Source organism: Theropithecus gelada, chromosome 3 (assembly GCF_003255815.1).
Source record: "Theropithecus gelada isolate Dixy chromosome 3, Tgel_1.0, whole genome shotgun sequence".
In the NCBI taxonomy this organism is placed as follows: domain Eukaryota; kingdom Metazoa; phylum Chordata; class Mammalia; order Primates; family Cercopithecidae; genus Theropithecus; species Theropithecus gelada.
The window spans coordinates 14,482,007-14,626,185 of NC_037670.1; the positions used below are offsets into that span (position 1 = coordinate 14,482,007).

Here is a 144,179-nt window from a genome sequence, read left to right on the forward strand (position 1 = left end):
ACAACCATGACAGCCAGTCAGACTGCGTCCAGCTGTGCCTGCAGCCAGAGGGGACAGGGATGCTGAGTGGGGGTGGCTCTCCTGCCCCTCTCTCTAGAGCCCACCCAGGTTCTACCCTGGACTATCCTACTTGCCTGGACAACCTTAGCAGGGATGTTAGGATGCAGGAGGAGCCTGAGATGGGGACCCAGGACCTAGGAACAGGCCAGGCCATACTATTGTCTTGCTGTGCAAATTGGGCAGGACTGTGCCTTCTGTGGGCCTCTACTATACTAGAGGACTGGGATAGACCATGGAGCTTCAGGGCCATCTGATTCTCCCAGGAGCAGGTTCTTGGTATTGGGGGGATAGTTTCCTCTCGATTCAGGGGCCAGCACTGTCCCTGCCTGGAGCCTTTCCTCCCCTGTCCTCCAAGGCTAAGTGTGGGGTCTACCCTTCTCTGTGGCCTGGAGGGGGCTTGGATCCAGGTGATTGGGCTAAGTGGTCTCTCTGTGAGATCACTGGCTCTAACCAGGGAGCTAACCCTCCACGGAGAAGGCTCACTGTTGTTCTGACACAGCCCCATGTTCCTGTAGACTCTTATCAGGAGGGGTTGCACTGTGTTGTGAGGGATGCCCTGGAACCCCCAATCTTGTGATCTCTTTGGGCTGTGCTGCTTCCAACAATTCCACAATTCTTAGTTTCAAATGTTACAGAAGAAAAAGTAGAGATGGTTGGAAAAGGGAGCCTCCCAAAAGAGCCTCCTACACTGATGCCATATCATGGCAGTCACTTAAACACACATTTCTCAAGATCATCTCCTGCTGACATTCCACATAGGCCCTTTTGCAGATTTCAGCCCTGGGGAAGCTAAAGCACGAACTACTGCTATTTCACTTACAAATTGCCCTGTAGCAAAACAACCTCCAAAGAGCCATATTATTATCTCTCATAGTCCTGTGGGTTGGCTGGGCTCAGCAAGACAGTTCTTCTGGTCTCACTACAGCTTTTTGTGTGTTCTAGTTAGATAGTGGCCGGGCTGGTGTCATCTATACACAGCTTACTATAGTGCAAAGATCTCACTACTCCATGTGGTCTTCCCGGAGAGCACCTGGACTTTTTAGATGATGGCTCCTAGCTTCCAAAAGTACAGAATCCAAGAAGGAAGACGTGGAAACTCACAGTCCTCCTAGCTCTAAAAACTGGGCCCCAGTTGGCCCTTTTCTCCTACCTTCCAGACATAAAGCTGGTTGAATGTGGGAAAGAACTATTTCTGAATAAGGTCACACCCTGAGGTTCCAGGTGGACATGAATTTTGGGTGGATGCTACCTCTGTTCAGTCTGTTCTCACACTGCTGTAAAGAAATATCTGAAAGTCAAAAAATAACAGATGCTGACAAGGTTGCAGAGAAAAGGGAATACTCATATACTGTTGGTGGAAGTGTAAATTAGTTCAACCATTGTGGAAAGCAGTATGGTGATTCCTCAAAAAGCTAAAAGCAGCACTACCATTCAACCTAGCAATCTCATTACTGGGTATACACCCAGAGAAATATAAATCATTGTACCATAAAGACACACGCACATGAATGTTCATTGCAGAACCATTTGGGATAGCAAAGACATGGAATCAACCTAAATGTCCATCAGTGACAACCAGATAAAGAAAACGTGGTACATATACACCATGGAATACTATGCAGCCATAAAAAAGAATGAGATCATGTCTTTTGTGAGAACATGGATGAAGCTGGAGGTTATAATGCTCAGCAAACTAATGCAGGAACAGAAGACCAAATACCGCATGTTCTCACTTATAAGTGGGAGCTAAATGATGAGAACTCATGAACACAAAGAAAGGAACAACACACACTGGAGTCTACTTGAGGGTGGAAGGCAGGAGGAGGGAGAAGAGTAGAGAAATAACTATTGGGTATGGGCTTAACACCTGGTTGATGAAATAATCTGTACAACAAACCCCTATGACACGAATTTACCTATGCAAGAAGCCTTCACATGTGCCTCTGAACCTAAAATAAAAGTTAAAACAAAGGAAATGCTTGAGACTGGCTAATTCATAAAGAAAAGAGGTTTAATTGGATCATGGTTCTATAGGCTGTACAGGAAACATAGCAGCTTCTGCTTCTGGTGAGGCCTCAGGAAGCTTCTAATCATGGTGAAAGGTGAACGAGGATCGACGTATCTTACATGACTGGAGCAGGAGGGAGAGAGTGAATGGGGAGGTGCTACGCACTTTTTTTTTTTTTTGGAAAGGAGTCTCACTCTGTTGCCCAGGCTGGAGTGCAGTGGCACAATCTCGGCTCACCGCAACCTTCGCCTCCCAGGTTCAAGCGATTCTCCTGCCTCAGCCTCCTGAGTAGCTGGGATTACAGGCATGCACCACCACACCCGGCTAATTTTTGTATTTTTAGTAGAGATGGGGTTTTGCCAAGTTGGTCAGGCTGGCCTCGAACTCCTGACCTCGTGATCCACCTGCCTCAGCTTCCCAAAGTGTTGGGATTACAGGCATGAACCACTGCGCCCGGCTAGCTACACACTTTTAGACAGCCAGATCTCACCAGCACTTACTCATTATGGTGAGGACAGCACCAAGAGAGAAATCCGCCCCCATAATCCAATCAGCTCCTACTACCAGCATTGGGGATTACAACTGAATATGAGATCTGGTGGGGGCACGGATCCAAACCATATCACTATCCAACCCACTGCAGGAGATAACAACCCTAGGCTCATGGAGATGCTGGAGACTAGAATCCAATTGTGCAAAGAGCATGTTTAGTATGGGACCGGCCACAGAAGGGGTGCTCAATACATCATTATTGTTATATAAAACACAGAAATGCAAAAAACACTGGTCCGGCGCCTTCCCAACAAACACTCCTCCAGGGGAAACCAGGAATCAGAGCTGAGTAAATGTGGAAACGTACCTTTGCAGACTCCACAAAGCCAAACTCCAATTTGTGTTTCTTTTTGTTTTTCCTTTGAGGCAGAGTTTCACTCTCTTTTTTTTTTTTGCCCAGGCTAGAGTGCAATGCAGTGATCTGGGCTCACTGTAACCTCCACTTCCCGGGTTCAAGTGATTCCCCTGCCTCAGCCTCCTGAGTAGCTGGGATTACAGACATGTGCCATCACAACTGGCTAATTTTGTATTTTTAGTAGAGATGAGTTTTCACCATGTTGGCCAGGCTGGTCTCTAACTCCTGACCTCAGGTGATCTGCCCGCCTCAGCCTCCCAAAGTGCTGGGATTACAGGTGTGAGCCACTGTGCCCGGCTCAAGTTGCGATTTGATTTAGATCCCTGCATTTCAGGTTTAAGGAATTTATATTTACAGAGTTGCGTGATCATCTTCAGCATTCATCAAACACATATCATCTGGCAGAAACCGTGCAAAGTATCTTCCATGAGTGATCTAATTTAATTCTTACAAGAAAGGTACAATTATTATCCCTATAAAAACGGAGAGGAGGGAAATGAGGCCCAGAGACGTGAGGGCCCACCCCAGGTTACACAGTGGGCAAGAGGGGGTGCTGGGGCTTGAGTCCTCTTTAAGTCCAAAGCCCCTGCCCTTCACCAGAATGAAAAGAGCCTTCTCTCTCCTGCTCTTCCTGGCAGAAGCATTTGTCTTCAGAAAGGATAAAGACTTGGTCTATGCTGGGTGCAGTGGCTCACACCTGTTATCCCAGCACTTTGGGAGGCTGAGATGGGAGGATTGCTGAACCCCAGGAGTTCGAGACCAGCCTGGGCAACATAGACAGACTCCATTTCTTTTCTATTTTTTTGAGATGGAGTCTCCCTCTGTCACCCAGGCTGGAGCGCAGTGGTGCAATCTCAGCTCACTGAAACCTCCGCCTCTCAGGTTCAAGCGATTCTCGTGCCTCAGCCTCACAGGTAGCCTGGGACTACACGCATCACCATACCTGGCTAATTTTTGTATCTTTAGTAGAGATAGGGCTTCGCCATGTTGCCCAGGCTGGTCTCAAACTCCTGAGCTCAAGTGATCCACCCACCTCAGCCTCCCAAAGTGCTAAGATTACAGTTGTGAGCCACCACGCCCTGCCAGGAGACACTCTATTTCTACAAAAAAATTTTAAAAATTAGCTGGGCGTAGTGGTGTGAACCTGTGGTCCCAGCTACTCCAGAGGCTGAGGTGGGAGGTTCACTTGAGCCCAGAAGTAGGAGGGCGCAGTGAGCTATCATGGCACTGCTGCACTCCAGCCTGCGGGACAGAGCAAGATCTTGTCTCCAAAAAAGTTAAAAATAATTTTTTAAAAAGACTTCACAGACAAGAAGCTGCTCTGTCTGTCCATTTGGTCACATCCAGTCCTCAGGGCCCTCGACTCAGGCCCAGCATCCCTTACTCTGCTCTCTCTGTCCGCAAATGTGCAGTGACAGCATCTATACTCCTGAAACCCTCCATCGGCCTCTGACACAGTGGAACACGAAGAACATCCTTGAGCTCCTTGGCCTCCTGCGTGGCATCAGTCCCGTGCCTCCCAAGGGCCCCATTATCTAAATTTAATCTCATGTGACAGGTGCCCAGAGCTGTTTCTGCCTGGTGATTTATGGAGACAAAGTGGGCCCCCTTCCAGACCGAGGGTAGTCTGTCCGAGCACCAAGATACCTGGGAGAGCTGGTTCCAGGTTTGCCAGACACCCAGGGTGACACCCACTGGGCCATTTTGCCCATCCTGGGGACAGCAAAGTCCCTGGGCTACTTTGGAGTGGCATTATTAATTAATTTTTTTTTTTTTCCTGAGACGGAGTCTCGCTCTGTCACCCAGGCTGGAGTGCAGTGGCCGGATCTCAGCTCACTGCAAGCTCCGCCTCCCCGGTTCACGCCATTCTCCTGCCTCAGCCTCCCGAGTAGCTGGGACTACAGATGCCCGCCACCTCACCTGGCTAGTTTTTTGTATTTTTTTAGTAGAGACGGGGTTTCACCGTGTTAGCCAGGATGGTCTCGATCTCCTGACCTCGTGATCCGCCCGCCTCGGCCTCCCAAAGTGCTAGGATTACAGGCGTGAGCCACCACGCCCGGCCATTAATTAATTAATTAATTTTAAGTGCACATACTTTTATGTTCAGCGCCTGTAAAGCTATCAGATACTTGAAAAAAGTGTATATTTTTGTGGTTTTGTTTTTGAGACAGCGCCTCACTCTGTTGCCCAGCCTGGAGTGCAAGGGCATGATCACAGTTCACTGCAGCCTGAAAAGTCCTGGGCTTAAGTGATCCTCTGGCCTCAGCCTCCTGAGTAGCTGGGACTACAGGTGCACGCCACCATGCCTTATTGCTTTTTAATTTTTTTTTGTAGGGACAGGGTCTCACTATGTTGCTCCGGCTGGTCTTGAACTCCTGGTCTCAAGCAATTCTCCCACCTCAGCCTCTCAAAGTTCTGGGATTATAGAGTGAATCACTGCACCCAGCTGTAAAAAGTTTTTTGTTGTTGTTGTTTGTTTGTTTTTGAGACAGAGTTTCACTCTGTCGCCCAGGCTGGAGGGCAGTGGCATGATCTCGGCTCACTGCAACCTCCACCTCCCGGGTCCAATCAACTCTCCTGCCTCAGCCTCCTGAGTAACTGGGACTATGGGTGTGGGCCACCATGCCCAGTTAATATTTTTGTATTTTTTAGTAGCGACAGGGCTTCACCATGTAGGCCAGTCTGGTCTTGAACTCCTGACCTCTAGTGATCTGCCTGCCTTGACCTCCCAAAATGCTGGGATTACAGGCATGAGCCACCAAGCCCAGCTGAAAATTTTTAAACGTGAACCAAAGAGTCTAGTTTGAAGAACTTAGCTAGGAACGAGTGAGCTCTTGCCCACATAATGGAGTTCTCCAAATGAGTAACAGGAAGTGTAAAATGAAAGGCAGGTCGCTTAGAGATTTGAAATTCTTTGGTGGCCCAGTCCTGGCTGTGCTGTTTATTGAAGAAGTTTGCAGTCATCTTCAGAATTCATTCTAGAAGCTGACTTCTTAATTTGGGCATCCGTAAACTAGTCATGGCAAAAGACATGCAAAGAAAAACACCATCTCGCCAAAAAGGATGCAGAGCCAGGGATCCAACCAGTAGGAGAACTTGGGAAGCCCGTTTGCTCTGGACTGAGGCCCAGCCACTTCTGGGGACCATCCCAGCCATCTGCCACCATGCCCACCTCCAACTCCTTCCTGCAGACCCACCGTGACCCTAGCACTTGAAAAAGCCCTACTTATTCATTTTTGTTGTGGTAGAATAAACATTATGAAATTTACCATTTTAACCATTTTGAATGTACACTTGGCCAGGTGTGGAGACTCACGCCTGTAACCTCAGCACTTTGGGAGGTCGAGGAGGGAGGATCGCTTGAGGCCAGGAGTTTGAGACCAGCCTGGGCAACACGGTGAGATCCCATCTCTATTAAAAATACAAAAATTAGCCAGGTGTGCTGGTGCTTGCCCGTAGTCTCAGCTACTGGGGAGGGTGAGGCACAAGAATTGCTGGAACCCAGAAGGCGAAGGTTGCAGTGAGCTAAGATTGCACCACTGCACTCCAGCCTGGGAGACTGACTGAGATCTGTCTAAAAAAAAAAAGAAAAGAAAAGAAAAAAAAAAGTTAGCCAGGCATGGTGGTGCATCCCAGCTACTCAGGAGGCTGAAGCAGGAGGATTTCTTGGGCCTGGAAATAGAGGCTGTGGTGAGCTGAAATTGCACCACTGCACTCCAGTGTGGGTGACAGGGCGAGACTCTATTTCAAAATAAAATAAAATAAAATAAAATAAAATAGTTCAGTAGTGTTAAGTATATTCACATTGGCCAGGTGCAGTGGCTCACGTCTGTTAACCCCAGCACTTCAGGAGGCCAAGGTGGGTGGATCACCTGAGGTCAGGAGTTCAAGACCAGCCTGGCCAACATGGTGAAACCCTATCTCTACGAAAAATAAAAAATAAACAAAATTAGCTGGGTATGGTGGCAGGTGCCTGTAATCTCAGCTACTCAGGAGGCTGAGGCAGAGAATTGCTTGAATCAGGGAGGTGGAGGTTGCAGTGAGCCAAGATGGCACCACCACACTCCAGCCTGGGTGACAGCACAAGACTCCATCTACCAAAAAAAAAAAAAAAAAGAAGTACATTCACATTGTTGTGTAAGGGATTTCCAGAACACTTTTTATCTTGCAAAACTGAAACTCTATCCATTAAATACTAACTCCCCTATTTCCCTCCTCCAGCCTCTGGTAACCCCCAGTCTACTTTCTGTCTCTATGAATTAGCTTGCTCTAGGTGCCTCATTTAAGTGGAATCATGCAATATTTGTCTTTTTATGACTGGTTTATTTCACTGAGCATAATGTTCTCATGTTTTATTATGGTGTGCCATGTGATAGAATTTCCATTTTTTTATGGCTGAATAATATTCCATGGCATGGTGCTTGATTCCGTAGCACATATACCAAAATTGGAAAGATACAGAGAAGATTAGCATGGCCCCTGCGCAAGGATGACACGCAAATTTGTGAAGTGTTCCATATTGTTTTTCACAATAGTGAAGACTTGGAATCAACCCAAATTCCCATCAATGATAGACTGGATAAAGAAAATGTGGCACATATACACCATGGAACACTATGCAGCCATAAAAAAGGATGAGTTCATGTCCTTTGCAGGGACATGGATGAAGCTGGAAACCATCATTTTTAGCAAACTAACATAGGAACAGAAAACCAAACACTGCATGTTCTCACTCATAAGTGGGAGTTGAACAATGAGAACCCATGGACACAGGGAGGGGAACATCACACACTGGGGCCTGTCAGGGGGTCGGGGGCTAGGGCATGGATAGCATTAGGAGAAATACCTAATGTAGATGACGGGTTGATGGGTGCAGCAAACCACCATGGCATGTGTATACCTATGTAACAAACTTACACATTCTACACATAAATCCCAGAACTTAAAGTATGATAAAAAAAATATTTCACGGCACGAATGTATCGCACTGTGTTTATCCATTTATCTGTTGATGGACACCTGGGTTGCTTCTACCCTTTGGCTATTGTAAATAATGCTGCTATAAAATTGGTTATGGATTAGCTGGGCATGGTGGCGCATGCATGCCTGTAGTACCAGATACTCAGGAGACTGAGGCAGGAGAATCGCTTGAATCCGGGAGGTTGCAGTGAGTGGAGATTGTGCCACTGTCCTCCAGCCTGGGTGACAGAGTAAGACTCCATCTCTAAAAAAAAAAAAAAAAAAAAAAAAAAAAAAAAAAAAAAAATTGGTTATGCAAATATCTCCTTGGGGCCCTGCTTTTGCTTCTTTGGGGTACAGAGCCAGAAGTGCAATTGCTGGATCTGTTTTTAAGTTTTCGAGGAACCTTGTTCATTTCTTGTGTGCCCTGCTGTTTATGAATCTGCAGAGGAGTGAGGTGCATACAGAGAAAAGTCTAATGTTTCTTCCTGAAGGCACTGTCGGCGTGACATGGGGGTTGTGGCAGTGGGTGAGGACTATCGCCCCTCTCCCTTTCTTCAGGAATTGCTGATGAAAGCCGCCACTTGGTTCTCATCAAATTTTCAAGAGAAAGAAAAAAGGGGTTTTGATGGAAGGCAAGATGACTCCGGGGCTCCTCTGGAGAAATTTCATGATTTGACGAGGGAGGGAGCTGGAAGGGGTTTGCCTTTACTCTGTTCTGCACAATTCAGGTCCTGGAGCTTGATCACAAATGCTGGTTTTGCAGTTATCAGGATCCACCAGACAGGAAGAAAGTTTCCCATGTTCAAAAGTGTGGACCAGCAGGGGCAAGAGCCCAGTTTGGTGCACAGCAAACAAATGCTGGTGACTGTACTGCATTTCACGACGCACAGGCCACATCTCTGTAAATGCATCAGCTAAAACTCTCTGGAATTGAAATAACTGCTCTCCTACATATAGACCCCCAGGGGGAAAATGTCTACTATAATCCAGTTTTTAAATGGAAAAGGAGAAAGAAAAAGCCCTGGTGGCGTTTCTGTTGCAGAAAATTATCAGCAACTTGCTCACAGTTTCGGAGAAAATCTTCCAACTGATACAACATGTACCAGTCTTCCAATTGATACAACATTCCAGTCTTCCAATTGATACAACAATCTTCCAATCGATACAAGTCAATTGAAACAATCGCCTTCCAACTGATACAATATTCCAGTCTTCCAATTGATGCAACAGTCTTCCAATTGATACAACAAGCCAACTGATACAACAAGCCAATTGATACAAGTCTTCCAACTGATACAACACTCCAGTCTTCCAATTGATACAACAATCTTCCAATTGATACAACAAGCCAATTGATATAAGCATCTTCCAACTGATATAACCATCTTCTAATTGATACAGCAATCCTCCAATTGATACAACAAGCCAATTGATACAACCATCTTCCAACTGATACAACATTCCAACTGATACAACAATCTTTCAATTGATACAACAATCTTCCAATTGATACAATAATCTTTCAATTGATACAACAATCTTCCAATTGATACAACAAGCCAATTGATACAACCATCTTCCAACTGATACAACATTTAAGCTGATACAACAATCTTTCAATTGATACAATAATCTTCCAATTGATACAACAATCTTCCAAGTGATACAACAAGCCAATCGATACAACCATCTTCCAATTGATACAACATTCCAATCTTCCAATTGATACAACATGTCAAAATTTCAGGGAAGACATCAAGAGCAGTTTGCATTTGGTAGGAAGTAGAGTTAGCAAAAGCCGAAAAGGCCTTTGACACAACCAGCATTGAAAAGGCTGTTTGGGGCCAGGCACGGTGGCTCACGCTTGTAATCCCAGCACTTTGGGAGGCCGAGGTGGGCAGATCACCTGAGGTCAGGAGTTCGAGACCAGCCTGGGCAACATGGCAAAACCCTATCTCTAGTAAAAAATACAAAAACTATCCAGGCATCATGGCATGCGCCTGTAATCCCAGCTACTCAGGAGGTTGAGGTAGGGAGAATTGCTTGAACTCGGGAGACGGAGGTTGCAGTCAGCCAAAATTGCACCACTGCACTCCAGCCTGGGCAACAGAGCAAGACTCCGTCTCAAACAAACAAACAAACAAAAAAACCCAAACCAAACCAAAACAAAACAAGAAACAAAAAAGAAAAGGCTGTTTGGGATTTGGGGTTAGGGACGATTTTTTAAATCAGTGGGAAGCATGGGAAACTATCAGAAATTGCTTTTATTTTACTTATTTATTTTTTTAGAGACAGGGTCTTTCTCTGTCACCCAGGCTGAAGTGCAGTGGCACGAACACAGCTCACTGAATAGCCTCCAATCCTTGTGCTCAAGCAATCCTCCCACCTCAGCCTCTCCAGTAGCTGGGACCACAGGTCCACTCCACCATGCCTGGCCAATTTTAAAATTTTTTGTAGGGCTGGGTGCGGTGGCCCACACCTGTAATCCCAGAACTTTGGGAGGCCAAGGCAGGAAGATCACTTGAGGTCGGGTGTTCAAGACCAGTCTGGGTAACATGGCAAAACCCTCTCTCTACTAAAAATACAAAAAAAAAAAACCCCACCAAAAACCAAAAAACAACACATTTAAAAAATTAGCTGGGGATGGTGGTGCGTGCCTGTAATCTCAGCTACTCAAGAGGCTGAGGTAGGAGAATTGCTTGAACCTGGGAGGTGGAGGTTGCAGTGAGCCAAGCCTGGGTGACAGAATGAGACTCTATCTCAAAAAATTAAAAAATATGTAAAAAATTAATAAATAATAAATAACAATAATAAAATAAAATAACTTTTTGTAGAGACAAGGTCTCACTATGTTGCCCAGGGTGATCTTGAACTCTTGCCCAGGGAGGTCCTCAAGTGACCCTCCCATGGGAGCCTCCCAAAATGCTGAGATTATAGGCGTGAGACACAGTACCTGGCCTAGGGAATGCTTTTAAATCACAGAAGATGCTTTTCAATCACTTCTTGCCTTACAATCAATCTGACCTCTCTCTTCTGATCCCTCTCTCAGGCTGTTGGGAGCTCCCGTTCCTGGGTCCTTGCCAGTCGCTGGAGGACCTGCCTCCTATTTTCAGGGCTGTGTCTTTCCTGGGTAGATGGACCTCAGGGCCTCTGAGGATGTCCCAAGAGGAATTCTCACCAAGAGGTTCAGGTCAGCAAAAGAAAAACGCCAGAGGGGCGGAATTCACTCCCCTGCCCCATGTCCAATGGAATCAGCTCTAGGAAGGAATTCTAAACATGTCCCTGCCCGAGCTCTGTTCCTTCCCATCCAAATGATGTCTGCAAGGGGCAGTGTGGAGGCAGCAACATCAGGACCCCTGACGCAGGCTGCAGGCTCTCCAGGCACTCCCAGGCTGGCACTGGATGTTGGCTGGAGCTGTGGGCACAGCAGCAGCCCTGGGATTCCTGCCCAAGGCTCACTTTGCCCATCATTGGAGGCTTGAGGGAGTTTGTGAACCAGCTCAGAGGAGCCGAGTCATAAATCCAGGCTTGCACAGGGTACAACGGAATTACTTCCTTTCCGAAAGAACTCACTGCTGTCATCCAGGAAGGCTTCCTGGTGGAGAGAAAGGTTGACTGCGGAAAGACCCCAGAATTCTGGTGTTTTTTCCATGTTATCTTGCCTTCTCAGTCACTCTAAAGAAAGAACTCACACTTGCCACCGCTTAATAACCACCTCTCACGGATCTGGCCATCTCCGTGTAGCATCTCATCTCTTTTTGTTTGTTTGTTTTGAGATGGAGTCTCACTCTGTCGTCCAGGCTGGAGTGCAGTGGCGTGATCTCGGCTCACTGCAACCTCCGCCTCCCCGGTTCAAGAGATTCTCCTGCCTCAGCCTCCTGAGTAGCTGGGATTTCAGGTGTGCACCACCACACCTGGCTAATTTTTGTATTTTTAGTAGAGACGGGGTTTCACCATGTTGGCCAGGCTGGTCTCAAACTCCTGACCTCATGATCTGCCTGCCTTGGCCTCCCAAAGTGCTGGGATTACAGGCGTGAGCCACCGCGCCCAGCCTGCATCTCATCTCCTATGGGCTGAATAGTGTCTCTCTAAAATCCATGCATTGAAATTCTACACCGCAGTACTTGAGAATGTGGCTGTGTTTGGAGACAGGGTATTTATTTATTTATTTATTTAATTTATTTTTTGAGAGGGAGTCTCACTCTGTCACCCAGGCTGGAGTGCAGTGGCGTGATCTCAACTCACTGTGACATCTGCCTTATCATGTTCAAGTGATTTTTGTGCCTCAACCTCCTGAGTAGCTGGGATTGCAGGTATGCACCACTGCGCCTGGCCAATTTTTGTATTTCTAGTAGAGACGGGGTTTCACCATGTAGGCCAGGCGGGTCTTGAACTCCTGACCTCAAGCAATCCGCCCACCTTGGCCTCCCAAAATGTTGGGATTACAGGCATGAGCCACCATGCCCAGGAGACAGGGTCTTCAAAGGTAGTAACTGAGTTGTCACGAGGTTGTTAGGGTGGGCCTTAAGCCAACATGGCTGCTGTCCTTCTAAGAAGAGGAAATTTATACAAAGTCTCATATAGAGGGAAGACCATACAGGAAGAGGATGCCCTCTACAAGCCAAGGAGACAGGCTTCAGAAGGAACCCACTGGACTGGGCATGGTGGCTCATGCCTGTAATCCCAGCATTTTGAGAGGCTGAGGCAGGCAGATCATGAGGTCAGAAGTTCAAGACCAGCCTGACCAACATGGTGATACCCCACCTCTACTAAAAATACAAAAATTAGCCGGGCATGGTAGTGGGCGCCTGTAATCCCAGCTGCTTGTGAGGCTGAGGCAGGAGAATCGCTCAAATCTGGGAGGCGGAGTTTGCAGTGAGCCTACATCGCGCCATTGCACTCTAGCCTAGACGACAGAGCAAGACTCCGTCTCAGAAAAATAAACAAATAAACAAACAAATAAATAAAAATACAAAAATTAGCCAGGCACGGTGTTTGGCACCTATAATCCCAGCTGCTTGGGAGGCTGAGGCAGGAGAATCACTTGAATCCGGGAGGCAGAGGTTGCAGTGAGCCGAGACTGTGCCATTGTACTCCAGCCTGGGCAACCAAGCAAGACTCTGTCAAAAAAAAAAAAAAAAAAGAAGGAACCCACTTTCCCAACACCTTGATCTTGGCCTTCTAGCCTCTAGAATGGTGAGAAAAAATACATTCCTGCTGTTTAAGCCTCTCCATGTGGTACTTGTGATGGCAGCCTCTGCAAACAAAGGCACCATTTAATTCTCATGACAGGCTTACCTGAGATTGTGTGAGGCTGGAGAGGCTGCCGCTGGGTTGTTGGGGGTCTCTCTCCACCTTGACCTGTGTCTGACGTGTCGTTTCTTCTGCAGCTCTTCCTGGAAGCGCTGGCTGTGTCCTTGGGGCCATTTGGGTTGGATCAATGTCTTTCCTCCCAATTCATCAGCCCTAGACAGCAAGAATGATAGCAGGGCAGCCAGCCAGGGTCTGAGCCAACAGCCTTGCTCAGGGCACTAAGCCAGAGAGTCCCTAGAGAGGGCTGGACTGTTCTTGGTGATTGGTGGCCTGGCTCAAAGGCTAGAGGCCAGTGCCAGAATAGCCAGTGACACATGTCACAGCCACCGTGCGGGTTTGCACTGCAGGCAGTGATACCATTATGGCACAAATAGTCTGGACCAGGCTCTCTGCTGAGGAATGCCAGACTTCTGGCTGCTTGCGCAATATTTTGAGACAGGGTCTCTGTTTCCCAGGCTGGAGTGCAGTGGATCACAGCTCACTGCAGCCTTGAACTCCTGGACTCAAGTGATCCTCCCGAATTAGCCTCCTGAGTAGCTGGGACTACAGGTGCGTGCTACCATGCCTGGCTAATTTTAACGTTTTTTTTTTTTTTTGTAGAGATGAGGGGGGATCTCGCTATGTTGCCCAGGCTGATCTTGAACTCCTGGTCTCAAGCAATGTTTCCACTTTGGCCTCCCAAAGATCTGATATTACAGGCATGAGCCACCGTGCCTGGCCTGCTTGTGCAAGGATATCTTTCTCCCATCTGATTTCACTTGCTGTAAATAGTAAATATTCCAATCACTTTATGGTCCTAAGAAGGTTTTATTTATTTTTTTTAGATGGAGTCTTGCTCTCTCACCCAGGCTGGAGTGTAGTGGCGCCATCTCGGCTTACTGCAACCTCTGCCTCCTGGGTTCAAGTGATTCTCCTGCCTCAGCCTCCCGAGTAGCTGCGATTACAGGCCTGTGCCACTAGGTCTGGCTAGTTGTCATATTTTTTAGTAGAGACGGGGTTTCATTTTGGCCAGCCTGGTCTTAGATTCCTAACCTGAAGTGGTCCTCCTGCCTTGGCCTCCCAAGGTGCTGGGATTACAGGCATGAGCCACTGTGCCTGGCTAGAAGGTTTCTATTGGTGTAATTTGTAGCTCACCTTCGTTTTGGGACCTCCAGTAATCGTCTCTGACCAGGATCCAGCATCCTTATCCTGAGTCCTTATCCGCACAATCTCCACCTCTCCCGGAGCCCCAGGCATTTGTGTCTCCTTTCCGGAGAACTTAAAACTCTATTAGTAATCATGGCTGGGTGCGGTGGCTCATGCCTGTAATCCCAGCACTTTGGGAGGCCGAGTTGGGCGGATCACCTGAGTTCAGGAGTTCAAGACTAGCCTGGCCAACAAGGTAAAACCCCGTCTTTACTACTAACACAGAAAAAATGAGCTGGGTGTGGTGGCAGGTGCCCACAATCCCAGCTACTCGGGAGGCTGAGGCAGGAGAATCACTTGAACCCAAGAGGCAGAGGTTACAGTGAGCAGAGATCGCGCCACTGCACTCCAGCCTGGGCAACAAGAGTGAAACTCTGTCTCAAAAACGAAAACAAAACAAACAACTTTATCAGTAATCAACGCCTTCATGTGCGGGGCAGAAAGCAGGGAAATACTCTCCCTTCTTAGACTGTGTGTTCACTATTTTTCTAGCTGTTCCCTCTGTTGCCTCCTGGAGATGGTGTCATGATACACACAATCAGTATTCGATTTCTTTCCTGGACCCCAGATGCCAACTGGTGAAGTCAGAGATGATGCAATATACCCCCTTGGAGAAGAGAGAACTCGCCCGGGCGTGGTGGCTCATGTCTGTAATCTCAGCACTTTGGGAGGCCAAGGCGGTGGGTCACCTGAGGTCGGGAGTTTGAGACCAGCCTGGCCAACATGGTGAAACCCCATCTCTACTAAAAATACAAAAAATTAGCTGGGTGTGGTGGCACATGCCTGTAATTCCAGCTACTTGGGGGGCTGGGGCAGGAGAATCGATTGAGCCAGGGGTGGAGGGTGGGGAGGGGAGGCAGAGGTTGCAGAGAGCTGGGATCACTCCACTGCACTCCAGCCTGGGCAACAAGAGTGAAACTCCTTCTCAAAAAAAAAAAAAAAAAAAAAGAGAAAAGAGAGAACTCTTGGTTGAGTTGCCCTGAGAATCCGTTGTAATTCTTCAGGTACTATTTCCTTGGTGGAGTTTTGAAATGGAAAAAACTTGTCTACCCATTTATATTTCAGTCAAGTGCCGGCTGTACCTTCATCTGTAATATAATCTTCAAATAAAGAAGAGGAGAGCTGGATGTCTCTAACACACATTCTTGCAGGCAACAAGGTAATAGAAAATGCAACGTGCTGGGCCCCAGAACTACCCAAGGCTCCCCCACCTACTTGCTGTATGTATGAAATCGACTTGAGGCCGGGAATGACGGCTCATGCCTGTAATCCCCGCATTTTGTGAGGCTGAGGAGGGAGGATCACTTGAGGCGAGGAGTTCAAGACCAGCCTGGGCAACATAGTGAAACTGCGTCTCTGCAAGAAAAAAAAAAAAAAAAAAAATGAGCTGGGTATGGTGGCATGTACCTGTAGTCCCAGCTACTTGGGAGGCTGAGGTGAGAGGATCGCTTGAGGCCAGGAATTGGAGGCTGTAGTGAGCTATAATCGTGCCACTGCCCTCCAGCTTGGGTGACAAAGCAAGACTCTGTCTCAAAAAAAAAAAAAAAGAAAAAAAAAAGAAAAAAAAAGAAAAGAAAAATGGACTTGATCAAAACTGACCTGGGAATTAGCTTGAGTGGGTTTCTTGGAGGGTTATCCCTTCCCCCCACCCCCAGCAAGGCCAGGTGATTGGAGGGCCTAGGCTGGAAGTGGGGGAGGAGGCAAGGAGCTCTGGAGGGCCAGGAATCAGGTGTCCTCAGGAAAGGGCTGATCCTTACAGAACCTTCCACAGCCTTGAGGCTTTATTGATGACACTCAGAGTTAGAGTTGGATGGAAGAGCTGCGTCAGTGTCTACTCTGCTGAGTCAGGGAGGAGAGAGGGAGGATTCGGTTCCACTGGCCCCCACGGTTGGGGGAGGTATAAGAAAGGGAGGCAAGGCACTGATCTACAAAGAATGGCAGGATGGGGCCACCCAGAGCCCTAATTTAGGGGTTCAGACTCTGGGGTGCACAATGGATCTCAGAAGTTTGCAAAATCCCTAGAACTGCCTGCAATAGTGCACATGCTGAGAAAAGCATCCATGTGCAGGGTGCAGCTGGATGCCTCTATCGGAGGAGATGGGCTGTGACTCTCTTTGGGGGCTCAGAGTGAGGCTGGCACTAGTTCACTCTCCCACAAAAGACTCAGAATCGCACTTGAAGCACCCCCACTGCCACCACGGGCCTCCCTGTAGCGTCCCTGTGTGTGGGGTGTCTCTTGCAGTAGCCCCCAGACGGACCTCTCTGCCCTGTCTCTCACTCCAACACCCCGTTCTCATGGAGAGCAGGTGAAAGAATCTTGGAAAAGTCACAGATCTCATCATCTTGTGCTCCTGTGTGAGAATCTCCCATGCCTCCCCTTGCTATTCGATCTAGGCTTCAAGATCCAGACCTTCTTCCATGGGCCGCAAGACCCCTGATGATCCTGCTCCATCTCAATTTCTCTCCAGTTTGCCCAGCACTCTCCACTCCAGGCACAAACAAATCCCCTGGGGGCTCCATCTGGAGACTGACCACCCAGGTTGCCCGGCACTGTGGGGGGTTCTCAGGACATGGGACTTTTTTTTTTTTTCTTGAGATGGAGTCTCACTCTGTGGCCCAGGCTGGAGTGCAGTGGCGCGATCTCAGCTCACTGAAAACTCCACCTCCTGGGTCCAAGCGATTCTCCTCCTCAGCCTCCCCAGTAGCTGGGACTACAGGTGCCCACCACCACGCACAGCTAATTTTTTTGTATTTTTAGTAGAGACGGGGTTTCACTGTGTAGCCAGGATTGTCTCGATCTTCTGACCTCGTGATCCGCCCGCCTCGGCCTCCTAAAGTGCTGGGATTACAGGCATGAGCCACCGCGCCCAGTTTTCCTTCCTTCCTCCCTTTTTTTTTTTTTTTTTGACGGAGTCTTACTCTGTGCCCAGGATGGAGTGCAGTGGTGCGATCTCGGCTCACTGCAACCTCTATCTCCCAGATTCAAGAGATCCTCCTCCCTCAGCCTCTGGAGTAGCTGGGATTACAGGCAGGCACCACCATGCCCAGCTAATTTTTGTATTTTTAGTAGAGACATGGTTTTGACATGCTGGCCAGGCTGGTTTCAAACTCCTGGCTTCAGGTGATTCGTCCAACTCTTCCTCCCAAAGTGCTGGGATTACAGGCATGAGCCACCACACCCAGCCAGGACATGGAATTTTCAACACTAAAACCAAGATAGTCCCAGGTAAACCAGGACAGCTGGTCACTCTGGCTCTATCCTCTTCCTGTGCTAGTCAGCTCTGGTCCCTCCTCATCCCTGGCCACCCCCTACATGGATTATGTGGCCCTCATCTGTGCTCCCACAGTGTCCCATATCTTCTGTTTTAATGCCTACATGGCTATGTTGCAATTGCTTTTTTTTTTTTTTTTTTTTTTTTGGAGAGGGAGTCCAGTTCTGTTCCCCAGGCTGGGGTGCAGTGGTGCAGTCTCGGCTCACTGCATCCTCTGTCTCCGAGGTTCAAGCAATTCTCTCGCCTCAGCCTCCCAAGTACGTGAGATTACAGGCATGTGCCACCATACTTGGCTAATTTTTACGTTTTTAGTAGAGACAGGGTTTCACCACATTGGCCAGACTGATCTCGTGACCACAAGTGATCTACCCGCCTCGGCCTCCCAAAGTGCTGGGATTACAGGCGTGAGCCACCACGCAGGGCCGCGATTGCTTTTTTAACCATTTCTTTTTCTGCCACCTTGTGTATTGCAGTATCCCTGCAGCAAACATATGATCTAGATGAGCTGGATGAGGGGCGTGGTCAGGACAAGAGAGTTGGATGGTTTCACACTGAACAACCCCAGTGAGTCTTGGACTTAGCCCCCTCCCTGCCTGGAGACCTGTATTACAAGGGGCAAGACTGTGGTTCTGGTGTCTGGTGTAAGTCGGGAATATTTGATTGCAAGCAAGAGAAAAAAAAATCTGAATACTGTACATTAAATCCCCCCCAAAATTATTAGGCAGCTCTGGGCGTTGCTCACACTGAACAAGGTGAATATTGAAAAGGAGACAGGAGGTCTCCACCCTCATGACCTGATCACCTCCAAAGCCCTCATCTCCTAATATCATGACCCTGGGGTCTCAGTTGCAACATCTAAATGTTTGGGGGGACACAGACATTCAGACCATGGCAGCGAGTCGATCAGACACAAACTGCTCAGGCACCTCATTTGTTTTGTGCAGTAATTAAACAGAAGCTGTTTGGAAATATGATTATAGATTGGCGCATCAAAGCAAATTAAACCTTTGAAGAGTAATGGCCTCATTAGCTTCAGAATTCTGCCATTCCAAAGATCCAAATGCTTGCTTGTCCTGAATCGGGAAATACTGAGGCCTGGCTGCAAAAGGCGTCGAAGGGACATGAATGTCCAGCAGTTGTGGATTTGGGGAGACCAAGGGGCCGCAGGTGTAGACCCATGTGTTAAGATGAACCTGGCTGGCTTGGCTTCTGTTCCTATGAATGAATGAAATAATCCTCCCCAGGGTCCTCTCAGTAGACATTCATGTGTAAACGATCCAGTCTGGGAATTCTCGGCTCCAGATGCTGGTTGAGGTCCTCTCCTCGCTGCCCCCTCCTTCTTCTCCCAGCCCGGAAGACTCAGCCTTTTTTACTTTCTATTCCTTTTTAAAACTGAGCCTGTACATCTGCCTTTGTTTCCTCTTCTAAATGAAAAATAAATCCCCCAGCCCCTCCACCCACCAACAGAGCGGACCCTCTACTTGGCCAGCCAAGGGGCATTCCAAAGAAACCTGAAACACTGGGCTCTTGGCCATGGGAGACAGGGAGAGGCTGAGCACGTCCTGTCGTGCCACGCACCCACCTCCACACAGCACCTTTTTCATTTTAGACACAAGTGACCAGCATTAAGGTTAAAACAGAGATCCTAAGACGGACAGAACAGACTCTGTGTGGCAATAAGATACCAAATTAAAAACAGGACCTGGCCGAGCATGGTGGCTCATGCCTGTAATCCCAGCACTTTGGGAGGCTGAGGCAGGTGGATCATGGGGTCAGGAGTTCGAGATGAGCCTGGCCAACATGGTGAAACCCCATCTCTACTAAAAATACAAAAATTGTGTGATGGCCGGGCACCTGTAATTTCAGCTACTTGGGAGGCTGAGGCAGGAGAATCAATTGCTTGAACCTGGGAGGCGCAGGTTGCAGTGAACCCAGATGGCACTACTGCACTCCAGCCTGGGCAACAAGAGCAAAACTCCGTCTCAAAAAAGAAAAAAAAAAAAAGAAAAAAGGAGAGAGATCCTAAGACTGACAAAACAGACTCTTTGTGGCAATAAGATACCAAATTATAAACAGGACCTGAGGCTATGCTAGGCAAGAGTTAAATCACTCCCTATAAACCATAAAATCTCAATAAAGGTGTTTTTTTTTTTTTTTTTTTTTTTTCTCTGAGACAGGGTCTTACTACGACGCCCAGGCTGGAGTGCAGTGGTACGATCATGGCTCACTGCAGCCTCGACTTCCTGGGCTCAAGTGACCCTTCCACCTCAGCCTCCTGGGTAGCTGGGACTACAGGAGCACACCACCACACCTGGCCACCTTTTTGTAGAGACGGGGTTTTGCCATGTTGCCCAGGCTGGTCTCAAATGCCTGAGCTTAAGTGATCACCCGCCTCAGCCTCCCAAAGTGCTGAGATTACAAGTGTGAGTCACTGCACCTGGTCAGGTTTAAAAAAATTTTTTTATAACCCGGTATAATGTGGCTTACTTTTTTTTTTGAGACAGAGTCTCACTCTGTCACCCAGGCTGGAGTGCAGTGTTCCGAACTTGGCTCACTGCAAGCTCCACCTCCCAGGTTTAAGCAATTCTCATGCCTTGGCTTCCCGAGTAGCTGGAATTACAGGCACGTGCCACCACATCTGGTTAATTTTTGTATTTTTCTAAAGATGGGGTTTCGCCAGGTGGGCCAAGTTGGTCTCGATCTCCTGACCTCATGTGATCTGCCTGCCTCGGCCTCTCAAACTGCTGGGATTACAGGCGTGAGCCACTGCACTGGGTCAATGTGGTTTACTTTCCAACCTGACTCCTGTATAGCATCCCATGACAGATAACAGGAACTTCAGCATTCCCTTCTACAACTTCAAGTCTTTAGAAAAAGCTTGACTCGGCCGGGCGTGGTGGCTCACGCCTGTAATCCCAGCACTTTGGGAGGCCGAGGCGGGTGGATCACAAGGTCAGGAGTTTGAGACCATCTTGGCTAACATGATGAAACCTCGTCTCTACTAAAACTACAAAAAATTAGCCAGGCGTGGTGGTGGGCACCTGTAGTCCCAGCTACTCGGGAGGCTGAGGCAGGAAAATGGCATGCAGAATAAACCTCTTTAAATATTTCACAGGAATTTTTTTTTTTTTTCTGTTAACACTCAGCAATGTTAACAGACTTCCCCTCACCCCAGACCCTGTGCACACTCATAGTTTTTCTGCTGACCTGGGAGATAAGATGGATGAGGTTCTGGAAGGTTCTAGAATCTTCCAGGGGCTCAAGCTCACCCCTGTCCGAGTCATGACTCTGTGGAATGGATGCCTGGAGCACTGTGGACTTCCTGGGCTCAGCTTCTAGCAGGTGGGGCTCCCTGGGCCCTTCGAGCCTGATTTCCCCTGGGAACCACCCTCCACTCGGGGTCCCCTTGGACTCAGCCGGTTAACCCCACCCCCTGGCCAATCAGAACCTGGATGAGTGATTGGCCATCCATGAGTGATCCAGGCCTGGCCAATCAGAACACTGGATCTCCCTGGGCCGGCCTTGGCACTGACACAGGTGTTAATGTTGGAGTTGACGCTGATTACCATCTGCTCCCAGAGATCTTCCTTCTCTCCTGGGTCTCCTGCTGCCTCTTGGGAAGTGAAGGCACTAGACTTGAGAAGGTCCTTAAGCCACCAGAACCACATAGGGAGCTTCTGCAAAACCTGCCCGGGCCTCACCCTGTAAGTGGGGGCCTGGGACCATGCACTTTGTAAAAGTCCCCTGGGTGTGACCCATGTCTATTTCGACCCCCAGGGTGAGTCTTGAGAACCCCCACCCAGGAGAATCTTCTGATCTCACTCCCAACACCCCCACATTCCTTCCCGGCGAGGCAGCTAGAGCCAAGAAGACTTGATTTATTCATCTTGGTTACGGACGAGCTTTGGGGAAGCATCGTGGGGAAGATGGGCCGGCAGGCTGGGTTGCAAATGAAAACCAAACACATTCTGAATTATGAAAAGCACACACACACACACACAAAAACCCCGGAAACCAGGCTCTTTCATTCAGATCTGGAGGACCGGATGCTGTATCCTTGGCAGTGCAGTTGCAGAAAAATAAGTGTTTCTCCTGCCAGCCAGCCTGGCGTCGCGATGAGGAGACTTCCACCCTGGGATGGGAGACAGGGCCCCTCTCTTAGGCGCCTGCTCCTTCACCGCCTCCCAATCAACCTTGGTCATGTCTATTGATTTGTAGAGTCGGGAAGGTGGAGGAAAAATTGCGTATTTCAAGAAACTCGCTGGACACAGCGTGAAAAATGCAGACCTGAGGGTCACGTTGATGTAATTTCCAGAACCGTTGCAAACCAATTCCCGTTCCTCCGTTTCCTTAATCTTTTTGATAAATGAACCCTCTAATTACATTTCCTTTTGAGATGTCCAGCTACAAAAATGCTAAGCTTGGAAGATAAAACCATTGCTTTGTCATAGCATTATGCAAAGGCAGCGAGGAACACGTTCGGGATACATTTAGCTTTACGTTTAATTCACTCCATATTGATTTTCATCAATGTGACTTAAGCAATTACCTCTGAGTTAATTCTTAGTTAAAAAGGAGAAGTTAAAATTTGCACAACATAGACTTCGAGATCTTGGAGACGGCGGGGCGGAATGGCTCACGCCTGTAATCCCAGCACTTTGGGAGGCCAAGGTGGGCAGCTCACCTGAGGTCAGGAGTTCAGACCAGCCTGGAAAACATGGTGAAACCCCACCTATACTAAAAATACAAAAAATTAGCTGGGTGTGGTGGCACGCACCTGTAGTCCCAGCTACCTGGGAGGCTGAAGTGGAAGAATCACTTGAACCAGGGAGACAGAGGTTGCAGTGAGCTGAGATTGCGCCATTGCACTCCAGCCTGGGCAACAGAGCAAGACTCCATCTCAAAAAAAAAAAAAAAAAAAAAAAAAAAAAAATCAGAGCTTTATAATGGACAGAGCCAGTGCTGTAGGGATCAGATGTCTAGCAGCCACTTGCACCCATTTTTAAGAGCATTGAGAAAATAATGTGGCATGTGCCATGCAGGCACCACAATCTTCCACAACCACAGTGTGGAGCTGAGATGTGGTTGCTTCGTTTTACAGGTGGATATGCTAAGGGACTAGCAGGTTAAGTGTCCCTAGATGGGTGGGAACTGGATCCTGTGTCCCCTCTGGGAGAGGTCACAGGCCACCAAGGATGTCGCCAAGTCAGCAGTGAAATGCACTTTCTCTTGGCTGTCATCTGAGACGTTGCTCATTCATTAGCCAGGCATGGTAGCATCTGCCTGTAGTTCCAGCTTCTCAGGAGGCTGAGGCAGGAGGATGGCTTGAGCCCAGGAGTTCGAGGCTGCAGTGAGCTGTGATGGTGCCACTGCATTCTAGCCTGGGTGACAGAGGGAGACTGTCTCTAAACCAAAAGAGCGGATATTCATGAACACCGTCTTGGTATCCGGCCTCTCAATAGACACTTACTCCCCAAGAGACAGCTCTTCCTTTGCTGTGTCCCTTGGGAGATGTGTCGTGTGTGATGGAGAAGGTTCAAGGGTGAAGGATGAAAGGAGATAAAAGCTGATCAGAAAACAGAAAACAGATTGGTGGATGAGGAAAAGGAGAGCAATAGGAAAAGGAGAGCAATGAAACTGGGCAAGGCAAACCCAGGGTGGCCCACCCTGGGGGTGACTCACCTTCCGGGTGGGGCAAAGGTCTCACTCTCAGCTTCTGCTTTCTCAGGACGCCCCACCTGAGGCATGAGTTGATGGAGTGTGTCCAGGACACAAGGCTGGGAAATAGTGTTGAGTAGATTACAGGTGGCTCACACCTGTAATCCCAGCACTTTGGGAGGCCGAGGTGGGCGGATCACCCGAGGTCGGGAGTTTAAGACCAGCCTGAACAACATAGAGAAACCTCGTCTTTACTAAAAATACAAAATTAGCCGAGTGTGGTGGCACGCACCTGTAATTCCAGCTACTCGGGAGGCTGAAGCAGGAGAATCGCTTGAACCTGGGAGGTAGAGCTTGTGGTGAGCAGAGATCGAGCCATTGTACGCCACCCTGCGCAACAAGAGTGAAATTTTGTCTCAGGAAAAAAAAAAAAAAAAAAAAAATTAGCTATGCATAGTGGTATGTGCCTGTAGTTCCAGCAACTTGGGAGGCTGAGGCAGGAGCATGGCTTGAGCCCAGGAGTTAAACTGCTGCAGTGAGTTATAATAGTGCCACTGCATTCTAGCCTGGGTGACAGTGAGATTCTGTCTCTCAACCAAAAGAGTGGGTCCTAGGGCTGGATCACTTTCTTACCAAGAACTAGGGAGCTCATGCAGCCCTTGCTGAGCTTAGCGCCCTGCGTGGGGGTATGGTTCCCTGTTTCAGGCTCCACGTGTATTTTGTTCTGCTTCAGTGCATGCGTACATGGCCCCCAGTTGTCTGTATCTGAGACCTACCAACCCCGAGGGGGAGGGAGGAGGAGGGCTCCTTCCACTGCAGCATGAAGTGGGGTTCGTGCAGCTACACTGCCCATATCAGTGGTTGAGTGGCTCTGCTGGTCTTGCGGGACTGGCATATTGCAAGTGGCTGGATTGTGAGCGTCCTCTCTTCTCTCTTGCTGTAAATAAATGCTGCGCCACTGGGGCCTGGTGTGTGCGTTTTGTCTGTTCTAAGTGACTTTGAATCCTTACTGTTCTCTTCTCTTCCCTGGAGGACACTTATCTGCCTTTTAACCTTGTCTGCCTTCCTATGTGATTCTGTCCTGTGGCACAGCCTGGCCACCCAGTGGACGGTAAAACAAGCCACTATATGACTGCAGTTTAAGACCTGTTTCCTCAAGGACCATAGTGGATGGAAGTGCTCCCATTTTTCACATAAGGAAGCTGGGGTTCAGGGAGGGTTGTGGCTTGCTCAGGATAACAGGAGCGAGACTTGGACCCTGTGTATCTGATTTCGAAAGTGTCATCTCTCTAAGAAGGAGACTTAGGTCAGGGGTGGTGGCTCATGCCTGTAATCCCAATGCTTTGGGAGGCTAAGATGGGAGGATTGCTTGAAGTCAAGAGTTCAAGACCAGCCTGGGCAACAGAGCAAGACCCTGTCTCTACAAAAAGTAATTTAAAAACTAGCAGGTAGCTGGGTGCGGTGGCTCATGCCTGTAATCGCAGCACTTTGGGAGGCCAAGGTGGGTAGATTGCCTGAGGTCAGGAGTTTGAGACCAGCCTGGCCAACATAGTGAAATCCCATCTCTACTAAAATTACAAAAAATTAGCTGGTCGTGGTGGTGGGTGCCTGTAACCCCAGCTACTAGGGAGGCTGAGGCGGGAGAATCGTTTGAACTTGGGAGGTAGAGCTTGCAGTGAGCCGAGATTGCGCCATTGCACTTCAGCCTAGGCAACAAGAGCGAAACTCCATCTCAAAAAAAAAAAAAAAAAATTAGCAGGTGTAGGGTTGCATGCCTCCAGCTACTCAGAAGGCTAAGGTGGGAGGATCACTTGAGCCCAGGAGTTCGAGGCTGCAGTGAACCCTGATCCTGCCACTGTGCTCCAGCCTGAGCCACAGAGCAAGACCCTGTCTCTAGAAAAAAAAGGGGAAGACTCTTGTGAATGCAGTCAGTGTTGATGAGCCTGAAAGGCAAAAGGGACCTCCAGGTAGTGAACAGGCGGGGGCTGAGCGGCCAAGAGGGCTGGCTGAAGCCAGGGGCAGCTGTGGGACTGACCAAGGGAAGACAGGGCGGGATCCGGGGCCTGTGCCCAGGTCAGGCATTGGACCTCTGTTCTCCTAATGTCTTAATCTCTAAAATACTCCAGAGGCTGAGAGCAGCCCAGGTGTGCCAGGGAGGGCCTCTGCTGACCTCCACCCTCTTCCCCCTTCAATCAGGCTCTGTAGGAGTCTGATTGGCTGAGCCTGAATCACTTGACCACAGCCCAGTCCCCGGGGAATGAGGAGAGAGTGGACACTTACTCTCTCCACTCCTGAACAGAAGTGACATTGCCACACCTGGCCTGGCACCTGTCTGTAGTGGTTCAGGAAGAGCCCACTGGGGTGGGCTGGCTTGTCTGCCCAAGGAGACAGCTCAGGGCTTTCTTTCCCTCCCTTCCTTCCTCCCTCCCTCCCTTCCTTTCTTTCCTTCTTTCTTTTCTTTTTTTTTTTTTTGAGACAGAGTCTCGCTCTGTCGCCCAGGCTGGAGTGCAGTGGCCAGATCTCAGCTCACTGCAAGCTCCGCCTCCCGGGTTCACGCCATTCTCCTGCCTCAGCCTCCCGAGTAGCTGGGACTACAGGCGCCCGCCACCTCGCCCGGCTAGTTTTTTGTGTTTTTTTAGTAGAGACAGGGTTTCACCGTGTTAGCCAGGATGGTCTCGATCTCCTGACCTCGTGATCCACCCGTCTCGGCCTCCCAAAGTGCTGGGATTACAGGCTTGAGCCACCGCGCCCGGCCATCCTTCTTTCTTTTCTATTTTTTTGTTGACAGGTCTTGCTCTGTCACCCAGGCTGGAGTGCAGTGACACCATAATAGCTCACTAGCCTCAACCTCCTGGGCTCAAGGGATCCTTCTGCCTCAGCCTCCCCAGTAGCTGAGACCCCATGCATGCACCCCCGACCATGCTGGCTAATTTTTTGTTTTTTGTAGAGATGGGGTTTTGCTCTATTGCCCAGGCTGGTCTCAAACTTCTGGCCTCAAGCAATTCTCCTCCCTCAACCTCCCAAAGGGCTGGGATTACAGGCGTGAGCCACCACGCCAGACCAGGCGGGATTTTCCTTGTCTTCAGGAGTGTCTTCTTGCCGGGAGAGGAGACAGCAAGGTGAGAGATGTTTGTTCCGCGGGTGCATTGTGGGCACGGAGCCTGTGGCTTCTTTAAGGCTGAAGAAAAGGTTTGAGAGCTGGGAAAAGCAATTATCGGCTGTGAAATATGGAAAAGAAAATTGCAAAATCATAATCAATAACAAGTTTAATTAAACATCTACAGAATGTCATGTTATGGCTACTAGTCCACAGTGATGTGGTTGGTTATAAATGGTGTTTAATGAGGGACACAGGGTTGCTTAAAGTTGCCGGGGGTGACGTGGAAGAGAACCCGGTATTAGCCTCCTGGGGCTCCTGTATCAAATTACTGGAGACTGGGTGGTTGGAAAAACAGAAGTTTTTTCTATCACAGCTCTGGAGGCCAGACGTCTGAAATCAGGTGTCAGCAGGACACGCATCCCCTGAGGGGTCTAGGGGAGAATGTGTCCTGCCTTTTCCAGCTTCTAGTGTTGCAGAAAACCCCTGGGATTCCCTGGCTTGTAGCTATGTCACTCCGATCTGTCTCCGTCATTACATGGCCTCCTTCTCTGGGCCCTCTCCTCTTCTATTTTTTATTATTATTATTTTGTCATTTTCTCTTCTATTTATTATTATTTTTATTATTTTTAGAGATGGGGGTCTCGCTTTCTTGCCCAGGCTGGAGTGCAGTGATGTGTTCACGGCTCACTGCAGCCTTGAACTCCCAGGCTGAAGTCATCCTCCCACCTCAGCCTCCTGAGTAGCTGGGACTACAGCTGCATACCATGACACCTGGCTAATTTTTATTTGTATTTTTTTTTGGGTAGCAATAGGGTCTTGCTATGTTGCCCAGGCTAGTCTCAAATGCCTGGCCTAAAGCGATCCTCCCACCTTGGCTTCCCAAAAGGCTAGAATTACAGGCATGAGCCACTGCGCCCAGCTTATCCTAGGTTCTCTTGAAGGTACTAGCAGGGACATGGGCAGCTGTGTACTATTCTAGTAGAAGGTGGTTCTGAAATGACACCTGGCCCTTGTCTAGTAAGAACACTTTAAAATAGCCCAAGGCACGAATAGCCCCCCACTTCTCCAAGAGTTCATTTGATCTTCTAACCAGTTACCTAAGGCATGAGGGTCCCCAGTGACATCCAGTTTCCTTCCGGTCCTGAACCCTAACACAGCTGAACCCTGCATGGAGGCAGAGGAGGTGCAGTGTGGCAGTATCCACCACCCCTGCCAACAGGGCGGATCGGGGGCCTGTCCCCAGGTCAGATATTGGGTCTTTATTCTCCTAATTACCAGCTAAGAATATGAATTGCGCCACCTTTTTTTTTTTTTTTTTTTTTTTTAGATGGAGTCTCCCTCTGTTGCCCAGGCTGGAGTGCAATGGTGCGATCTTGGCTCACTGCATCCTCCGCCTCCCTGGTTCAATTGTTCTCCTGCCTCAGCCTCCCGAGTAGCTGGGATTACCGGCATGCACCACCATACCAGGCTAATTTTTGTATTTTTAGTATAAACGGGGCTGCACCATGTTGGGGCCAGGCTGGTCTCGAACTCCCGACCTCAAGTGATCCGCCCGCCTCGGCCTCCCAAAGTGTTGGGATTATAGGCATGAGCCACTGCACCTTGCCTGTTACGGGTTTTAAAGCACAGAATTCTCCCATCTGCAATAGGATGCTCTAATGATTAATACTGGCTGTCAACTTGATTGGATTGAAGGATGCAAAGTACTGATCCTGGGTGTGTCTGTGAGGGGTGGCCAAAGGAGATTCACATTTGAGTCAGTGGACTGGGAGAGGCAGATCCCCCTTCAATCTGCACGGGCATCATCTAATCAGCTGCCAGTGCAGCTAGGATAAAAGCAGGCAGAGGGACGGGCGCGGTGGCTCACGCCTGTAATTCCAGCACTTTGGGAGGCTGAGGCGGGTGGATCACCAAGTCAGGAGATCAAGACCATCCTGGCTAACACGGTGAAACCGGGTTTCTACTAAAAATACAAAAAATTAGCCAGGCACAGTGGAGGGCACCTGTAGTCCCAGCTACTTGGGAGGCTGAGGCAGGAGAATGGCGTGAACCCAGGAGGCGGAGCTTGCAGTGAGCCAAGATCGCAATATCGTGCCACTGCACTCCAGCCTGAGCAACAGGGCAAGACTCTGTTTCAAAAAAAAAAAAAAAAAAAAAAGCAGGCAGGGGAACATGGAAAGACTAGAATGGTTTAGTTTTCTGGCCTCCCTCGTTCTCCTGTGCTGGAGGCTTCCTGCCCTCAAACATCTGAGTTCTTCAGCTCTAGGACTCTTGGACCTTCTACCACAGACCAAAGGCTGCACTGTTGGCTTCCTGACTTTTGAGGTTTGGGGACTCGGACTAGCTTCTTTACCCCTCAGCTTGCAGACGGCCTACTGTGAAACCTCGCCTTGTGATCATGACAGTCAATACTCCTTAAAAAACCTCCCTTCGTATATACATCTATCCTATGAGTTCCTTCCTTCTAGAGAACCCTAATACAGATGCAGATGCAGCTGGGAGGCAATCCTCCCATCTCAGCCTCCCGAGCAGCTGGGACTGCAGGAGGTGTTTGACAGAAGAGGAGACTGAGACTTGAAGAAATGAACTTGTTCAAGGTCACATGACTAATATGTGGAAGAGTTGGAATTCGAACTCAGAACTCCAGCAGTCTGGCTCCCAAAGCCTGCCAGCATCCTCACGGCCCAACACTGCCTCCCCAGGGAGGATACGGAAGTGGTGGCAGTGGGTTGGATGGGGCGAGAGAGGAGGCCCCGTCTCCTGGTGCCTGGGTGGTGGGTTCTCTTGCTGAGATGGAAAATGGTGGAGTGGAGTGGGCTCAGGGTACAGGGAGTTGTTGCGGGGCAGAGAATGAGTCAATTTCGGGCATGTTGAGTAGGAGGGGCTTGTGGGATGGTGCTTGGTCACTTGGGGCACCGCTTTGTATGTGGCTGGGTCCTCGGGGGATTAGAAGTAGAATTTGCACCGTTTGCTGGGAATTTATAGATGGAGAATCTGAGTACATCAGAGAAAGAACTCCCCCACCTCCCCCTCTGCTCATGCAAGCGCGTACTCCTTCCCTCAACAGCGAGGCCCTCGTTCCTTTTTTCCTGCTTTAATACAACTCCCCTGACAACTCGTCCTTCTCTGCTGGCGTGGACCACAGCAGCAAACGATGACTATTTTAGGACGCATTTCACCCGCGTGTTGTTTCTTCTCCCACCGGTTCTATTCGCATCAGTTGTTTGGCACAAGGTTTTGAATTGTTGGTTTTTGCGCTAAATTCATTTCGCAGAAATGTCAAGCATCACCAAGGCCACCGAGAGTGGGACACACACACCGTTCTCTCTCCTTTGTTCCTGGGCTCTTCTTTTCATACGCAAATGCGTTCTTTCATTTGGCAGCTTGCAGAACCCCTGTACCTTGAACTGAGTTGAAAGCCGGGGCCTCGCCTGCCAGACACACAAGGCTGTCTCCCGTTTCACCATCCCTTTGGAAAGAATTGCTGAATATTTGATGCGTGGAAAGGGGAGTGGTCGAGGTTCTCAAACCCTGGTTGAATTGTGGAGACACGATACTGGGTCTGCTCAGGCAGACCAAGTCTTCTGCAAAAACAGTCACAGGTCGGGGTGTTGTGGCCTGCGTTCCTCAAACTGGAAGGAACGCAGAGCCCAAAATTGACTCATCCCCTCCTGCTCAGCTGTCCCAGGCAGATCTCAGAGCAATACACCCAGCCCCAGCCTTCTGCTCTGATTCCTTAAGACCCCAGCAGCTGCTGACTCAGCTCACATCTGCTCCTCTGGCGTCCTCTGGAAGCGAAACCCTGCGAAGTTGTAAACATTACAAGGAGGCTCTGGAGGGTAGAAACTTTGATGATCGCCTCTATGGCAGAGTGTTGAGGCCGCTGGCATTTTAACGGTGAGATCATCTTTGTCCTTGTGACATTGGTAGTTTTCCTTCATGGCTTCAACTTTTTTCCTAAGTGGTTTGTGCTTCTTCCAAGTTTCTTGGAAGATGCAGTATCAGATCTGTCCCTTGGGGCTGTGGGCCTGGGGAGCCTAGGAAGCAGCTGTGATGAAGCATGGGAGGAAAAATGACTGGTAGGTACCCCTCCACAAAGGGTACCCTCAGCTCGGTGGTGAGCCCTGGGCTATTGAAGAGAGTGAAGACCACACCTCACTATACAATAATAATAAATCATAATAAAAATAACAGCCCAGGAGTTTGAGACCAGCCTGGGCAGCATAGTGAGACCCCTACTGTACAAAAAATTTTAAAATTAGCTGGGCGTGGTGGCACACGCCTGTAGTCCCAGCTAAGTGGGAGGCTGAGAGGGGAGGATCACTTGAGCCCAGGAGTTTGAGGCTGCAGTGAGCTGTGATTGCATCACGACATTCCAGTCTTAGACACAGAGCAAGACCTCGTCTTAAAAAAAAAAAAAAAAATCAGCTGGGCGCCGTGGCTCACGCTTGTAATCCTAATCCCAGCACTTTGGGAGACCGAGGCCGGTGGATCACGAGGTCAGGAGATCGAGACCACAGTGAAACCCTGTCTCTAGTAGAAATACAAAAAACTAGCTGGGTGTGGTGGCGGACACCTGTAGTCCCAGCTACTCGGGAGGCTGAGGCAAGGAGAACGGCATGAACCCGGGAGGCAGAGCTTGCGGTGAGCCGAGATCATCGCGCCACGGTGCTCCCTGGGCAACAGAGCAAGACTCCGTCTCAAAAAAAAAAAAAAAAAAAAAATCACCCATGTGCTATGTCCCAGGTCCTGTCATTAATGCTTTATGTGTATTAATAATTAAACTTCACAGTAGTCCTGCTGTTTTCCAGTAATGCCCTTCTCTAAGGCAGGTTCATAGACACAGGTTATGAGTTAAATTGTGTCCCCCAAAAGATGTGGAGGTTCTAACCCCCAGTACCTGTAATGAGTGACTTTACTTGGAAATAGGGTCTTTGCAGGTGATCAAGTAAAATGAGGTCATTAGAATAGATCCGAATCCGATATGACTGGTGTCCTTATGAAAAAGGGAAATTTGGACACGGAGCACACAGTGGGGAGAGGCTGCAAAGAGACAGGGAAGACGGCCATCTGTGAGACCAGGAGAAAGGCCCGGAACAGATTCTTCCTCACGGACCTGATAAGAACCTGATAAGAAATCAGCCTTGCCAACACCCTCCTTTTTTTACTTCTTCTACAGACAAGGTCTTGCTCTGTCACCCAGAGTAAGAGTGCAGTGGTGTGATTGTAGCTCACTGTAGCCTCAAACTCCTGGGCTCAAGCAATCCCCCTGCTTCAGCCTCCAGAGTAGCTGGGATTACAGACGAGCACCACCATGCCTGCCTAATTTTTGTATGTATATATGTATGTGTGTATGTATGTATATACGTATTTATATATTTTGAGACGGAGTCTTGCTCTGTCACCCAGGCATTCAAACGATTCTTGTGCCTCAGCCTCCCGAGTAGCTGGGATTACAGACAGGCACCACCATGCCTGGCTAATTTTTGTATGTATGTATGTATGTATGTATGTATGTATGTATGTATTTTGAGACGGAGTCTTTCTCTGTTGCATAGGCATTCAAGCGATTCTTGTGCCTCAGCCTCCCGAGTCGCTGGGATTACAGGCACTTGCCCCCATGCCTAGCTAATTTTTGTATTTTTAGTAGAGTCAGCATTTTGCCATGTTGGCCAGGCTGGTTTTGAACTCCTGATCTCAGGTGATCCACCCGCCTTGGACTCCCAAAGTGCTGGGATTACAGATGTGAGCCACCGTGCCCAGACGTAATTTTAATATTTTTAGTAGAAACTATCTTGTTATGTTGCCCAGGCTGGTCTCCAACTCCTGGCCTCAAACAGTCCTCTGGTCTCGGCCTCCCAAAGTGCTGAGATTACAGGCGTGAGCCAGCGCGGCCACCAGCTGCCATGCCCTTGGTTTCAGAACCTCCAGCTTCCAGAACTGTGGGACATTAAATGTTGCTTAAGTCCCAGCGTGTGATGCTTTGTTCTGGCGGCCCTTGCAAACAAACAAAATGGCAAGTGTTTTATTAAGAAAGGGCTCCCATGGGAGAAGAGTGAGGATGTGGGGGAAGCAAAAAGGAAGAGGAAGAAAAGAGAACAAGGTGTGATTTCAGAGTCTTGCTTGGGAAGAAGTGGGTGACGAGGGTATGGGTCCCAGAAACAACCTGTGGCTCATTTTTGTGATATGAAGTTGATCTTAACAGAGCTTAAATTGCGATCAGAGTAGAGACATCTCAGTGGAAGGGAAGACAGACTCTCCCTTATGTCGTTTATTCACTCGCTCACTCAAAGAAGCATTTATTTATTGAGTGCGTATTATGGAATGGGTTTGACAATTAAGTAAGCTTGAGGGAATTAAAAAAAAATTGTATTAACACTGGGCGCAGTGGCTTACGCCTGTAATCCCAGCACTTTGGGAGGTGGAGGCGGGCAGATCACGAGGTCAGGAGATCGAGACCATCCTGGCTAACACGGTGAAACCTCATCTCTACTAAAAGTACAAAAAATTAGCTGGGCGTGGTGGCGGGCGCCTGTAGTCCCAGCTACTGGGGAGGCTGAGGCAGGAGAATGGCGTGAACCCAGGAGGCAGAACTTGCAGTGAGCTGAGATCGCGCCATTGCACTCCAGCCTGGGCGACAGAGCGAGACTCCGTTTCAAAAAAAAAAAAAAAAATTGTATTAACTACTTAAAAAAAATTCTAGCCCAGTGTGATGGTGTGTGCCTGTAGTCACAGCTGCTCAGACGGCTGAGGCAGGAGGACTGCTTGAGCCCAGGAGGTCGGGGCTGCAATGAGTTATAGTTGTGCCACTGCATTTCTGCCTGGGGGACAGAGTTAAACCCTGTCTCTACAAAAAAAAAAAAAAAAAAAAAAATCAAAAATTGGTGGCTCGTACCTGTGGTCCCAGCTAGTTGGGAAGCCGAGGGAGGAAGATGGCTTGAGCCCAGGAGTTCAAGGCTGCAGTGAGCTATGATTGTGCCACTGCACTCCACCCTGGGCAACAAAGTGAGACCCTATCTCAAAATAATAATCAAAATAATAATATAAATAATAATTCTCTGCTATACGGTTATGGTATCCATTTGATATATATTTAGGTCCATTTATTTATGTTCTTAACCACTTTGAGGCATTTTCCCTCAACCTTATTAATTTTTGATACAAAAGGGAGAACTAAATTAAAAAGGTGTAGTCAAATACCCCATCCCTACCCAGCCCCCACAGGTAACCGATTTCATTAATTTTTTTTTTTTTCTTCACTCTTGTTGTCCAGGCTGGAGTGCAATGGCACGATCTCAGCTCGCCACAACCTCTGCCTCCCAGGTTCAAGCGATTCTCCTGCCTCGGCCTCCTGAATAGCTGGGATTACAGGCACGTGGCACCATGCCCAGCTAATTTTTTGTATTTTTAGTAGAAGCGGGGTTTCACCATGTTGTCCAGGCTGGTCTCGAACTCCTGACCTCAGGTGATCCACCTGCCTTGGTCTCCCAAAGTGCTGGGATTACAGGTGTGAACCACTGCGCCTGGCCATGATTTCATTCATTTTAAAGTTATCCTTCTAGTGTTTCTGTTTACAAAAATCAGCAGATATATGTATATATACGTACTTTTCTTTTATTCTCATACAAAAAATTGCCCCACAGTAAATACTTTACTTTTTTTTTTTTTCACTAAACAATATATCCTGGAAGTCACTCCATATCAGTTCCTAGAGATCTTCATTTTTTTTAAATTTTTTTATTTTTTTTATTATTAACTGCACAGCACCTTTTGTGTGGATGTACCACCATTTACTCAACTTCCCTCTTGCCGACGGTGGGGCGAGTGAGTTTATCACAGATAACACTGCAAAGCTCAGCACGTGTGTATCTACTCAGTATTGTTGGAAATTTATCTTCCGAGTGGATCCCTGACATGAGATTGCTGGGTTAGGGGTAAATGCATATTGTTTTGTTGGCTATAATCAAATTTCCCTGCAGAGGAGGGTTGTGCGATTTTATTCTTCCACCAGCAATGTATGAAAATGTCTGTGGTTTTTTGGAGGGGGGAGGCGGCGAACCTAACCAGCAGCTCGGCATAGGCCTCATTCTGTGATGTCCCTCTAGCACAGGGACGTCCATCGAAGGGCAAAGGGAGGGATGAAAAGCCGGTGGATGGAAGTTCATGTCATACCTGAAAGAGGTTTCTTCTTGCGGCCAGGTGCAGTGGCTCACGCCTGTAATCCCAGCACATTGGGAGGCTGAGGCAGGCAGATCACCTGACCTCAGGAGTTCAAGACCAGCGTGGTCAACACGTGAAACCACATCTCTACTAAAAATACAAAAACTGGCCGGGCATGTTGTTGTGTGCCTGTAATCCCAGCTACTCGGGGGCTAAGGCAGGAGAATCGCTTGAACCCGGGAGGCAGAGGTTGCGGTGAGCTGAGATTGCACCACTGCACTCCAGCCTGGGTGACCCATTAAGACTCTGTCTCAAAAAGCAAAAAGAGAGGTCTCTCCTTGTAATTAGGCAGGGCAGGGGCTCCAGAAAACGGGAAGTCAAGCAACTCACTAATCTTCTGCACAGGAGACCCTGTCTCTTAGAGACAGGTACTAGGGTAACATCCTCCGTCAGCCCACCCACTATCTGTTGTCCCCTCCTGAGGGGACATGGCTGGGAGGGAAAGTTCGTCCATCTACCCTGGCATCCATCCATCTGTCCGTTCATTTGCCACTTCTGATCTATACCTGCGAGGCCACTGTGCTGGACCCAGGGACCCCAGTGTGACTCAGACCTGGACCCCACTGTTGGTGAGCTCACAGCCTAGAGCATAGCTTCCTACAGGATAGTCTCCATCATCAGTGGCTGTTAAGTGCTGCCCAACGAACTGATCAAAGAGAACAGGGAACGCATGGGAGCAGGTTGAGGTAAGATGGCAGTTGGAGGCCATGGTGCTGTTGGGTGGGCCTGGGGCCTGGATGACCAGGTGAGTCTTCTCATTCCTGAGAGGCAGCATGACTGAGAGACAGTGTTCTGGAGCTGGAGGACCTGGGTTCAAATGCCCACTTCTCCATAAACTCACAAACAGCACTCCCTTGGACAAAAACATAGCACATAGCATCTCTGTTCCTCACTGTCCTCATCTGCAAAGTAGGGGTTCATTCGTTCATTCAAAATTTCACCCGGGTGCGGTGGCTCACGCCTGTAATCCCAGCACTTTGGGAGGCCGAGGCTGGATCACTTGAGGTCAGGGGTTCGAGACCAGCCTGGCCAACATGGAAAAACTCCATCCCTACTAAAAATACAAAAACTAGCTGGGCATGATGGTGTGTGCCTGTAATCCCAGCTACTCGGGGGGCTGAGGCAGGAGAATCGCTTGAACCTGGGAGGTGGGGGTTGTATTGAGCCACAGCCTGGGCAACAGAGTGAGACTCTGTCTCCAAAAAAAAAAAAAAAAAATTCTACTTACTGAGCACCTACTATGCGCCAGGACCTGTTCTAGGCTGTTGGGATACATCTGTGAACAACAGAGACAAGCATTTCCATCCCTGTGGAGGAGCCTGGATGTTACTGGGGAGAAACAAGCCATAAACAACAATATTGTAAATGGGTAAAAAATATGATAAATAGGTAAATAAATAAATATAGAAATCAATCGGTAAATTAGAAAGTGATGAGTATTATGGGACAAGAAAAAGCAGAACAGAATGACAAGAATGGGAAAGAACAGTTTAAAATTTAAAGAAGGCGGTCAATGTTCTGTATCTTGGTTTTGGGAGTGGTTCCCTGAACGCGTTTGTTGAAACTCATTGAACTACACGCTTAGAATCTGTGCATGTTTATGATACCTCAATAAACTAAAGGCCAGGCAGGGTAGGTCATGCCTGTGATCCCAGCACTTTGGGAGGCCAAGGCAAGAGAATTGCTTGAAGCCAGGAGTTTAAGACCAGCCTGGGCAACAAAGGGAGACCCCTATCTCTGCAAAAATAAAAATAAAAAAATTAGCCAGTCATGGTGGTGCACAACTGTAGTTCCAATTACTTGGGGGGCTAAAGTGGGAGGACTGCTTGAGCCCGGGAAGTCGAGACTGAAGTGAGCTGTGGTGGTGCCACTGTACTCCAGCCTGGGCAACAGAGCAAGACCCTATTTCTAAAAAAAGATAAGACCAGACATGGTGGCTTACACCTGTAATCCCAGCTCTTTGGGAGACCAAGACAGACAGACTGCTTGAGCTCACGAGCTCAAGACTAGCCTGGGCAACATGGCAAAACCACATCTCTACAAAAAATAGAAAAATTAGTTGGATGTGGTGGCGCATGCCTGGAGTCCCAGCTACTTGGGAGGCTGAGGTGGGAGGATTGTTTGCGTCTGGGAAATTGAGGCTGCAGTGAGCCATGATTGCACCACCGCACTCCAGCCTGGGCTACAGAGTGAGACCCCATCTCAAAACAGAAACCAAAACAAAAAACAGATAAACCTAATATTTGAAATACAGCTGCCAGATCTTGAGACAGTGAGGTTTCTACAAACTGAGAAGGGGTGGGGACAGAGTCAAGTGGACCCCTAAGGGAAAGGTGTGCCTAGAACAGGAAGCGGCTGGAGTGGAGACCTTGAGACTAGAAGCGTCTAGAAAGCCACCTTTCTAGTACTGTGAAGACTGGTCATACCCACTTGGTTATGAATGGGTTAGCTTTGACTAAGGACGACAGAATGATGGTGTAGTCTCCTGTCCCTCACTGGGCATAGAGGAGGACATCTGGATTTACCCAGCCCTTTGGTCCAGCTGAAAGTCTGTATCCATCAGTTTCCATTGCAATAATACTGTGTAACAAGCTACCTAAAAAAACCTCAGTGACTTACAGCAACACGTATTTATGATTCCTGTGCCTGGATTTGCAGGTCAGATGTGTGTCGGCTCAGCTTGGTTCCACTGGGTCTGATCCACACCATACGTTGAGCTCAGGTTTTTATTTTTTACTTTAAAAAATGTTTTAAATTTTTATTATTGCTGTTTTTTTGAGCTGGAGTGCAATGGTGTGATCCTCCTGCCTCAGCCTCGTGAGTAGCTGGGATTACAGGCACACACGCCCGGATAATTTTGTGCTTTTAGTAGAAATGAGGTTTCACCATGTTGGCCAGGCTAGTCTTGAACTCCCGACCTCAGGTGATCTGCCTACTTCAGCCTCCCAAAGTGCTGGGATTACAGGTGTGAGTTACTGCGCCTGGCCGAGCTCAGGTTTTCAATGTGTGTCTTTTTTTATTCTGGGATCATAAGCACATTTCTGATCTCTGTTCGTATCATATCCACTGAAGCAAGTTAGGTGGCAAGGCCAATGTCAATGGGGCCGGGATGTGTACCTGACTACCAGCAGGAAGTGCTTCGAGTCACAGGGTAGAGAGTGTAAATGCATTATCCAGTTCCAGGAAGGGACACATTGGGAACAAGAATCTAATTGGCTCCAGGATCTCTGATCAAGGCAGGGAGTTCTGACATCCCCTACTCCCACCACCTCCCAGCAAAGAAGAGCCCTCCAAAGCCCTTGCTTGAATGAGTGATGGAGAGGCATGCCGGGCACCCCAGTGACTATTCTTGCTCCTGATAAGGGTGCTGGAGTGGGTGGGAACAGGGCTGTACTACTTTAGAGACATGGCACTACCTTTATCCGCCTCCCTGGGTATGGCCTGGATATTCCAAGAGTCCTTCCTACGTTTTCCGGGTGTGGAATATTTTATGGACATAAGAGGAAGAAACTTTTATCATGTGATGTTGTGTGATCTGACACAGTGGCTTGGATTTAGAGTTCCAGCCATATCCCTAGCACAAGCAGCTTTCATTTCTAAGCTTTATTGAGCATTGTTTTTTTTTTGGTTGTTGTTTTAAATTTTAAATAATGACCCATCTACGACTTCTGAACAAAGTGTAATAAAAGTGACAAATATTGGTACACCGTACATGGATTGTCACCTTGGATTTACTGCCCCCCAACATTTTCTGGGAAGTCACACTAGATTTATGTTTTGGGTCTTAATTCATCACTCTATCTTTTAATGCAATATCTAATCTCACTGCTTCTTTTCTTCCTTTAATACGATTTCTCTGGAGGTGCATTTGCAGAACTGATTTTTATCATTTGCAACGTGTTTAAAATAACGCATTAGCTATAAATCAGAGGACTTTATTGGGAAACTTGAGAAGTTGCTTTAAACACAATAAATTTAGTACCTTTGATTCATTCTGGGAAATCTGACAGTACGAAGAGGAACTGAGGCCCCTTTTAACTCTGGGGACTGGGGAATCATCCTTTCAAGGTGAAAATGGAATACTTTTTTCCAGCAGAGCCAGGTAAATCCTTTTTTTTTTTTTTTTTTTTTTTTTTTTTTTTTTTTTTTTGAGACAGAGTCTTGCTCTGTCACCCAGGCTGGAGTGCAGTGGCGCAATCTTGGCTCACTGCAACCTCCACCTCCCAGTTCAAGTGATTCTCCTGCCTCAGCCTCCCAAGTAGCTGGGATTGCAGGTGCCTGACACCAAGCCCAGCTAATTTTTGTATTTTTAGTAGAGACAGGGTTTCGCCATGTTGGCCAGACTGGCCTCAAACTTCTGACCTCAGGTGATCCACTCGCCTCGGCCTCCCAAAGTGCTGAGATTACAGGAGTGAGCCACTGTGTCTGGCCTGGAGCCAGGCAAATCTCAAATCTCGGTTCAGGCACTCCCATGCTGTGTGACCTTTGGCTAGTCACACAGCCTCTCTGAGCTTGTTTTGCCTCTGTAAACTGAACTGCCTACCTCCAAGGCTGTTGTGAGAATGAATGAGGAGACCCAGAATACGGCAGGTGTTCAATACATTTTTGTGTACTGAGGTGGGCCCTCAGGGAATCAAGACCTCCCTCTCTAATTGGCTCTGGGACTCGGTTCCTCCTGGAAGGAGTGAGGCAGCCTCATACTTTTGCCAGGCAGAAGCCTCTGGGGTCCGTGCTGCAGCCCTACGCTCTTCCTGTAGAATGGAGGGGTCCACATTCCACCTTCTGCCACATTTCAGAGCCTACTGCTGGGGATGGCAGGGCTTCCAGACCCCTGTCCCTGCCGCTAGTGTCTTCCCTAGGGTGACCTTAGAACTTCCCGGGGTTTCCAGGCAGGTTCTTGCCACCCTTAGTCTCACCTGAAAGAATACACATCCCACCCCGCCAGGTCTGGCTAAAAAACCAGGCTGTCTCTGAGGCCTGTCTTCCGTCTCCACTTCTGACCTGCAAGGAAACTTGAGAGCATCCCCCGCAACCTCCTCACTGTACAGAGGAGGAAACTGAGGCCCCCACGGTGGGAGGGAGGGGTGCCCGTGTGCAAGGCATGCAGGGGCCATACAGAGGGGGAAACTGAGGCCCCCATGCTGGGAGGGAAGGGTGCCTGTGTGCAAGGCAGGCAGGTGCCACCAGCCTGAAGTCATCACTAGGGTCCTGATGCCCAGCTCCTGACAGCCTCGTGGGGACCCAGCCAGACAAAGGCAGGATCCAGCAACCATCCCCCTGCTCACAGCACACGGCGGCAGGTGTGTTTCAGGTCTACAGCACAATATAGTCACAGTAAAACCTGGGAGGGGGTTTTCCGCCCTGCACATGTGATGTGTACATGTGTCTATCCCCTTCCCCTCCCCATCTTTTCTTTTTTTTTTTTTTTTTTGACAGAATCTCCCTCTGTCGCCCAGGCTGGAGTGCAGTGGTGTGATCTCAGCTCACTGTACCCTCTGCCTCCTGGTTCAAGTGATTCTCCTGCCTCAGCCTCCTGAGGAGCTGGGATTACAGGCATGCGCCACCACGCCCAGCTAATTTTTGTATTTTTAGTAGAGATGGGGTTTTGCCATGTTCGCCAGGCTGGTCTTGAACTCCTGACCTCAAGTGATCCTCCCACCTCTGCCTCCCAAAGTGCTGGGATTACAGACGTGACCCACTGTGCCCGCCACCCCCCGCCCCACCATCCTTAAGGCTCCTACTGTGTGCCAGGCTCTGTGCTGAGAGTGACATGGCTCAGACCCAGGCCCTGCCACTTCTGCCTCTGGTCTCCTGGCTGTCTGAACACACGAGGTATGCGGGACCCCGGGGCCCTTGCACTGGCTGTTTCCTCTGCTGGATAATTCTTCTCCTGATACCCACATGGCAAGGAAGTGTCCAGTCTAGGGGAAGGCCAGTCTGGACACAGATGCTCCTAGCCCAGTGGGGACAAGGCTAGTAGTGTCTATGTTCAGAAGTTGTAGATGAGTCATTATAAAAAAAAAAAAAAAAAAAAAAATGATGCTCAGTAAAGCTTAGAAACAAAAGCTTCTTGTGCTGAGGACACAGGCTAAATCCCTAAATTGAAGCCACTGTGTCTCATCACAGAGAGTCACATAATAAAGGTTCCTCCCGTTATGTCTATAAAACACCCCACAGCCAGGAAACGTGAGAAGGGCTCTTGGAAGACCCCAGACTGCATCTGGGAAGGTGGATCAAGGTAGTGCCACGTTTCTAAAGTAGGAGAGCCCTGGGGGTTAGGATAGGTTTGAACTGGCAGAGACAGGGTACGGGGAAGGTGGGTTAAATATGGAAGGTGGCTCCCAACACACATGTGAGCCATTAGATCCTTCCAAATTTAATCTGTCCATATTTAACCCCTATGGGATCCATTAGATCCCACCATGTCTAACCTGTATGGGATCGTTCCCTTTCCCCTACCCTTTCCTTCCTGCCTCTCTCATCTTTTCCATGGAGATGCCCCTACAATCCCCTCAGCGGGGGCACTGGCAGCCTCTTGTCACCTTCCCAAAGCCTCCGGTTCTTGGGGACCCACTAATGTCACACCTGCTTTGGGAAGGAACTCCCAACTGCCCTGGCCCAGGACCCTCCTTCTGTCCTCTCCAACTGTGAAGTGCGGAGGGCGGCCTTATGAATGGCTCCATTACTGCAGATCCTTACATCTCTCCTGGGAGCTGTGTCAGCTTCTCACCCTGCCCTGGGCCAGGAGAAAGTACAGGAAGAGGCTCACAGGTGGCCGCCCTGCCTCCAGGGCCGCTTTTCACACGGGCGGCTGGGAACGAGGCCATGTTAGGCTGGGAGCTCCTTCCAGAAACAACACAGATGAAATTAAAGGGGGTAAATGGCTCCCGGCATTGTTACCAGCAAGACATTTGGGGAACATAAATTTCACAGGGAATTAGTCACTCTGAACTGCTTTATTTGGTTTCAACTTAGAATAGCACTTAAATTATTCAGCTAGGGAGGGGGAGGAGGGGGGCAGGAAGCTGTTGCCAGGCCCTGTATCAACCTTAAGGAGTCATGGGCGGAAAAGCAGTGACATCTGTCTGGGGGTGGCCGTTGGTAGCTGGTGGGACGCCTGGATTCCTTCTGAATTTGGTAAAAGCCCCCAGGATGTGAGACGCAAAGGCACGACTTCGCATCAGTAACACACGAGTTTCGTTTTACCGCACGCCTGTGCAGAGGCCTGGGAGAAGTGATCCTGTTATTCCTCCCGTCTTATGAACCTCTCTCTTGACCCCCTGCCTACTGCAGCCACTGCCCTGTATACTGTTTTGCTTTGCAACAAAACTCCTCCCTGTCTCCAACGCTCTCTTGCCCTCCACCCACAGCTCCGCCTCTCTTAACTCCCTCCACGAAGGCTTTGCCTGCTCCACTCCAAGGAACCTGCCCCCCACAAGGCCCCATGACCTTCAAGGTAGATTCTTGGTCCTCAGCCCATTTGACTTGGAAGCCGCATCGGGCACAGTTGCTCTCTCTGTCCTCCCGGGAACACTTTCTTCCCTCAGCTTTCTGGCCCCCAGATCTGCTTTGACTCCTAACCTGCTGGCTGGTTTCTCCTCATTCCTCCGGGCCGCCACCAAACTTCTACTGTTAGGCCCCAGGGCTCGGACCCTGGACCTCTTGCTGTTTCTACTTTCCTTCCCATGGGGAGCTCATCTGGTCTGATGGCATCAAAACCATCAATTCACCAATGACCCCTAAACTGATGTCTCCAGGGTAGATTCCCCTTAAGCTGCAGACTCGTACATACTACTGCCTTTTGGACTTCTGCACCTGGATGTCTAGTTAGGTATCTGAAACTTACCATCTCTCAGAATATGAATTTCTGGACCTCCTCCCTGAACCCGCAAACTACCCCCAAGGGACTTCTTCACCTAGTTAATAGCAACTCCACTCTTTCAGTTGCTATCCTGGGCCCAATCCTGGGTGATCTCTTTGATTCACTTCTTCCTTCATAGCTAATCCACATGGAATTCATTAAATCTCTCCATATTGAACCCACATGGGAGCCATTAGATCCCTCCATATTTAACCCACATGGGATCATCAGTTCCCACCTTATCTAATCTGCACAGGATCCATTAGATCTCCTATATCTAAGTCACATGGAATCTATTAGATCCTACCATGTCTATTGTGTATGGGATCCATTGGATCTCCCCATATCCAATCTGCATGAGACCCATTAGATCCCCCACATCTAACCCACATGGAATCCATTAGATCCCCCATATCTAATCTACATGGAATCCATTAGATCCACCCATACATCTAACTCATATGGAATCTATTAGATCCTTCCATATCTAAGCCACATGGAATCCATTAGCTACCTTCATATCTAATCACACAGAATCCACTAGATCCCCCATATTTAACCCACATGGAATCCATTAGATCCCTCCATATCTAACCCATGTGGAATCCATTAGATTCCTCATATCTAATCTGCATGGATTCCATTAGATCCCTCCATATCTAACCCACATGGAATCCATTAGATCCCTCATATCTAACCCACATGGAATCCATTAGATCCCCCATATCTAACCCACACGAAATGCATTAGATCCCCCATGTCTAACCCACACGGAATCTATTAGATTCTCCCATATCTAACCCACATGGAGTCTATTAGATCCCCCATATCTAACCCACATCGAATCTGTTAGATCCCCTCATATCTAATGCACATGGAATCCATTAGATCCCCCATATCTAACCCACATGGAATCCTTTAGATCCCTCCATGCATAAATATATAATCCATCTGCAAGTCCCATTGGCTCCACTTTCAAAATGTATTTAGAATCCAACCTCCTGTGCTCCCACCCTCATCCAAGCCACCACCATCTGTCCCCTAGACTGCTGCATTAGCACCCCTATGTCCACCCCATCCCAAAAAACTAATCCCAGGAGAATGGCCCAAGGAAAAGTCTATGGGGGTGGGGTTCATGTCTCTCCTCCTCTGTTCAAAACCCTCCAGAGACTCATGTCACAGAGCAAAGTCCTTTACAGGACAGGCAGCCCCCACTTCTGACCTCTCTCCTCTGTGCTCAAGCCACTTCTCCTGCTACCGGTCTCGTTGATGTCTGAACACATAGAGGCATGCTCCACCTCAGGGCCTTTGCACTGCTGTTCTCTCTGCTGGATGAGGCTCCCAGATACCCATGCGGCTCATTCCCTCATTTCCTACAGGTCTTTGCTCATCTGTCACCTTCTCAACGAGGCCTGCTCTGATCATTCCAACTTTAAATTCAGCCTCCAAGCCCTGTACGCTACCCCTCCTACCTCCATCAAGCTTTTAGTAGCATGGACAATCTTCTAATATACCACATGGTTTAACCTAAATAGTATGTATTTGAAAGTTATCTCTGGCTAGGTGCGGTGGGTCACGCCTGTAATCCCAGCACTTTGGGAGGCTGAGGCAGGCAGATCACCTGAGGTCAGGAGTTTGAGACCAGTCTGGGCAACATGGCAAAACCCCATCTCTACTAAAAATACAAAAGTTAGCCAGGTGTGGTGACGGGTGTCTGTAATCCCAGCTACTAGGGAGGCTGAGGCAGTGAGCTGAGATCGCACCATTGCACTCCAGCCTGGGCAACAAGAACAAAACTCTGTCTCAGAAAAAAAAAAGAAAAAAAAAAAAAAAAGGCCGGGTGCGATGGCTCACACCTGTAATCCCAGCACTTTGGGAAGCTGAGGTGGGCGAATCACGAGGTCAGGAGATCAACACCATCCTGGCTAACATGGTGGAAACCCCGTCTCTACTAAAAAATACAAAAAATTAGCCGGGCGTGGTGGCGGGTGCCTGTCGTCCCAGCTACTCGGGAGGCTGAGGCAGGAGAATGGCATGAACCTGGGAGGCAGAGCTAGCAGTGAACAGAGATCGCGCTACTGCACTCCAGCCTGGGTGACAGAGCGAGACTCTGTCTCAAAAAAAAAAAAAAAGAAAAGAAAAGAAAATTATCACTTTCCTCCACTAGAAGTTCCATAAAGCCAGGGGTTTTTACTTCTTTCGTTCTTTCATTTTGTTAGAGACAGAGTCTCACTCTGTCACCCAAGCTGGAGTACAGTGGTGTGATCATAGCTCACAGAAACTCCTGGGCTCAAGTGATCCTCTCACCTCAGCCTCCTGAGTGGCTGGGACTACAGGCATGCATTACCAAGTGTGGCTTTATTTTTAGTAGAGATGGGGTCTCACTACATTGCCCAGGCTGGTCTCAAACTCCTGGCCTCAAGTGATCCTCCCATCTCGGCCTCCCAAAGCACTGGGAGCTCCCAAAGCGCCATCATGCCTGGCTGACTTATTTCCTTGCTCCCTGCTGTGTCGTCGGTTCTTAGAACAGTGCCTGACACCTAATAGATGCTCAATAAACATGTGCTGAATGAAAAAAGCCATACCATGAGGTGTTGGATAGACTTTAGCACCTGTGATGTGGTTCTATCTCCAGCTCCTCAGGCAGTTGGCCATGTGCTAGTTTTTTTAACCTCAGGAGCCTCTGTTTGCCATTATCCACAATGGGTGGAGCTCCAACAGGCATCTGCAGGGTGGTGAGATGAAATAGGCAAAGCGTATAGCATTGTACTTGCTGTGTGGCAATATCTCTAGAAACGTGGGGGCCATGGCGGTGGCTCATGTCTGTAATCCCAGTGCTTTGGGAGGCCGAGGCACGAGGAATGCTTGACCCCAGGAGTTTGAGACCAGCCTGGGCAACATAGTGAGACCCTGTCTCTACAAAAAACTAAAAAAATTAGTCGGACATGGTGGCACATGCCTGTGTCTAATCTGTATGGGATCCATTGGATCCCCCCATATCTAATCTGCATGGGATCCATTAGATCCCCACATCAAACCCACATGGAATCCATTAGATCCCCCCATATCTAATCTGCATAGGCAGCTACTCAGGAGGCTGAAGTGGGAGGATAGATCTCTTGAGCCTAGGAGGTTGAAGTTGCAGTGAGCCGAGATCGTGCCACTGCACTCCAGCCTGGGTGACAGAGCAAGACTCCATCTCAAAAAAAAAAAAAAAAAAAAAGGTTTGTAAACTGTGAAGTGCTGGACAGTGATGTGTGGATGGTGACCAGCAGGTCCTTATTTTGGGAGCATCTGCTTGGGTCTGGGCAAGTGAGCCAGGATTAAACCTGCTGGGGAAGGGGGAGATACAAGGAATACAGTCTGGGGTCCAGAGCTAAGGTCAGGTCAGCCAGTTCCTGTGCTGTTAGGTGGGTACCTCGGGGACCCCCGCATCCAATACCAGCCGGAACATGCTCCCTTCCTCCCTTATGCCTTGGGTTTTACAAATATCCCTGCCCAGACGAGCGCTCTTTCTACCAGGAGTCTGCAGCTGGATTTCTTGGTGAAATTAACAGGAGATTCTGGGATGTTCCGAGAACCCCAAGCTGGGTCCTCTGTGGGAGTCAGGGATGCCTGGGGCTGTGGGATCCGGAGCAGCTCCGCGAGGCATTCCCAGCAGGAGGCCCGATCAGACGCTCAAGTTGGAGAGTAATTAACTTGCTTAATTAAAGCATGCAGGCATAGGGCTCCTGCGGGGACGCGCTGGGGGGCTACGTGACACCCGCCCTAGAAAAAGTTTCTTGTGCTGTGGTTATGGCACCATCAGGGAGTGGTGGGGAAAATTAATTAAGAAGCAGTTTTGGGGAACACAGCCCCTGGGAACCATATAGCCTGGCAGGAGGGCTGGGGCCCCCGATGCTGGTTGGGGCACTGGTTGTGGCACGTGGGAAGGTGCATGTCCCTGGAATGCCCCGGCCATGTGGGTTTGGGATTGGAGGGGAGAGAGGCAGCGCCTGCTGGGCTCTGTGGAGCGGGCAGACTGTCTGGCATCCGCTTCATCAAATTCTGTTCCTTGAAATGCCAGGGCAGCCCTCCTTCCTCCTGAACTACAGGACAAGGCGGCTGAGCTGACTGTGGGAGGTGGAGAAGGCATCTGGGTATGCCGGAACCTCAGGGTGTGAGAGTCACTTCCCTGGATCAGGAGGGTGGCTCCAGAGAGAGCCACACAGTAGCCAGTCCCCCACCCAGCACTGGACTCCTGCCACTGGCCACGTGCCCTGCCGGCTCCACCTTGAGACCTTGGTCCCCGCTCGTCCCTGCACTGTGCCTGCCCTTCTGCCTCCCCACAGAAGCCCTGACCTCTGTCCCATGCTGCCATCTGCTGCCCCCCCAGGGCCCTTCCCTCAATGCTCTGCACACCAGGGGCTGGGTAGGATGGTGTCTTCTCATGCATAGATTGTAGCCCCTGGGGATGCACCTGCCAAGGTTGGCTGTCAGTCATGCACTCAGCAACTGTCCAGCATCTGCAGTGTACCCGGCTGTCTTGGGTGCTGCAGATGGCAGTGAGGAGAACATTGTTTCTCCTCCCGCAGGAACTCCATCCTCATGGGCTGGGAGGGGCGGGAGAGGGGAAAGGAGAAGGCTGTGTCTGGTAGTGCCACATGCCACGTTAGGGTAGAAAGGTGGCATCAGGAGTGGTCAGGGAAGACTGTTCTGTGCAGGGGACTGTCATGAGCTGAACTGCATCCCTTCCAATTCATAGGTTCAAGTCTTAACCCCCAGTACTTCAGAATGTGGCTGCATTTGCAGATACGATCCTTAAGGGATAATTAAGTTTCAATGGGGGGTCATCAGGGTGGGTTCTAATCCAACAGGACTGGTGTCATTATAAGACGTGAGGACACAGACACACATAGAGGGACGACCATATGAGGACACAGAGAAGATGGCCATAGGAAAGCCAAGGAGAGAGACACCAGTCCTGTTGTGTCAATCTTAAATTTCTGGCCTCCAGAATGGTGAGACCAAACATTTCTGTTGTTTAAGCCCCGCAGTTTGTAGGGCTTTGTAAGGGCGGCCCCAGAAAACTAACACAGGGATCTTTGAGTACAGGCCCTGGGGAATGGGAGAATGAGCCTGGGTGCTGCCGGGGAAGTGTTCCGGGCAAAGGCCCGAGGTGGGAGCTGCTGGAGTGTTCGGGGACCAGCCAGGAGGTGACCGAGGCTGGAGCTGCAGTCAGGCAGCAGGGAGGGGAGTGGAGGCTGTGACCTGCCTGATGGGTTCCTGGCATCTCGGGATTGCAGGGGCCAGGACCCAAGCAGAGGGATGCAGTCCAACAAGCAGGTGAAGTAGGCAGGGCTCAGACACTGTACCAAATTGAGGACTACCTAAAACAGGTCCTGGGCAGAAGCTACTTTCTATAAGACATGCCTATCCCTGTGCCATGTCAGTTTACCATTGCCATGGCAACACCAGGAAGTTACTGCCCCTTTCCATGGCAACAGTCCTGACAACCAGGAAGTTGCCACCCTTTTCCTAGAAATCTCTGCATGAATTGCCTGTGAATTTGCATATAATTAAAAGTGGATATAAATATGACTGCCGCACTGCCTCTGAGCTGCTGCTCTTGGCACACTGCCTATGGGGTAGCTCTGCTCTGCAATAAAATTTGCTGTCTAGGCTGTGCATGGTGGCTCACGCCTGTAATCCCAGTACTTTTGGGAGGCCGAGGTGGGCAATTCACCTGAGGTCAGGAATTCCAGACCAGCCTGGCCAACATGGCAAAACCCTGTCTCTACTAAAAATACAAAGAAAGAAAGAAAGAAAAGAAAAAAAAGAAAAGAAAAGAGAAGAGAAGAGAAGAAAAGAAAAGAAAAATTAGCGCGGCTGGTGGCATGTGCCTGTAATCCCAGCTACTCAAGAGGCTGAGGCAGGAGAATCCCTTGAACCCTGGAGGTGGAGGTTGCAGTGAGCCGAGATCACGCCATCGCACTCCAGCCTGGGTGACAGAGCGAGACTCTATCTCAAAAAATAAAAATAAAAAACCCAAACAACAACAACAACAACAAAAGTTGCTGTCTAACGCCACTGTTTTGCCCTTGAATTCTTTCCTAGTTCTAGCCAAGAATGTTGTCAGTCATTTACTCAGTAGCCATCTAGCCCTTGCAGTGTGCCTGGCTGTCTTGGGTGCTGTGGACGGTAGGGCTAAGCCCCAACTTTGGAGCTCACCTGCCCTGCATCACGGGGAGAATATTCCTGGGGGACCTCCAGCACGAGGCCACTGCTTCATGCCTCAGGTGACTGTGGGTGGTTGAGGCAGCAGTGGCCCTGCCTATGTGAAGCCAGGTTCTGCCCGGAGTGTGTGCCTGTCTACATATGCACCGCTCAACCTCACAAAATCCACCCGCTCACGTTCATGGCGAGCCCTACCCAGTGGAAGAGCTGGGCTCCATGGAAAGGGAGCTCCTCGGGGCAGGAGCTATGCCAGCACAGGCCCAATGTGGGGTGCAGGTTGGAGGACTGGGGAGCTGGGCAAAACAGAGCCTGGTACAGGACAGGGCTAGGCCAGCGGGGTCTACAGACAGGTGCTGGTTGAATCAGACTAAATCAATCAAACCCTCTCGAACTGCTTCCTTCCAGCCACAGACTGTTCTGTGTCCACACTGACCTGAGGCCTGGGTTTACCTTCTGGCCTGGTGGGGAGATGTTGGGGGCACCTAGGTCTGCATGGCAGCTGTGACCAGGCCTTCTGAAAAACCCACCTTGAGAATTGTTAGTCCACACTGCACCTTTTTTGTTTGTTTGTTTGTTTTTTGAGACAGAGTTTCGTTCTTGTCACCCAGGCTGGAGTGCAGTGGTATGATCTCAGCTTACTACAACCGTTGCCTCCCGGGTTCAAGCGATTCTCCTGCCTCAGCCTCCTGAGGAGCTGGGATTACAGGCACCTGCCACCACGCCTGGCTAAGTTTTTGTATTTTTGGTAGAGATGGGGTTTCACCGTGTTGGCCAGGCTGGTCTCGAACTCCTGACCTCAGGTGATCCGCTCGCCTCGGCCTCCCATAGTGCTGGGATTACAGGCGTGAGCCACTGCGCCATCCGGCCCAAACTGCACCATTTTGTAAACCTCCTGCCATTTCGCAGACTTTGATCAAAGTGAAACATCCCACGGGGGATGGGGTGGTGAGGTGAGGAACAGCCTGCCCAGCTGCCTGACTTGATCCCATTCTGTCGGGAAAAAGTCCAAGGACCATCACTATCTCATTCTGTGGGAACAAGGGTCAAACTGCCTCATCATGGGAACGTCTTATCAACATCTTCCCAGGCTGCAAGCCATACTGCCCAGACCCCTCCCGCCCATACCTATAAGTACCCCAGCCTGTAAATGATGGTGGGCACTGGCATTAAGCGGATGCCCCACCTCTGTAGGTCTTATGCTGGACATAAAGCCTGCATTTGCTGTAGAGCTGCCACGCTCTCTCTTTCTTTAACCCTCACCTTCCCTTCAAAATCTAACAACAATGAGCTCCCAGGAACCTCCCCACCACACTGGCCTTCTGGTCCCTCTTGTGTGCTGGGCAGTTCTGGGTTTGGGGTGGTTCAGAGCCCTCCCGACTGGCTAAGCATTTCCCCTAATCTCTGTCACACTGTCAACTCCTAAACAGAATCCGGCTTCTCTGGGAACAATTGGCAACTGACTGGATGGGAAAGCACAGCTCAAGTCTCAGCTGCATCTGGGAGGCACCTTGTCTGGGCCTGGATGTCTCTTCCCTGCCATTCCTTGGAGCCTGCCCTGGGCTGTTGCCTGCAGGGATCCTGAGTGGCTGAACCGGGAGGGAACTCTGTCCGGATCCTCCCTGGGGGCCCTGGAATGCAGCTTTCATCAGCAGCCCCAGCCCTGCTCGTCACCACTTCCCTCCACACACATTGGATCTCCACTTATTTGGTCTCTGGTTTCTCTCAATAATATTTCACAGTGTTCTGAGTAGAAGTTTTATGTCCCTTAGCTCTTAAGAAATTGCCAAACAGCCGGGCACGGTGGCTCACGCCTGTAATCACAACACTTCGGGAGGCCAAGGCGGGCGGATCACCTGAGGTCAGGAGTTCAAGACCAGCCTGGCCAACGAGTGAAACCCTGTCTCTACTAAGAATACAAAAAATTAGTCAGGCATGGTGGTGGGCACCTGTAATCCCAGCTACTCAGGAGGCTGAGACAGGAGAATCGCTTGAACCTGGGAGCAGAGGTTGCAGTGAGCCGAGACTGCACCGCTGCACTCCAGCCTGGGTGACAGGGTGAGACTCCATCTCAAAAAAACAAAACAAAAACAACAATAAGAAATTGCCAAACTATATTCCAAAGTGGCTGTGCTATTTTCTGTTCCCACTAGCAGCGTATGGGAGTTAGAAAGGTTCCATATCCTGGCCAGGCGCGGTGGCTCACGCCTGTAATCCCAGTATTTTGGGAGGCTGAGGCGGGTGGATCACCTGAGATCAGGAGTTCGAGACCAGCCTGACCAAAATGGTGAAACTCCATCTCTACTAAAAAAAAAAAAAAAGAATTAGCCAGGCATGGTGGTGCATGCCTGTAATCCCAGCTACTTGGGAGGCTGGGGCAGGAGAATCACTTGAACCCAGGAGATGGAGGTTGCAATGAGAGAAGATCATGCCATTGCACGCCAGCTTGAGCAATAGAGTGAGACTCCATCTCTCCATCTCTCTCTCTCTCTCTCTCTCTCTCTCTATATATATATATATATATATATAGAAAAGAAATGTTCAAATGCTTGTCAACACTTGCTTTCTGCTGTTTGTTTGTATTAGAGAAAGGGTCTTGCTTTGTCACCCAGGTGGGACGGCAGTGGCATGACCATAGCTCACTACAGCCTCAAACTCCTGGGTTCAGGTGATTCTCCCACCTCAACCTCCTGAGTAGCTGGGACTGTAGGTGCACACCATCACGCCCATCTAATTTATGTTAATATTTTGTAGAGATAGGGTCTTGCTATGTTGCCCAGGCTGGTCTCAAACTTCTGAGATCAGGCGATCCTCCCACCTCAGCCTCCCAAAGTGTTGGGATTATAGGCGTGAGCCACCCCACCTGGCCATCAACCCCTGTTAACATTCATCTTTTTCATTACCTATCCTAGTGGGTACGAAGCGTTGTCTTGTTGGTAAGTATCTCTAATAGTCTAATGACTAAACATGGTGAGTATCTTTCCATGGGCTTCTTGACTATGTGTATACCTTCTTTGGAGGAATATCCATCCGAATCTCCTGCCATTTAAAAAATTGGGTTAGCTGTCTTCTTTAGGTTGAGTTGTAAGAGTTCTTGTATTCTGAATTCTAGATGTTTATCTAGATATATGATTTGCAAACATTTCCCCCATTTTTAGGTCGTCTTTTCAGTTTCTTGATGGTATCCTTTGAAACACAGAAGTTTCACATTTTGATGAGGTCCAATTTGTCTGTTTTTTTCTTTGGTTGTTTTGTGCTTTAGGTGTCAGATCTAGGTATGTTCCTTTACTTTTAACCAAGCAGAGTTTCTATATTTAAAGTGGGCGCATTATAAATAACATATTGTGGGGTCTTGTTTTTTCTTTTTATCTACTCTGACAATCTCTGTTTTTTAAATGATACATTTATATTATTTGCCTTTAAAGTGATGATTTCTATAGTTGGATTAATATCTGCCATGTTTGTTGCTGTTTTCTAGTTTTTGCAGTTTCTTTCCTTTCTTTCTTTCTTTCCTTTCTTTCTTTCCTTTCTTTCTTTTCCTTCCTTCCTCCTTCCTTCCTTCCCCTCCCTCCCTCCCTCCCTCCCTCCCTTCCTTCCTTCCTTCCTTCCTTCCTTCCTTCCTTCCTTCCTTCCTTGCGGAGGAGTTTTGCTGTTTGGTCCAGGCTGGAGTGCAGTGGGTGCAATCTCGGCTCACTGCAACCTCTGCCTCCTGGTTCCAGAGATCCTCGTGCCTCAGTCTCTTGAGTAGCTGGGATTATAGTTGCCCTCCACCACCCCGGGCTACTTTTTGTATTTTGAGTAAAGATGGGGTTTCACTCTGTTGCCCAGGCTGGTCTCACACTCCTCTGGGCTCACGTGATCCTCCCGCCTCTGCCTCCCAAAGTGCTGGGATTACAGACGTGTGCCACCGCACCCAGCCTGCACTTTGTTTCTTATTATTCTGCCTCCTGTGGTTTTCTTTATTTTTATTTTTATTTTTATTTATTTATTTTTATTTTTTTATTTTTTTATTTTATTTTTTTTGAGACGGAGTCTCGCTGTGTCGCCCAGGCTGGAGTGCAGTGGCGCGATCTCGGCTCACTGCAAGCTCCGCCTCCCGGGTTCACGCCATTCTCCTGCCTCAGCCTCCGAGTAGCTGGGACTACAGGCGCCCGCCACCTCGCCCGGCTAGTTTTTGTATTTTTTAGTAGAGACAGAGTTTCACCATGTTAGCCAGGATGGTCTCGATCTCCTGACCTCGTGATCCACCCGCCTCGGCCTCCCAAAGTGCTGGGATTACAGGCTTGAGCCACCGCGCCCGGCCTATTTTTATTTTTTTTTTTGACGGGGTCTTACTCTGTCACCCAGGCTGGAGGGCAGTGGCATGATCCTAGCTCACTGCAACATCTACCTCCGGGGTTCAAGCGATTCTCCTGCCTCAGCCTCCCGAGTAGCTGGGATTACAGGCATGCAGCACCACACCTGGCTAATTTTGTATTTATTTGTTTTTTTCTTAGTAGAAACGGGGTTTCACCATGTTGGCCAGGCTGGTCTCAAACTCCTGATGTCAAGTGATCCTCCTACCTTGGCCTCCTAAAGTGCTGGGATTACAGGAGTTAGCCACTGCTCCCGGCTGTATGGTTTTAATTAAGCATTTTACTATTTCCTTTTGTTTACTCTCATAGCATCTCATTTATACTTAATATTTTTTTCTTAGTGGTTCCCCTAGAGTTTGAGATACACAGATGCTCTTTGACTGAGGTGGGGTTAAGCTCCAGTAAGCCCATAATAAATTGAAAAAAGCATAAACAGAAGATTCATTTAATACACATTAACCTACCAGACATTTCTGCTTAGCCTTGACCACCTTAAAAGTGCCCAGAACACTTCCCTTAGCCTCCAGTTGGCAAAATTACCTGGCAACACAGAACACTATAGGCTATGGGTTGTCTACCCTGGTGATCCCGTGGCTTCCTGGGAGCTGCAGCTGCTCAGCGTTGAGAGAGCATTGGACTGCATAGCACTAGACCCAGACGAGATCGAAATTCAAAGTACGGATTCTACTGAATATGTATCACTTTCGCACCTTTGCAAAGTCGAAAATTGTAAGTTGAGCCACTGTGAAGTGGGGACTGTCTGAACATTTTCCCTCCCTCCCTCCCTCCCTCCTTCCCTCTCTCTCTCTCTCTCTCTCTCTCTCTCTTTCTTTCTTTCTTTCGAGAGAGTCTTACTCTGTCACCCAGGCTGGAGTTCAGTGGCACGATCTTGGCTCACTGCAACCTCTGCCTCCCAGGTTCAGGCAATTCTTTGCCTCAGCCTCCTGAGTAGACCTGGCTAATTTTTGTATTTTTTGTAGAGACAGGGTTTCACCACCTTGGCCAGGCTGGTCTTGAACTCCTGACCTTGTGATCTACCTGCCTTGGCCTCCCAAAGTGCTGGAATTACAGGCAGGAGGCACCGTACCCAGTCCTCTCTTTTTCTTTCTTTTTCTCTCTCTCCTTCCTTCCTTCTGCACTTTCCTCTCCCCCTCCTTTTCTCTCTCTCCCCTTCCTTCCTTCTCTCCCTCTCTCCCGTCTTTCTCTTCCTTCCTTTTTTCCTTCCCTTTTTCTTTCCCCCACTCATTCCTCTCTCTCTCTCCCTGCCTCTCCCTCTTTCTCCTCTCTCTCCTTCTCTTTTTCCTCTTTCTCTCCCTCCATCCCTCTACTTCCCTCTCTTTCTCTTCCTTCCTTCTCTCCTTCCCTTCCTTTCTCCCTCCCTCCCTCTCTCCCTCCCTCCCTCTCCTTCCTTCCTTCCCTCCTTCCCCCTCTCTCCTTCCTTTCCTCCCTCTTTTTTTTGCAGCAGGGTTTCACTCCATCCAGGTGGGACACCATGAACACATCAGTTACATGGAACATAGGCTGGGGATTGATTGGCCAGACTGAGTGTGAGTTGCAACATTGACCTTGAGATTTGACCTTGGCCTTAGGCAAATCACTTAACTTCTCTGTTTCCTCATTTGCCAGGCAGTATTAATATGTACCTTGCAGGGAGGTTGTGCAAAGTGAAGGAGATGAGAGAGTGCTCAACCTGGTACAAACCTGCAATAAATTGCAGCGACGATGGTAGTAACTCTAAGCTCCCTGAGTGGCATTGCTCCCTCATTGTTCACCCTCTACCCACCCACTCTAACCCAAATGCAGAACAGCTGCTGCGCAGGTCCCCTCGGGCCCACATCTGCCCTTGACCTAGTATAGGCAGTTGCTAGTTTGTTTGTTTTTTCTTTCTCTGAGATTGTCTTTCAGCCTCATCTTTATACCACAGGGTAGCGTTAACCCCACCAGACTTGGGGACAGGCTGTGTGACTTGCTCCCTTTCTCACAGTAAGTCCTCAGGACCCACAACCTTGAAGGAGCCCTTCGGATGCAGCCAGGAAGCCTGGCTTCAAAGGCACGAGGCGTACACGTTTGCCTTTGCTTGAGAATGAGTAGTCTGGTGCACCTTTCTTTAATTTAGATAGGAGCCCACAATTTGTCAAGAGATAAATGGATGCGAGGCGTGGGAGGAACACAACTGGATGCTCTTCAGGTTTGGATGCTGAACAGATGTGCAATTCCTGGCTCTTCCAAGCTGTTGTCCGCAGACATGAGAGTCGCCTGCACACTCTCCACTTTGCATAATGAGAAAGAACAAGGTTGGAAAAGACCCAGGGGATGTGCCCACAGGGTGTGGAACCTTCTGAGTCACCTTCAGAAAAGGCTCTGCCTAAAGAGAAGAACTGTATTGCTGAGAGAAAGGAATTGATTTCTGGCTGGATTGTAAGAGCCACAGGCTGGCCACCCTGGTGACCCTCCTGCTCTGCTAATGTGTCCCCACGTAACTGCCCCCTCGTCCCAGCAGGTCAGATGATCACAGACACCGTCCCCATCCCAGCTGGCAGCAGATGGGGCCCCTGATTACAGGAGACGTTTGGTTGAGGAGAGGCTCGGAGGGGAGGGCTGCAGAGAAGGTATTAGAGGCACCATCTGCAGCAATGTCCTGGGTCAAAGTCCCTGCCTCAGGGTCCAGTGGGGAGGCTACCTCTCCAGACTCAAACTAGAACCGCTTTGAAGGGAGACAGGGGCCTTGTAGGGGAGACACTTCCATGGTAGAAAGGCCCCAGCCCCTGGCAGGGGAGGCTGTGATCCAGGCCTCTGCACTGCTATGTCCTGGGATCAACTGTCTCTCATACCCAGATCCATATGTTGAAATTCTAAACCCCGGAACCTCAGAAGGTGACTTTGTTTAGAAACGGAGTCTTTCCAGAGTTATGAATGAGGCTGGGTGTGGTGGCTCACGCCTATACTTCCAACACTTTGGGAGGCTGAGGTGGGAGGATCGCTGGAGCCCAGGAGTTTGAGACCAGCCTGGGCAACAAAGCGAGACCTGAACTCTACAAAAAAGTAAAAAATAAAAAAATAAAATAAAATAAAAAAGTTGGCTGGGTATGGTGGCTCCCACTTGTAATTTCAGCACTTTGGGAGGCCAAGGTGGGAGGATCACTTGAGTCCAGGAGTTATGGACTAGCCTCAGCAACAAAGAGAGACCCCAATTCCACAAAAAAATATAAACAATTAGCTGGGCGCTGTGCCTTCCATTCGTAATTCCAGCACTTTGGGAGGCCAAGGTGGGAGGATCACTTGAGTCCAGGAGATAGAGACTAGCCTAGACAACATAGTGAGGTCCCATCTCTAAAAAAAAAATAAAACAAAATTAGCCAGGTGTGGTAGCACACGCCTGTAGTCCTAGCTGCTCGAGAGGCTAAGGCAGGAGGATTGCTTGGGTCTGGGAGGTTGAGGCTGCAATGAGCTGTGATTGTGCCACTGCACTCTGGCCCAGGCAACAGAGCGAGACCTTGTCAAAAACAAAACAAAACAAAACCAAAAAACAAAAAAACACACCAAAAACCTGAGAAACCCCTGAACGTATATAGTTGGGGTCTTGCAGTTCGGCTAACGCTGGATACAAGCCCACACCACCAGGGGGCGCAGTGGAGAGGGTGTGAGCCTGGCTCAGGTGAGAAAGTCTCCTCTTGGAACAAATGAGAGTTCTTTCCCCGTATAAGAGGGGACAACTCATTATTAGGCATCTCATTATTAGCTCATATTCCTTTCCTCTCCTTTTTCTGAGCTGGAACTAGGAGCCTCTCCACTCTTCCATGGCAGACAGCTGACAAAAATGCACTGTGAACCCCTGCCGGTGAGAACAGAGCTTCTCCACCTCTGCCATTGTTCTCCTGAACTCCTTTAATTCTTCCTTTTAAAATATTTATGAAAGGAGTGTTTCTAGACCCAAAATGTAGTTTTAGACCTGAAGACGCCCTCATGGTAGAATGTGTCACTGAATCGCCAAGAGCGATTAGAATTCATGAAGCCCTCAGGATGATCCCTGCAGCTGATCTGCCTTTTCAGGGTCATTATTAAGGAACTGGTTTTGGGGGAGGGAAGGATGTCCTGTTTTCTCTTTCCTGCATGGCTTGGACTCCTGACAAGGACACGTGGACAATTCCCTTTTATTGCATCTGAGCCTCCTCCAGCTTTCCACAGTTCTGTGGTCATTAAAATAACATGGAAGGCCGGGCGTGGTGATTCACACCTGTCATCCCAGCAGTTTGGGAGGCCGAGGCAGGTGGATCACCTGAGGTCAGGAGTTCGAGACTAGTCTGGCCAACATAGCAAAACCCTATCTCCACTAAAAATACAAAATTAGGCCGGGCATGGTGGCTCATGCCTGTCATCCTAGCGCTTTGGGAGGCTGAGGCAGGCAGATCATGAGACCAGGAGTTCAAGACCATCCTGGACAACATGGTGAAACCCCGTTTCTACTAAAAATACAAAAATTAGCCGGACGTGGTGGCAGGCACTTGTAGTCCCAGCTACTCAGGAGGCTGAGGCAGAAGAATCACTTGAACCCGGGGGGCAGCGGTTGCAGTGAGCCAAGATTGGGCCACTGCACTCCAGCCTGGGCAACAGAGCAAGACTCTTTCTCAAGAGAAAAAAAATAAACAAGTAATATGGAAGACTAATGATACCCCAAAATCACCACGTAGGAAAATTAACTTTCTCATTGTTTGAAGACAATCTTCAGACTGTTTCCTTGTCAGGGCAGAGCAGCCTTAAACCTTTGGTTGGGTTTCCTTTCATCCTGATTCATCTGCCTAATTCTTGGAAGGATTCCACTTTGAAAATGTAATTGACCATACGCGAAACAAAGGCCATTGATGGCTTCGTGCGAGAGAGTGTGTATACAGTATTTGATGGGCTCATTTTACCGTGTTTTAATTACAACCCTGGATGGCATAATAAATTTGTGTTCAATTAGGCTCAAGTCATCAACTGCTGAATACATTATACATTTTGTTAAATCAGCCCAACTGATGTTATAAACTTCACTGTAATATCAAGCAAAGATGCTGTTGTCAGATGAACTTAGCCTCCCAATCCCTATTCAAACATCTAGGCGTAGACATAGAATTGGTTAAAGAAATAGCAACTTTATCATCAATATGAATGTGGACATAAAATCCAAGCATGAAACATAAAGCAAAGTCCACAATAGATCTGTCATGCTCTCTGCCTGCACGTCTGTAAGCTACAGAAACAGGGGGGTCATTCAGGCAAAACTCACTCTCCTACTGAACAGGAGGAAGCAGAAAGGTTCAGGCTTGATCACAACTTTGACCCATAGCATAGCGACAGCAGATATTTTGAATGAAGTGCAGATTAAATATTCTAGCTTTTGGGCTGGGCACGGTGGCTCACACCTGTAATCCCAGCACTTTGGGAGGCCAAGGCAGGCGGATCACGAGGTCAGGAGATCGAGACCATCCTGGCTAATACGGTGAAACCCCATCTCTACTAAAAATACAAAAAATTAGCCGGGCATGGTGGCAGGCGCCTGTAGTCCCAGCTACTCAGGAGGCTGAGGCAGGAGAATGGCGGGAACCCGGGAGGCCGAGCTTGCAGTGAGCCGAGATCATGCCACTGCACTCCAGCCTGGGTGACAGAATGAGACTCCGTCTCAAGAAAAAATCCCCATTCTTTTCTAGCTGGAAAAATAAACCAAAATTGGGATTAAGAACTGGGGTGGACATCGCTAGTGTTCACCAATATCCCATTCTCCTCTCTTTCCTAGCACAGGGATGCCACATCCTGGCCAGTAGGCCAGTCTGTGCAAACTAGATCTGGCCAATGACATACAGTATAAGAAGTGTCATTAAAAAACAAAAAAACAACAAACAAACAAACAAAAGAAGTGGCATGTGTCCCTTTTGGGCCGAGGCACTGAACAGATGGCTCAATTCTCCAGTCTCTCTTCTTCCCTTGTCTTGATGATCGAGAAGGCTTCCATCAGCCTGGATCCCTGAGTGACTGTGTGGAGGAAAGCATGTCCAGCCTTTCCTCCTGGCGCTGTTGACATGTGCTGGATATACACAATGAGTGAGAAAGAAATCATTGTTCTATTAAGTCACTGAGATGTTGGAGTTATTTGTTAATGCACAAAGCTTCTCTTAATGACTAATGTAAGAATTAAAAAATAATTGAGGCTGGGCACGATAGGCTCATGCTTATAATCTCAGCACTTAGGAAGCTGAGGCAGGAGGATTGCTTGAGCCCAGCAGTTCAAGACTAGCCTGGGCAACATAGTGAGATCTCGTCTCTACAAAAAGTAAAAAAAGAAAATTAGCCAGGTATGGTGGTGCACACCTATAGTCCCAGCTCTGGAGGATGAGGTGGGAGAATTGCTTGAGCCCAGGAGGTTGAGACCACAGTGATCTGTGATCATGTCACAGCACTAACATTTTCTAAAAAAAAAAAAAAATTGAAATATGATAAAATATGGTAAAACTCAAAGAGAACATCAGCTTGGGCCATCAATTCATTGTGTCTCTGATGAGAGAGCTTTGATGAAGCCAAAGCAGTCTCTTGGAGGGCTTGGGGTCATTATTTTGGCCATTAATGGTTAGCATACACTAATATGCCACTGTGTCTTAGTCTGTCTCTTGGTACCTGGGCCATTGTTTCGACCTGACCTTCTGACCTTCTTGGGTCCTATGTTTGTAAAATGAGCCTAGAACTTCTTTCATTCATTCGTCCATTCATTCATATATTCTGAGCACCAGGGTATGTTAGGGACTGTACCAGGAGCTGAAGGGGGAGTTATTGGGAGCTCAACACATGCTAGGCGCTGTGCCACGTTTTATGCATTATCAGGCTCAGTGCTCGCCCCACTACACGTGGCAGGAGCCATCCTCATCCGCATTTTAGGGAACTGGAAGAAGGCAGGAACTTGTTCAAGGCGCACCTCCAGGGAGCTGCCGAAGCAGAATCTGAGCCTGACCTTTGGACCTGAGAACCTGCATTTTAGCCACTGCCCAGGGGTCGCAGGATGACCGCCTGCCAGCCACATCTCTGAAATGCCAACCTGTTCTTGTCACTCCTCTACTCAAGCCCTTCAAAGACTCCCTGCTGCTCTTGGGATAAAGTCCCATGTCTTCAGCCTGCCCGCAAGGTCCCTGCAAGCAGGATCCTGCCTGCCTCGGTCACCCCACCCCGAACATAAAATCCTGCTCTTTTCTGTCTCAGTGGGTTGAGGGCTGTTTGCTTTGCTGTATTCACTCTGCCCCAGCAGTGTGACATCTGTGTCCAGCTGCGAAACCTTTCCTCTTTCAGGAGCCGACTCCCAGGCTCTCTCCCATCCACGTGGGTGCCTGTCACATGATTCTCCCACTGGACTCACTGTGAGGCCATGAGCTGCTCTTTTCCAGGTAAAATTATTTGCAGGTCACCTGGGGAAGATATTCCTGACATCCCAGGAAGGTGTGAATTAAACCTCACGGAACACATAGATTTTAAGAGGAGCTGAGTGGCAGGGCATGGAGGCTCCTGTCTGTAAACCCCAGCACTTTGGGAGGCCAAGGTGAGTGGGTCACTTGAGGTCGGGAGTTTGAGACCAGCCTGGTCAACAAGGTGAAACCCCGTCTCTACTAAAAATACAAAAATTAGCAAGGCGTGGTGGCTCACACCTGTAATCCCAGGTACTCGAGAGGCTGAGGCACAAGAATCACTTGAACCCGGGAGGCAGAGGTTGCAATCTCACTCCAGCCTGGGTGACAGAGCGAGACTCCATCTCAAAAAAAAAAGTGTCAGACTTTTAGTTATCACCACTTACCCCTCTCTTTCTCTTCCTTGGTGTCCATCCCTCCTGTAGCATTGACGTGGTTCACTCCTGGCTGGACACCCACCTTGGACCAAGGTCCCTCAGCGTTGTCTCCCGGGCTCAGCTTAGTACCTGCTGCGTAGCAGGACTCAGAAGATCCAAACACGTTTCATGTGGGGTGACTCCAGCAGATCTGAAATGACAGACAGCCCCTTGGTGGGGCAGCTGCGAGTCCCAGCAATGCCAGCCCTGGCTCCGAGAAGCAGAATTCATCCCTCAACAGCTTCCTGGAGACCCTTCTCCTATGAATAGAGGGTTGTGACCGCCTGCAGCCGATTAGGCCCTTTTAATCCTAAATAGCAGGGATACGCACTCACGGGCCTTTGTGGTTAAAGAGGACACAGCTGAAGGAAAAGCTGGAGAGAGCCACCTCTTTCCGCCTAAACTCGGCCCAACTCCTGAATCTCAAGAGCCCGGATGCTCTGCAGCTGGTGTATTGATCTGAACAAAACCTCCACCTCCCAGGCCCACCCTAGCTACTTGATCGGAACCTGGAGGTGACACCTGTCATCTCAAAACGTTCCGCCCATGGCTGGGGTGATGCCCAGATTCCGGAACTGAAGACCAGACCAGCACACACCCTCCTTTTCGTCCCTATCTGCCTCCAGCACCAAGGTGGTGGGTGTTTCCTGGGGATCTGGAAGCTGCCATATTCTTCCCAGATGTACCCATCTCTCCCCAGGGCAGCTGTTCCCAATCCCGGCTGTGCATTTCAATCACAGACTCTTCAGGGTGGGGCCCATGCATCAGTGTTTATTTTTTGCCTGTTTGTTTTTTTTGAGATGGAGTTCACTCTGTTGCCCAGGCTGGAGTGCAGTGGCACCATCTCAGCTCACTGCAACCTCTACCACCCGGATTCAAGTGATTCTCCTGCCTAAGCCTCCCAAGTAGCTGGGAATATAGGCGCCCACCACCACGCCCAGCACATTTTTGTATTTTTAGTAAAGATGGGGTTTGCTGTGTTGGCCAGGCTATTCTCGAACTCCTGACCTCAGGTGATCCACCTGCCTCGGTCTCCCAAAGCTGGGATTACTGGTGTGTGCCACTGTGCCCGGCCTCTGCATCAGTGCTTTTTTAAAGCTTGCAAGTAAGTCCAGTGTGCAGCCCAGGTTAAGAACCACTCCCTCGGCTGGGCGCGGTGGCTCAAGCCTGTAATCCCAGCACTTTGGAAGGCCGTGGCGGGTGGAGCAAGAGTTCAGGAAATCGAGACCATCCTGGCTAACACAGTGAAACCCTGTCTCTACTTAAAATATAAAAAAATTAGCTGGGCGTGGTGGTGGGAACCTGTAGTCCCAGCTACTTGGGAGGCTGAGGCAGGAGAATGGCATGAACCCGGGAGGCGGAGTTTGCAGTGAGCCAAGATTGCGCTACTGCACTCCAGCCTGGGCGACAGAGCAAGACTCTGTCTCAAACAAAACAAAACAAAACAAAACAAACAAACAAAAAAACCCACTTTCCTAAGGAGAACTGGGGAAGGCAGACGTAGACTTCCAGGCACAAAGCAGGAGAAGGCCAGGCCAGATGGAACTGGCACTTGAGCCTTTGGAAGAGGGTCCTGGTGCCTTCTCTATCCCTGCCCCCCCAGTGTCCAAGTGTCCAGACACCGAAGATGCTGCAATCATGTTGCTCAAGAGGCCAAGGTGGGAGGATCAGACTGGGCAGCACAGTGAGACCCAACTCTACAAAGAATTTAAAAATTAGCCGTGTGTGGTGGTGCATGCCTGTAGTCCCAGCTACTCGGGAGGCTGAGGTGGGAGGATCACCTGAGCCCAAGAGGTCAAGACCAGCCTGGGCAACATGGTGAGACCCCATCTCTACAAAAGATAAGATAAGATAAAATCAGCCAGGCATGGTGGCGCATCCCTATTATCCCAGCCACTTGAGAGGCTGAGACTGGACAATCACTTGAGCCCAGGAGTTCGAGATCAGCCTGAGCAACATAGTGAGAACTGCCCCTACGAAAAATAAAAAAATTAGCCATCCATGGTGGTGTGCACCTGTAGTCGCAGCTACTTGGAAGGCTGAGGTGGGAGGATTGCTTGAGCTCAGGATGTGGAGGCTGCAGTGAGCTATGATGACGCGGCTGTACTCCAGCCTGGGTGACAGAGCAAGACCCTGTCTCTGGAGGAAGAAAAAAAAAAAAAAAAGATGCTGCTCTCAGAGGAAGGGGACAGAATATTCTGCAGTTATAGGAGAGGTCTGGAAGATAAGTCGTCTCTCTAGAACCTGTCTGTTAATTCCGGGAGGCACTAACCAGTGGCTGGGTGACTTGTCCTGCTTCTCCGCCTTGCTACAACCTCCTGAACTTCAACCAACCTTCTTCTGAAGTCCACCCTCAAGTCCATTCTGATTTTGTTGTGACATACAGGAAAAGGCCCAGGACTCGGCCTAAACACACCTGGCTTTTGATCATTAATTACTGACTCTGTAATAATGCGACATTTACTGAATCTATCTGGACCTCAATAACCTCATCTGTAAAATGGGGATAATAAATAATACCTCCTTGGTCAGGCTCAGGCGGGACTCGGTGTAATCCTGTTTCTGAAAGTGCTCATGGACAGCACGGGACACAGCTGTCATTCATTATTATTTGTTCATTTGGCAAATGTTTTCTTTTTCTTTTCTTTTCTTTCTTTCTTTCTTTCTTTTTTTTTTTTTTTTTGAGATGGAGTTTTGCTCTTGTTGCCCAGGATGGAGTGCAGTGGAAAAATCTTGGCTCACTGCAACCTCCGCCTCCCAGGCTCAAGTGAGTCTCCTGCCTCAGCCTCCGGAGTAGCTGGGACTACAGGCACGCGCCACCACACCCTGCTAATTTTTTGTATTTAGTAGAGACGGGGTTTCACCATGTCGGTCAGGCTGGTCTTGAACTCCTGACTTCAGGTGATCTACCCACCTCGGCCTCCCAAAGTGCTGGGATCACAGGCCTGAGCCACTGTGCCTGGCCCGTTTTTTTTTGTTTGTGTTTTGTTTTTTTTGAGACAGAGTTTTGCTCTTGTTGCCCAGGCTGGAGAGCAGTGGTACGATCTCAGCTCACCACAACCTCCATCTCCCGGGTTCAAGCAATTCTCCTGCCTCAGCCTTCTGAGTAGCTAAGAGTACAGGCATGCACCACCATGCCTGGCTAATTTTTGTGTTTTTAGTAGAGACAGGGTTTCGCCATATTGGCCAGGCTGGTCTCGAACTCCTGACCTCAGGTGGCAAACATTTTCTGAGTGCCCGTGTCGAGCAGGCACGGGGCTGGCGGCTGGGCATTGAGAATCACAAGTGTCCATCAAATGATTCTTCCACTGGACCCACTGTGAGGCCATGGACTCCTCCTCTCCAGGTAAAATTACCTTCCCCAGCTGGGGAAGATGTTCCACGCATCCCAGGAAGGTGTGAATTCAACCTCGCGGAACACATAGCCTTTAAGAGGAGTTGAGTGACTGGGTGCAGTGGCTCACGCCTGCAATCCCAGCACTTGGGAGGCTGGGGCAGCAGGATTGCTGGAGTCCAAGAGAGTTTGTGACCAGCCTGGGCAACGTAGTAAGACCCTGTCTCTACGAAATATCAAAATAAGTTAGACAAACGTGGTGGTGAATGCCTGTGTTCCCAGCTACTCAGGGGGCTGGGATGGGATCATCGCTTGAGCCCAGGAGGTCGAGGCTGCAGTGAGCTGTGATCGTGCCACTGCACTCCAGCCTGGGTGACAGAGGGAGACCCTGTCTCAAAAAAATAAAAATAAAAACAAACATAAAAAGATAAACTGAGCGTAGGGTGGTTCGCTAGATTTTAAAATTAAATGTCAGACTTGTAGCTATCACCACTTACCCTTCTCTTTCTCTTCTTTCTTTCTGCCTCTTTAAAGTGTTTTGTTTTTTTGTTTTTTTTTGTTTGTTTTTTTTTTTGAGACAGAGTCTCGCTCTGTCGCCCAGGATGGACTGCAGTGGCTCTATCTCGGCTCACTGCAAGCTCCGCCTCCTGGGTTCATGCCATTCTCCTGCCTCAGCCTCCCGAGTAGCTGGGGCTACAGGCATCTGCCACCACGCCCAGCTATTTCTTTGTATTTTTAGTACAGACAGGGTTTCACCGTGTTAGCCAGGATGGTCTCGATCTCCTGACCTTGTGATCTGCCCACCTTGGCCTCCCAAAGTGCTGGGATGACAGGAGTGAGTCACCGCGCCTGGCTGTTTTTTTTTTTTTTTTTTCTTTTTGTGACTACAGAGACCATTTTAGTGTTAGCAGCATAATTTCTTATTCCGTTTTCTTTCCAACAATAAAACCCTACTTGGAGTCCCCATTTATGAGGATACCTGAAGTCCTTTATACTCTGACAGCTTAAATCAAATCTTTGAACACTGGTCACGGGGCCGGGCGTGGTAGCTCACACCTATAATCCCAGCACTTTGGGAGGCCAAGGCTGGCGGATCACTTAAAGTCAGGAGTTCGAGACCAGCCTGGCCATCATGGCAAAACCCCGTCTCTACCACAAATACAAAAATTAGCTGGGCGTGGTGGCGTGCGCCTGTAATCCTAGCTACTCGGGAGGCCGAGGCAGGAGAATCACTTGAACCCAGGAGGTGGAGGTTGCAATGAGTCAAGATCGTGCAACTGCAATTCAGCCTGGGCAACAGAGTGAGACTTTGTCTCCAAAATAAATAAATAAAATAAAATAATAAAATAAATAAAACTGGTCACAGGAAAAGCAGTAAATCCATGACTGGAGTTAAGATCGAATAAATAATAATTTTAAAAATCTCACATCGACGTAATAAACAAGAGTAATTCGAGTGACTCATTGGAGTTCAAGATGCCTTATCATAACGGAGAAGTATTTTAATAAGAAGGGAGAGGAAGAGGAGAAACCAAAATGTTTGTTTTTTCTTCTTTTGAGTCAGTGTTTTCTCTTTATTTGAATCTCCTCATTGTGATTTTAGCTGATTAGCTCTTGGAGTGAAAGTCTTGCAGCGTTCTGGTTTTGATGAATGAATGCGGTCAGAGAATGTATTTAGAGAGGCAGAAGCCGAAGGAAAATAAACGCCATTTTAAACAATCATTAGGTGTGTTTGAGTGGTGTCAAAAAAAACCTCCCACTCCCTTTTCTTGCTAGCACCCTACCTTGTTTTTGGGCCTATACAGAGTGCCCTTGACATAACTAACTCTATCTTAGAAAATCCACTCCATTTTATATTTGTTTCCTTTTTTTTTAAGACAGTCTCGCTCTGTCACCCAGGCTGGACCACAGTGCTGTGATCTCGGCTACTTTGTTGTGAAATACTTAGCCTATAACATTTATGTATTGGCCAGGTGCAGTGGCTCACGCCTGTAATCCCAGCGCTTTGGGAGGCCGAGGTGGGTGGATCACTTGAGGTCAGGAGTTCGAGACCAGCCTGGCCAACATGGTGAAACCCCGTCTCTACTACAAAGACAAAAATCAGCCAGGCGTGGAGGCGGGTGCCTGTAATCCCAGTTACTTGGGAGGCTGAGGCAGGAAAATCAGTTGAACCCAGGTGGTGGAGGTTGCAGTGAGTCGAGCTCACACCACTGCACTCCAGCCTGGGCAACAGAGCAAGACTCTGTCTCAAAACGAAACAAAACAGAACGAAACAAAACATTTATGTGTAAATTAAGTACCCTCTTATGCCTGGTTTATAATATTGACTGACTTGAGAAACGGCTTGAGCCTGTGTGCCTATAGGCTTGGCCATGATTGCGCCACTGCACTCCAGCCTGGGTGACAGAGCGAGACCCTGTCTCTAAAAAAATTAAATAATTACAATTTAAAAAGTAATAAAAACCAAAACCCTCCAAGAACGCAACATCAAAAACAGGTAAAAGTGGAATTATTCAGGTAACAGTGAGGATGGGCAGCTCGGAGCACCGCCCCCCGGCCCCCGGCCACTGCACCTCCACTGAAACTCCCTCTGGGCCACCACAAAGGTCCCTACGGTGACTCCGCTAGGGTTCCATTGGGGGCAGTTTGGAAATCAGTGGTTTCCCCATTGCTCCCACTTCATAGCTGAAGAAGCAGTACAAGGGAGAGGAAGGGGTTTCTCAAGATCACGGCGAGTATGGGCTAGTGGCTTGGTTCGCAACCTTTAGTCTCCAGGCGGCTGTTGCTCAAATGCAGGTGTTATCTGGGGAGGTTAAGGTGGGAACACCCTCGCATGGCCGGTCCTGTGCCTGGCAGACTGTCTCCCTCGCAGGGGGATCTGATGGACAGGCAGGCTGTGATGGGGACCAATGCCACCAGGGCTAGTAGCAAAGGTGGCTTTTTCCTTTCCCTCCCTCCACTCTCAGTGTCCTTAATGTGTGTGCACACCTGCATTTATGTCCTAACTCATAGGACAGAATGCCATCGTTTTTTGTTGTTGTTGTTTTTGTTGTGTGTGTGTGTGTTTTTTTGAGACGGATTCTCACTCTGTCACCCAGGCTGGAGTGCAGCGTGCAGTGTGATCTCGGCTCACTGCAACCTCCACCTCCCGAGTTCAAGCAATTCTCTGCTTCAGCCTCCCGAGTAGCTGGGATTACAGGTGCTTGCCACTATGCCCAGCTAATTTTTGTATTATTATTATTATTATTATTATTTAGTAGAGATGGGGTTTCATTGTCTTGGCCAGGCTGGTCTTGAACTCCTGACCTTATGATCCACCCACCCCAGCCTCCCAAAGTGCTGGGATTACAGGCATGTGCCATCGCGCCCGGCCTTCTTTTTTTTTTTTTTTTTTTTCAGAGAAAGAATCTTGCTCTATCGCTCAGGCTGGAGGCTGGAGTGCAGTGATGCAATCATAGCTCACTGTAGCCTTGACCTCTCAGGCTCAAGCAATCCTACCACCACAGCCTCCTGAGTAGCTTGGACTACAGGCACACACCACCATACCTGGCTAATTTTTGTATTTTTGTAGACACGGGGTCTTCCTATGTTGCTCAGGCTGGTCTCGAACTCCCAGCCTCAAGTGATCCACCTGCCTTGGCCTCCCAAAGTGCTGGGATTACAGACATGAGCCACCACGCCCGGCCTGGGGATTTTTAAAAGCCTAATGAGAAAGTGTTCAAAGGATGTTGTTACCTTTTCCCTCCCTGGCGGAGTTAAAGCACCAGGCTGGGCTCCCGCGCAGCTCCTGCCACAAACTAATTTAGCTGTGATTTGTAGAGAGCGTTTATGGTTTAATAAAGTGACTTTCCAGTTGCTGTGTTTATCACAACTCAAGCAAGGAGTCTCACTGGGGAAGCATCTGGTGCTGATTATTATTAAAATAAAAAACACTTTCGTGAGCTATTTTGTCAAGCTCCTTCAGAGTGACTCAACCTCCCCAATCCCACATGGAAGAGATGAGTTGAGAAAGCTCATGGAGCGGGAGGCTGAAGCCCAGAGTGGGGCTCTGTTGGCAAGGGTCTCGGTGGGGCAGGGGAGCAGGGAGGACAGGACCCTGGAGCTGACACACCGGGACCTGAGTGAGGAACTTCGCGTCTCTGGGTGGTGACTCAGGGGTGATCCCACTTGCCACCTCCTTAGGCCACAGAAACAACACCACTGTCATGGCTGGCGTGGACTCCTGAGCACACTGTTTGCAGAGAATGTGGAAAATGACTTTGGTTTACTTTTGTGAGCTCTAGCAGACCACAGTAGCCCTGCCCACTGTGGTTTTCAGGTGTAGGTTCCATTCCAGCAAATAAGGACCCACAACTCTTTGGAAATCATACATTTCTTTCCCTTCTTATGTCCAGCAACTACAGAAGAAAAGTATAAATTAATATATGCCTCCCCTCCCCTCCCCTCCCCTCCCTTCCTAAGATAGGGTCTCCGTCTTTCACCTAGGCTGGAGTGTAGTGGTGCAATCATAGCTCACTACAGCCTCAGCCTCCCAGAGCTTAAGCAATCCTCCCACCTCAGCCTCCCAAAGAGCTGGGACTACAGCTGTGTGCCATCATGCCCACCTAATTTTTTGTTTTGTTTTGTTTTTGGTAGAGATAGATCTCACTGTGTTGCCCAGGCTGGTCTCAAACTCCTTGCCTCAAGTGATCCTCCCACTTTAGCGTCCCAAAGTCTGGGATTACAGGTGTGAGCCACTGTGCCTGGCCAAAGGTATTCTTAGAGATGAAGACACTAACTTGGACCCAAGACTTACTGGAGGATGCCCAAAATGCTCAGGCCCGAAGAATATTTTCCCAAGATCTAAGTTAGAAAAATACTTGAAAGGGCAGGCGCGGTGGCTCACGCCTATAATCCCAGCACTTTGGGAGGCCGAGGCTGGCAGATCACGAGGACAAGACATTGAGACCATCCTGGCCAACATGGTGAAACTCTGTCTCTACTAAAAATACAAAAATTAGCTGGCATAATGGCACGTGCCTGTAGTCCCAGATACTCAGGAGGATAAGGCAAGAGAATCACTTGAACCCGGAGGTGGAGGTTGCAGTGAGCTGAGATTGCACCACTGCCCTCCAGCCTGGCAACAGAGTGAGACTCCGTCTCAATAAAAAAGAGAAAGGACTTGAAAAATAATACTAAATGTTGAAGACAGCAAGTTTTCCAGGTCCCTGAAGACCTCAAAATTATTGTTGAAAATAAAATAAAATAAATAAAATTAGAATGTGGCCACATTGTACAAAGGTAGAATATATCTAACGTGATAAATGTATGATCCCTTTATCTAGAATACGTCTAAAAGAGACTATTTTATATGGAATCGGTATAAAAAACTACGACCGAGGCAGGGCATAGTGGCTCATGCTGGTAACCCCAGTACTTTGGGAGCCCAAGGCAGAAGAATCGCTGGATCCCAGGCGTTCAAGAGCAGCTGGGCAACAGAGTGAGACCCCCATGTCTAAAAAAAAAAATTAACACGGTGTGGTAGCACAGGCCTGTATTCCCAGCTACTCGGGAGGCTGAGGCAGGAGGATCGCTTGAGGCCAGGAGTTCGAGACTCCAGTGAGCCATGATTGTGCCACTGCACTCCAGCCTAAATGATAGAGGGAGATCCATCTCAAAAAAACCACACCCAAAACCAAAAAATTATGATTGAGACCTTTCACGTTCTTTTTCTTGTAGTAAGTCTTCAAAACCTGGCATGCGTTTTACACTTACATCTCAGTTTGGGCTGGCCACTTTTCAAGTGCTCGGTATCCACACGTGGCCAGTGGCTATTGTATTTGAGCACAGAGCTTCTCACAATCAAACATGGAAACCAGAGAAGCAGGGCGTGAAGTGTCAGCAGACAAACATGATCAAGGTGAGCAGAAAGGGAGACCCCCACTTTCCCCACCCCTATGGACAAAGGCAGAGGAGAATCATGTGGGCCTGTGGTGGGATGGGACCTTACCACAGAGGAGGGCCAGGACTAGGGTAAGAGAAGTGAGGCACTCACCTTGGATTCACACTTCAAAGGATGTCAAAAACTCAGCAGTCAGGATAAGTAATATTTTACTGCAGCAGGGCATGGTGGCTCATGCCTGTAATTCCAGCACTTGGGAAGCCGAGCCAGGTGGATTACCTGTGGTCAGGAATTCGAGACCAGTCTGGCCAAAGTGATGAAACCCCGTCTCTACTAAAAATACAAAAATTAGCTGGGCATGGTGGTGGGTGCCTGTAATACCAGCTATTTGGGAGGCTGAGGCAGGAGAATTGCTTGAACCCAGGAGGCAGAGGCTGCAGTGAGCCAAGATTGTGCCATTGCACTCCAACCTGGGCAACAGAGTGAGACTCCATCTCAAAGTAAATAAATAAATAAATAATATTTTAATGCAATATGCAAAAATAAAAAAAACCCACAAGGGAAAAAGTATTAATATTTTAAATAAAGACAAAACCCAACTCTGCATGTGCACAAATTCACTCCTATCTCCTTCAGTCTTGGCCCCTTTGGCTCCATCCGCATAACAGTCCATTTCTTTTCTCCCTTCCAGGCTTGGGGTTGGGTAGGATGACCCCAAACCTGGCTATGGGGCTGAGTTTTGTGACCCAAGACTTTCCAATTAAAATCAGCATTTGTATTTGTTATCTAATGCCATGTAAAAAGTTATCTTAAACTTAGTGGCTTAAAAGGCCAAAAACCTTCATTATCTCCTAGTTTTTGTGGGTCTGGCATTTGGGAGTGGCTTAGTTGGGTAGTTCTGGCTTTGGAACCTTCCATAAGGTTGCAGTCATGTGGTTAGTCAAGCCTGTCATCATCTGAAGGCTCAAATGGGGCTGGAAGTGCCACTCCCAAGATGGCTCCCTCATGTGGCTGGTGCTGGTACTGCTGTTAGTGGAGGCCCCAGTTCTCAGCATGGGCCTCTCCACAAGGCTGCTCGAGTGTCCTTATGACATGGTGGCCGTCTTTGCCCAGAGTGGGAGATCTAAGAGCACACAAGGTAGAACTCCAATGTCCTTTCTGACTGGTCCTCAGAAGTGATGCTCCATCATTTCCAAAACATACCCTGACCACACAGGTCAGCCCTATTCATGGAGAGAGGGAACTCCAGAGTATGAATACCAGGAAGCCAGAAAGACTTGGTACCATCTTGGAAGCCAGCTATCATATTGTTTTAGTTTCAGGGGTGGGTGGGTGTGGTCCATGATTGTTCTAGAACCTTCTTTGAAATCCCTGGAAAAGAAGTGGTGTCCTTTACAGCAAGGCTGGTAACTGGGTAGAAAATCTGCATAGCATTGACTCAAGAGAGTTTTCTCAGGCCCTCTCATGCCTTATGTATTTATTTAACATGAATTTTTCTGATTATAAAAATAATATATATCATTTATAGAAATACTTGAAGATTCCTCCCAATCTTGCCACTTAGAGAAAACCCTTGCTAACATTTTGGCATATTTCTTCTTTTCTTCTTCTTGATCTCTTGTCCATCCATGTCTGTATGACTTTCTCTCTCTTCCCACCACCCCCCACCCATCATCCTTTTTATAGCAAGACATTTAAGCTGGTCTCATTACTGCACATCTTCTGTGGCATAAAACTAAAAATAAAAGCTAATGAGTCATGGTATCTTCAGGCTCTGGCTCCCCAGGAGCCTGGATAGTTGGGGGGCTTGGAGCAGCCTCGGGTGATGGCTCCTTAACAGCCACCTGGGCCGAGTTTACCTGCTTCTCCAACAGGGTGGCAGTACAGTTGTAGGTCCTTCTGCACCTGTTGGGGTCCATGTTGGAGCTCAGAGGCCCCCATCTGCATTATTATTATTCTTATTATTTGAGATGGAGTCTTGCTCTGTTGCCCAGGCTGGAGTGCAGTGGTGTGATCTTGGCTCACTGCAACCTCTGCTTCCTGGGTTCAAGCGGTTCTCCAGCCTCAGCCTCCCAAGTAGCTGGGATTACAGGTACACACCACTGTGTCTAGCTAATTTTTCTTTCTTGTTTTTTTAGTCGAGATGGGATTTCACCATGTTGGCCACGCTGGTCTTGAACTCCTGACCTCAAGTGATTCACCTGTCTCGGCCTCCCAAAGTGCTGAGATTACAGGCTTGGGCCACCATGCCCGGCCCCCATCCTGGATTATTACTGAGGAAGTGGGATACCTATATCCAGGCCTTTGATGAGATGGCTGTGGGCCTGCCCAGGGGAGGTCTTGGGAGGGGACAACTGTGACACCATGAGTCCCTGGACCTGGGCCAGGCTCACCTTCCAGGAGAGTAGGGCTCTTATTTGCCCTTTCTTGGGGTCAGCTATAATGTGGGGACCCCTGGCCCATACTGGTTGCCTCTGATGGCAGCCAAATTGACTAAATTCCCTCACCCTGCATCTCATGATGCTGCTTTCTCAGTTCCAACTTCCAGCAGCTTCCAACCTGTGGCACGCCTCCCCCAGCGCACGGTCAAACTCACACACACACACACACACACACACACACACACACACACACACACCGCTTTGGGCAGGAACAGGCAGAAGGGGGGTCTCTGTGGCATAGGTGGAGCCTGGGGCTCCTGGTCTGGCCGGCTCTCCCAGCCTCTACTCAACCCTGTGCTCCCTCCTCCTCCTCTCTCATAGTGGGTGCCCAGCCACACCCTGCTCAGGCCCCTCCAGCTCATGTCCTTGCCCCGGACAACCAAATCACTCACTCCCGCCCCTCCAGCTGGTCCCGGGAGCCCTGCTCACTAAGCACCATAATAGTTGTTATCAAAGCTCACTGTCATGGAAAGTGCAATCTCAGCTCATGGCAGCCTCGACCTTCCAGGCTCAAGCGATCGTCCTACCTCAGAATCTTGAGTAGCTGAACTACAGAAGCACTACCATGCCCAGCTAATTTTTTTCTTTTCTTTTCTTTTCTTTTTTTTTTTTTTTGAGACAGAGTTTCACTCTCGTTGCCCAGGCTGGAGTACAGTGACGTAATCTAGGCTCACTGCAACCTCTGCCTCCTGGGTTCATGCCTCAGCCTCCCGAGTAGCTGGGATTACAGGCATGTGCCACCATGCCTGGCTAATTTTGTATTTTTAGTAGAAATGGGGTTTCACCATGTTGGTCAGGCTGGTCTCAAACTCTTGACCTCAAGTGATCCACTTGCCTCTACCTCCCAAAGTGCTGGGATTACAGGTGTGAGCCACTATGCCCAGCCCTTTAAAAGTTTTTTTTTAGAGATGGGGTCTTGCTTGCTATGCTGCCCAGGCTGGTCTTGAACTTCTAACCTCAGACGATCCTCCCACCTCAGTGCTGGGATTCCAGACGTCAACTACTGTGCCCGGTGTATTTATTGCTTTTAATGACTCCACAGATGTATGAGAAGCCCTGTTTCATAGAGGAGGGAACCAAGGTTAAGTAACTTGCCCAGCTGAGCATCTAAGTACTGGGACCTGTATTGATCTCATCCTGACTCCAGTGTCAATGCTCCTATTAGACATAACACGATGCTGTTTCCCACAGAGCCTGACCCAGCGACCACCTCCTCCAGGAAGTCCACCCCCCATCCCCAGAAGCCTGACCCCATGAACCTGTCCTGCTGCCTCGTTCCTCTGCTGTATCTTCCTCCATCCTGTTTGTCCCATTTTCCCCTTTGGTGACCTTCATCTCCCTTCCTCTGTCTCTTTCTCCTGCAAGCGAGGAATAACACCATGTTTGGTGTTATGGGCTGAACTGTGTCTGCTGCAAATTCACATGTTGAAATCCTAATCCCTGGCACCTCAGAATGTAACCTTATTTGGAAATTGGGCCTTTGAAAAGGTAATTAAGGCCAGGTGTGTTGGCTCATGCCTGTAATCCCCATACTTCAGAGGCCAAGGCGGGAGAATTGCTTGAGCCCAGGAGTTCGAGACCAGCCTAGGCAACATGACGAAACCCCATCTCTACCCAAAATACAAAAACTAGCTGGGCATGGTGGTGCACACCTGTAATCGCAGCTATTCGGGAGGCTGAGGCACAAGAACTGCTTGAATCTGGGAGGTGGAGGTTGCCGTGAGCCAAGATTGTGCCACCGCACTCCAGCCTGGGCGACACTGAAAACTGTATCTCAAATAAATAAATAAATAAATAAATAAAATAAAATGAAAAAGAATTACATCCAAATGAGGTCTTTAGGGTGGGCCGCAATCCCACCTGACTGGCGTCCTTGTAGGACACAGAAACATGCAGAGGGACAGCCATGTGAGGACACAGGGAGAAAACGGCCGTCTGTGATAACTCCAGAAGTTAGTGTCAGGCTAGGATTGAATTGTAGGAAACCCATTTGGTGTGGGAGGATTGAAGCATTGACTGGTGTCAGAGAAGACACCGCATGTTTGGTGTCAGGGAAAAAAAAAAAGTCAGGCAGCTTCGGGGAATTAACCCCTTAAGGAAGGATATTAGGGTTAGGATATGAGAATAGAGGGGAGATTTGGGGGCTCCGACATGCAGGATCCACCCCACTCCTATGCCCCATTCTTCCCAGCTCTGCACCTCTGCACCACCCAGCTCTTCCTAGAAAGGGCTGAGGCCATCTGCACTGAGAGGTGGCCTCATGGCATGTGAGGGACACAGCCGGAAATGCTGATGCTTTATTGGCAAATGTCTTGACTCAATCCATCTTGCAGCCCAGCCACGGGGCAGCCCGAGCCACCCTCTCCCTTTTGTTGCTGATGAGTTTCTGATGCGAACTTTACCGAATGTGTCTCACGTTGCACATATTTGGAAACCGGCTTTTTTTCTGTTGCTCATTTAAAGCAGATTGAAGCCTTTCTTGGAACACAGGTTGCAATTATTAACTCACAGCCAAGGAAACATGGCCAAGATCTCGAGTTTGCAAGGAACTAGGAGCTAAGCTATTAATTTGGAGCCTAGTGTATCGAGGCTCGTGGTGACCCCACCGCTCCGTTCCTGCCATAAGACCCCATTCCTGCTCAAGTGGGGATCCATTCTTCATCCACATAAATTCTTGGCTCCTTCAGAATAGTAATATAACCTTCCTCCATCTCAGCGTGAGTTCTGGCCAGGAAAAGCAAAGAAATTTCTGCTCTCAAATTCTTCCCTTGAGCTAAGTAGACCAGCATTCATCAGGAAGCACACAAAATTTGTTTCCTTAAAAAAATTGGTTTGCTTTCCTTCTTGTTTATTTGCAGAAATAAGTTGGCTGCTAAAGGAGAAAGGAAAGAACGAGGGAGAAGAAAAAAGGAAGGAAGGAGGGGAGGGAGAGGGGAGGGAAGGAGAGAAAGGAAGGAGGGAGGGAAGAAGGAAGGGAAGAAGGAGCGGAAAAAGACGAGAGGGAGGAAAAGAAGCGGAGGGAGAGGGGAGGAAGGAAGGAGGGAAGGAAGGAAAGAAGAATCTGGAAGAGGCAAAACTGTAGGAGTAGCAGAGAACATATCTTTGGTTGCCAGAGTGGGTGCACAGAAGGGGTTGACTACAGAAGGGCCACAAGGGAATTTGTTAGCGTGATAATTATGTCCCCTCTCTTGACTGTGATTGTTATATAATTGTATGTATTCGTCAAAACTCATAGAAAAGGCAGGGCATAGTGGCTCATGCATATAATCCCAGCACTTTGGGAGGCTGAATCATTTGAGGTCAGGAGTTCGAGACCAGCCTGGCCAACATGGTGAAACCCCATCTCTACTAAAAATAGAAAAATTAGCCAGGCATGGTGGTGGGCACCTGTAATCCCAGCTACTCGGGTGGCTGAAGCAAGAGAATCACTTGAGCCTGGGAGGCAGAGGTTGCAGTGAGCTGAGATTGTACCGCTGTACTCCAGCCTGGGCAACACAGTGACTCTGTCTAAAAAACAAAACAAAACAAAACCTCATAGAAATGAACAAGAAAATTAAAAATTTTTTCATTTTTATTTTTCATTTTTTATATTTTTTAAGTGACAGGATCTCACTCTGTCATCCAGGCTGGAGTGCAATGGCACAGTCATAGCTCATTGCAGCCTCAACCTCCTGGGCTCAAGCTATCCTCCTGCCTCAGCCTCCCAAGTAGCTGGGATCACAGACACATGCCACATACCCAGCTAATTTTTAAAATTATTTTTACAAAGATGGGGTCTCACTATGTTGTCCAGGCTGGTCTTCAACTCCTGGGCTCAAGCAATCCTCCTACCTCAGCCTCCCAAATTGCTGGGATTTCAGGCATGAGCCACTGTGCCCAGCCTTGAGGAGTGAATTTTATGGTATGTAAATTATGCTCCAATAAATCTGACTCCCAATAAAGGAAAAGAAAGTGGGAAGAGACGGAAAAAGAGAGAGAGGAGAGACAGAGAGAGAGGTAGAGAAAGGATGAGAGAAAAAGAGAGATTGAAAATCCTTTTAGCTAGTGCAAGGGTGGCAGTCAACAAACTGAAGCTCTTCAAATCATCACAGTCTTCAACTGCAGGCAGATAGGAAGACAGAGACAATAGGTACATTCATGATCTGACCAGGCCCAGCACTGGGCCCTGGTTTAGGGTGGGAAGGTGGGGGCAGCCTCCAGGAGAGATGCAGGGGTCAGGGACATTGTTGCTGGGAGAGAGGGAGAGTGTCTGCTCCTTCACTCCTTGGTCTCTGTCCTCCCCACTCCTGAAGATGTTTCTGACACAGTGTACCAAGGAGGCAGAGTTCTGGAAGATGAATGTCAAGGAGGCGGAGTTCTGGGAGGTGAATGTCAAGGAGGCGGAGTTCTGGGAGGTGAATGTCAAGGAGGCGGAGTTCTGGGAGATGAATATTAAGGAGGCAGAGTTCCGGGAGGTGAAGGTCAAGGAGGCGGAGTTCTGGGAGATGAACATTAAGGAGGTGGAGTTCTGAGAGGTGATTGTCAAGGAGGCAGAGTTCTGGGAGGTGAATGTCAAGGAGGCGGAGTTCTGGGAGATGAATATTAAGGAGGCGGAGTTCTGGGAGGTGAAGGTCAAGGAGGCAGAGTTCTGGGAGGTGAAGGTCAAGGAGGCGGAGTTCTGGGAGGTGAATGTCAAGGAGGCGGAGTTCTGGGAGATGAATATTAAGGAGGCAGAGTTCCGGGAGGTGATTGTCAAGGAGGCGGAGTTCTGGGAGATGAATATTAAGGAGGCGGAGTTCTGGAAGATGAATGTCAAGGAGGCGGAGTTCTGGGAGATGAATATTAAGGAGGCGGAGTTCTGGGAGGTGATTGTCAAGGAGGCAGAGTTCTGGGAGGTGAAGGTCAAGGAGGCGGAGTTCTGGGAGGTGAATGTCAAGGAGGCGGAGTTCTGGGAGATGAATATTAAGGAGGCAGAGTTCCGGGAGGTGATTGTCAAGGAGGCAGAGTTCTGGGAGTTGAATGTCAAGGAGGCGGAGTTCTGGGAGGCAAATGTCAAGGAGGCAGAGTTCTGGGAGATGAACATTAAGGAGGCGGAGTTCTGAGAGGTGATTGTCAAGGAGGCAGAGTTCTGGGAGGTGAAGGTCAAGGAGGTGGAGTTCTGGGAAGTGAAGGTCAAGGAGGTGGAGTTCTGGGAGGTGAAGGTCAAGGAGGCAGAGTTCTGGGAGGTGATTGTGAAGGAGGTGGAGTTCTGGGAGGTGAAGGTCAAGGGGGCAGAGTTCTGGGAGGTGAAGGTCAAGGAGGTGGAGTTCTGGGAGTTGAATGTCAAGGAGGCGGAGTTCTGGGAGGTGAAGGTCAAGGGGGCAGAGTTCTGGGAGGTGATTGTGAAGGAGGTGGAGTTCTGGGAGGTGAAGGTCAAGGGGGCAGAGTTCTGGGAGGTGAAGGTCAAGGAGGTGGAGTTCTGGGAGGTGAAGGTCAAGGAGGCGCAGTTCTGGGAGATGGGTATTAAGGAGGCGGAGTTCTGGGAGGTGAAGGTCAAGGAGGCGCAGTTCTGGGAGATGAATATTAAGGAGGCGGAGTTCTGGGAGGTGAAGGTCAAGGAGGCGGAGTTCTGGGAGGTGAAGGTCAAGGAGGCGGAGTTCTGGGAGGTGAAGGTCAAGGGGGCAGAGTTCTGGGAGGTGAAGGTCAAGGAGGCGGAGTTCTGGGAGGTGAAGGTCAAGGAGGCGGAGTTCTGGGAGGTGAAGGTCAAGGAGGCGGAGTTCTGGGAGGTGAAGGTCAAGGGGGCAGAGTTCTGGGAGGTGAAGGTCAAGGAGGCGGAGTTCTGGGAGGTGAAGGTCAAGGAGGCGGAGTTCTGGGAGGTGAAGGTCAAGGAGGCGGAGTTCTGGGAGGTGAAGGTCAAGGAGGCGGAGTTCTGGGAGGTGAAGGTCAAGGAGGCGGAGTTCTGGGAGGTGAAGGTCAAGGAGGCGGAGTTCTGGGAGGTGAAGGTCAAGGAGGCGGAGTTCTGGGAGGTGAAGGTCAAGGAGGCGGAGTTCTGGGAGATGAATATTAAGGAGGCGGAGTTCTGGGAGGTGAAGGTCAAGGAGGCGGAGTTCTGGGAGGTGATTGTCAAGGAGGCAGAGTTCTGGGAGGTGAATGTTAAGGAGGTGTAGTTCTGGGAGGTGAAGGTCAAGGAGACAGAGCTCTGGGAGGTGAATGTTAAGGAGGCGGAGTTCTGGAAGGTGATTGTCAAGGAACCCTTCGAGATGCGAGTGCCCCCCACCAGGTATTCAAATGATGACATGGCAGAGTGGGCTAGGGGTTTTTCAGGGCAGACAGTGTCAAGGACTGCAGCCCAAAGGCCACCAGACCCTGAATTTCTTTCCCTCTTGCTGCATCCAGGGCTTGGATTTCCGTTCCAGCAGGGTGGAAGTTGTTGTCCTGCCTGCACCCGTCTCCCCATGGTGAGGGCCCTGAGGACAGGAGACCCACTGTACTTTTCTGGACCAGCGTATAAGCCTATTGCTGATACATAGGTTATGGAAGTTTAGTATGTGTAAAATTATATCAAAGTTTTTAGAAGTTATATTATAGCAGAATTGCATCAAGGTTTGAGGGTAAGAGTGTATTAGTCCATTCTCACATTGCTATAAGAAAATACCCGGGCTGGGTAATTTATAAAGGAAACAAGTTTAATTGACTCACAGTTCTGCATGGCTGGGGAGTCCTCAGGAAACTTACAATCATGATGGAAGGTGAAGGGGAAGCAGGTGCCTTCTTCACAGGGTAGCAGGAGGGAAAAGTACAAGCAAGGGAAATACCAGACGCTTATAAAACCATCAGATCTGGCCAGGTGCAGTGACTCATGCCTGTAATCCCAGCACTTTGGGAGGCCCAGGCGGGCAGATCACTTGAGGTCAAGAGTTCGAGACCAGCCTGGCCAACATGGTGACACCCCATCTCTACTAAAAATACAAAAATTAGCTGGACGTGGTGGCAGGTGCCTGTAATCTCAGCTCCTTGGGAGGCTGAGGCAGGAGAATCACTTGAACCAGGGAGGCAGAAGTTGCAGTGAGCTGAGATCACGCCATTGCACTCCAGCGTGGGTGTCGCAGCAACACTCCGTCTCAAAAACAAAACAAAACAAAACAAAACAGAAAAAAAACGGCCATTAGATCTTTCATAAGAGCAGCATGGGGCGGGTACCCCCATGATATGATCACTTCCTACTGACTCCCTCCCAAGACGCGTGGGGATTATGGGAACTACAAGATGAGATTTGGGTGGAGACATAGCCAAACCGTTTCAGAGTGCATCAGGTTACAGATTATAGTGGTACAATTAATTTTTATTTTTTTAAACAGGATCTTGCTGTCTCCCAGGCTGGAATGCAGTGGTGTGATCATGGCTCACTGCAGCCTCAACCTCCTGGGTGATCCCCCAACCTCACCCTCCCAAGTAGCTGGGACTACAGCTGTGCACCACCATGCCTGGCTAATTGAAAAAAAAATTTTTTTTTTTTTTTAGAGATGGGGTCTTGCTACATTGCCCAGGCTGGTCTCAAACTCCTGACCTCAAGTGATCCTCCTGCCTTTGGTGCCTGATTCAGGGCCTGGCACACAGATAGTGAACACCCAGTGAATGCTCCATGTTCTACCTGTTTCATGAGTGAAGAAATGAATGCACAAATAAGGTAACCAATAGATGACATGGGTTTCAGCTCTACTGATGGAAACCTCTGGCTAAATTCTGTTGGAAATCCCTTGAAAACCCGAGCAAAGTGGCAGCTGGCACCATGAAAGCCAAGTCCATGGGGCCTCCCCGTGTTTGGTTGTTAGCTTGAGCATGGCGTAGTTAGAGCCTTCGTGGGCTTCCTGGACGGTGACCCTCACTATCAGAACCATCAAGGCCCGACCCACAGCCACCAGTGCATTGACCTACACTGGTCCTTGGAGATATCCACTGGGCAGGCCCTGGAGACAGAGCAGAGAGAAGACCAGGCAAGGCCTTCCCTGGGAGTTGATGTCCTCTTCGTGCCAGGCTGTTGACCAACAAGCACTTGGTTAAGTGCTTCAGGCTAAGCTCTGGGAGCCCCTGGCATCACTTGAGTCCCAGTTTTAGCTGGGACACAAGAAGACTCTAAGAGTTTCAATCTCCCGGAACAGATTCATCTGAGAAGGTAGCTGCAATCAAGATTTTCCTTGGCAGCCTTGGTTTCCTTCCAAGAATTCTATTATCCCATTTCACAGAAAAAATAAAGTAAAAACTATCCTTGTTGTCTGGGCACCGTACTTCACGCCTGTAATCCCAGCATTTTGGGAGGCCGAGGTGGGCAGATCATCTGAGGTCAGGAGTTCAAGACCAGCCTGGCCAACATGGTGGAACCCTGTCTCTACTAAAAATACAAAAATTAGCTGGGCATGGTTACAGGCTCGCACCGGTAATCCCAGCACTTTGGGAGGCTGAGGTGGGTGGATTACGAGGTCAGGAGATTGAGACCATCCTGGCTAACACGGTGAAACCCCGTCTCTACTAAAAGTACAAAAATTAGCCAGACATGGTGGCAGGCGCCTGTAGTCCCAGCTACTCAGGAGGCTGAGGCAGGTGAATGGCGTGAACCCAGGAGGTGGAGCTTGCAGTGAGCCGAGATTGTACCACTGCACTCCAACCTGGGCAATAGTATAAGACTCCATCTCAAAAACTAAAAATAAAAATAAAAAAATTACAAAGATTAGCCGGGTATACTGGTGCATGCCTGTAGTCCCAGCTACTCAGGAGACTGAGATGGGAGGATCACTTGAGCCCAGAAGATGGAGGCTACAGTGAGCTGAGATTGCATCACTGCATGCCAGCCTGAGTGACAGAGCCAGACCCTGTTTCAAAAACAAAAAACAAAAAAGAAAAACTGTTTTTGACAAAGGCTACTGTTTTGTAGAGGGGCTAGAGCCTTTGCAATGCATAGTTAGAGCCTTCATGGGTTTCCTGGCCAGCCACCACCACCGTCAGCACCACTGGGACCTGAGTCACAGGCTAGTTAAACAGATGTTGCAGTTCGGGCCTTTGGAATGATGACAGAATGTATTTCTGTTGTTTTCAGCCACCAAGTTAGTAGTCCGTTGTGAGGGCGGGCTTAGCAAATGAATACAGGTAGGTAGTTTTATACTCACTCACCCACTCTGGTCCTTGGAGATGACCACTGGACAGGTCCTGGGGATAGAGCAGAGAGACCAGCAGGGCCTGCCCTTGGGAGCTGATGTCCTACTGGGACAAGGTCATCATTCAGCCAGGTGTCTCCAGCACTGAGCTTTCCACACCATTAAAACAAGACCAGGTCAGGAGATCGAGACCATTCTGGCTAACATGGTGGAACCCTGTCTCTACTAAAAATACACACACACACAAAAATTAGCCAGGTGTGGTGGCAGGCGCCTGTAGTCCCAGCTACTCGGGAGGCTGAGGCGGGAGAATGGCGTGAACCCGGGAGGCAGAGCTTGTAGTGAGCCGAGACTGCACCACTGCCCTCCAGCCTGGGCGACAGAGGGAGACTCCATCTCAAAACAAAACAAAACAAAACAAAAAAACAAACAAACAAAAAACAAGACCAATGGAAGTTTTCTTGATGATAGATCATTATGTGAATCTGGGCACCTAACTCTGAAAGACTGCAAATAATTGAGGGGTGCTGTTCTAACAAAACCCCTTCCATGTGCCCATCTACTTATTTTATGAATGGTATCTTTTTAATACTTGCATTAAAAAAATACACAGAAGCTGGGTGCAGTGGTTCACGCCTGTAATCCCAGCACTTTGGGAGACCGAGGCAGGCAGATCACCTGACGTCAGGAGATCGAGACACTCCTGGTCAACATGGTGAAACCCCGCCTCTACTAAAAATACAAAAATTAGCCAGGCATGGTGGTGTGCACCTATAATTCCAGCTACTTGGGAGGCTGAGGCAGGAGAATGACTTGAACTCGAAGGTGGAGGTTGCAGTGAGCCAAGATCGCATCACTGCACTCCAGCCTGGGCGACAGAGCGAGACTCCGTCTCAATAAAATAAAATAAAAATAAAAATAAAAAAGAGAGGAAAACTGCTGCTGAATTTGAGTTCATTGAGGAGAGAGACACTCAGCTATGGATTCATGGAATCAGTGTGGAAAAGCAGACACCCCCATCGATCTCATTAAGAGATGTAAGTCTCACAAAAGTTTATGTTTATGCTTAATAATTATTTACAAAAATGTATAATGAGTTGGTTTTGACAAATTGGGTACTCATAATTGTATTGTTAGCTCAAACAAGAAGAATTTAACTCTAGAGCTTTCTTGTCACAGGTAATTAAAAAATGTAATTTTAACTGATATTTTTTTTGTTGAGAGAGTTATAATAGGACGATTAATAAAATACTTTCAAGCATAAAAATAGATTGAGTTAGAATACAATTCTGTGGGGGAAATGGAATGGAACTATGAGATCAAGGAGAGCAATGAAAATTACAAAATTTTTGACTATTGAAGAGGAGCTTGTCTGTGTATCTTCTAAGCAAATGATGATGGATATCAAATTACTGTGGCATGTGGATTTCAATGGACACGTTTAAGAGAGCGATGTGACAGTTTTATTTTTTAAATGTCAATATTTACACCAGAAATATTGTCCTTTGCAACCATTTGCAGTGAGGAAAAGTTTTAGATGCTAATTTAAAAAGTCAGAAGATAGAAAGTGTTTTAGTTTCTTTGTGGTGGTGGAGGAGGGCATATAATCAAACAATAACAACATGAGACAAAGCAATAAATAGAATAACTCATGTTTACTTATTTTTGCTTTTGGTATAATTTTATAAGATCCTTGGTTTGTGGCCAGGCATGGTGTCTCATGCCTGTAATCTCAGCACTTTGGGAGGCCAAGGCGGGCGGATCACCTGAGGTCAGGAGTTTGAGACCAGCCTGGCCAACATGGTGAAACCCCGTCTCTACTAAAAATACAAAAATTAGCCGGATGTGGTGGTGGGCGCCTGTAACCCCAACCTCTCAGGAGGCTGAGGCATGAGAATCACTTGAACCAGGGAGGTGGAGGTTGCGGTGAGCTGAAATCGCGCCATTGCACTCCAGCCGGGGAGGCAGAGTGAGAGTCTGTCTCAAAAGAAAAAAAAAATATGTGTGTGTGTGTGTGTGTGTGTATATATATATATATATATATATATATATATCTCCTTGGTTTGTGACAGCATACAATTTTTTGGAAAGAAAATAGAGTCTTCCTAACTATATAAAACAATCAACATTAATCTTATAAATACAACCAGTAATTCATGACCAAATAAAACACTTGGGAAATGAAGTAACAAACAAAAGAAACCATGCTTGTTCATTTCTGTTCGTAGCAGAATTTCACAGGGCCCCTGACTCTGGGACAACGTGTAGCTCTCCAGAAAGATGATACTTTGAAGACAAAACAGGACAGAGTACATGGTCCCTGATGTCTCTTGCCTGAGTCACTACATTCCTTAAAAGATAAATGACCCTGATCCTTGCCTTTTCCTATAAATAATATCTGACAGCATTAGTAATGTAGGGGCTGGGTGTGGTGGCTCATGCCTGCAAATCCCAGCACTTTGGGAGGCCAAGGTGAGATGATAGCTTGAGGCTAGGAGTTCCAGACCAGCCTGGGCAACATGATGAGACCCCATCTTTACAAAAAAGAATTTAAAAATAAACCGGGCATGGTGGTGCCTGCCTGATAGTCCCAGCTACTTGGGAGGCTGAGGTGGGTGGATCACTTGAGGTCAGGAGTTCAAGACCTGCCTGGCTAACATGATGAAACCCTGTCTCTACTAAAAATACAAAAATAGCTAATTGTGGTGGTGGGCGCCTGTAATCCTAGCTACTCGGGAGGCTGAGGCAGGAGAATCGCTTGAACCCGAGAGGCGGAGGTTGCAGTGAGCCGAGATCATGCCACTGCACTCCAGCCTAGGTGACAGAGCAAAAATCTTCTTAAAAAAAAATGGAGTGGGAATTGGGGGGTATAAGGCAGGTGAGATGGGGATGACTGTTTGCAGAAGGGTTCCTTGCAGATGAGAAGCATGGATACCCTAGCAGGAGGGAGGAACAGGGAAAGCTGCAAGTCGCACCTGCCACATGTACGTGGCACTTTCAGCTTGGAGAAGATACCCTGCCACCTCTGCTTATATCAGGCTGCTCCAATATCAGGTGCACACAGCAAGGACCAAGTCCCCACCACGGCTGTGTCAGCTCCAAAAGTCTTATGGTTTGCACTGGGACACTGTTGGGGAATATGTCATCCATTTCAGGGACATTTCCATAAAAGATCCAACACATAGACATTTCAAAAGGCGAGCTTCAGTGTTTCCAAAAAAATGTACTCCAGTGAATTCCACAGACAAGCTTGGTGGGAATGCTTACTGTAGGGTAGGCACTGGGTATCTGTGTGTGAGATGGACCTTCCGGCTCCAGGGGCTGCGGAGAACAGGCTCCACTGGACAGGGGTCAGGCTTCCAGCCTTAGAGGTCACGGGAATCATGAGACAAGCATGTGGAAGGAGGTGTTGGGGGAAGTTCAGAGCATGGTTTCAGGTCCAAGCTAATGTATCAGATGCCAATTCCCTGGCCTCCTGGGACAATGGGGACAATATTGCTTTCCAGGCACCAGGCACAGTGATACAACTTCGCTGTGTCCCCACCCAAATCTCATCTTGAATTGTAGCTCCCATAATTCCCACATGTTGTGAGAGAGACTGGGTGGGAGATAATTGAATCATGGGGATGCTTCACCGTACTGGTAGTGAATATGTCTCACAAGATCTGATATATATATATATTTTTTTTTTGAGAGGAGAATCGTTCTTGTTGCCCAGGCTGGAGTGCAGTGGCTCAATCTCAGCTCGCTGCAACCTCCACCTCCTGGGTTCAAGTGATTCTCCAACCTCAACCTCCCTAGTAGCTGGGATTACAGGCTCCCACCACCACACCCAATTAATCTTTGTATTTTTAGTAGAGACAGGGTTTCACAAGGCCAGGCTGGTCTCAAACTCCTGACCTCAGGTGATCCTCCTGCCTTGGCCTCCCAAAGTGCTGGGATTACCGGTGTGAACCATCATGCCCGGCCGATCTGATGGTTTTATAATTACAGGTGTGAACCACCACGCCTGGCCGATCTGATGGTTTTATAATTACAGGTGTGAGCCACCGCACCCAGCCGATCTGATGGTTTAATAATTATAGGTGTGAACCACCGCACCCGGCCGATGTGATGGTTTTATAATTACAGGTGTGAACCACCGCACCCAGCTGATCTGATGGTTTTATAATTACAGGTGTGAGCGACTGCACCCAGCCGATCTGATGGTTTTATAAGCGGTTTCCCTTTTCGCTTGGCTCTTATTCTCTCTGGCCTGCCACCATGTAAGACATGCCTTTCACCTTCCGCCATGATTGTGGAGACTCCCCAGCCATCTGGAACTGTGAGTGCATTAAACCTCGTCTTCTTTATCAATTACCCAGTCTTGGGTATGTCTTTATCAGCAGCATGAAAATGACCTAGTACACGCAGTGTCTGAGAACTTTACATATATTCCCTCAAGGAATCCTCTCTACTATTTTATGGGTTCATGTAGTAGGCTGATAGGGTGGCTACCCAAGGTCCTAATCCCTTGAACCTGTACTTGTCTTCTCATAAGGAAAAAGAGGTTTTGCAAGTGCAATTAAGTGAAGGATATTGAGATGGGGGAATTATCTTGAAAGCAGGTGCATCTGGTACTTTCAGCTTGGAGCAGACACCTCACCACCTTTGTACCTCTCAGGCTGGTCCAATGACAGCCAGGTGGGCCTTAAATACAATTATAAATGTCTTTATAAGTAGGAGATGGAGGGACGGCTTCAATTTGACACAGGCAGAAGAGGCGGTGACGTAAAGTCAGAAGCAGAGATTAGCCAAGAGATACCAGCCCCTGGAAGCTGAAAAGGCAAGGTGTGTGTTGTCCCCAGAGCCTATGGGGGAGGTGTGGTCCTGCCAACACTTTGATTTCAAGCCAGTGAAACTGATATTGCACTTTGGGCCTTTGGAATGATGAGAGAATACATTTCTGTCACTTTCAGCCTTTGTGGTCCTTTGTGAGGGCGGGCTTAGCAAATGAATACACGTAGGTAGTTTTACACCCATTTTACAGACAGGGAAACTGAGGTTCAGGAAGGCTAAGTGTCAAGGCTGCTGTTTCTCCCCTCCACCAGGGTACTTCTGGGTTCAGGTTCCTTCTGAAGCAGCTGTCTTGACTCACAGTGCGGGGTCTGCAGGCCCCACCAGGCACCCACCACCTGGTTCCCTGTCTAGTTCCAGGAGGGGCTCCTGCTGCCCGGGCTGCCCTGATCTGTGACGCAGCCGTGGGTACTCGGGAGAGGCCAGCAGCAGAGGACTGTTGGGACCTCAGGAGGGCCCACGACCTCAGGACTCCCACGAGGGCAGAGTCAGTGAGATGTGGCCCCTGCGCTCCAGGGTCCCTGAACCAGGCTGGAGCTGCTGGCACCAAAAGTCCTGAACTTCAGGGTATGTCTTTGAACGTTCAAGGAAAGCCCTTTTATTACACGCAATACAAAAATCCGGACTCCTGGGGACCCAGGTAAGGTTGGCCTGATGAATTGAACAGACAAATAGGTCCTAGGGAACACAGGCTCCCAGGCCAGAGCAGCAGTGGCTTTCGGTTTCGGCATATCCTGTAAATCGAGCCTGTGGGGGAACGACACGTCTCGACCTATTAGTCGTTCTCCACAGCAACGGCTTCAATAAATGTAAGACTCATGTCTAATCCACACCTTCAAGAATCAGGAAAACTATTTTAATTAGCAAAGCCATGGTCTCCAGGGGAGTCATTGGGCTCTGCGATGACACAGAGGGGTTGAAGGGAAGTAAAGGACAGTCAAATGCAAAAGTTTGGAATGGGTGCCTAAAAAGTGGCTGAGAGGGCCGGGCTTAGTGGCTCATGCCTGTAATCCTAGCATTTTGAGAGGCTGAGGCAGGTGGATCACCTGAGGCCAGGAGTTTGAGACCAGCCTGGCCAATATGGCAAAACCCTATCTCCACTAAAAATACAAAAATCAGCTGGGTGTGGTGGCGGGCACCTGTAGTCCCATCTACTCAAGAGGCTAAGGCAGGAGAATCGCTTGAACCCAAGAGGCAGAGGTTGCAGTGAGCCGAAACCATGCCACTGCACTCCAGCCTGGGCAACAGAGTGAGACTCTGTCTCAAAAAAAAAAAAAAGTGGCTGAGACATCTGGACAGCTGCTGGCACAGGGACCCTAGTGGGGCCAGCAGCATTCTAGAACAATGATCTCTAAGGTGGGTGTATCAATGTCCCCAAGCTGGCTGCATATATATTGCTATTTTATAAACATAAAATATTACATATCTTTTTTTTTTCTCCTGGAAAAAAACCTCATTTTTTAATTTTTATTTTTTTTTGCAGAAAAAAAAAAATCTGTTGATCAGAGATTTTAGCTACCCAATGAAAACATTAACTTCTGAACTGGATTAAAAAGTCATCATAGGATGGGTGCAGTGGCTCATGCCTGTAATCCCAGCACTGTGAGAGGCCGAGATGGGAGGATCACTTGAGATCACTTGAGACAGGCTGGGCAACACACCAAGACCCCATCTCTACAAAAAATTTAAAAATTAGCTGGGTGTGGTGGAGCACAGTTGAAGTCCCAGCTACTCAGGAGGCTGAGGCAGGAGGATCACTTGAGTCCAGGAGTTTGAGGCTGCAGTGAGCTGTGGTTGTACCACTGTACTCTAGCCTGAGCAGCAGAGCGAGATTCTGTCTCAAAAAATTAAAAAAAAAAAAAATCAATACTAGTCTGTGGCTTTCGCTGTATCTTAAATTGCTTTTTTTAAAAAAAGTTTTATGATGGACTATTTCAAATCTAAACATAAATAGAGAAGGTGAACCCCTATATATTCACCTCCTGGCTTCCATAAGTACCCAGTTCAAGGCCAGTCTTACTAGAACTCTGCCCAGACTACAGTCCTTCCTCCTGCCCACCCTGGATTGTTTAGAAGTGTGATCCAAAAGACCAGGCCGGGCATGGTGGTTCACACCTGTAATCCCAGCACTTTGGGAGGCCGAGGCAGGTGGATCACCTGAGGTCAGGAGTTTGAAGCCAGCCTGACCAACATGGTGAAACCCCATCTCTACTAAAAATACAAAAAATTTGCTGGGTATGGTGGCACGCACCTGTAATCCCAGCTACCCGGGAGACTGAGGCATGAGGATCGCTTGAACTCAGGAGGTGCAGGTTGCAGTGAGCTGAGATCACGCCGTTGCACTCCAGCCTGGGAACAGAAAGAGACTCCATCTCAATAGTAATAATAATAATAAATAAAAAATAAAGCAAAAGACCAGCAAGATGGCTGAATCACAGGAAAAAGAGCTTTATTGGTGACATCAGCTGGCAAACCGAAAGAGAGACAGTCTCCCCGTGCGCTAAAGGTGCCCTCCTTTGAGAAGCGAAAGGGCAGATTGGGATTTATGCCTCATAGGTTCCTCGTTAGACCGTAGAGTCATGCATATTCGGGAGGTTTGGGGGGAAGCTATACATATTTATGAGAGGAGCTGAACACGTGGACATCGGGTAAGCATATATGTCACATACATTGGTGCTCACTTTGGCGTGGAGTTTTGGCATTAAAATGAGGTGGCGTTTGGCTTTTTACACAAAAGGTGAACAATAGGATGCAAAGACAGTTTGTGAGCAATATCTGTGAGCGCTGAAACTGGCTTAAAGTCTGCAGTTGCTTATCAGGAAAGTGTGTTTGTTAGGGCTGGTCCTTTGTCCAATCAGAATTGCAGTGGTCCGGGTTGTAAATTAGAGGTAGGCTGGGCACAGTGGCTCACGTCTGTAATCTCAGCACTTTGGGAGGCTGAGGTGGGAGGACTGCTTGAATTCAGGAGTCTGAGAACAGCCTGGACAACATAGCAAGACTTTGTCTTTACAAAAAAAAATAATAATAATAATGATAAAAAGCCAGGTGCGGTGACTTATGCTTCTAATCCCAGCGCTTTGGGAGGCTGAGGTGGACGGATCACCTGAAGTCAGGAGTTCGAGACCAGCCTGGCCAACATGGTGAAACCCTGTCTCTACTAAAAATACAAAAATTAGCTGTGTGTGGGGGTGCACACCTGTAGTCCCAGCTACTCGGGAGGCTGAGGCAGGGAATTGCTTGAACCCAGAGGCAGAGGTTGCAGTGAGCTGAGATTGTGCCACTGCACTCCAGCCTGGGCAACAGAATGAGACTCCATCTCAAAAAATTAAAAAATAAAAAATAAAAAATATAAAAAGAGTTAGAAGGGGTCTGATAGCTCCTATTGTCAGGGAGGTTAGCAAGTGTGGTTTTACTTGCAGCTATAGGAATTTAGAAATTTGCCATGTCAGCCAGGCCCTGAACACTTGACCTGTAGGTAATTTTGTTTCCTTAGAGTCCATCTAAGTTAATATAGAGGCATCTATTTTGGTCTTTCTGATGACAAAAGTAAATCTCAGACATCATTTTTCATCTGTAAGCATTTCAGTAAACATCTTTAAAAGATAAGGGTATGTTTTTCCAAAAAAAAAAAAAAAACCCCACATAACCACTATTTTATTATCACACCGAAAAAATGAACTCTAAGCCCTTGATCTCTTCAAATATACTGTGTTCCAATTTCCCCACTTCCCCAATTGTCTTATAATTGTACATATTTTTATATATTAAAAAAAAATTTTTTTTTTGAGATGGAGTCTCACTCTGTCACCCAGGCTGGAGTGCAGTGGCGCGATCTCAGCTCACTGCAAGCTCTGCCTCTGGGTTCACGCCATTCTCCTGTCTCAGCCTCCCCAGTAGCTGGGACTACAGGCGCCTGCCACCACGCCTGGCTAGTTTTTTTGTTTTTTTTTTTTAGTAGAGATGGGGTTTCACCATGTTAGCCAGGATGGTCTCGATCTCCTGACCTCGTGATCCACCCGCCTTGGCCTCCCAAAGTGCTGGGATTACAGGTGTGAGCCACCGCGCCCGGCCTATATATTTTTTACACTTTGAATCACAATCCAAATAAAGTCCACACATTGCAATTGGATCATACCTACATTTCTTTTATTCTGGGGGATTTTCCCTCCCACACTCTCCCTCTTATTTTTCCCACCCCGTTTGTGATTTATTCATCAAAGAAACTAGGTTGTTGATTCTGTTGGGTTTCCCACTGCCTGGATTTTGCTGCTTGCAGCCCTGAGATGTCCTGAAATGTATTTCTCTGTCCTCTGCATTTAATCTAATCGGGAAAGTCTGAAGACCTGTCAGATTCAGGCGGCGTTTTCGGTAAGACCAGTTCATGGATGACCGTGTGTCTTCCCTTGGGGACATGTTATGTCTGATGGTCCCTTTCTTAGATCGTATCACTGCTGAGTTTGCAATCTGATGACACCCTAAATCTAAGATTTCTCCTGTGTTTATGAGCTGGAAGAATTCTGCAAAGAGAAAATGCTCCCAACTATTTGTTTATTCTGAGGAAACATTTATTCAGAAAATACAGGATGAATGTTCCATGTCCAGCCGGCGCGACAGAGTGAGACTTCATTGCCAAAAAAAAAAAAAAAAAAAAAGCAGCTTTTTCATTAGGGTCTTGAAAAAGGCACCAACCAAAGGCACTGGCCAGGATGCGTTTAGTGGAAAAGTCCCTTGATTCTTCACAGGAAGCATTCATTTTTTTCTTTTTTTGAGACTTTTTTCTTTTTTCTTTTTTTGACAGGGTCTTGCTCTGTCAGCCGGGCTGGATCACCCAGGTGATCATAGCCCACTGCAGCCTTGAAAACCCAAGCTCAAGCAATCCTCCCATCCCAGCCTCCAGGATAGCTGGGATCACAGGCACATGCCATCACACCCAGCTAATTTTTTTATTTTTTGTGAAGATGGGGTCTTGTTATGTTGTCCAGGCTGGTCTTGAACTCCTGGGCTCAAGCGATCCTCCCGCTTCAGCCTCCCAAGTCACCGGGATTATAGGCACAAGCCACCATACCCGGCCAGATGTAATACTTGAAATACTGGTTAGGTCAGCCTGACCTAACTAATTATTGATGTGTTAAACACCCTCAAGAGAGAACTCAGAAAGCCTCTTAAACCTCAAATGGTTGATCCTAGTTTTGAATCAACCTCAGAGTAAAGCAACTCACCTTTTATACTATAATTACCCTGCTGTGTGAAATTCAGTAATTTGCATGAATAACTTTCTAATAAGAAAAAGGAGTGGGGATTGTATGATTTTAAAAGCCATGTTAGTTTATTACATGCTAAGCTTGAATGGTATATATTCTATGTATGCTAAGCTTGTTCCAGAAAAGCCATGATACTCTAGTTTAAAAGACAGTTGACTGGTCCTTCCTTAAACTGCCACACAATTGTGCTTGGATTTGGTATTCAAATGATATCTCTGTAGTGAAAACGATCACTAACGTAATATGTAACTCTGACAAGAAAGCTGATTTTATTGCATTACAGTTCTGATTTTATTAGAACTGGATCATTTTGCCAAAATGATATACTTTGGTGAAAGGGTCCAAATGCCTCTATAATTCGAAATGCTGTAGTATGGGCTGGTTCTGTTATTTTTTGTAATTTGATTCTAAGTAGAACACAAAAGTCATTTCCTGAATTTTGAAATACTATAAATTTAAACTGAGAAACAGCTGTTCATATCTTTAATGCATTCTCCTTGCCATCTGACGAAATCGTGCCTCAGTAATTGCTAAAACACTGATCGTTTTATTTAATTTAAATAGTGTACTTAACTACATTTTCCTTTTTGAAATAGATGGGACCGCATGAAATCTTTCTTTGTGCATGATATGACTAATTTCCTGCCTTGATATGAAACACAAATCCCAGCTATTAATAATCTGGTGACATGGAAAAGAAATCTCTAGCCACTAAGTGAAATCGCCCTAAAGCTTTTCTTACGGGAAATCCTTCCTTCTGGTGTCCAAGGGTGAGCTGGATTCTACAAAATATAACCTAATAAAAAGCATTTCGTTTCACAGCAGAACACCATTTGCTATTAAACAGTATTTCTGACACAATTATTTCTGTAATTTTGAGGTGGTATCTAGAGTGTTTTGCTAAAAGGAAATTATCCTTTTCCTTTAATTTGCAATGCTTAATGTAAGCAATAAACTTCTACTTCAGTTTATTATGGGATGGCTAATGGGTGCTCTGAGCCACTAAGACGGATGATCACTCAACTCTGTGAAAATTAGTCTTTTCCTGCTTAAAATATTGCTTGCTTTGACTTTTTAAAGACGTTTGAAAAAGAAGCTCAAATCGACTAAGCCTTGTGATTCTTTTTTGTAACTGTAATGACATTTCAGCCAGATGCAAGATTCCTGCTTGGTTACAGTTGATGTAAGGTTGGCCGGTTGACGTTCTCTGTGCTAAACTTGTTTCAGAAAAGATGTGATGCTCTAATGGCAGTGTATTTCAAAAACTTCCTGTATTGTGTTGAATTTTCAAACATGTGGTAAGTGGCAAATTGCATATATACTTTTTATTGTGAAGCACAGTCAACTTTTCTTCTCCTTCTCCTTCTCCTTCTCCTTCTCCTTCTCCTTCTCCTTCTCCTTCTTCTTCTTCTTCAGACAGAGTCCCGCTTTGTCACCCAGGCTGGAGTGCAGTGGCACAATCTCAGCTCACTGCAACCTCCACCTCCCAGGTTGAAGTGATTCTTCTGCCTCAGCCTCCTGAGTAGCTGGGACTACAGGTGTACGCAACCACGCCCAACTAATTTTTGCATTTTTAGTGGAGATGGAGTTTCACCATTTTGACCGGGCTGGTCTTGAACTCCTGACCTCATGATCCGCCTGTCTCAGCCTCCCGAAGTGCTGGGATTACAGGCGTGAACCACTGCGCCCAGCCCAACTTTTCTTCTTGTAAGGACCCCAGTTAATGAATTCATTCAAATTTAATCACCTCTTTAAAGCCCTGTATTCAAATATGGGCACTTTCTGGAGGTGCTGAGGGTTAGGACTTCAACATATGAATTTTAGGGGAACAGAATTCAGCCCACACCACCTATGGTCAACCTCATGTTGTATACACAGTCCCAAGTGGTTCTGCTGGTTGGATCCAGTGCTGACTAACACAACAGCACCTTTTTGGTGTCTTTTCGTTTTTACCCATCAGGCATAGCTTCTACTAGGCGTGCAACTTGAACAGGATCGGTGGATTAATTTTCCTATAATCGCATAACTGATTATAGGAAAGACAGAAGAAGTCAAACACCTGCAGGAATTGAGATCCTAGGACTCCAGCATTGCGATGGACTCCATCTCCACCAGCTCTACATCGGCGGCCCTGCGGCACCTGTTGGCCTAACAGGTGTCACCTGCGGGGCTGCCCTTTGCATCGACCCACAGAAGCCCTTGCACTGCTTTCCAGGAAACTGATGGCTCCTGGTGGACCCAGTGCCCTATCTTACCGTGGGGAGGCTGTGTTATGTCCCTCTGGATAGCTGAGCTCTGTGTGCCTGGGTAACCAGGTCTGGCAAGCAGGCCTGGGGGTGTCCCCCAACTCCAGCCACCACACCTCAACCCACCTTCGTACCACGAGCCCCGGGATGCTGAGCTCTTCAAGGAAGCGTGTCAACTTTCACGCCTCCATGGGTCCCACACTCCACGGAGAGTCTCACTTACTGTCCCACTTCTGCCACCTCATATTCCACTCTTGCCTGTCCTGCCAGAAGCCTGGGGCCCTCAATGACAATGACAGAAGGGTGAGGCCTAGTGTATTATGAGTTTCCAGGTGCTACCATGACAAAATACATAGACTGGGCGGCTTCAACAATGGAGATTTATTTTCTGTCAATTCGGGAGGCTGAAGTGCAAGATTGAGGTGTCGGCAGGGTCGATTCCTTCTGAGGCCGCTTTCCTTGGCTTGTAGACACTGTCTTCTCCCTGTGTCATCACAGGAGTGTCCTTCTGTGCGTGTCTCCATCCTAATCTTTTCTTCTTATAAGGACCCCAGTCATATTGGAAGAAGGGGCACTCCAATGAATTCACTCAAACGTAATCACTTCTTCAAAGCCCTGTCTTTCTGGGGCATTGGAAGTGAGAACTTCAACGTATGAATTTTAGGGGAACAGAATTTGCGCACACCACCTACTAGTACAGACAGAGAGTAAGCCGCAAACAAATGACTAAACACGATAACTTCAGATAAAGGTGAATTATTCGAAGACAGACGGAGTCAGCCGGGTGAAGATTCTGGGTGTGGCCAAAAACAGCAAGACACCGGAGCCCTGGGTGATTCCACAGGGGCCTTATGGTTCAGAGTCTAGGCTTTTTTTTTTCTTCTTCTTCTTTTCTCTGTTTTTAGAGACAGGGTCTCACTCTGTCACCCTGGCTGGAATGCAGTGGTAAGATCATGGATCACTGGAGTCTCTTTCACCAACTTTCAGCTTCAAGGGATCCTCCTGTCCTCAGCTTCCCGAGTAGCTGGGACCACAGGTGTACACCACCAAACCCAGCTAACTTCTAAATTTTTTATAGAGACGGGGTCTCAGAATGTTGCCCAGGCTGGTCTCAAAGTCCTGGGCTCAAGCGATCCTCCTGCCTTGGCCTCCCAAAGTGCTGGGATTGTAAGCGTGAGTCACTGTACCTGGCCCAGAGTTTAGATTTTATTGTAAGAGATATGGGAAAAAATCAGAGGGCTCTCGTATCTGATTTGTACTTTTAAAAGGTTATTCTGAATGGATGATATAGAGTTTCAGTTTAGCAAGATGAAAAATTCTTGAGATGGATGGAGATGAGGGTTGCATAGCAATGTGAATATACTCACTGCTACTGAACTGTACACTCAAAATGGTTAAGATGGTAAATTTTATGTCTGTATATTTTACCACAATTAAAAAAATCTAAACGTGAACTATACCGATGTATGTATTTGATAAGTTTTTTTTTTCTTCTTCTTTTTTGAGAGAGGGTCTCGCTCTGTTACCCAGGCTGGACTGCAGTGGCACAATCACGGCTCATTAAAGCCTCAACGTCTCTAGGCTTACACCATCCTCCCACCTCAGCCTCCCGAGTAGCTGGGACTACAGGTCCACCATCACGCCTGGCTAATTTTGTTCTTTTTGTTTTTTATTTTTGTAGAGACAGGATCTTGCTATGTTGCCCAGGCTGGCCTTAAATTCCTAGACTCAAGCGATCTTCCTGCCTGGGCCTCCCAAAGTGTTGGGATTACAGGCATGACCCACTGCACTCAGCTCTGTGTGTGTGTGTGTGTGTGTGTGTGTATGTGTGTTTTTCCTCTGATTTTGTGGGTGAAGAGAATACATGAGACAAAGAATGACTTAAAGACAATTGGTTTGATATATGCAGAAAATGATGAATTCTCCATCCATGATAAGGAGTAATAGGAGTATGTTCATTATCCTGAAAAAGATCAAAATACCAACTGTTCCAATTATGAAAATAAATGTAGGGCCTAAGCTCATTTTAAGAAGCATGTCTAATTTAGATATTTTAGTTAGATAAGTGACATGTGATCCACTGGTATTTTTTGTTTGTTTGTTTGTTTGTTCTGTTTTGTTTTTTGAGCCAGAGTCTCGCTGTGTCTCCCAGGTTGGAGTGCAGTGGTGCAGTCTCAGCTCACCACAACCTCTACCTCCCGGGCTCAAGTGATTCCCCTCCCTCAGCCTCCCGAGTAGCTGGGATTACAGGCTCCCGCCACCACACCCAGCTAATTTTTGTATTTTTAGTAGAGACGGGGTTTCGTCGTGTTGGCCAGGCTGGTCTCGAACTACTGATCTCAAGTGATCCACCCATCTCGGCCTCCCAAAGTGCTGGGATGACAGGCATGAGCCACTGCGCCCGGCCTTAATGTTGGTAATTCTTAAAGAAGAATGTTATTTTGATGTTAACATAAGGAGAAGCTGAATGAAAAGGATACAGGAGCCATATCTGCAACTTTTCTACAAATCTGTAGTATTTGCAACATTCTACAAATCTACAATTATTCCAAAATAGAAAGTAGATTTTTAAAAAACGATGCTGCATATGCCCACTAGAAAGACTAAAACGAAAAGGACAGACAATACCAAAAAAGGATGTGGCACTAGAAATCTCACTTTATTCTTTCCAGGTCTCTAAAGAAGCACTAAAATTACGTGCGCATTAACGCATGCAGATACTGTTGCTAGATGTTAGGCGCATACTCAAAGGCAGAAAAGGCAGTTTCTGTTTTGAAATGTCAGTGGATCTAAGTCACTGCTTTGCCTACACTCAGACTTTATATAGCAGCAAATGACTGAAAGTCCTAAACTGCTAGAAATCTCACTCCAACTCGGTGAGAATGTTGATTGGTACAGTCACTTTGGAAGGGCGTTTGGGGGTATTGACTGACGTCACTCATGCTATGTGCTACATGCATGTAACATGTTACACCGCTTACTGCATGCAACATGCTACCAGTAAGTTCAACCCTGAGTGTACCCCCAGCAAAAATGAGTGTGATGTTCATGAAAAGATCCTGCATGTGGATGTTCATAGCAGCAGTATTCTTTTTAAAAAGAATTGATATGTACATATATATATATATGTATTAAATTAACAAATAAACATGGTATATTTTATCAGGTACACGTTTTGAAATATATATATACACATTGTGGAATGGCAAATTCAGCAAATTAACATATGCATTACTTCACATACTTTTTTTTTTCTTTTTTTTGGGACGGAGTCTCACTCTGTAACCCAGGCTAGAGTGCAATGGCACGATCTTGGCTCACTGCAACCTCTGCCTCCCGGATTCAAGCGATTCTGCTGCCTCAGCCTCCCGAGTAGCTGGGATTACAGGCGCCCGCCAACAAGCCCAGCTAATTTTTGTATTTTTAGTAGAGACGGGGGTTTCACCACATGAGCCACCACACCTGGCCTACTTCACATACATTTTTTTGTGTGGTGTGAGCACTTAAATCCTACTCTCTCGGCAATTTGCAGGAATACAACACCTTGTTATAACACTATAGCCAGGTCTCTTGAACTTATTTATTTATGTATTTTTGGGGACAGGATCTTGCTCTGTCACCTTGGCTAGAGTGCAGTGGTGCTATCATAGCTCATTGTAGCCTCGACCTCCCAGGCTCAAGCAATCCTCCCACCTCAGCCTCCCAAGTAGCTGGCGCCACAGGTACATACCACCACACTGGCTCATTTCTTTTTCTTTATTTTCTTGTAGCAATGGGGTTTCGCTCTGTTGCCCAGGCTGGTCTCAGCCTCCTGGTCTCAAGTGATCCTCCTGTCTCAGCCTCCCAAAGTGCTGAGATTACAGGTGTGAGCCACCACGCCTGACTTAACTTATTTCTCTTAGCTAACTGAATTTTTCTAACCAACAACTCCCCAAGTCCCTCTCTCCTCACCTTCCCAGCCCGTGGTAACGACCATTCTACTCTCTGCTTCTCTGAGAGCAGCGTTTTTAGATTCCACATGTGAGTGAGATTACACAGTAGTCGTCTTTCTGTGACTGGCTTATTTCATCGAACATACATCCTCCAGGTTCATCCATGTTGCTGCAAGTGACAGGATTTCCTTCTTTCATTTAAAGCTGAACGGTATTTCATTGTGTGTTTATTTATTTATTATTATTTTTTATTTTCTTGAGGCAGAGTCTCGCTCTCTCACCCAGGCTGGAGTGCAGTGGCACAATCTCTGCTCACTGTAACCTCTGCCTCCCGGGCTCAAGTGATTCTCCTGCCTCAGCCTCCCAAGTAGCTGGGATTACAGGCATCTGCCACCACGCCCGGCTAATTTTTGTATTTTTAGTAAAGATGGGGTTTCACCATGTTGGCCAGGCTGGTCTCAAACTCCCGACCTCGACTGATCTGGCCGCCTCGGCCTCCCAAAGTGCTGGGATTACAGGCGTGAGCCACTGTGCCCGGTCCCTTTTGCCCATTAAAAAAAATCAAGTTCCTTGTTTCCTTCTTATTGAGTTATTTGAGTTCCTTATAGCAGAATTATTCTTAATAGCCTGTTATAGACTGAATTGTCTCCCCAAAATTTGTATATTGAAGCCTGAACCCCTAATGTAACTGTGTTTGGACTTTAAAGAGATAATTACAGGCCAGGTGCAGTGGCTCACGCCTGTAATCCCAGCACTCTGGGAGGCCGAGGCAGGCAGATTGCCTGAGGTCAGGAGTTCAAGACCAGTTTGGCCAACATGGTGAAACCCCATCTCTACTAAAAATTCAAAAACCTTAGCAGGGCGTGGTGGCGTGCCCCTGTAATCCCAGGCTACTAGGGAGCCTGAGGCAGGGGAATTGCTTGAACCAGAGAGGCGGAGGTTGCAGTGAGCCGAGATTGTGCCACTGCACTCCAGCCTGGGTGACAGAGTGAGACTCTGTCTCAAAAAAATAAAAAATAAATAAAAATAAATACATAATTACAATAAAATGAGGACATAAGAGCGAAGCTCTAATCCAGTATGACTTGTCTGTATAAGAAGAGGAAGAGACACCACAGATACACACACCCAGAGAAAAGACCATGTGAGGACATCATGAGAAGACATCTGCAAGCCAAGAGAGGGCTCAGGAGAAACAAACTTGCTGGCATCTTGATCTTAGACTTCTAGACTCTAAAACTGTGAAAAATAAATTTCAACTGTTTAAGCCATGCAGTCTGTGGTACTTTGTTGTGGCAGCCTGAGCATATGAATACAGAGCCCAAACTGGAAATAGACCAAATCCCTGCCAAAAGGAGAATAGATTAAATACATTGCACTAATGTTGCAGTGGAACACTACGTAGGCATGAAAAAGAACAAATTATTGATGTGTGCGACCTTATGGATAAATTTTAAAACATGTGGAGTGAAAGATGCAGACATGCTATAAAGTTCCATTTACATAAAGTTTAAGACTAATTGGCTGGGTGTGGTGGCTCACGCCTGTAATCCCAGCACTTTGAGAGGCCAAGATGGGCAAATCACTTGAGGTCAGGAGTTCAAGACCAGCCTAGCCAACATAGTGAAACCCCATCTCTACTAAAGATTCAAAAAATTAGCTGGGTGTGGTGGCACATATCTGTAATCCCAGCTACTCAGGGGGCTGAGGCAGGAGAAGTGCTTGAACCTGGGAGGTGGAGGTTGCAGTGAGCCAAGATAGTGCCACTGCACTCCAGCCTGGGCAACAGAGTGGGACTCCGTCTCAAAAAAAAAAAAAAAAAAAAGTACTAATCTTGGTGAAAGAGGTCAGAACAGTGGTTACCTTTTGCGGCTACTGGCTGGGAAGGGCCATGGGGGACCCTCTGAAGAAACAGAATGTTCTAGATCTTGACCTGGTAGAAATGACAAGAGGCACGTGCACAGAAATGCATTAATCGGTGCCCTTAGATCTTAGATCTGTCTGCTTTTCTGTAAGTTGTCTTTCTTTCTTTCTTTCTTTCTTTCTTTCTTTCTTTCTTTCTTTCTTTCTTTCTTTCTTTCTTTCTTTCTTTCTTTCTTTCTTTCTTTCTTTCTTTCCTTCCTTCCTTCCTTCCTTCCTTCCTTCTTTCTTTCTCTTTCTTTCTTTCTTTCTTTCTTTCTTTTTTTTCTTTCTTTCTGAGACAAGGTCTTGCTCTGTCACTCAGGATGGTGTGCAGTGGCAGAAACATTACTCATTGCAGCCTTGAACTCCTGGGCTCAAGCAATCCTCCTGCGTCAGCCCTCCAAGAGTAGCTGAGACTACAGGTGCATGCCACCATGACCCCAAGCTCAACTAATTAAAAAAATTTTTTTTGTATAGATGGGGAATGCTATATTGCCCCAGCTGGTCTCAAACTCCTGACCTCAAGTGACCCTACTGTCTTGGCCTCCCAAAGTGTTGGGATTACAGGCGTGAGCCACCGCAACCTAGACTACTGTAAGTTATATCTCGATTAAAACGTGGAAAGAAAGGAAAAAGAAGAAAAGGAGGGAAAGAGACAGAGAAGGAGGGAGAAGAAGGAAGAAGAGTCAAGCCGCCCTGAATTAACTCTGCACTTTTCAACAGATATCTTGGCCTCTGTGAGGACAAACCTTAAGTGCCTCATACCTCCATGTCAGAGGGATCCACTCACTGACATCTCAGGGACTGTGAAATTCTCTCTTTGAATGCAATGAGTCCCCAATTCTCGTTCCCTGCCTCTTGTGAGACCAAGCCCCTGAAAACTCTTTGGGCTTGTAAAACTTGAAAGGCAATAAATTAAAATATCAAGGCAGTAGACATGAGTATTTAAAGCACGAAGTGCAGCCAAACATCAGTTTGAGGCTGAAAAATCGAGTCCGACTTTCTTGAAAACTGATGTTAAGAGCCTGGATAGCTCCCTTTCATGAAAGGACCGTTTAAATATTGCATGCAGGCCCCATCTCCCAGGGATTCGCCGCTCCGCGGTTCACGTTTCATCTTCTGCCTCCATCAAAGGCGGGACAGCTTCATCACAGATTCAGAGGGTGTGCATTGCCGGCTTCCTGGGGGCCAGCCCAAGGAATTAGCATTTTCTACTCGCAACGGATGAAATGTAGAATAAAATAAGGTGGACTCGATGAAGACAGGAATGAGGGCTGTGGCGAACAAGTGCTGTGGCTTTGTAGGAGAGGGTGGTCCCTGGGGTGGGTGCAGCCAGGGAGGCTTCCTGGAGGAGGTGGAAGATGAGATGGATCCCATTTAACAGTAATAATGATAATAATGATAATAACTTTGTTTGAATTCCTGCCAGAAGCATTTCTGAGATAAGGGTTCAAATGCACGTGGTTTATTTGGGGGGTACTGGGAACACCAAGAGTGGGGAGGGAGAGCGAGATGAGAAGGCGTTCAATAAAGGGTGTGATGGCCATGTTCTCACTTATTTGTGGGAGCTAAAAATAAAAACAATTGAACTCATGGAGATAGAGAGTGGAAAGATGGTTACCAGAGGCTGGGACAAGTAGGGGTAGGTGCAGGCGGGGATGGTTAATGGGTACAAAACAATAGATAGAATGAGTAAGACCTAGTATTTGATAACACAATGGGGTGACTGTAGTCAATCATAATTTAATTGTACATTTTAAAATAATGAAAAACAGGCCAGCACAGTGGCTCACACCTGTAATCCCAGCACTTGGGGAGGCCAAGGCGGGTGGATTGTTTGAGGTCAGGAGTTCAAGACCAGCCTGGCCAACATGGTGAAACCCCGTCTCTAATAAAAATAAAAAATAAAATAAAATAATTTAAAAAAGTATAATTGGATTGTTTGTAACACAAAGGATAAATGCTTGAGGGAAGGGATACCCCATTTACACTGATGTGATTATTATGCACTGCAAGGTTGTATCAAAACACCTTTTTTTTTTTTTTTTTTTTTTTTTGAGATGGAGTTTCACTCTTATTGCCCAGGCTGGAGTGCAATGGTGCAATCTCTGCTCACTGCAACTTCCACCTCGCAGGTTCAAGCAATTCTCCTGCCTCAGCCTCCCTAGTAACTGGGATTACAGGAGCCCGCCACCATGCCCAGCTAATTTTTTTGTATTTTTAGTAGAAATGGGATTTCACTACGTTGGCCAGGCTGGTCTCGAATTCCTGACGTCAGGCGATCCACCCTCCGCAGCCTCCCAAAGTGCTGGGATTACAGGCGTGAGCCACCAAGCCTGGCAAAACATCTTACGTATTCCATAAATATATACACCTACCACGTACCCACAAAATATTTTTAAACAGGGTGTGATGGCAAGTCAGGCTCCCCCATGGGCAACTGGAGGATCATCTCCCTGGGGGACCCCAGCAGCTCTGCAGAATGGGCACTGCGGAGTTACCCCACCCAGGTGGGAGGGAGCTGGGGGTTTCTGCACTGTTGGGTGAGGGCTTCTAGGGCAGGGGATGGCTTTATTCCCTGCATTTCCATCCTGCCATGAGCACTGTTAGGGCAAGCTCTGGCTGCCAGGAAAGCCCCAGGCAGAGAGATGCAGATGGTTCCAGGGAAAGGGCGGGACAGCAGCCTTGCACCTATGCTGCCATGTGTCGGATGTCCGTCACAGGTCAGCTGCTGGGCTAACTGTCTGCCTGAACTTCTCTTTTCTCATCTGACTGCACTCCACATGGAGGCATTACATGAGGAAGCTGAGTTGCACAGAGGGTGAGGAACTTGCCCTGATTGGCACGTTGGGAGGGAACCAAGTCTACGTCAGCTGGGTCACTGGACATACAGGTGGGCATAACCGTCTTCTCCCCTCTCTCCTCCCTCCAACCTCTGGAGCTGCTCCTCCTTATCCCACCCTCTGCTCCAGACCTGAAACATCCTTGGCAGATTTGTGAGTTCCAATGGGGAGCGGGGATGAAGATGGTCTGTATCCAACAGGACAAACACACTCCTGAGACTTGAAAGAGCCAGTGGCAGGAAGCATGGAAATGGCCCAAGTGTATGATGGATGAGTGGAAGAACACAGTGTGGTCTAGTCATCCAATGGGACCTTATTTGGCTTTAACAAGGAACCAAGCCCTGACACGTGCCACAGCGTGGGTCAACCTTGAAAACATTGTGCTAAGTGACAGAAGCCAGACAAAAAGCCACATGCTGTGCGACGTCACTTGTATGAAATCTCTAGAATAGACAAATCCATAGAGACAGAAAGCAGATGAGCTGGGGCTGGCGGATGGGATGGGAAACGGGGAGTGATTGCTTAACCAGTAGAGTTTCTCTTTGGGGTGATAAAAAAGCTTTGGAGGCTGGGCACAGTGGCTCACACCTGTAATCCCAGCACCTTGGGAGGCCGAGGTGGGTGGGTCACCTGAGGTCAGGAGTTTGAGACCAGCCTGACCAACATGGTGAAACCCTGTCTCTACTAAACACAAAAAATTAGCTGTGGTGGCGCATGCATTAATCCCAGCTACTTGGGAGGCTGAGGCAGGGGAATCCCTTGAATCTGGGAGGCAGAGGTTGCAGTGAGACAAGGTTGCGCCACTGCACTCCAGCCTGAGCAATAAGAGCAAGACTCAGTCTAAAAAAAAAACACGAGATTTGGAAACCTACCGTTTCTGTGCTGGGATTACAAGTTTGAGTCATAGTGGTGATGCATGCATGACGCGGTGAATGAATTTCATGCTACTGAATTGTACACTTAAAAATGGTTAAAATCCGCTTGGCGTGGTGGCTCACGCCTGTAATCCCAGCACTTTGGGAGGCCGAGGTGGGCGGATCATGACGTCAGGAGATAGAGACCATTGGTGAAATCCTGTCTCTACTAAAAATACAAAAAATTAGCCAGGCGTGGTGGCAGCACCTGTAGTCCCAGCTACTGGAGAGGCTGAGGCAAGAGAATGGCGTGAACCCAGGAGGCGGAGCTTGCAGTGAGCTGAGATTGCACCACTGCACTCCAGCCTGGGCGACAGAGGGAGACTCCATCTCAGAAAAAAAAAAAAAAAAAAAAAGTTAAAATGGCAAATTTTATGTTATGTATATTTTACCATGTTTTTCGTTGTATTTTATTTTTTGAGACAGAGTCTCACTGTGTCACCCAGGCTGGAGTGCAGTGGCATGATCTTGGCTCACTGCAACCTCCACCTTCTGGGTTCAAGTGATTCTTGTGCCTTAGCTACCTGAGTAGCTGAGATTATGGGTGTGTGCCATCATGCTCAGCTAATTTTTATATTTTTAGTAAAGACAGGGTTTCATCATGTTTACCAGGCAGATCTTGAGCTCCTCACCTCAAGTGATCCACCCGCCTCGACCTCCCAAAATGCTGGGATTAGAGGCGTGAGTCACCGCACCTGGCCTTATCATGTTTTAAAAATTTTAATAATGTAATATGCCCCAAACCATTGATTTCTACACTTTAAGTGGGTGCATTGTAGGATATGTACATTACATCTCAATAAAGCTGTTTTTATTTTAATTAATTTACTTTTTACTGTTTGAGACAGGGTCTTACTTTGTCACCCAGACTGGAGTGCAGTGGTGCAGTCACAGCTCACTGCAACCTTGGCCTCCCCGGGCTCAAGGGATCCTCCCACCTCAGCCTTCTGAGTAGCTGCACCCACAGGTGTGCACCACCATGCTTGGCTGAGTTTTGAATTTTTGGTAGAGACAGGGTCTTGCTATGTTGCCCAGGCTGGTCTTGACTCCTGGCCTCCAGCAATCCTCTCACCTCGGCCTCCCAAAGTGCTGGGATTACAGGTTTGAGTCACTGCACCCAATGAAAGCTGTTTTTAAAAAAGCGAAGGCCAGGTGCATTGGCTCACGCTTGTAATCCTAACACTTTGGGAGACTGAGGCGGGCGGATTACCTGAGCTCAGGAGTTCGAGACCAGCCTGTGCCACAAGCTGAAGCACCATCTCTGCTAAAATAAAAAAAAAAAAATTGGCCCGGCATGGCGGCGTGCACCAGTAATCCCAGCTACTCGGGAGGCTGAGGCAGGAGAATTGCTTGAACCCGGAGGTTGCAGTGAGTTGAGATTGCACCATGCCACTCCAGCCCAGGTGACAAAGTGACAAGTGAAAAGTGAAAGTGAGACTCTGTCTCAAAAAAAAAGCCGTAAAGGCCAGTGGCAGGTGCTGATACAGCAGATGGGCCTTCCCTGTCGCCTCTTCTGGTTCACTCTACTGTTTGTGAAGGGGAGAAATGGATGATGTGAGGTGACCAGGATCACGCTGGCGATCACCACACCCAGCGTGACACCGAGTGGTCAGGGAAACTCTCAGACTTACAGAGAATCCCCTGAGAGGCAGAGTTATGGGTGAGGTGGAGGCCACCCCAGCAGGCCACACCCCTGGAGGCCACTGAAGGGTCCCAGAAAACCATGCTGGAAGCCCCCATCCAGGAAAAATTCAGTAATTCAAAGTTCTCAACACGCCAGGGGCTTTAGGAGCCAGGAACCCGAGAGGGGACATCTGAGTGACTGCAGCGCCGCACTGTCGTCAGCCAAAGATGTTTTAAAGACAAAAAAATAAAATTGTTTTTTCAATGAAAATAGCTTTTCTCTGCTTTCTGATGATGTAAAAATACATGCTCATTGTAAAAGTAATTGCAACAACATAGAAAATCATAAAGAAGAAAAATCACCTAAATGTCACCACTAACATTTTGGGACCATCTTTTCACACATCTATTTAAGCATTTACACACACACGCATACACACACAGGTTCATAAATAGGATCCCATTATACAAGCACATTATATTATGGAAACCTTTTTGTTTGTCTTGCCTCTGCCTCCTACCCTCATTCTTTCTCTTCCTTCCTTCCCCTCCTCTCTCCCTCTCCCCACTCTCCCTCTCTCTTTCTCTCTCTCCCTTTCTTTCCTTTCCCTATCACTCCCTTCTGGTCATTGTCAGCCTGGGATATGACTGTCCATTTTCTCTGTACTCCTGTTATATTAAACAAACATGCCACGACATATCTACATATTCATGAAGAGAGGAATGAGGGCTGTGGCCAAGAGGTGCCATGACCTTGATGGAGAGGGTGGTCCCAGGGATGGGTGCAGCCAGGGAGGCTTCCTGGAGGAGGCGGAAGACGTATGTATCCATTGCTACATAACTCACCACCCCAAGGGTTGTGGCATGAAATATGATCATTTTAGTACGCTCATGGCTTCTGTGGGTCTGGAATTCAAGAAAGGCACAGTCTTTGTTCCACGTGTCTGGAATCTCAGCTGGGAAGACTGGGATAATCTGGGGGTTTCTCCACTCCACTCCACTAGACAGTTCTACTGTCTAGGTGCCTGGAAGCCTGGCCTCTGCCAGAACCGTGGCCTGGAATGCATAACCATGGCCTCTCCATGTGGCTTGGGCATCCTCAGAGCATGGCAGGTAACTTGCTCAAGGCAAGGTCCCAGGAGGAGCCCTCCAGAGAGGAAGAGTTTCGAGAGTCTCACAGTCATGCGGAACCACTTTCTTTGCATTCTATTGGTTAAAGGTGAATCCTATGGCCAGATTCAAGGGCAAGGGATTAGAGCCCAGCCCTGAGCGGGGAGTGTCAAGATCACACTGCAGAAGAGTTTGTGGAGCGGGAGATATTGTTGCAACCATCTTTGGGACATAGATTCTGCCTCATTGTAACTGTATATACGACTATACACAAAATTTATTTTCTCTCTTTCTCTCTTCCTCTTTCTTTCTCTCTTTCTTTCTTTCTTTCTTTCTTTCTTTCTTTCTTTCTTTTCTTTCTCTCTCTCTCTCTCCCCCCTCACCTCTCTCTTTCTTTATTTCCCTTTTTTTTTTCTTTTTTTTTTTGAGACAGGGTCTCACTCTGTCACCCAGGCTGGAGTACAGTGGCACAATCATGGCTCACTGCAGCCTTGACCTCCCAGGCTCAGGCTGTCCTCCCACCTCAACCTCCCAAGTAGCTGGCACAATTTCTAAATACAAGATCTTGCCTAGACTCCTCTGATTCCGCCTTTTCTCACCGAAGTCATAAAAAGTAAGTCAGTCACCTGGAAAAGCCCAACCCACCACTTCTCACAGTGCACTGTGGTCCCCAGTGGTGGTGCAGCCCCACCTACATTCAGCCGCTCCTGCTCTCTGCAGTTTTGGCAGCATGCTCCGTAGAGCTCCAGCCTCCTGACATTGCACAGTCTGGCCTTTCTGTACAAGCAAAACTCATTCTGCAACAAGGAGGTGACGATGGAGGAGCCTAAGAGAGGCCTCCTGACCCTATCCCAAAAAATCACTAGAGACGGTTAGACAGAGGCATCTGGGCTGAGAGTGAGTTGAAGTGACTGTGTCTCTTCTAGCTGGGTTCGCGCATGTTGTGACTATGTATCTTCTATTTGTTCCCAAACCCAAAGCATGGAATTCCCTGTCCTCTGACCCACCAAGCCAAGGGTACACTTTGTCGTTTGGACATCAGGCCAAAGCTGAGGAAGCTCAGAGCACTGGTGGCAGCTGTACTTCATTGTTGACCAGTGACGGGAGGACAGAAGGAAACTGTCAGTTTTGCTTAATGGTGGCTGAGGAAACTAACTGTTAGCTTTGCCTAACTGGTGGCGGTTTTGCCTAATGGTAGATCAGTGACAGAAGACTGTCGGTTAGTGAAACTAATGCCTCATTTGCTCCAGATGTTGAATCTGTTCAGGGATGGCAGACAACACAGCTGTTCAAAAGACATGCCCAGAAAGAGCTGGATTTTTTTCACCTTCCATGGAAGAAGCAAGGAAGGGAAAGTTAAAAACCTGACCCATTGAAAGGGGAACCTTGGGCCGGGCATGGTGGCTCATGCCTGTAATCCCAGCACCTTGGGAGGCTGAGCCTAGAGGATCACTTGAGGCCAGGAGTTCAAGACCAGCCTGAGCAACATGGTGAAACCCCGTTTCTACCAAAAAAAAAATTAACTAGGAGTGGTGGCACATGCCTGTAGTCCCAGCTACTCAGGAGGCTGAGGTGGGAGAATTGCTTGACCCCAGGAAATGGAGGTTGCAATGAGTCAAGATGGTGTCACTATTAAGAAAATGTGGCACATATACACCATGGAATACTATGCAGCCATAAAAAAGGATGAGTTTGTGTCCTTTGTAGGCACACGGATGAAGCTGGAAATCATCATTCTTAGCAAACTATCAAAAGAACAGAAAACCAAACACCGCATGTTCTCACTCATAGGTGGGAACTGAACAATGAGATCACTTGGACTCGGGAAGGGGAACATCACACACCGGGGCCTATCATGGGGAGCGGGGAGAGGGGAGGGATTGCACTGGGAGTTATACCTGATGTAAATGACGAGTTGATGGGTGCTGACGAGTTGATGGGTGCAGCACACCAACATGGCACAAGTATACATATGTAACAAACCTGCACGTTATGCACATGTACCCTAGAACTTAAAGTATAATAATAATAAAAAATAAAGAATAAATAAATAAATAAATAAATAAAGATGGTGTCACTGCACTCCAATCTGGGTGACAGGGTAAGACCCTGTCTCAAAAAAAAAAAAAAGCAGAAAGAAAGAAGAAAGATGAACCTTGGTTTTAGTCTTTCATCTGAATCTAGGTTGCTGCTGGTGTTTGAAAAATATCAGTGACAGCAGGAAAAAGATGTACAATAAAGAGGTCAGGCACGGTTGCTCACACCTGTAATCCCAGCACTTTGGGAGGCTGAGGTGGGCAGATCACTTGAGGTCAGGAGTTTGAGACCAGCCTGGCCAACATGGTGAAACCCCATCTCTACTAAAAATACAAAAATTAGCCAGGTGTGGTGGTGGGCACCTGTAATCCCAGCTACTCAGGAGGCTGAGGCAAGAGAATCACTTGAACCCAGGAGGTGGAGATTGCAGTGAGCTGAGATCACACCACTGCACCATAGCCTGGGCAATAGAGTAAGACTCTGTCTCACAAAAGAAAAAAAGATGTACAGTAAGGCTAATGAAATGCCAGAGTCAGCCCCTTCCCTTGCAAGGACCTATTCCAAGATCCTGCTGCTAATTGGCAATACTACTGTTGTATTCTTTTTATAAGGGGAGTCTGCCAAATCACCTGTTTCATATCCCACAAAACCTTAACCCACCCGTCACTATCCCGTACACACTCAAGGCACAATGCCAGAGGTGATATAACTTTGAAACTTCTAGCAATTTCCAAAGGGCATGTCTTTGAGAAATCCACAGCTGCATTTACAGTGGGTGAGCTTTTGTTTGCTTGTTTTTGTCAGGGGCGCAAAGGTTAGTGAAGGAGAAAGGAGTTGGGAAATAGGAAAATATATTTACATGCTATCAGATTTTTTAAAATAAATACTTATCATACTGCATTGATATCCCCAATCCAAATGCAAATGAGGGCAGAGATCCATGCCTTGGAATTCAGCCCTCTTTTAAAAAAGGCAATTATAAGATTTTATTTTCAGCCGTGACTTTTATTATCCAGCCCTTTGGCAAAGAAGTTGAAAGACAGCCAAGCTTGCGAAGACAAGCAGACTGCCAATTCATTGGTTCTCATTGGAAACAGGTAAAGTTTCTGACCTGTTTCACAACCTTGGGCACCACCAGTACACTGAAAATTTGACAGGTCCAAGTCTCAACATGGACGGATCAAGGAATTAGTCTTCCTGATTGTGAGACACAGACTTGATGGACTTATCTAAGATTAGCAGGAAAAGGAGTTACTTGGTGAGGCCTCTGCTGCTTTGGACTCAAGAAATCCAGTGGGCTGGCTTCACTTCAACATTTTATATGGATTAACTATGGCTCCCACCAGTGCCCAAATGGTCTCTGCTGACCCTACTTGTTTCAATCACTGGCTACTAATTTGAAGACTGGATTGGAGCATCTGATTAGTCAAGACTAGGTCATGTGACTGTAGGCTAGTTGCAAAGGAAGATGGGGAAATGACTGTCAGGCACTTTTTATTAAATGTGGAAGGCAGACTTGGAGCATCTGATTGGTCAAGACTAGACCACATGACTGCAGGCTAGTTGCAAGAGAAGCTGGGAAAGTGACTATCAGGTCCTTTTTATCAAAAACGTAGAAAGCAGGCTTCAAAAGCATTAGGGGTAGCCAAAAGTTATGAATGGACCCTTCACAAAAGCAAAGGCATGAATGGCCGATAAGCACATGAAAAGATGGTCAACATCATTAGCCATGAAGGAATTGCAAATTAAAACCACAATGAGATACTAATATGTGCTTATTTTAATGGCTAAAACTTAAAAGACTGATAGCATCAAATGTTGGCAAGGATCTGGAGCAACCAGAATTCTCACATGTTGTCCATCAGAGCATAAGACGGTACAACCACTTTGGAAAACAGTTTGGAAGTCTCTTGTAAAGTGTACACTTACCATCCAACTCATTGATTGCATTCCTAGTTATTTACCCCATGAAATGAAAATGTATGCACACACAAAGACTTGTACATGAATATTCATAGAAGCTTTAATCATAATAGTCCAAGCAGAAACAATTCAAATGTCCATCAACAAGTGAATGAATGAACAAATTATAATAGATCCATAAAATGAAACACCACTCAGTCTTGAAAAGGAAGCAATAATATGGCTGAATCTCAAAATTCAAAAACCTTATGGTGAATGAAAGAAGCCAGTCCCATAGGAGTAGCTATAGTATGATTCTATTTTCATAAAACTCTAGGAAAGAGAAATCTACTCTATTATAATAGAAAGCAAATCAATGGTTGTCAGCAGCCTGGGAAGAGGAGTGTGTTTTGACTGGGAAGGGAGAAAATAATGGGACATTTTGCAATGATGAAAATGTTCTGTATCTTGACTGTATACACAGTCAAAACTCATCAAACAAAACTGTGTGCATTTTATTACATATAAATTATACTTTATTAAAATTTAAAAGAAGCATTTGGAGAACATGGGGCTTGCTTCCAGATAACTTATATTGCCTAGGGAAGTCAAGAGGAACATATATTACTGAACCCCTACAATGGATTTTTTTTTTTTTCTGAGACAGAGTCTCACTCTGTCACCCAGGCTGGAGTGCAGTGGTGTGATCTCAGCTCACTGCAACGTCTGCCTCCCAGGTTCAAGCGATTCTCCTGCCTCAGCCTCCTGAGTAGCTGGGACTACAGGCATGGGCCACCATACTGGGCTAATTTTTGTATTTTTAGTAGACGTGGGGTTTCACCATGTTGGCCAGGCTGGTCTTGGATTCCTGGCCTCAAGTAATCCACCCACCTCAGCCTCCCGAAGGGCTGGTGTTACATGTGTGAGTCACCATGCCCAGCCCCTACAATGGATCTTATACATTACAGGTGTGATCTTATGTAATTTCATCCTTCATATAGTCCCTAAGAGATATTTTATCCATTTGTTTTCCAATGAGGAAATTCAGACTCAGAAAAGTTAAGTCACTTACCCATAACTAATAAAAGATTGAGTTAAGGACTTCATTTATTTGGTCAACCAACGTTGACTATTAACATTGATTTCAACATGTACAAGGCTGTCTGCCAGAATTCTAAGGTCCTGCCACCAGGAACTCCCAAGGTGGTGAGTGAGGGGGACGTGTAGCAGACAGCAACAATCCAATGGGAGGAGGATGTGTGGGTATGAAAGCAGGGATGGATGGACTCCTTCAGCCTTGTAAGGTGAAGTGAGAGGGATTTATACATTTGGAAAGATGACAATGTTGGCTCAGAGGTGGAGGTCAGGGATAGTGTTTCCGGAAGTTCAGAACTACGAGGATGAGCTTGAGCACTGCTTTCCCATGGATAGGAATATCACAGACAGATGTAGGAACAAATTTCACAAGCTTGGTGACAGTCGCAGTGGCTCATGCCTGTAATTCCAGCATTTGGAGAGGCTGAGGCAGGCAGATCACCTGAGGGGGGGAGTTCGAGATCAGCCTGACCAACATGAAGAAACCCCGTCTCTACTAAAAATATAAAAATTAGGCGGGCATGGTGGCACACTCCTGTAGTCCCAGCTACTCGGGAGGCAGAGGCAGAAGAATCACTTGAACAGGTAGGGGGAGGTTGCGGTGAGCTGAGATCACGCCACTGCACTCCAGCCTGGGTGACAGAGGGAGACTCCATGTCAAAAAAAAAAAAAAAAAAAAATTCAGGAGCTTGGAATTGTTATGGCAGGAAATAGGGAATCATGGCAGGTGTTTGAGTAGCACAGCACTGTGATCAAGGTGCAGATAAATACAGATCTTCCCACCTGGCATGTTGGCTCACGCCTATAATCCCAGCACTTTGGGAGGCTGAGGCAGGAGGATCACCTGAGGTCAGGAGTTCGAGATCGGACTGACCAACATGGAGAAACCCCGTCTCTACTAAAAATACAAAAATAGCCAGGCATGGTGGCACATGCCTGTAATCCCAGCTACTTGAGAGGCTGAGGCAGGAGAATTGCTTGAACCTGGGAGGCGGAGGTTGCAGTGAGCCGAGATTGCGCCATGGCACTCCAGCCTGGGCAACGAGAGTGAAACTCTGTCTCCAAAAAAGAAAAAAGAGAATGACAGTGGCATTCACCTGGAAAACTCTTTCTTATGTATCCTGGCCCAGCTTCGATGCCACCTTTTCAGAAAGCCATTTAAAAAATACAGCCCAAGCCCACATATTGAGCATTACCTAAGAGCTGATGAGCAAAGACGTCCATCACAGTCAAAAATAGTCACAGCATTAAGGACTTCATTTATTTATTTGGTCAACCAACGTTGACTATTAACATTGATTTCACTTATTGCATGCCAAGCACTTTATGTACATTATCTGACTTAATCCTCCTAATGACCCATTGGTTGCATTTACGGTCCCCCTCTTATGGTTGCAGAAACTACAGCACGCAGGGGTTAAGTTGTATTTCACAAAGATGGCAAATAACAGGGCTATACTTTAAAAACTGACCTGTCTGCTTCTTTACAGTTCACTGTGTGAAGAGCATGAATTTCTCCTATTGCAGTGGTCCCAAAACTTTTTTGCACTCAGGACCAGTTTCACAGAAGACATTTTTTTCACAAATGGAGGGGTGGGGTCTGGTATAGCTTCAGCATGATTCAAGTGCATTGCATTTATTGTTCCCTTTATTTCTATTATTATTACATTGCAATATCTAATGAAATAATTATGCAACTCACCATCATGTAGAATCGGTGGAAGTCCTGAGCTTGTTTTCCTGCAACGAAATGGTCCCATCTGGGGGTGATGGGAGACAGTGACAGATCATCAGGCATTAGATTTTCATGAGGAATGTGCAGCCTAGATCCCTCATGCACAGTTCACAATAGGGCTCACGCTCCTGTGAGAATCTAATGCCTTGGCTTATCTAACAGGAGGTGGAGCTAGGGTGGTAATGTGAGCAATGGGGAGCAGCTGTAAATACAGATGAAGCTTTGCTCACTCACCTACCGCTCATCTGCTGTGCGGCACAGTTCCTGAAGGCTGGAGACCCCTGTCCTATTGGTCCTATAGGGCTCATCTGTCAGGACCCACAGGCTCACTGCAGAAGCTGGTCTGACCCCTTGTCGATGCCCCTGCCTGGTCCTGTCAGTCTCAGAGAGACAAAACCAGGAGCTGTGTCACTACCCTGCACCCAGTGTGCACCCAGGGAACACTCTGCATCTGTTCATGTGTGGAATTCCCTCTCCTGCCCTCTGGAAACTTCTCCTTCAATTTCTTCTCTAGCCAGGGCAGCTCTGTGTGGGCCATACCCACAGGTTCCCTGTCCTCTGCCTTCTCAGTAGCTTTAGCAATGGGAGCCCAGGAGGTGATAGAGGGAGGGAAGAGCTTGAGGTCTGAGTACTGGTTCCTCACTTGCTATCAGTGCAGTCACCACGGGCTGGCTGTTTCCTTTCACCAGGGTCTCAGGTCCCCTACCTGTGGACCTTTGTTTATTTGTTTGTTTTTAGACGAAGTCTTACTCTGTGTCTCCCAGGCTAAAGTGCAGTGGTGCGATCTTGGCTCACTGCAACCTCTGCCTCCCGGGTTCAAGTGATTCTCCTGTCTCAGTCTCCTGAGTAGCTGGGATTACAGGCACCTGCCACCACACTTGGCTAATTTTGGTATTTTAGTAAAGACAGGGTTTCACAATGTTGGCCAGGCTGGTCTCGAACTCCTGACCTCAGGTGATCCACCTGCCTCGGCCTCACAAAGTGCTGGGATGATAGGCATGAGCCACCATGCCTGGGCCCCCTTGGGCCTTTCTGCTGCTGACTGCCGTGACCACGGGGGTCTCCTGTGGCTGTGGACTGGGGAGTGTTCGTGGAGCCCAGGACATAGCCTTGACCTCATAGTTTTTGTAACATTCTGCCCACATCTTTCATGGGTCTCTGTTAAGCTCTCCTCAAATTATCGTAATATTTTGTGTTCCTAAATTGGGTTAGTTTCAACACATCCCTCCTTTCTAACCACATTCCGCTTCTCTCTTCTCCTGGTGTAGTATCTCAAGTCCAGGTAATTTTGCACAGAGGTTGGGTCATCTGTCTAAGCCCATCGGGGATTGTCCAGGTTGTTCCAATCATAGCAGAGTGCAGGTCTCCGGCAGTCGTGGGAAGCCATTCTCTCACTCATCCTCCCCAATGTTTTCATAGTCCCCTACCATAAGAAGGGAGATGCCTGCAGCTGCAGGTCTCCTGCAGCCGCCTTGTGACCATGAGGGAAACAAAAATGAGAAAGAAACCAGGTGGAGGAGAAGATGAAACCACCTTTGCAAAATTATGATAGCAAAGGAAGTCTGACATGGCTGACTCTATCTTGCGTCTAAACTCCAAGCTGTCTTTGCTTATTCCTGGGCATAGGTTGAGCTAACCCTGGGAGGAATTTAGTTTATGGTTTAGCTTTGAAACAAAGATGAGAATAGTCCCTTCCTATAACTGGTCCCCTCCTTATTTGGGGACTGAAACTGCCTTTGTCAAACTAATGAAAGGCCATGAGAATAGGATTATGGGAGGGCCCAGAATTCTGCTAAAATGTAGGCATGGTTTCTACAATGTCTTACTATTCAGGAGTCATGTGGCCAGAGACCATGGGATTTGTGACTTCTCCCATTGCTCCTATAGATAACATCACTATCATAGAATCTAAGATTGGTCTTTTGAGGTTTTTTCAGACTGACGCCACCTGGACCCATGACTCATGACTCAATTGGTCCTGCGGCCCCATCCAGAGGTAGACTCAGTGCATGAGGACCATTTTCCAGCCCCCTGTGATTTCATCCCTAACCAATCAGCAGCACCCATGCTCTAGGCCCCTGCTCACCAAATTACCCATAAAACTCTAGGTTCTGGCTGGGTGCGGTGGTTCATGCCTATAATCCCAGCACTTTGGGGGGCCGAGGAGGGCAGATCACAAGGTCAGGAGTTTGAGACCAGCCTGGCCAACATGGTGAAACCCCATCTCTACTAAAAATACAAAAATTAGCCAGGCGTGGTGGTGGGTGCCTGTAATCCCAGCTACTCGGTAGGCTGAGGCAGGAGAATTGCTTGAACCCAGGAGGCAGAGGTTGCAGTGAGCCAGGATCATGCCATTGCACTCCAGCCTGGGCAACAGAGCGAGACTCCGTCTCAAAAATAAAATAAAATAAAATAAAATAAAATAAAATAAAATAAAATAAAATAAGCCAGACATGGTGGTGGGTGCCTGTAATCTTAGCTACTCGGGAACCTGAGGCAGGAGAATCTCTTGAACCTGGGAGGTGGAGGTTGCAGTGAGCCGAGATCGTGCCACTGCACTCCAGCCTGGATGGCAGAGTGAGATTCTGTCTCAAAAAAACAAAAACAAAAACATCTGTATCCTCTAAGCTCTTGGCAAGACTGAATCGAGTGATACTCCAGTTCTTCTGCATGCCCAGCTCTGCATCAATTGAATTCTTTCTCCACTGCAATGTTGCCGTCCCGATGAATTGATTTTGTCTGTGCAGTGGGCAGGAAGAACCCATCAGGCAATTACAGAGAGACAAGAGAACAACAGAGAAACTGAGTCAGAGACTGCTCAGACAGCTCTGCTACAGGACTTCAGTTTCTTAAAAGAGCAAATGTTCCTTATGCTTAGTTTGTATTGGATTTTCCACCATTTGCAAAATATACCAGTGACCTGAAACCCCTTTCTCTCTCTCTCTCTTTTTTTTTTTTTTTTTTTGAGACAGAGTCTCACTTTGTCGCCTAGGCTGGAGTGCAGTGGCATGATCTCAACTCATTACAACCTCTGCTTCCTGGGTTCAAGCAATTCTCCTGCCTCAGCCTCCCGAGTAGCTGGGATTACAGGCACCCACCACCATGCCCAGCTAATTTATTTTTATTTTATTTTTTGTATTTTTAGTAGAGACAGGGTTTCACCATGTTGGCCAGCTGGTCTCTAACTCCTGACCTTAAGTGATCCACCCACCTCGGCCTCCCAAAGTGCTGGCATTACAGATGTGAGCCACTGCGCCCGGCCTGAAACCCCTTTCTCTTGCCCCTCTTTCTTCCTAATGAATTCGGCTTCATTGTTCACCCATTTGCATTTCTCTCTTAGATACACAACCGATCAGATCACTTCTAGAATGAAAACCCAGTGCTTATCTTGTTGAAGCAACTGCTTTAATTTCAGCCTTTACAATCACAGTTATTCTTACCCCAGAGTCTGGCACCATCTTCCATGAATGTGTCAGCATTGAGCTCCCTGAAATAAAGTACTGGAGCACAGTTGTCGAGTTGGGCTAATTAAAGATGTGTATCACTGGTGGAATTGTCTCTTTGGAACCAAAAAATTAATTACGTCTCTTTGGCCTGGTGACCAGATGTGGAAAACAAACCAACAGATACACATAATTGTTTACTATCTATGGTTCTCCCGGTAAATTATCTCCAGTTCTCATTTGCTTTTTTCAGATTCTGGGGGTACCGGAGGATGAAGGTTTGATGGGATCTGAAGAAACCAACTTCTGGCCGAGTGCAGTGGCTCACACTGTAATCACAACACTTTGGGAGGCTGAAGTAGGTAGATTGCTTGAACCCAAGAGTCTGAGACCAGCCTGGGCAACATGGTGAAGCCCTGTCTCTACAAAAAAAAAAAAATATATATATATATATATATATATATATACAAAAATTAGCTGGGTGTGGTGGTGCATGCCTGTAGTCCCAGCTACTCAGGAGGCTGAGATGGGAGGATTGCTTGAGCCCAGGAGGTTGAGGCTGCAGTGAGCCATGATTGTGTCACTGCACTCCAGCCTGGGTGATAGAGTGAGACCCTGTCAAGAAAGGAAAGAAAAAGAAAGAGAGAGAGAGAGAGAGAAAAAGGAAAGAAAGAAAGAAAGAAGGAAGGAAGGAAGGAAGGAAGGAAGGAAGGAAGGAAGGAAGGAAGGAAGGAAGGNGAAGGAAGGAAGGAAGGAAGGAAGGAAGGAAGGAAGGAAGGAAGGAAGGGAAGGAAGGAAGGAAGGAAAAAAGAGAAGGAGGGAGGGAGGGAGGAAGGAAGGAAGGAAGGGAGGGAGGGAGGAAAAAGGAGAAGGAGGGAGGGAGGGAAGAAGGAAGGAAGGAAGGAAGGAAGGAAGGAAGGAAGGAAGGAAGGAGCCAACTTCAGATAGTCAATGGCACCTGGAAGTGCTCCCCAGACAGGAGACTGGGAAGGAGAAGCAAGAAACTGGAACCACAGTGAAGGCTTAAAGGCCCATGTCCCAAAGATGGATTCATAACTTACTTTAATTAATTAATTATTTAGAGACAGAATCTTGCTGTGTCACCCAGGCTGGAGTGCACTGGTGCAATCTCAGCTCAATGGAGCCTCCGCCTCCCAGGTTCAAGCAATTCTCCTGACTCAGCCTCCTGAGTAGCTGGGATTACAAGTGCCCATCATCACGCCCGGCTAATGTTTGTATTTTTTTTTTTTTTTTTTTTTTTTTTTTTGAGACGGAGTCTCGCTGTGCTCCCAGGCTGGAGTGCAGTGGCGTGATCTTGGTTCACTGCAAGCTCCGCCTCCCGGGTTCACACCATTCTCCCGCCTCAGCCTCCCAAGTAGCTGAGACTACAGGTGCCCGCCACCACGCCCAGCTAGTTTTTTGTATTTTTAGTAGAGACGGGGTTTCACCATGTTAGCCAGGATAGTCTCGATCTCCTGACCTCGTGATCCACCCGCCTCGGCTTCCCAAAGTGCTGGGATTACAGGCTTGAGCCACCGCGCCCGGCCTAATGTTTGTATTTTTACTAGAGTTGGGGTTTTGCCATGTTGACCAGACTGGTCTGGAACTCCTGACCTTAGCCCCCCTGCTTAGCCTCCCAAAGTGCTGGGATGACAGGCATGAGCCCCTGTGCCTGGCCAGTTCATGACTTTATGAAGCAGACATGGGTCTGTTTGTTGGCCTTGAAACAGGGAAGTTGGAGTTTCCTGTGAGGCGGCTCCCAGAGGCAGCACCTGAACCCCTGAACAAGAGGAACTATTGGCAAAGACCAGCCAGGGGTCCTCCTGGGTGCTTCCTGGTGTGTTCCTCAGGCAGGTGGCAGGTGGCAGGTGTGTGCTTTGCGGGGCAGGTCATTTGTGAAGTTAGGGGAGCAATCTGTAAGATGGCTGATGTGGTTTGGATGTGTTCCCACCCAAATCTTATCTTAAATTGTAGCTCTCATAATGCCCACATGTTGTGGGAGGGACCCAGGGGGAGATAATTGAATCAATTGAATCATGGGGGCGGTTTCCCCCATACTGTTCTGTGGTAGTGAATAGGTCTCATGAGATCTGATGGTTTTACCACGGTAAATGCCTTTCACTTGGTCTTCACTTCTGTCTTGTCTGCTGCCATATAAGATGCGCCTTTCACCTTCCACCATGATTGTGAGGCCTCCGCAGCCACGTGGAACTGTGAGTCCGTTAAACCTTTTTCTTTACAAATTACCCTGTCTCCAGTATGTCTTTATTAGCAGCATGAAAATGAACGAATACAACCGCTCTCACTTCTGACACCAACTCCAACTTCAGGGGTCCCCAAGATTGTCCTCAGATTGGACAATGTCCTAGAAGGACTCACAGAATGCACTGAAAGCTGTTACGTTCATCGTTACAGTTTATTACAGAGCAGGATACGATTAAAATCAGCCCAGAGAAGAGACTCAGGAGATGGAGTCCAGTAAGGTTCCAGCAGAGCTTCCAGTTGTTCTCCACCAGTAGAGTTGTGGGCAGCACTAAATATCCCCTGCAGTGATGTGTGACAACCCACATGGGACCCTGGCCACCAGGAAGCTTGCCAGAGCCTTGGCGTTCAGTTTTTATTAGGACTTAGTCACTGAGACGTAGCTGATGGCCCATGTGGCTGACCTCGGTTTCCAGCCTCTTCACGGAGCTGATACTGCAGAACCCAAAGCCCCTACCCTAAATCACATTTTTAGACTGTCTGGTGTGGCCCAAGGCCCCCAGGTAAACAGACACTTATGACACAGGGCATTCCAAGGGTTTAGAGATCCCTTCCCAGGAGCTGATGGAAAAGGCTAGAACTCTCTTTGAGCAAGGCTGATTTTTTCTTTTCTTTTCTTTTCTTTTCTTTTCTTTTTTTTTTTTTTGAGATGAAGTCTCACTATGTCAACCAGGCTGGAGTGCAATGGTGCGATCTTGGCTCACTGCAACCTCTGCCTTCTGGGTTCAAGCGATTCTCCTGCCTCAGCCTCCCGAGTAGCTGGGATTACAGGTGTATGCCACCACACCCTGATTTTTGTATTTTTAGTAGAGATGGGGTTTCACCATGTTGGTCAGGCTGGTCTCGAACTCCTGACCTCAGGTGATCCACCTGCCTTGACCTCCCAAAATGCTGGGATTACAGGCATGAGCACCTAGCCAGCCAACTTTCATTTACGCTGCTTTTCTTCCCTGAAATACCTCATCTGTCTTTCTTTTCCTTTCTTCCTTCCTTCCTTCCTTCCCTTTTTCTTTCTTCCTTCCTTCCTTTCCCTTCCTTCCTTCCTTTCTTCCTTCCTTCTTTCTTTCTCTCTCTCTCTTTCTTTCTTTCTTTCTTTCTTTCTTTCTTTCTTTCTTTCTTTCTTTCTTTCTTTCTTTCTTTCTTTCTTTTTCTTTNTTTCTTTCTTTCTTTCTTTCTTTCTTTCTTTCTTTCTTTCTTTCTTTTTCTTTCTTTCTTTCTCTTTCTTTCTTTCTTTCTTTCCTTTCTCTCCTTCTTTCTTTCTCTCTTTTTTCTCCTTCCTTCCTTCCTTCTCCTTCCTTTCCCTTCCTTCCTTCCTTCCCTCCTTCCTTTTTTCCTTCCTTCCTTCTCCCTTCCTATTTTTTTGCAGCTTTTCCTTACCTGATATCAACGTGCACATCTAGACTCCCCATCTCCTCCATGGCAAATTTCAGGATCTCTTTGCATGCCCAAGGGGCACGCTTCTTGAAGCCCACTCCATGGACGTGCTTGTGAATGTCAAGGGTGCATTCTTGGACCACTAACTCATTGATGGCAGAATGATCCTTCTCTGGAGGAGCGATACTGCCAAGCCTGAGTTGGAAAAGTGCCTTGACTCTTTCTGTCTGTTCAACTGAATCCCACCCAGTTGATGATGTTATTCCCCAGCCCACCTCCTGGAAGCCCTCGGAGACTTTCTCCAGCCTGGTTCCTTTTCAGAGCCATCCCACAGGACAGCAGATGCAGTATGATCTTATTGCTGTGCCCCTCAGTCCCTATAACAGCATCTGACACTTTAGGGGACCCTTGGAAACACTGGAGAGAGAATCTGTTTTGGGGATGAGATAGGGTGTTTGGGGTAGCCTTCTGTGCAGATTTCTCAGAGCCTTTGTAGCTGAACAAACCTGATTTGGCAAATGAAGAACTGAATGGCTCCCTCCCCAGGGTCATCTCAGCACAGAGTGGCCTGTTCCTCAGCCTTCTCCACAAATTCTGAATTAGTTCATGCAGCGTGGGCCCAAGACAGCCACAGAAGTCACCTCCTGGGAAGTAAATTAGAGTTTTCGAAGTTTAGGGTAATTTACGAAGAGGGCAACTATACCAAACCCCCCCATTTACAGAGAAAGAAACTGGGCTTAGAGAGAGGAGCAGGCTTACTGCCAATTCCTCCCTGCTCAAGAGCTTCTGTTTGCAGATAGAACGGGTGGTTAAAAGGTTTTACAATTAATATAATGAATGTCAGTCATTCTCTGGGCATTCTGCAAAATTGCCAGCTTAGAAAGGCTAAAGTGAGATCTTGTCTGATCAGATTTTAAGCTCTGTGATTAACCAACAACATCGCTTGAAGCCACAAAAAGTACAAGCAATGCTCCCCGTCAGCTCAGAGCAATCCCTGACATTTGCAGTTCAGATGTGGGGAGAACGCCAAGATGTGGGCACTGCCTGACTTTAAGAAGAAAGGGCAAGATTAGGGGATGAGAAAGGAGACCCCAGATCGCTGAGTCCTTGGAAACAAACGCTCCATCATGGTGACTTTCACATGGCTGGGGCACAGTGTATCTTTTATGGTTCTGTCATTCTTTTGCATTTGCCACTGAAGCCCGTTTTTCAGCTTTGTGTCCAATTTATGGATGCACACGTATAATTACACCGGTATTATACGCTTGCACATAAAACCCGGTGACTGTGCAATCTCATTAGTTTTCACTTTGGTAAATCTCCAGCCTGGATCAACTCAACAAAGAAGGGGTTTGTTCTCTGAGTAGCAATTGGCCACACATCTGCCCACCAGAGCCTTCCCTAATTATGGAACACACTCAAGGGCTCATTAGGAGCTTAAATGATATCCTTGTTTTACAAGGAAGCACACTGGTAGGATGCAGGAGCTTTGATGTATTACTCATTCATTCACTCATCCATCATTTGTTGATTTGTCCATTCTTTCTTTCACTCATTCATCCATTCGTTAGTTTATCCACTGGTTCATGGACTCATTCATTCATTCGTTGTTTGTCCATTCATTCATTTACTCATTCATTCATTTGTTCATTTGTCCATTTGTTCACTCATTCATTCATTTGTTGGTTTGTCGATTCATTCATTCACTCTTGTTGGTTTGTTCATTCACTCATTCATGCACTCCCTCAGTTTGTTCATTCATTCATTCATTTGCTTGGTTCATCCATTCACTCAATCATTCATTCACTCCTTCCTTCATTCGTTCACAGTTGGTTCATTCAGTCATTCACTCATTTATTTCACTTGGTTTGTTCATTCATTAATTCATTCACTCATTCATTCACTAGTTGGTTTATTAATTCATTCATTCACTCCTTCCCTCACTCATTCATTAACTCATTCTTTCCTTTGCACAATACCAAATTGGAGATGCTCAGAGGTCAGTCAAGTTCCCCTGGTCATCTACTCAAGTTCATGAGGCACAGTATGACATGGCAACATCTCAGTTAAGAGCCATCCCAACCTGTCTTCAGGTTCAACCCACCCTTGCTTTTAGCCACTTGAGTTCTGTGAGTCCAATGTCAGTTGAATCTGAGATATGTGGTTTAAACATTGGTTGGGGCAAGTTGGAGGCCTGGAGAATGTGGCCCCAAGCATCTTGAGGGGAGGCTGCCTTCAGGGACACCCAGGCTGTTGTGTGGAGCCCAAGGGTGCATCCATGTCTCCCAGCAGGATCTGCTCACCTTGACTGTCCCTACAGTGACTCAGGAGCTTCATCTCTTGCTGGACAACTGGGACTGAAGGTTTTCCCACCTCCTCTCAAGGTCCTTCCACAACGCATTGTCCCCACACTGTCCCATCCATCCTTCTAGCACTGTGTTCAGATCATGGCTTGCCCTGGCTTAAAACCCTTCAGTGGCTCCCCACGACCCCCCCAGGTAAGGTTCACACACTTTCCATGGATATATGGGGTCCCTAATGCCCTAGCACTTGTTCCCCTCTCTGACCTCATCGCATCTCACTCCCTCTGGAAGCACAAAGTCCCGCCCTTCCCTGCAGCTGCCCAAGATTCCCTGGGTGCCTGGGTCCTGTGCCAAGATGCTGATTCCTCTGCCCAGGCCACCCTTTACTGGAAACAACTCCTCTGCTTTCTAGACTCAGCTCCCAAATCCATGTCCAGAAAGCTTTCCCGATGAGAGGTAGGATGCATGGAAACGAGGGCTCATTCTGAAGATGGAACAGAGCTGGGCATTCAGAGCTGAGAGACTGGAATGCAAGCACCAGTGTTCGGCCTGTGTATGACAACGGAACTCTGACCCACCTCCTGCAGCCACCAGCCCAGGAAGCCAAACCAAACACCAGGGCTAGATCAGTAACTATCAGCTTCCTGAATAATTTTTCCCACTTCCAATTCATGACCAAATAGAGGAAGCCAGTGACACTCCTCTATCCAACCTCATAGGAGCCCCGCTTCTAGGGAGATCCTTCCAGCCTCCAATCAGGGCACACCTTGGCCTTCCCTTTTCCCTCTAAAGCTTTCCTCTTCCTGCCTTTGAGTCTTTCCGCCTAACGCCAAATGACAGTGGTCGACCCCCTTGCTATAGCAAGCTCTGAATCAGGAGCCTTTGCCTTCTCTCATTTGGGTGTTTTTCATTTACATCCACACCGACCAGCCCCTGATACCCATCTGCCTTCTCCCCAAGCACAAGGCCTCCCTCTACGGAGCCCTCCCAACCCTCCATGGCTCACTCCCATCATCGCCGTCTTCCCTCTGAGCTAGAGTCTCCTGTTCACAGTTCTGTAGCCCAGCACCCAGCATAGAGTCTGCTTGTTGTTTGAGGGAATGAACAAATGAATGAATGAATGAATGAATGATGTGACTATTTACAGATAACCAAACGCTTGGTACCACAGTGCCAAATTGCCAGAAATCCAAGCCTACTCTGCACCCATGTGGGCATTAAGCCAGTGAAGATCAAAACTTATGCTTCCCTGGACTTTGGAGATGTTTAAGAAACAGAGACAATAGGCTGGGCATGGTGGCTCATGCCTGTGATCTCAGTACTTTGGGAGGCTGAGACGGGTGGATCACTTGAGGTTAAGAGTTCAAGACTAGCCTGGTCAACATGGTGAAACCCCAGTTCTACTAAAAATACAAAAAATTAGCTGGATGTGGTGGTGGGCACCTGTCATTCCAGCTACTTGTGAGACTGAGGCAGGAGAATCACTAGAACCTGGGAGGCGGAAGTTGTTATGAGCCAAGATCATGCCACTGCACTCCAGGCTGGGCAACAGAGCAACACTCCATCTCAAAATAAATAAATAAATAAATAAATAAATAAATAAGTAAATAACCTTGGCATGCTGGTGTGCATCTGTGGTCCCAGCTACTCAAGAGGCTGAGGCAGGAGGATCACTTAAGCCCAGGAGTTGGAGGCTGCAATGAGCTATGATGGTGCTATTAGACTCCAGCCTGAGCAACAGAGCAAGACTTCATCTCAAAATTAATTAATTAATTAATTAGTTAATACAATTTAAAAATGAGAGAAAGAAACTGAGAGGAGAATGTAGGTGCTCTTCCATGGTAGTTAGCACAGTTGTGAATTTACACATTGTGGAATTCTCTAAGGAATGTTTCTGTCTTCCTCCAGGCAAAACACTTCCCAAGGGTAGGGACTTGGGTTTATTATTATTATTGTTATTTGGTGTATTTTAAGTGTCTGATATGCAGTAGGTGCTTATCAAATATTATTGGAAGGAAGGAATGAAGGGATGGAGGGAGGAAGGAAGGAAAGAAAGAAGGAGGAAGGAAGGGAAGAAAGAAGGAGGGAAGGAAGGAAAGGAGGGAAGGAGAAAGGAAGGAAGGAAAGAAAGAAGGAGGGAAAGAAGGAAGGAAAGGAGGGAGGAGGAAGGAAGGAAAGAAAGAAGGAGGGAAAGAAGGAAGGAAAGGAGGGAGGGAGGAAGGAAGGAAGGAAGGAAGGAAGGAAAGAAAGAAGGGCAGGCGGGCCTCAGTCTCTTCAGGCTGCTTTAACAGGACATCTTAGACTGGTGGCTTATCGACAACAGAAATTTATTGCTCACAGTTCTGGAGGCTGAGGAGTCCAAGGTCAAGGTGACGGCAAATTCAGTCTGGCGAGGACCTGCTTTCTGGTTCATAGATGACATCTTCTTTACTGTGTCCTTACATGGAGGAGGGAGGAAGAGAGCTCTTTGGGATCCCTTTTATAAGGACACAAAGCCCTCATGACCTAATCACCTCCCAAAGGCCCCACCTTCAAATACCCTCACACTAGGGATTAGGTTTCAATGTGAATTTTGGGAGAAAGCCCAGAAAAGAAGGGAGGGAAGGAGAGAGGGAGGAGTATAAGCAGAACCTTGGGTCTCTTGGGGTTCCCTCCTTTCCCCTCTCCCACCCCTGACTGTCTTCATCACTCTTCCCCTCCAGCCCCACTTCCACGAGCTTTCTGTCCAGCACAGAATAAAGCTGGAGACAGGACCATGGTGAGGATGCAGAATGAAAGAAGGCATGGCTATATGAAAACGTATCTGAGTTTTATTTTTTATTTTTTTATTTAATAGAGACAGGATCTCATCCTGTCACCCAGGCTGGAGTGCAGTGGCATGATCATAGCTCACTGTCACCTCAAACTCCTGGGCTCAAGCGATCCCCCTGCCTCAGCCTTCCAAATAGCTGGGACTACGGGTGCATGCAAGCATGCCCGGCTAATTTTAAAATTTTTCTTTTGTAGAGATGGGGTCTCCCTATGTTGTCCAGGCTGGTCTCAAGCTCCTGGTCTCAAGGGATGCTCCTACCTCGGCCTCTCAAGCACTAAGATTATAGGCCATGAGCTACCACACTTGGCCCATTTCTGAGCATCTCTTCCCCCCCCCCCCCCAGGCAGAGTCTTGCTCTGTCACTCAGGCTGGAACCCAGGAGGCACCCAGTGGTGCAATCTTGGCTCACTGCAACTTCCGCCTCCTGGGTTCAAGCGGTTCTCCTGCCTCAGCCTCCCGAGTAGCTGGGACTACAGGTGCATGCCACCACGCTGGTTAATTTCTGTATTTTTAGTAGAGACAGTTTCACCATATTGGCCAGGCTGGTTTGGAACTCCTGACCTCAGGCGATCCTCCTGCCTCAGCCTCCCAAAGTGCTGGAATTACAGGTGTGAGCCACTGCGCCCAGCCTGAGCCTTTTTAAATGGGGTTTTCATCTCACGTCTAACCCAAATTCCTAGGCCAGATGCTAGCCAGGGGAGCCCCTCCCCACTTCTCTAACTCGGAGGGCCATCTCAGGGCAGGGTCAGCTGAGTCTCCTCCAGACTGGTCCTGACCCAGGGGTGGAGGGAAAGGGGCATTTCTACCAAGGCAGGGAGCCTCTGTCGAAGACAACAGCCCAGTGCCAAGCATCGTAAATTATTCTGTGGGTTTTACAGGAACCATAAATATTACATAGCGCATTCCTCTGTTCTGAGAGCTCAGGAAGCAGGTGTGACATGCACTCCAACACGTAATTAGGTAGTCTCGGCCAGAAACCAGCCTCAGCCACGAAAAGATCACTGACAATTGCCTCCAGATCCATCGTTAGAAGCAAGGAAGACCAGTGTGAGAGAAGTCCGGCGTCAGAAAAAGTTGCTGGTTGTCTCGTAAGAGTTCCAAATTTTATTTTGATTCTGACGCTATCCGAGGCCTGTAATGGCCACGCCAAATCCAAATACCTAGTTTAGGGATTTTGATCTGAGCAGTACCAGCAAATGTGCCACTCTGGGGACGGATTATTTATTTGGGGGGTGTTGACCGGAGACTGCATAAGCAGACCAAGACCCTGAAACAGCGGTAAATAAATTAAAGCAGCAGCCTTCAGCGGACATAAGATCTGGTCTGCTAACGAACTCACAACGATGTACTCATCTGGCAGCCTCACTCGTCACTCTTCAGTGGCACCGAAGGCGACCAGATGGGCCCCATCCAGAAAGTGCTTAAAGGTGTGTCCATTTCAGACTTCATTTTTCCACGTGTTCTGGAAACCCTTTGTCTCCCAGGAGTTTCTTCAATTTTTGGTTTTTTTGAGATGGAGTCTTGCTCAGTCACCCAGGCTGGAGTGCAATGGCGCGATCTCGGCTCACTGCAACCTCCGCCTCCTAGGTTCAAGCAATTTTCGTGCCTCAGCCTCCCGAGTAGTGGGGACAACAGATGCACACGCCATCACGCCCAGCTAATTTTTGTATTTTAGTAGAGATGGGATTTCACCATATTGGCCAAGCTGGTCTTGATCTCCTGACCTCAGGTGATCCACCCACCTCGGCCTCCCAAAGTGCTAGGATTACAGGCGTGAGCCACTGTGCCTGGCCTCTTAAATTTTTTTTTAGATTTTGTGTCCCCATCTGAAAAACAAAGGTGTAGAGGGAATTATAATGTCTATTTTTTTTTTTTTTTTTTTGAGACAGATTCTCACACTGTCACCCAGGCTGCAGTGCAGTGGCACGATCTTGGCTCACTGCCAGTTCTGCCTCCCGGGTTCACACCATTCTTCTGCCTCAGCCTCCCAAGTAGCTGGGACTACAGGCGCCCGCCACCACACCTGGCTAATTTTTGTATTTTTAGTAGAGACGGGGTTTCCCCATGTTGGCCAGGGTGGTCTTGAACTCCTGACCTCAGATGATCTGCCCACTTTGGCCTACCAATGTCCTGGGATTACAGGTGTGAGCCACCGTGCCTGGCCAAAATCTACCTTTTCATTCTGAGCTGGGTGGGCTCTAAGTTTTCTTACTCGTATGTGTGACAGGATTGTGTTTGGCTTTTGTAAAAGTATTATTAGTAGTAAAAGTATTACTAGTTTCAGTGGGGGGTATTTTGGGGTCACCTAGAGGGACAGACGGCACTGACCTCAAACGCCTCAGGGATGAGCTGAAGTGTCCGGAGCTGCGCGCCCCAGCCATAGCAAATAATAATTAATGATTAAACGCCCGAGCTCTATTCCTTTCTACCTTCTACCTCCTCCCTAGATTTGTTGTTTCTCTTTTGTATCAATACCTCATAAAAGATGGCGCTCTTCCTGCTTTTTCTTCACCTGTTCCCCCCCCCCCACCCCCCACGCTGCGAAAATTGTTACTTTGTAGCGCAGGCACCATCCTGCGCCTGGGAAAATTACCAACTGACAGCGCAGGCGCAACATGACCTCCGACCAGAGAAACCAATACCTACCTAGCCACACCCTCCGCGATGAGATCATCTCCGCCTCTGGCCCAACCCCTTCCCCTCCAAGTGTATATAAGGCATTGCATTACCGCCATTAAACGAGACTTGATCAGAGCACTGTCTTGTCTCCATTTCTCGTGTCTCTTGTCCCCCAAATTCCCACTCCCTCCTCCAGGGCCTGCTTCGACGATCCCGCGGGCCGGGATACGTGGCGCCCGAACAGGGACCTGGAAACGAGGGACTCCGTGAGGAAGAGGACGCCAAAGGACGGTCGACCGCTAACCCAGACAAAAGGAGTAAAACTCTTCCGATCTCCGCGGGAACCTGCCGCGTCAGAATCGAAGGTAAGTGGCGCGTCCGAAATGGGACAAGAATTAAGTCAGCATCAGATCTATGTAGGACAATTAAAAGAGGCTTTAAAGATACGAGGAGTAAAGGTTAAAGGTAATGATTTGTTTAAGTTTTTTGATTTTGTAAAGGACACTTGCCCTTGGTTCCCACAGGAAGGAACTATTGATATTAAAAGATGGCGTAGTGTAGGGGATTGTTTTCAGGACTATTATAATACTTTTGGGCCAGAAAAAATTCCTGTGACCGCCTTCTCTTATTGGAACCTCATTAGAGATTTAATAGATAAGAAGGAGGCCGATCCGCAAGTCATGGCTGCGGTCGCTCAGACAGAGCATATTTTAAAGGTTAGCTCCCGCTCTAACCTCGCAAAGCCTCCGCAAGATACGGAGGAGGATCTCATTTCCCTCGAAAGTGATCATGAGGAAATTAAGTCTCCTTCAGTAACAGATAAAGAAATGCCACACGAAAACAAACCAAAAAAATACCCAATTTTACAGATGCTTCAAAAAGAGGAGGAAATTAATAAGCCTAATCAATCAGACATAAATTGGGATGATTTAGAGGAAGAGGCAGCTAAATATCACAACCCTGATCTGCCTCCCTTTACTTCATACCCGCCCCCATATAATAAGACATTAAATTTGGACAGTCATGGAAAATCGGCTGCCGACCGTTTCTGGCATCCTGAATCTCAAAAACAGTTCGCAATGGTAAAATGGAAAGATCCACTTGATAATTCATGGCATGGCCCCGATCCAGTTTTAATTTGGGGAAGAGGCTCAGTATGCATCTTCTCACAAAAAAATGATGCAGCCAGATGGCTGCCTGAAAGATTGGTAAGACAAATAAATCATAACCATTGTCAGTCCAGGGAAGATAAATCTCCCTGAGAAGTTTCTTCCTTTTTGTTTTTCAGAAAATGAAGCCTAAAATGAGATTCCTTTGGAAAATAATCGCTCTATATAGCATAGTGACAGTCTATGCAGGTTTTGGTGACCCTCGTAAAGCGAGAGAATTAATACGAAAACAATACGGCCAGCCTTGTGACTGCAGCGGAGGACAAATATCTGAACCTCCGTCAGACAGAATCACCCAGGTGACTTGCGCGGGCAAGACAGCGTACTTAATGCCAGACCAGTCGTGGAAATGTAAGTCTACCCCAAGAGACACCTCACCTAGCGGGCCGCTCCTAGAATGCCCTTGTAGCTCTTTTCAATCTTCTATACATAGTTCCTGTTATACCTCCTATCAACAATGCAAATCAGGCAATAAGACATACTATACGGCCACGTTACTAAAAACACAAACTGGAGGTACCAATGACGTACAAGTATTAGGATCCACTAATAAACTTGTACAATCTCCTTGTAACGGCCAAAAAGGAAAGCCTGTTTGTTGGAGCACTACCGCTCCCATTCACATTTCCGATGGAGGAGGCCCATTAGATATTGCAAGAATTAAAACCGTCCAAAAAAAAATTAGAAAAGATTCATAAAGCTCTATATCCTGAACTTCAATATCACCCCTTAGCCCTGCCTGAGATTAGAGATAATTTTAGGCTCGATGCTCAAACTTTTGATATCCTCAATGCTACTTACAATTTACTTCAAATGTCCAATACAAGCCTAGCCCACGATTGTTGGCTTTGTCTTAAAATGGGCCCCCCTATTCCTCTAGCTATACCTAACCTTTTGTCGTCCTATGTCAATTACTCAAATGAATCCTTGGTAAATAATTCCTGTCCTATTATTTCTCCCCTCTTAGTTCAACCGATGACGTTTTCTAATTCCTCTTGTCTCTTTTCACCGTCATATAATAACACGAAAGAAATTGATCTAGGCTATGTTGTGTTTGACAACTGTGCCTCCATAATCAATGCCACTAACCCTTTGTGTGCTGTAAATGGCTCGGTTTTCGTCTGTGGAAACAACATGGCATATACTTATCTACCTACAAATTGGACAGGGCTTTGTGTTCTGGCCACTCTTCTCCCCGACATTGATATCATCCCTGGAGATGAACCTATCCCCATCCCCACTATCGAACATTTTATTTATAGACCAAAACGAGCCATACAATTTATTCCCTTGTTGGCCGGACTAGGAATCACCACTGCTTTTACTACAGGAGCCACAGGCCTAGGAGTCTCACTAACCCAATATACCAAATTATCCAATCAATTAATTTCAGATGTACAGACCTTATCCAGTACTATACAAGATTTACAAGATCAAGTAGATTCATTAGCAGAAGTAGTTCTCCAAAATAGAAGAGGTCTAGATTTGCTAACGGCAGAACAGGGAGGGATCTGTTTGGCTTTACAGGAAAAGTGCTGTTTTTACGCCAACAAATCCGGAATCGTCAGAGATAAGATAAAAACGTTACAAGAAGAACTAGAAAAGCGCAGAAAAGGCCTGGCCGCCAATCCTTTGTGGACTGGACTCGATGGACTTCTCCCCTATCTCCTGCCATTCCTTGGTCCTTTACTTACTCTTCTACTCTTTCTCACTCTCGGGCCTATAATCCTTAATAAGCTTATGGCGTTTGTTAGACAACAAATCGAGGCCTTCCAGGCCAAGCCTATACAGGTCCATTATCATCGCCTTGAGATGACGGAAAATGGTGAGTCTTATTTACCTTAATAAGACCACCTCCCCTGTGTGCTGAACTGGACAGTCAATGACGGGTAAGAGGACACTATCCCCATCGGAGCCTAAGACAGGAGGGCCGCCCTTGCTGCTGCCTTATCCCATGACGGGCCTAGAAGATGGGGATGAGATGACCCAACCTAAGACAGGCGCAGTTCCCGAGGGGTCATTTCTTACCATAAAATAATAAAAAGGGGGACCTGTCCGGAGCTGCGCGCCCCGGCCATAGCAAATAATAATTAATGATTAAACGCCCGAGCTCTATTCCTTTCTACCTTCTACCTCCTCCCTAGATTTGTTGTTTCTCTTTTGTATCAACACCTCGTAAAAGATGGCGCTCTTCCTGCTTTTTCTTCACCTGTTTTTCCCCCGCGCTGCGAAAATTGTTACTTCGCACCATCCTGCGCCCGGGAAAATTACCAACTGACAGCGCAGGCGCAACATGACGTCGGACCAGAGAAACCAATACCTACCTAGCCACACCCTCCGCGATGAGATCATCTCCGCCTCTGGCCCAACCCCTTCCCCTCCAAGTGTATATAAGGCATTGCATTACTGCCATTAAACGAGACTTGATCAGAGCACTGTCTTGTCTCCATTTCTCGTGTCTCTTGTCCCCCAAATTCCCACTCCCTCCTCCAGGGCCTGCTTCGACGATCCCGCGGGCCGGGATACTGAAGGCCTAAGTACCCAGATGGATAAGGCATACCCTTGGCCAAAGGACACGAGAGCCTGGCTTTGCTCTGCCCCACAGAACTTTCTAGAGCTCTGACAATGTTCTCTATGTGTTGCCCAATACAATGGTCACCAGCCCCATGTGGCCATGAAGCATTTGGCATTTTAAGTGGCTAGCATGACTGAGGAGGTGAACTTTTCTTTTATAAGTTGTATTTGTTATCAATTCGGTTGAATTTTAAGAATGGATACCAGAGGGAGTTATCAGAAAACGCGTCAAGATGTTTGGAACCACTTAGACGTTTGAATCTGCTTTTCTTCAACTGCAAATTTTTAAAGAAGTCTAAATACGGATCAAGTATTTCTGAGGAAAATTTAGGGTGTGAATGGAGATACGCAGTGAGTGTAACATACACACCAGATTTCTAAGACTGAGTACCAAAAATGTAAAATATTTCATTCGTAATTCTTATATTGATTATATGTCGGGATTACAAACATTTTGGGTACGTTGAGTTAAAATGAAATATATTCTTAAAATGTATTTCATCTGCTTCATTTTCCTGTTTTAACCCATTTATGTCTGGGGTTGCAATGTTTTGAATATTTGCAATCAGACCTTGGTGATGACCTTGAGCAACAGTATATAAACAACCCCTACATTCTTAGCATTCCAATAATGGAACACTAGGCATACATGGGCTTAATGTGGTTGCTGGAGAATTTAGACCACAGTTGTGGCTTATGCAATAGTACTAGCAATCATGTTGATGGCCTGGCCTCAGCTAGGCACTGGATGCAGGGGTAATGACATCTCAGTGTTTAAGGGCTCAGACCTGTAGGGGAGATAGACATGTCAACTAAAGAAAAAAAAAGAACAAGTTTTTATCTTTCTTTTTTAAAAATTTTTGTTTATTTATTTATGTATTTATTTTTTGAGATGGAGTTTCACTCTTGTTGCCCAGGCTGGAGTGCAATGGCACGATCTCGGCTCACTGCAACCTCCACCTCCTGGGTTCAATCAATTCTCCTGCCTCTCAGCCTCCCATGTAGCTGGGATTACAGGTGCCCGCCACCACGCCTGGCTAATTTTTGTATTTTTAGTAGAGACGGGGTTTTATCATGTTGGCCAGGCTGGTCTCGAACTCCTGACCTCAAATGATCCGCCCTCCTCGGCCTCCGAAAGTGCTGGGATTACAGGTGTGAGACACCCCACCTGGCTGAAAAATCAAGCTTTTAAAGAATTAAAGTTCGTTTTATTCAGAAGTCTTACTGAGGACTATAGACTGAGGCCCATAGCCCAGGGGCAGCCCTTTAGAAAGGTTCAATCAGACTTCTCTGAAGCAATCAGTGTTTCTTAATTTTTTGCTTTTGTGTTTGTTTTTTGTGGTCTGCTTCTAGGGACCAATTACTCTTTTAATTCACCACTTACATACAGGTAGTGGAGGTTCAGTACGTGTAAAATCACATCAAAGTTTGAGTGCAAAAGAACAACTGGTTATCGCTTACAGAAGTGTCATCACAACCCTGTTAGATGTTATTTTGTGGGCAGAAAAAGGCAAGGACTAGGGTCATTTAATTTTATTCTTATTATTTTTTAAGAGACAGCGTCTTGCTCTGTCACCCAAACTGGAGTACAGTTTTGTGATCGAGGCTCACTTCAGCCTTCACCTCCTGGGCTCAAGTGATTCTCCTGCCTGAGCCTCCTGAGTAGCTCAGAGTACAGGTATGCTTTGGCCTCCCCAAATCCTGGGATTACAGGCGTGAACCACCATTCCCAGTCTACGTTTTGAGGAATACAGTGACTCAGGCAAGAGATGTGGTGGGCTGTGTGCTCTGTCTTGTTTTGTCTTTAAAACATCTTTTGGGAGAGCTGCCCACCTTCACAGAGTCGGGGACTTTGTGAAATCCTGATGCTACAAGAAATGAGCAAACCTGGTGGGGTTTTTTTGTTTTGTTTTGTTTTAGACAGAGTTTTGCTCTTGTCACCCTGGCTGGAGTGCAATGGTGCAATCTCAGCTCCCTACAACCTCCACCTCCGAGATTCAAGCAATTCTCCCACCTCAGCCTCCTGAGTAGCTGCCATGCCAAGCTAATTTTTGTATTTTTTAGTAGAGACCAGATTTCACCATGTTGGCCAATTTGGTCTTGAACTCCTAACCTCAGGTGATCCACAGGCCTTGGACTCCCAAAGTGCTGAGATTACAGGCGAGAGCCTGGCCAACCTGGTGTCATGTTTGCTACTTTGTCTCAGAGACAGCAAACAAGAATACAAGCATGGAAAGAGCAGGAATGCAAGGATGGTCTGAAGAAACCCGCCATGTGCACAGAGCCTCCCTAGGACCTCAAGTCTGCAACCTGAACAACTATACATTGCAGACCTGCTGCCCTGCTCCTCCTCTTCCCTCTGCAATGCCAGCAGTTCCACAAATCACAGGCAGGGAGCTCAACAGCCCAGGCCCAGGGAGAAATCTTGACACCAGGGACAGCTGATGCAGACATCAGCAAGGTCACGGTGATGTCATTTTCAGAACAAACATCAGTCCCCATATCAGATACCAAAATCTACAGTTACAGTCTCAGCTCTTCTGGAAGGCACAGATATCGCATGTAAGAGGGTCTGGTATTAGAATACCCACTTCCACCCCCCAGTAGTCTTCCTGACCTGGCAGTTCCCACTGTCATCACTGCACACATCACTGTCATCCTGGGCCTACAGCCTGGGTTGGCCCAACGGTCCCAGCATTATTCAATGTGGAGGTCCCAGTCTTATTCAGTACAAGGGCCAGTTTGTAATATCAGAAATGTCTGGCTGGGCACAGTGGCTCATGCCTATAATCCTAGCACTTTGGGGGGCCAAGGTGGGTGGATCACCCGAGGTCAGGAGTTCAAGACCAGCCTGGCCAACATGGTGAAACCCCATCTCTACTAAAAATACAAAAATTAGCTGGGCATGGTGTTGGGCACTTGTAGTCCCAGCTACTTGGGAGGCTGAAGCAGGAGAATCACTCGAACCCGTGATGTGGAGGTTGCAGTTGTGCTGAGATTGTGCCGCTGCACTCCAGCCTGGGTAACAGAGTGAGACTCTGTCTAAAAACAACAACAACAACAACAACAACAACAAAGAAACATCCATATAGCAAGGATGGTGAGGATGTTTTGAGACACCAGTGAAAGGCAGAGAGTAGCTATGAATGAACTCAGGTAGTTTTCTGAGACAGGGTCTTGCTCTGTCACCTAGGCTGGAGTGCAGTGGTGTGATCATAGCTCACTGGAGCCTCCATTTCCCAGGATCAAGCAATCCTCCCACCTCAGCCTCCCGAGTAGCTGGGACCACAGGTGCATGGCACCACACCTGGCTAATTTTTCTTTTGTTTTTTGTAAAGGTGGGGTCTCACTGCTTTGCCTGGGCTGGTCTCAAACTCCTAGGCTCAAGTGATCCTCCCAGTTCGGCCTCCCAAAGTGCTGGGATTACAGGTATGAGCCACAGCACCCAGCCTGTGCTCATTTTTAAGACTTGGCTCCAAGGCCCCATGTGTATGATCTCATTTACCATTTACATATACTCTAAGACAGGCAATATCACTATCACTCCCAAAGTTTACAGAAGGGGAAACTGAGACACAGGAAGGTGGGTGGCTTGTGGATAAGGTCAAGCGGCTGTAAGTGTAGAGCTGGAATCATCAGGCTGAGATGAGAAGAGACCTGGAGCATTTGAGAGGGAGGGCAGTGCTAGGAAGAAAGAGCACAGAAGACCTGGGTTCGAATCCTGGCACTGACCCGTGATGTAGGCTTTGGTAAGTCTATTGGCCTCTGGGCCTCAGTTGTCTCATCTGTAAAATGGGACCCTTTCATCCATCCTGATAATATCTACTGAGGACCTACTATGCACCATGATCTTTTCTAGATACTGGGGCTACAGTGGGAGGAGAAGGATATTATGATAACGTGTCAAGGTAAGTGCTGCTAAAGAATAAAGCCTGCAGCCATAAAAAGGATGAGTTCATGTCCTTTGCAGGGACATGGATGAAGCTGGAAGCCATCATTCTCAGCAAACTAACACAGGAACAGAAAACCAAACACTGCATGTTCTCACTCATAAGTGGGAGTTGAACAATGAGAACACATAGACACAGGGAGGGGAATATCACACACTGGGGCCTGTTGGGGGATGGGGGACAAGGGGAGGGAGAGCACTGGGACAAATGCGTAATGCATGCCAGGCTTAAAACCTAGATGACGGGTTGATAGTTGCAGCAAACCACCATGGCACATGTATATCTATGTAACTAACCTGTACACTCTGCACATGTATCCCAGAACTGAAAGTAAAATGAAATTTTTTTAAAAAAGGAATAAAATCATGGGGCCAGGCACAGTGGCTCATGCCTATAATTCTAGCAATTTGAGAGACTGAGATGGGAGGATCAGTTGAGGCTAGGAGTTCGAGTCCAGCCTGGACAACATAGCAAGACCCTCCTCTGTACAAAAAATAAATAAATTAGCCAGATGTGGGGGCTGTGCTTGTGGTCCCAGCTACTTGAGAGGCTGAGGCAGGAGGATTGCTTGAGCCCAGAAGTTTGTAGTTCGAGGCTGCAGTGAGCTATGATGGCACCACGGTGCTCCAGTCTGGGCTACAGAGTGAGACTCTCTCTCTAAAATAAAATTTTAAAAAAGAATAAAACTGTGAGAAAGGCAGAGAGGGCGAAGAGTAACTGGGTGGCTACTCTGCCTTAAGAGGTGACCCCTGCAGAATGAGAAAGGAAGGGCTCTGGCCACAGAGTTGGGAAAAGAGCATTTCTGCTCAAGGAGACAAGACGGCAGGTGCCGAGGCCCCAAGGCAGGAACGATCTTGGAGGTTAATGAGAAGCTCAAACCAATAAGTCAAGTCAGGGACCTGCTAGGAGGAGGAATGGGCTGATGGACAATTATCCCCAGGCCCAGCTTAGCCCAGAGGCCTCAGAAGAGGACACCTGTGTGCCAGGCAGTAGTCCTCCAATTTCCTCCCTGAATCCAACCCCCTTAGGTGGTGCTGATTTCCCAGGAGGGTCAGCTGTTTGGTGTCTGCTTGGATTGACCTTTTAGGACACTGATACTTCAAATTTAATTTTTCCTTCGTGTCTCTTTCCGATTGATGAACTCTGAGTCATCTCTAAAAAAAAAAAACAAAACAAACAAAACAAACAAACAAACAAACAAACAAAAACCAAAAATCATCCTAGAGGGGAGAAATCAGCAGATTTCAAAGCAAAATCAAGAGCTACATTCAGCACTTGACCAGGGCTGTCTCTAACACTGGTCTGGCCCAGGGCAGCGCATGCAGTCGGTGCATTATGTATGCTCAATATGCATGAATGGCTTCACCAGGCAGGATGTCCTGTTGAGTCTCTCCTAGGCTTCCCTGCTGCCGGAGTACTGGGAAGGAGACAGGCAGCCCCAGGAGGACACAGGACAGATGGACACTCGTGTGAGCGACACCAGCCAAGCCCGGTCAAGCCAGCTCCATACCATCCGTATGCAGATTTTGGAGTGGCACCTGGCATCTCCCACCCATTTCTGGGACATCTGTGCTTCCCTAGACGTTGCACCAGCTCAAGTGACCCACTCAGGACCCAAGGGCTGAGCTGCTGCCTGCACAGGGCCCTGGGACATGCCCACATGACTTTCCCAAAGCCCGGGACTGATAGGGCTCCTTGGAGACCAACCTCAAGCAGAACAGCCATGGGGGAGAGGGGGGCCATGGGGGTCTTGTCCACTCTCCTGCTTGTGGACCATGACCCTCGGAGGCTCTCAGAGTCACCTGGGCTGGTTAAACAAGGGCTGGAACCTCCTCTGTGCAGAAATCTGTCTACTTGACCTTTCCAGTTTTCATCCCCATGGGACACCAGGAATTGGGGCACCCCCTGCTGCAGCCCCCAGCTCCAAGGTGAAGCCAGCTCAAGTGCTGGTCCCAGCTCTCAACGTCTGCATATTCACCTTGCAGCCCGGCCCCCCCACCTCCAGCTTCCATCCACTTTCTGTATGCTTAACAACCAAAACGATGCATCACAGAAAGTGGGTGGGGTGGGGAGAGGGTCCCAGCTCCACCGAGGAGAGGGCAGCAGGTGAAAATCTGAGTCATTACAGTTCTGGGAAGTCCCTATCCTTGCTTGTCCTGGCAGAATCACAACCTTACCTGGGCAGAGCAGGCTCCTGGCTGTGGCCCTGTGAGCTTCCTGGTCTACCTCCCTCCTTCTCGATTTATTCCCCCAGTGGGCTCTTCTGACAGGCTCCAAAGAAAACAGATTAGCAATTTCTACCTTCCTCAGCCTCAGGACTCTTCAAGTAAAACTCTAAGCTACCTCTGCAAGGATGGTAGAATATATTTTGGAATACATTTCTGTATAATTTGGGATAGTTCAGTAATTTTCCAGAATGACGTTAACTGGGACTGTGCCTGACTTTTTATATAAATATTGTTTCCCTATTATAATAATTGCAATGAGATTTACCATTTATTAAACTCTTACTGTATTCTAGGTACTGCAACCCTGGGAGGGAGATACTCTTATTGCCCTCATTTTCCAACTGAATAAGCTGAAGTTCCAATAAATAATGTATGCAAGGTCACATTCTAAGTGGTATTGCCAAATCTGCCTGTCTCGGGTAGACGGCAAGGATTGGATGCCCAGTGCCATTTCCAACTCCCTTTTCCTTATCTTCCTCTTCTAGACATGATGGAAGCCTTATCTTGCCAGACTTCCTTGCAGCTAGATGTGGCCAACCGACCAGTATGGGCCATGAAGACGTAAGTCAAAAAGGGAGAGGCTTTGGAACAGATTCAGCCAATCAGATTCCTCCGTTTATTCTGCCTGGAATACAGATATGATACCTGGAGGCACAGCAACCTTTCTGTGGCCATGAGGCAGTCAAATCCACATGCCAAGGATGGTAGAGCAAGGAGGTAGGGGTAATCTGGGTTTTGATTACATCCATGGATTGTCTTCCCCCGTCATTATCGCATGAGGCAAGTAAACTTATTTAATATACCATTCATTGGGTTTCTGGTTTCTCACAGGCAAATACCACTGATATAGTTTGGATATGTGTCCCCTCCAAATCTCATATCAAAATGTGATTCCTAATGTTGGAGATGGGATCTTGTGGGAGGCGTCTGTGTCCTTAGGGTCAATCCCTCATGAACAGCTTGGTGCTGTCCTTGCCGTAATGAGTGAGTTATTGCTGTGTTGCTTACCACGAGATCTAATCGTTAAAAGGAGCCTGGGGCCAGGAACAGTGGCTCAAACAGTGGCTCAAACCTGCCTTGGGAGGCCAAGGCAGGCGGGTCACTTGAGGTCAGGAATTTTTGACCAGCCTGGCCAACATGACAAAACCCCGTCTCTATTAAAAATACAAAAATTAGCCAGGTGTGGTGGCAGGCTCCTGTAATTCCAGCTACTTGGGAGGCTAAGGCAGGAGAACTGCTTGAACCCAAGAAGCGGAGGTTGCAGTGAGCTGAGATCGTGCCACTGCACTCCAGCCTAGGTGACAGAGTGAGACTCTGTCTCAAAAAAAAAAAAAAAAAAAAAAAAAAAAAAAAAAAAAAAAGGAGCTTAGCATCTCCTTTTCTCTCTCTCTTGCTTCCTCTCTTGCCATGTGACATGCCTGCACTCCCTTTGCCTTCCACCACAATTGGAAGCTTCCCGAGTGTCCTTACAAGAAACACATGCTGGCACCACCCTTCCTGTGCAGCTTGCAGAACCATGAGCCAAAACAAACCTCTTTTCTTTATAAATTACCCAGCCTCAGGTATCTCTGTATAGCAAGGCAAATGGACTAACGCAGCCATCGTAACTGAGACCTGACCTCCAAAGTCCATGGTATTGACCCAATTTGGGGGCTGCCCATGGATCAGGGGGCTTTGGGCCGAGCCCTGGGAAACAGCATTAGAATGAACCTTGATTTGTCAAAAGCCAAGGGTTCATACCCACAAACACCACTGGAAAATGTCCAGGGAGTTTCAAGGGTGGCAGCGAGCGTTTCCTCAGTGGGCCACAATCATCACCATTGTTTCAAAGACTTTGAGATCCCCCATGAGTAGCTACTTCCCACAGAACTGGGGTCTCCTGGTTGGAGCACAGTCAACCCACAAATCTTGTCCTGATTTTAGTCTGTGTGCTGGTTGACTGCCTTCATCCCTGTCCCTGTACTACTTTGGGGAAACTGAGGCAGTACCATGCTTTCTGGCCTATCTGGGCCCAACAGACATCGGGAAAATCAGGCACATTACTCAGCAAAGAGAATGCCATGGTGCAGTCCCAGACAGCTCTGGGAGATGCCAAGAGGCTTGGAGACTGTTCCCTGTTATCCTCATCAATGAGGTTCTCCTGGAGGTAGCACTGGAGGATTGGTGGTACAGACCTCAGGTAAATCACTTCGTTTCTCTGAGTCTCAGTTTCCTCTTCTATAAAATGTGTATGAAAAGAATGCCTGCCTTATAAGATTGCTGTGAGAGTTGAATGACTTAACATGTGCCATGCTCAGTACAGCACCAGGATGTCAGCAGCCACCTTGAGTGTGTTATGACTATTATTGTGATTACCAGCTGTGGGAGGCATCAGGGCTACTCCCCATCATCCCCACCATCTTCTCTGTCTGGATCCAGGGATCTTTGCACCTCCTTCTTCCTTTGAATCAGGCACGGATAGGTGGATTGTTGGGAAAACACATAGAGGATTGTCCTGAATAGTCACCCAGACCAGCAGTAAAATGTGCATGAACAAGAAATAGACATCAACTGAGTGAAAGTCATGAGACTTGGGCATAGTTGTTACTGCAGCAGAGCGTAGCTTAACCTGACTAATACCTCTTTCAGGTCAACTACTCAATAAACTCATAAGCAAGATCTACAATCAGGACGGGGTAGCTGCTACAATTGAGAATGAAACTTTGCTCTAAGCCTTTCGCTTAGAGTAAAGGTGGGACAAGATGATCTTCTTTTCCCAAGAGGGAGGGTTGAGGACAAGTCAAAAGAGAAATGTTGGTTCTAAGCCTCCCAGGATTCACGTCTGTAGTCCCAGCACTTTGAAAGGCTGATGTGGGAGACTTTCTTGAGGCCAGGAGTTTGAGACCAGCCTGGGTAACATAGTGAGTCCCTGTCTCTATGAAAAATAATTCAAAAATTAGCCAGGTGTGGTGGCATGTGCCTGTAGTCCTAGCTACTGGGGAGGCTAAGGCAAGAGGATCACTTGAGCCCAGGAATAAAAGGCTGCAGTGAGCCAAGAATGTGCCACTGCACTCCAGCCTGGGCGACAGAGTTAGGCACTGTCTCTAAAGAATAATAATAATAATAATAATAATAATAATAATAAAAATAATAATAATAAGCCTCTCAATAGGGCCCTCCCAGGCACACAAAAGGTGGCAGTTACAGTAGGTGCTGATGCCCAAGATGCACACAGCCACCACCAATGGCCAGCCCGGCCAGTGAAGAGCATTGCCCAGGGAGGCTCTTGTGGGTGTCCGAACCCAGTGGGCAGATTCTGGTGTCCAGCTCAGGGCAGAGATGGAATTCCTGTTTCTGGGAGATGGAGCAACAGGGCTGTGTTTTCTGGGCCAAGGAGCTAGGGGAGGGCAGATGACAGAGGCAAGGGCACATTGTGCAATTTACTCTCTACACCGAGAAACAGAGACGAGGCAGTTGCTCCTTCTGGGTTTGTAGCATCATCACTGCGAGGAGTGCAGAGGCTTCATGAGGCTATTGGCAGGCTCCAGGAGCAGCCTTGGCAAAAGGCCCTGTAACAAGGGGCCACACAACAGGGTGAAACTCCCTTTCATGAGCTAGCTCAGAAGACGCTCCCATCTCCTCTTCCCAACCATGATCTCCAGATGAGCACTGGAGGAAGGGAAGAAATGACATCGTTGATTCTAATCAGAAGATGAGAGACTATACCAGCCTGTATCCTGGCCTCATCTCTGTTCATTTATTTTATTTATTTATTTATTTTTTGAGATGGAGTTTCACTCTTGTTGCCCAGGCTGGAGTGCAATGGCACGATCTTGGTTCACTGCAACCTCCGCCTCCCGGGTTCAAGCGATTCTCCTGCCTCAGCCTCCTGAGTAGCGGGGACTACAGGCATGTGCCACCACGCCCAGCTAATTTTATATTTTTAGTAGAGACAGTGTTTCTCCATGTTGGTCAGGCTGGTCTCAAACTCCTGACCAGTGATGCACCTGCCTTGGCCTCCCAAAGTGCTGGAATTACCAGTGTGAGGCACCTCACCCAGCCCATATATTTTTTTGAAGAGACAGGGTCGTTCTCTGTTGCTCAGGCTGGAGTGCAGTGGCACAATGATAGCTCACTGCAGCTTCCAACTCCCGGGCTCAAGCGATCCTCTGGCCTCAGCTTCCTGAGTAGCTGGAACCCACTGGGGCACAGCACCATGCATGCCACCCAGCAGTGGAAGCGCCCAGCACGTGCAGGTGTCAGTATTTCTTTCAATCTCATGACACCCGGTAGCACACTCCACCTTCTCCATTCTACAGATGAGGACACCAAGACCCAGAGATGCCAAGTCTCTCAACCAAAGTCACATCGGCCATTTTGGAGGCTGGAATGGGGGCTTCCAGATCCAGCATATTCTCCTTCCAGCAGATGACTCGTGGGGGTCCAGGCAGATACAGGGCAGCATCCAGTCAGCCTGATACCAGGCTGGACAGCTGAGGAATTCCTACTTCAGTGGCCCAGGGGCTTGGCAGCAGGTTCAGAGAAATGACCACAGCCTCGAAGGGGGTCTCAGACAATAATGTAGGCATGAGTCTGAAACCCCAGTAGCATCCCCAGGGCTCTAAGTGAGACTTAGTTCTGGGGAGGCAAAGGAAAACCAGGAAGACAGAGTTGAGCGGACCCAGCCCAGGCTCCTGAAATCCTCCCTGCAGGGAAAACCTTGGCTCAGGCACCTGGCAAACCCTCCATGCCTGGCCCTTCTCCCAGGCCTGCCAGCCGAAGGCAGGACCCATCTCCCCGGGTACCTTGGCATTAAAATATTGTCCACATATGGTGGGAAATTAAAGTCCTCTTTCCTTTTCTTGCTGTTTTAATGACTTAATATGCAACAAAAGGAGAGCTTTTCTCCTGGGAGTTTCCAGCAGATGTTGCTGTTTATCCTGGCTGTGCTTCCCCTTCCAGCTGCCCATCCCAAATCATGCGGATGTTCGAACGGGAGGCTCCACATCAGAACACAATTGAGATGTGGCCCAGCCATGCAACAGGGACCATTTGATCCAATCTGGACTCTTTTGGAAGGAGGAGTTCAAGTTTCTGTCAAGTATTGCTGGTTTTCTCCCAGACTGAAATAACAGCGTAATCAACACGGGTGCCAGCTCATGACAGCCCTCTCAGGGACACTTCGTCTGGCTGGAGAAAGCTGCATACAGCCCTTCTGGCTTCCACTCTGGTCCCACCTGCAGCCTGTATCCCAGCCTCATCTCTGTTCATGTGTGTATATATATACGTTTGAGATGTATATATCCCAGCTCTGCCACCCAGGCTGGAGTGCAGCGGCACAATCTCGGCTCACTGCAACCTCCACCTCCCAGGTTCATGCGATTCTTTTGCCTCAGCTTCCGGAGTAGCTGGGATTACAGGTGCCCGCCACCACGCCCAGCTAATTTTTGTGTTTTTTTTTTCAGTAGAGACGGGGTTTTGCTATATTGGCCAGGTTGGTGTCGAACTCTTGACCTCAGGTGATCCACCCAACCTTGCCTCCCAAAGTGCTGGGATTACAGGCATGAGCCACCGTGCTGGCCTCATTTATTTATTTATTTTTTTTAAGAGACAGGGTCTTGCTCTGTTGCTGAGGCTGGAGTGCAGTGGCACAATCAGAGCTCACTGCAGCTTCCAATTTCTGGGCTCAAGCAATCCTCGTGCCTCAGCTTCCCAAATAGCTGGGATCACAGGGGCACAGCACCATGCATTGATAATTTTTAATTTTTTTGTAGAGATGAAGTGGATGAGGTCTTGCTCACCATGTCTGGCTATGTTGCCCTGGCTGGTCTTGAACTCCTGGCCTCAAGCGATCCTCCCACTTCTGCCTCCCAAAGCACTGGGATTACAGGCTTGAACCACTGCAGCTGGCCCCTATTTGTATATTGATATTCTCAGTGACTTCCCTCTAAGTTCTTCTCGTGTTGCATTAGCAAGTATTTTGCTGCAGAGAGGAAATTTCATCCTATAGCAGCTGAGGGTGAGGGTTCTGAGATGAGCTCACCCAGGTTTCAAGTTCCCAGCAACTTTGCATGAATTCCTGTATCAATCATGTGTTTCGGATGCTTTGACATCTGGAGGCCTTGCTGACCCTGGAGAGACCGTTTCTCCCAGGGCTCCTCAATTCCTAGGGATAGTAAAGGACTGGCCTCTGAACTTGCCTTTCACATGCAAACCAACCACTCCAGAGCACCCGCCCCACCCCCTCCGCTGTGGGACCCTCACACTCTGGGCCACTACTCCCCTGCCCTAATCATTCCAAGGCCAGGCGCCA

General features: G+C 47.8%; 1 non-coding gene across 1 annotated transcript; it reads left to right on the forward strand.

The window, feature by feature from the left end:
* The first annotated feature begins 7,392 nt into the window (after positions 1-7,392).
* Positions 7,393-7,499, forward strand: LOC112622021. Its single transcript, XR_003118919.1, has one exon. It is a non-coding gene; the product is annotated as a U6 spliceosomal RNA (small nuclear RNA).
* The last annotated feature ends 136,680 nt before the right edge of the window (positions 7,500-144,179 follow it).